This window comes from Phyllostomus discolor, chromosome X, assembly GCF_004126475.2.
Source record: "Phyllostomus discolor isolate MPI-MPIP mPhyDis1 chromosome X, mPhyDis1.pri.v3, whole genome shotgun sequence".
Lineage (NCBI taxonomy): Eukaryota > Metazoa > Chordata > Mammalia > Chiroptera > Phyllostomidae > Phyllostomus > Phyllostomus discolor.
In genome coordinates, this window is record NC_050198.1 from 3,791,997 (window position 1) to 3,936,175 (window position 144,179).

The window sequence follows — 144,179 nt, forward strand, 5'->3', positions numbered from 1 at the left end:
GACACCTTGGCAAACTTAAAAGATACTTAGGAGGACAGACTGACAGAATCTTATACTTGAATACTAACAACCACTTATTTTATAGTCCTAGGCAAACATTATGCTCTTTCATTTATCACTGTCTTAAAATGACCTATCCTCCTTCCTCCAAAATACCCTTGCTTTTTACATTTTTAAAATTAATGTCATGTTACCCTGGCTGGCGTAGCTGAGTGGATTGAGCGAGGGCTGTGAACCAAAGCATCGCAGGTTCGGTTCCCAGTCAGGGCACATGCCTGGGTTGCAGGCCATGACCCCCAGCAACCGCACATTGATGTTTCTCTCCCTCTCTCTCTTTCTCCCTCCCTTCCCTCTCTAAAAAATAAATAAATAAATCTTTTTAAAAAATTGATGTCATGTATAAGCATTATATTGGCTTTGTAGGGCTGCCGAAACAAAATGCCACAAATTGTGCGGCTTCAAACAACAGAAATGTCTTGTTTCATAGTTCTGGAGTTTCGAAGTCTGAAAGGAAGATGCAGGCAGGGTCACGCGACCTCTGAAATCCCTAAGGGAATCCTTCCTTGGCTCTTCCTAGCTTCCGGTGTTCTGTTGGCAATCTCTGGGTCTCCTCGGCTTGCAGCTGCATACCTGCCATCTCTGCCTACATCGCCATCCTGCGTTCTCCCTGTCTCTGTCTTCACATCTTCTTATAAGCATGCCAGTCATACTGGATTTAGGAACCCACACGACTCCAGTATGACCTCATCTCAACTCATCACATCTCACAGGACTCTTTCCAAACAAGGTCACATTTTAACCTCAACATACCTTTTTAGGGGGGCACAATTCAACCCTTAAAAAATGCTTGTCAGCCCTGAGTGGTGCAGCTCAGTGGATTGAGCGCCAGCCTGCAAACGGAAAGGTCTCAGGTTCAATTCCCGGTCAGGCCACATGTCTGGGTTACTGGCCCGGTCCCCAGATGGGGGCGTGGGAGAGACAACTGATCAATGTTCCCTTCCTATGTTTCTCTCCCTCTCTTTCTCCCTTCCTTCCCCTCTCTCTAAAAATAAACTAATAAAATCTTTTTTAAAAATGCCTACATCAAAACATTTAGGTAGGTGTAAACAGCAGAAGGTGAAAAGTCTCCCTCTTGTAACCTAGACCTAAGCCGATCAACACAGGTTACTCAAAAACAGCATCGACATCATCTGCCAGCTTGTTAGATGTACAGTCTCAGGACCCACCCAGACCTGCTGAATCAGAATGTCCAGCTGAACAAGAGCCCCAGGTGATCTGTACGTGCATCAAAATTTGAGAAACAGTGGCATATTACATTGCTAAGAGAAAGACGCCAGTGAGAAAAAAAGGAATCTGTTAAATCATGACCCCAAAATGGCCAAGCTGATTTGCTGCTTGTTGGAAAGAGGTGGCTGTCTAGCTTGGCTGTGTGTCAGAATTACCTGGGGACCTTTTAAACTCATGCCAAGGCCCGAGGCAGGACCCAGACCAATTGAATCAGAATCTTTGGGGTGAGTTTAGGATCAGCAAATCCCCTTAAGAAGTCCTCAGGTGATTGTTAAGTACAACCATGGCTGAGAATGATTAGGGTAGAGCAAGGTCTGGGGGGAAGAGAAGGGGAAGTTAATGTTTAATGGGTACCGACTTTCAGCTTTGCAACATGAGAAAAGTTTATATATATATATAAACTTTTGCTGTTTACACCTTCTGCTGTTTACACCTACTCTCTCTCTCTCTCTATATATATATACATATATATAATACATATACATATACATATATATATATATAGAGAGAGAGAGAGAGAGAGAGATATCTGTAAATATAAATCTCTCTATTGCACAACCATGAAAATACCCTCAACACTACTAAACTATACATTTAAAAACAATACGATAAATTCAATGTTACGTGTTTATCATGATACAACAGACAAAATAAAATATATGGATATATTATTTTAATTTTTTAAATACATTTTGTGTTCTAAAACGGTTTTAAATATAATTATTTTATGGGTTCACCAATATAAGAAAAAACTATTTTTCAATCAATAAATATTTCAAAATCACATGATTTGAATACTTTACACCCCTTTTTACTGTCCCAAGTGCTCTGGTTTGAACTTCTTCCTTTATGTGTACATTCCCCCCCCCAGGCCTTTCCTCATGGGAGAAAGCAACAGGTCTGGCAGATGACCCCTAAATCATCAAACATAATGCCATTATATTATAACACTTAATCCACAAACACCCTCAACATGAATACCCTAAGCCTTGATCAGATCCCCAAAGCCCAAAATTCAGAACTCCTGCTTGCAGATGGCATCCCTGCTGGATATACTGTCCTATGAGGGTATTCCCATGGAACCCTAGGAATTCTTTTATGAATTACCTCCATGCAGCCTACAAGCCTGTGCCACTGTCTCTTTCATTAAGATTGCAAGCTTTTTGAAAGCCAAGAAGAGTCCTATGTATCTTTATTTCTCCAGCACGACAATGTTTTCTGTGAAACACCAATAAACACACGACCAAATGAAAGAACTTTATAGCCCCTTCCACTTGATACACCACTGATATCTTTACAGAGATGAAATGCTTTTCTATCGTCACATCATTTGGAAGGATGAGAGGATGCAAGCAGTGAAAAAAGAAAACAGAATTCTACTCCTTATCTCCTCAAGTGACATAATAGTCATGAACTCAAGCTGTAAGTTTTCCAGACTAGACAGCTCACAACCTTTTCTGCAATTCCAAGCTCTACGCAATTATTGCCAGGCAATCACAAACACTTCAGAGAATCTCCAGACCTCCTAGAGATGTCTCAAAGACAAGCTACTTAAGGGTTATATAAAGAACAAACACTGCATTTCAGAAACCCCGAAATGCAAACAAGCAATGCAAAGTGCAGTAATTCTGGAAAGCAATGGTTCTAACAAAAACAACTAAAGGAAATAAGGAAGAGACCCACTTATTTAAATACAGTTGGAGGAAAGTGGGCAAGAGATGAAATTCAGCTGAGGCCATCAATCAACTCTAAGAACTTGCTCATTACAGAATTTAAGATAGCATGGTCCGGATTTCCCCCGATATTTCAATTACATTGACAAATTTGTATTTTTATTGAATTGTACATTCCTCATCATCTTTTTTTTACAGTTAAGTATTTTGTGAATATGAAACAGTCAGAGGGCATACAGTGTTTTATTACGAACTGACTTCATAGGTCAGATAGCATAGTGGTGAAAAAGCAAAGGGTCTGGAGCGACGCTGGACATGAATCTCAGCTCTGCCTCCCACTAGCTATGTGACCTTGGACATGTTATTTAACCTCTGTGGGTCTCAGTTTCTTGATATAGAAACCAGAGATGGTTAATAGTAGACATGTGAGAGCAGCATTATCTAATAGAACTTTCTGTGACCATGGAAGTGTTCTATTCTATACTGCCTAAATGGTACCCACTAGCTACATGCAGCTATTCAGTATTTGAAATGTGGCTAGTGTAACTAAGAACATTTTCATTTAAATTAATATAAATATAAGTTAAAAGAGTCCGTGGCTAGTGGCGTAGTTTTATACGGTTGTAAGAGTCACATGGGCTAAGCATCGCATTCACTGTCTGGCACGCAATTATCAATAATTTTGAGCTATTCCTATTTCTCAGCATGCCACATCATTAAAAACGTCATATGCAAGTGTGGGTTACAATTTTCTTCAACTCTTTCTGTGGATAATTATTTTTCCTACTATTTATACTTCCAGGCTATTTCTTTCCCCTTCCAGATCAGTCTGTACAGCAAGCCCCTCCTCCCCTTCCTGGGCCCAACGCATGCGCTGCATGCTCATTTTCTCTGAAGATCTTGCAGACTACCAAGGGCACATTTGGTCCCGGCTCCCTTCAGATGCAACCCCCTGCCCCCGCCCCCAAATGTTACAGCCTTTGGAATATTAGTAGGGTATAGTCATTTCCCATTTGGATAACTTTTGAGAGGATTTTATTATTGCACTTGACATACCCAAATTACTTACTCATTCTAAATCTGAAAACATCTCATCAGGCTTACAAACACTACACTAAAAATTCCCATAATCTGCCCTGGCTGGCGTAGCTCAGTGGATTGAGCGTGGGCTGCGTGCGAACCAAAGTGTCACAGGTTCGATTCCCAGTCAGGGTACATGCCTGGGTTGCAGGCCACAGCCCCCAGCAACCGCACATTGATGTTTCTCTCTCTCTCTCTCTTTCTCCCTTCCCTCTCTAAAAATAAATAAATACAATCTTTAAAAAAAATCCCCATAATCTTGTGTTTTGAATGACGTTAGAATGAAGTTAGAAAGGGTTATTGTTTGCTTCCCTAGTATATACGAAAAGGCAGCCCCTCATGTTCTAGCACAGATTTGTTACCTTTGAAAAGGCTACAAGCTCTGAATTAATAATGCTGTGCATCTCTTTTAATACAGGGATACTAGTCTATTTCCAAAACCGTCCCACAATATCAAATCAGCTTTTTCTAGCGCAAGGACTCCTAGAACAATCAACAGTGATAAAGATTTTTCTTCCTACTAGACAGGATATAGCTGAGGATATGAGAACGGTTGTCAGAAGAGAATTGCAAGTCTGAATTCTTCTTATATCTCAGAAACCCAAAAGATATGGCCCTGACATTCATAATTTTATATTCTAACACAGAAGCTATGAGGAAATGGGTTAAATAATCTGACATACACCTCTAACCCAATGAGGAAGGCATAATTGAACAAGTAGCCTGGCGTAATACTAAGGGAGAAAGGAAGATTTTTTTAAAAAACTGAAAAAAAAAAAGCTGATCTCCAATAAAATACTATGAGATATGAGCTAATTTGAGTTGGAAGCTAAAAAACCAGGAAAGAAGCCTAGCGAGGCAGGGAAAGGTGTGAAAGGCGCATGCGGGAGTCCGAGGGTGTGTGGCTCCTCCCTCCCCTCCTTTCAGCAAACGCAGGCACCCCGTCTCTGTAGTAAACTCTTCCTGCCCTGGGAATGCATGTGGACAACGGGCAGCTTTGTTCTCTGGGATTGTTTTTCCCATTTCTAGGAGTGAGAAATCACTTTACCTGCAAGTGATAGAAACCTTGATTTCTGTTAACAGGTTATTTTTTTCTGAAGTGATAGGCAGTCCCAGGAAAGGGTGAGTTTAGTCTTGATCTGTGGCACAATAAAACGATCACACGTTCATTCGAAAGCCTAATTTCCTGTGATTATAAGGTAACTGTCAACTTTTTATTTTATTAATTTTTTAAAGATTTTCTTTGTTTTTATAACCAGAGGGAAGGGAGGGGGAAAAGAGAGGGAGTGAAACATCAATGTGTGGTTGCCTCTTGTGCACTTCCTACTGGGGACCTGACCTGCAACCCAGGCATGTGCCCTGACTGGGAATCGAACCAGTGACCTTTTGGTTCACAGGCCCGAGCTCAATCCACTGAGCTACACCAGCCAGGGCTCAACTTTTTAAATTAGGGCCACCTACTTCTTTCTAGCTGGACAGGAAGAGAGCCTCTTCCTCGCCAAAGAACTGAGTGCTTCTCCTCAGTCCGACTGGACCCAGTGTAGGTCCTATGCCCATCCCAAACCAGTAACAGTTGCCAGAGAAACGTCTTGGACTCACTGACATAGACGAGTCAGGACTAACTTCTGGAACTAGGAAGGGAGTCCACTTCCCCAATCCCATGAACTGTGGGAAAGGAACTTTAAAAAAAAAGAGAGAGAGAGAGTTCTGGTACAAGAAAAGGAAGCAATCGATACGCAACAGGCAACCGATAGAGTGCACTACACTGCTCTCCACTCCAGACTGACTGGGTATCCAGTGCTAACTGCTTCGGTGGATTACTAATGGTATCCTTTACTGGCCCGTAACACCACTTACACTTTCAGAGTCACTGCTGCTGTGGGGAAATTGATCATTACAGATGAAGTTAAAGACGCTAAAGAAATTTCCTAGCTGGACTCACGACCATTATGTTGAGCTACGGTTACACACGCGGGTACTGTGTCCCATGTAGCTCGTCACAGCGTAGCACAGGAGAACCGCGAACAGTGCAGGCCCAGAAGGTTTCTGCTTTTCTGGCCTTATGACCATTCGCTACCTGAATAGTACCTGCTACCCTACTGAATAAAAAACCAACAGGATTAACAAAATAAAGTCCTAGAGAGTGGCCTGAACACCACTAGCATTAGGAAGATACTCAGCACAATAGGACAGGGCTATCTGATTAAAGCAGTAAGCGATTCGGGTGACAGATCGAGGATGCTCTAAAAGAGAAAACAGGACAAACCCTTGAAGGATTCAATGATGGGTACTGCTTATGGCTCAGCATTCTCTACATTGCACCGGACTGTCTGTAGCAGCGAAACCCCGAAGTTCCCTGGATGGGGTTATCCAAGAAACAGCTTTCAGTCATTCCATTAGAAGGGTCATGGGTGTTTTTACAAGTTTGAGTACAAGGAAGAAAAAAGGGATACCGTTCAATATCTGATACTGTCTAAACTTTTAGGCAAAAAGAAAAAGGAAGAAAGGAAGGAAGGGAAGAGGGAAGAAAGAAGGGAAACAAAGCTTTATGAAGATAATAAAAAATTCATTTGTGTATTATCAGAATTCTTAAAGGGTCTGCTCATTTTAAAAGTTTGGTAACAACCACACAGGTTCAAGTTGCTTGCATTCACCCACTTAATCTGGTTTAACATTCTTTCTCATACTGGGGACACTAATAATTACTCTTCGTGGTTTGCTGTGAACCATGAAACCCTATATATGTATGACATGGACATGAATGTGTATGTGTGCGTGTGTGTGTGTTTCAAGCTTACTGTTTTGCATATAGCTGACAGTCAATAAATGTTACATGTCCTCCTCCTTCCCCCGACCCGGTCACCAAACTGAATAATGTCCCACACCTAAGCTGGCTGGCACACATTTCCTACTCACGAGGTCACCAGAACATTTTGTGTCTGACAACTGTGGAGTGCCCTGTTCAGAAAAACAAAACTTGATTTTACTTCAGCAGCGTGGATTTGGGAGGACTGTGTTTCTGAGGAGGCGCCTCGGATTCACCACGAGGGCGGCAGCGGTCAGAGGGATATGCTTACAGAGGCGGACGGACAACCGAAATCATGAGGGAGCGACGAGGACATTCAAAGGTTGGCTCTTCTAGTTGGTGATAAGTAGAAAAGTATACTGAAGTACCAAACTTACCAGTAAAGAGGTTATGTGGTATGATCTACATTAATAACTTCAGGTAGCTTGTAGCAATAAAAAAATAAGCAAATGCTATTTTTATTATCTTGTTTCCTATGGACAAACTCTTACAATTAAAGTCTCTTTCGTTTTTTGACAACACCATCTTCCACTTGAATCGCTCAATTTCATGCTTGGTTGTTCTTTCAGAACACGATATGGATACTTTCCATAGATCTATTTACACACACCGTTGCCAGATTTCCACAATTAATCCTGAAAGTATTCCATTTTTACTTCCAGAAGGTCTGCAATATTTTCCATCGACATTTCATAGAAACACAGCTGTCTCGGTTTGCAATGACGACTAAAAAAAGAACTAGCACATTAGGTGGACAATAATAAAAAACCGAGACAAGAAAATAAGCTACAGTCTCTGAAACCCATTGGCATCATCAGATCATGCGCTACAAGCACTCCCGAGGCAAGCGGGGGGGGGGGGGGGGGGGGGGGGGGGGGGGGGGCTGCACGCCTGCAAGCATGAAACACCACTTTCTATAACCGTCTTTATATATCCCACATCTCCCTTAAAGACTTTAGAGAGAAAAGGATCAGAAACATGCCTTTTGAATCTTTTTTCCTCTCCTGACATGCTTTCATTATTGCAAAATTCTTTTTTTTTTCAAAAAAAAAAAAAGGAAATAGGCTGAATTTTTACCCCTTTGAAATGTCTCATTGAACCCCTTAAAAATCACTTCCCCACTGAATTTTCAACTCCTTTTAAAAAATTTTTAGTCTATGAGGAACACCATATTCTTTAAATTATTTTAGTTAGAATATTACATTTGAGCTTTGCCTACAGTTAGAATTTCAGATGGCTTAAAGGCGTCTTCAATTTTCGAAAAAGAGTGGCTTGTGAGGTATGTTTCCCCTTTTGAAAGGGAGATGCTTTTCAGAGTAATGCCCTGATATTTTCACCTTTCTATAGACTTTAACAATTTCACAGAAACTTTCTAATAACATTCAAATGAACAACAGTTCCAGACACTTTCGTTTCCATAGCCTCGCCCACACAGTCTGCCATTTCAAATCTCCACGGGAACTCAGTCTGTACACAAAGTTGTGAATCCCGACAACCCTGTTTACCTGCGTGAAGGTAACTTTTGTAAGAGGGGTTCACTAAGCAGGACACAATGAAAGGGCTATTTAAGATTGTTCAAAGATTTAGACCAAATACTGATTGGTCACTTCTGCCTGCACTTACGTGGTAACTCTAAGGCAGGGTATCTCATCCTCAGCATATTGGGCGAGGCCACTCTTTCTAGGGGGTGCTCATGTGTACAGACTAAGATATTTAGCAGCACCCCTGGCCTCTACCCACCAGCTGTGAACAGCACCCCTGCTTCACCCTCCCCACTCCTTCTGACTATTAAAAAATGTCTCCAAACGAGCCCAATGCCCCTGGGTGGAGTGGGGTGGGGGGAGAAAGGGGATTAGGTTTGGAGGGAGGCAAAATGGCCCAGTGGAGAACTGCCGCTCTAAGGCATCATCTATTCCGGGCACCATCAAAACCAAAGATTCTACAAAAAGCCTCCTGTTTTATTCTTACAAAGGAGGCATGTAATGTAAAATAAAAACAAGTAGAAGCAAAACATTCTGGCAGGGGGGAAAAATGTTTTAAAATAGAATCAGGTTGAGATTCTAATTATTAAGTACTCAGTTTCTGCGCAGCAAGGTCTGACTTCAGCTGAACCTCCGCCAATTTCACAGTCATTTCTCTGTAAAGGGCACCACTCACTTTTAGATTCGTTTCCAACGCTCGCTTTTCTCTCTGAAGTTCTTCTCTGTAGGGATGGATGCTGTCTTTTCTGTCTGATAAAGCAGCAAGAACATCACTACTCTTTTCTTTACTTGTTTCACACCTCTGCGCCGAGCCGTTGTCCGCCTTAACTAAGGCAGAAGAAAGAGAACCAAGGATAACCAATTCCTTCTCCAGAGTTAACGCCAAACGATCACTTAGCAAACCGTCACTTCCTGACTTTAGATTTTTGAGGGAACAGTTTATAGGGAGAATTCTGGTGAGATTATGAAGGCACTGTAACAAAGCTGTTCGATTCCTGGAATAAAAAACAAACAAACAAACACAATATTACAAAATTCAGGACAGCACAAAGCGGTTGTGCACAACATGTTATAGTAATCGATTGTCTATGTATAAATACTCAAGCAATAAATACAATCAATAACGCATACAATCATTGACAGAATTCAGACTGTACCAGTCAAAAACGCATATCCTACACCAAGTCAGTTAATACTCATGAGGTTCCATCCTGATTCGTTTTTTTCACTGAGTAATAAAACCAATACTATATTTTACAATTTTCATTGTGCGGGAGAGGTAAGAGAACATCTTAAAATAATTATTAGGCCCTAATCAACCAAAAATAAAAACAGCCCAAAACGAACATCAAATTAAAACGGCTGCAGTTTTTAAATGAGGCCACCTGTCCATGCACACTATGGCCAGGCAGTGATGCGGACATATCCATCCCACAATGACACAGAACTCTACCATGGGGATCGCCATTGGACCGCTCACTCACCACACACTAACTTTGGTGGACCAATTCCAATCTGACATGCATTACCTGGAATAGACGATTAAAATCCCTTCAAATGGTGTCCTTTGTTTCCAGTGGAAGAGTGTTCCATACAAACCTTCTGGCCCTTTACAAAAGCAAATTTCTGGAAATTCTTTGATTACTTCACAGTTCATGCGTTCTAAGAGCCATGCCTTCATTGAAATCAGGGCATAGCTGGCTGATGCAATCTGGAAACAAGTTTTGTGCAATGTTGCAAGGAGTGCAAACAGATCTTCCATGTGTTCTACAAGAAAAACATGTCGCAAGCTCTGTCATTAAACTCGATTACCACATAAAGACAGTTCTTACAATTTTCTCATTCAATTAGGTATGTGATTAAAAAGTACCAACAAAAATTACCTATAGGTTTCTTTGGAAACATCACTAGGTATTTCCCACTTGAAAGATCTTCTAGACTTAAAAAAAGCCGGCCACACGGAATGTAACGATGTTCAGAACAGTTACCGTTTTCGCTCTTCCTGATCTGTAGCAGCAGAGTGCAATGAAACTGACTGGACGCTAAAAGTGGCGAAAGGGGTGTGACAGCCGTGATGGTCTGTACACACTCTTTCTCAGATGGCTGTGCCCGAGCAAAGCTCTCCTCCTCTTCCTCACTGTCAACAGTCAGCTTGATCCTTTTGGCCTCTGATCCTATTTCACAGGGCACTGCACACGGTGCTGGAAAAGAGTCCCTACACAACTTCATCAGCCGATTTTGACACTTAATAAGCTGAAAGCTGGAGCAATGGGGTTCATCCACTAACAATGATAAAGTCACCTGGTTCAGGGACCTGTAAAACATCCAGAGTTTGGTTTCGCCTAGAAGTTCATTCTTTAGAATCAAACAGGTTATTAAATGACATACAAACAACAACAAAATTTATTCTCTCCTTTCCTAGGAGACATTTCAAATGTAAAATGTATCAGGAAGTTAAGCACAAAAGCCAACTGCATTTTAAAAAATCCTGTATTAACACTGTCTGTTAAAATAGGAAAGCAAAAACATTGTAAATATGCTGGACTTTAGAAAAGTGATTCTTTTAATGGGAGGACATGGTAAATTTATGCCTGGATTTTATTTTTGAAGTAGATTTTCCCTCCTTTTTTAAAAACAAGAAAAAAACTACTCACTTTTAAAAAGACTTTGTTTTGGCAATAATTTAGAATGTAAATACTTATACTTCTAAAGTAAAAACTGCCTTTCATACTCCCCCAAATGACTTGAATAAAACATGCTTCTTAACACAGAATATTGTCTATCCCTCAGCAATAATGATTCTTGGGACATAATATTATTAAAATTAACCTCACCTGTTTCTAGTCACATATTTAGTGAGGCTACTAGCACATTGCAAATTACATATATGGCTTATACTATATTTCTGCTGGACTATGCTGTTCAGGAGAATCAAGGTGGGGGTATCGTGTTAGAATTTACTTACAGCGTCAAAGAAGATACAGTTTCCACTCCAACAACCAAGCTATCATCTATTACACGATACCATATCTTCTCTACTAGCTGTTCTGAATCTTGAGAATTGTCTGATAACTCTTCATCAGCAGTATGGACAGGATTTTCTTCATTACCACAAAGAGTGACGAGACATTCCTTATAGAAAAACATGTTTAAATAACTGATTACAAAAAAAAAAACTGTCATATGTAGCAAAACTATAAAAAAAAATGTTAATCGGCCTTTGGCCAGGCCTTAAAGCTTTCAATATATTTTCAAATACAGTACCTATGATATATTATATTATAGGCTATCCATAATTCATTAAAGTAAAACTTGAAAAACATATGTAATTAACTATTTACTCAGATCAAGAAGCATGGCCTAGCCCTGGCTGGCATAGCTCAGTGGATTGAGCGCGGGCTGGGAACCAAAGCGTCCCAGGTTCAATTCCCAGCCAGGGCACATGCCTGGGTTGCAGGCCATGACCCCCAGCAACCGTACATTGATGTTTCTCTCTCTCTCTCTTTCTCCCTCCCTTCCCTCTCTAAAAATAAATAAATAAAATCTTAAAAAAAAAAAAAAAGAAGAAGCATGGCCTGATTGGAAACACAGCAGGGATGTAAACTTAGAATCCCTTTTAAAAATAATCTGACAATATGTAGCCCAGCATGCTGAAAAAACCCCACCTTTATCTCCTCAGTGACTTACCCAAAACCTTTAACTGTAAACTTTTGTACAAATTAAAGTGATTAAACTATCTTTAGATGGCTGATTATATTGCTAAAATTTTATTCTTAAAGTCCAAGCCATACTCATTCACTTCCACACACATATGGATTTATAATAACAATAGCAATAGTACGGGGAAGAGAAAGAGGTAGAATAATAATGATAGTAATAATATACAAACTTACTGAACACTTACTATAGATCAGACACTGTTCTAAATGCCATTTGTGTATTTGCTTAACCTTCACAATAACCCTAATACCCTGGGTCTGTAGTATTATTATCTACATTTTCCAGATTTAAAAAAAAAGTTAGATTCAGGGAGGTTATGTCATAGGTCACACAGTTAGCAAGGGGTGCAGCTGGGATTTGAACCAAAGCAAAGTGGTTCCAGAGTCCATGTTCTATTTTAAGCATTAATCTACCACAGAGGCTGGCACAAATAACTCCCCTTTTTTATTACAAACTCTTTTATTACAAAATCATAAGCATGTGATTCTGTAATATAACACTATCACACCCAAGCACACCATATGACATTTTAGCTGAAATGTTCAAATTAAAACTATGAATTATGACACCCACATTATGACCCTACCAACCACACTCAAGCAGGCGTTACTTCTGCTGGACCCTGTATACTTTTATCCCTCCATGTGATAATTACTGAAAAACAATACGAGCATTTCCACTCGAGTGAACTAAACACGTTCCTAGGGATCTGCTGCTTGTGCTAGTAGCTGTGGGATGAGACACAGACCATTCATCCAAAACCTGCAGAAATGTTTACTACCTGCTAGGATTGCTTTACAAACTAATGATGTAAAGGGCAAAAATGGTGTCTTGCACACAGTGGTTTCAATGCATTAATTTCTAAACATTTCTAATACTGGCAAAATTGTTGGCATGAGATAAAGAAGGGGAATGGGGAGGCTATTTTTTTAATGCTCACCCTAGGGGATATATATGTATTTTTTTTTATTTTTTAAAGATTTTATTTATTTATTTTTAGAGAGAGGGGAAGGCAAGGAAAAAGAGAGGGAGAGAAACATTAATGTGTGTCTGCCTCTGGAACGCCCCCTACTGGGGACCTGGCCTGCAACCCAGGAACGTGCCCTGACTGGGAATCAAACCGTGACCTTTTGGTTTGCAGCCTGCGCTCAATCCACTGAGCTATACCAGCCAGGGCGATATATATATATATATATATATATATATATATATATATATATATATCTTTTAATTATTATTTATTGATTTTAGAAAGGAAGGGGGAGGGAGGGAAGAGGGAGGGGAGGGAGGGAGGGGGATGGAAGGAAAGAGGCAGAAAAAGAAACACCAATTGGTTGCCTCCCCATGGGGAATTGAACCCATAACCTAGGTATGTGCCCTGGGGAATCGAACCCACCACTTTCTGGTGTTCAGGATGACACTCCAACCAACTGAGTCACTGGGCCAGGGCAGAGACCTTTAAAAATGACTTTCACAAGGTTTCTCAGGAAATTAGAAGAGTAATAGAGAAATGTAACATGACATGCTTTTGTTACGTTTCTTATACCAACACAATCATATTTTGGACCCCAATCCTCATATTACTAGCAGTGAAATACACACCCAAGGCACAGACCATTATTAAGAATGGTCAACCTGGAAGAAGGTCAGAGCAAAGCACTAAAGTGACCGGAGGGAATAAAATGCGTCATCAAGTTCCTCTCTGTCCAGCTATTCATGATTTATTTGTAACGTCTCTTAATGGAACTAACATGCATAAAAACTATTTTTATGAACTCAAAGCAGTTTTTGCTAACTTTCTACATTACTATACAGGCATTAATAACTGCAAGGTGCCTGAAGAGGTGCCCATGATGGTCAACCACAAGGAAAATGAGAGTAAAATTATAAAAAGCAGACATAAGGGCTAAAAATCAGAGCAATTTAGGGACATTAACTAGAGAAATATATATCCTTGAAAATGAACCATGCAAGAGACTAAAAGAACAACTATTATACTAATGAAATTGTGTTATCATCAATACAAGATTAAATAATGTCCAGCAATTGTTTAAGAAGTCGGAAAATATCTAATTCTCTTAGAAGTAATTTTTATTCAGGCTATAAAAATAAAAAAGTTTAGTTAAATCTTTTTAAACAAAAGGACTTATTCTCCAAGGTTCCTGATAACTGAAATTTTAATATCCTACTGAATAAGAATAATTTGTAAATTGGTAAAATACTGGCTTCTTAATCACATATTTTTCAATGTCATAAAAGCCCACCATTAATAATCCCTGCCACTTTGCTTCACGATCCATTGAGCATTTCTAATATATTCCAATTTCCAATTTAAATAACTCTTCAATAGGTTTCAATTATAAAATGATAAAATGGTCACATGGTTAATTTTACCTCCTCTGCAATTGATGTATTATCTTCTTTTCCTTGAAGCAGGTTCATTAAAGCTTTGTAAGATTTTAAAACAATTTTTTCCTTAAGCAAAAGATGCTGCTGTATTTCCTGAATAGAAACCAAGCCAACCTGTAAAGTAGAAAAAAATCATTGCTGGAGATATAATTTCAAATCAAATCTGACATGCTGTTAATTCAGAAAGTGCTCTCTTCAAATCTGCCTTATTAATTCATTTTTCTATAGAAAAGCAAAGAATACTTCTCAGAGCAAAACTATTCTATTTGTAAATTTTAAGTCTCTAATTACAAAGGACAATGCAGCAAGTAACTACAAACGATTTTACATATCAAACTGAAAGAATGTCAATGTATTAGCATTCTTTTCACTACTAAGTAATCAACCAATACGATTAAGTCCAATCAACACAAATAAAAAGCAAAGCCTACCAATACTTCTACCCCCACAAGGAAAATGTTTTTGTTGAATTTCTGCTTCAAAAAGCAAAAGGCAACATTATGAATAGAAATAGTCAATTTCATTTGACACTGTTTGAAATCCTCTGTTCACATAACCTTTATAAAAATTGTAAAAATAATACACAATAAACTGTCACACATTTATTTTTGTGCTAATAAACTCAGTGCTAAGATTGACTCTTAATTACTGTAGGGAAAAAAAACTGGCTCTGAACTGGACATAGAGAAACCCATTCCTTTTAAGGCACCAGATAAATAGATGTCAGCACAAAGGATGAAACAGTCACGAAATACATTTTGCTACTGAAAATTTAAAAAGCGTCACATCACTAAACTGATACAAGCTGTTTCATTTCACATGGATATCTGAGAGTGTTTAAGCATTAATCTGGTTTTCAATATAAATGTTTTTCCAAATTGAAAAAACAATGCATCCTGTTTTCTAATTCCTTTCTTTTGAATTACATTTCAAGGGAGGTAAATTCTTTGTCTTTTTATCAATGAACAGAAGCTGGAGAGTGAAAGAAGACTGGATCGTATTTTGCCTCATTGAACAAATGGAAAGTGTCTAGCTAATATTTTGAAATATCATCTGTTGACCTGGTTCTGTGCGCTCCACATGCTTCACACTCCATCATTCATTTGCTAATTAGTAATTTAGGGAAAGGGGGATGGACCCATCAGAAGTGGAGCAAATCTGAGCCTGTTGGAGGGGGAGGGAATGAAGAGAGGAATATTTGGGCAGACTGAAAATAACAACCCCTCAGGAATGATCCTGTTCTCTCTTCCCTGCCCCCCTCAACATGCCGCCTATTCGAAGACTGAATGGTGAATCACTACACCCCTCAGATACTCTTATGAAGTCTTGTTATAAAACTATGAAAATAAGCACACGGTAAGGGATTTAAATAACAGAAAAGGACATTTCACCTTCCCTTCCTAGACCCTCTATCCTGCTTGTGCAGCCAACAACAGATTACTTACCTTTCCAGAACTTTTCCAAGTATCTATAAAGGAACGCTTTCTTTCTCCTCCTAACAAAGAAATAAGACCCACCCAAGACCAAATACAGGAGACATTCTACACTGCACAATAGTGAACCCTGCTTTTTGTTCTTTTTACTGTGATCTCTCAAGCATGCAGAGGACTGCACGATACAAAGAAACATTTACAGACAAATAATGAAGTCAACACCCATGGAGCAACCATACTCCAGCCAGCAAGTAGCGCCCCAGGGGCTGCCTACTGCCATCCCCGGTCATGAACCTCTTTCTCCCCTGGAAGCAACACCGCCCTGACCTTTAGGATAACTTTCTTGTTTGACTTCATCATTTTACCCCCTTTTGTATGAATTTCTAAAGAATACTTTTAGTTTTCTGTGTGTTTTGCTTCTGACCTTTTTTTAAAGATTTTATTTTACTTATTTTTAGAGAGAGAAGGAAGGGAGATAGAGAGAGAGAGAGAAATATCAATGTGCAGTTGCTGGGGGTCATGGCCTGCAACCCAGGCATGTACCCTGACTGGGAATCGAACCTGCGACGCTTTGGTTCGCAGCCCACGCTCAATCCACTGAGCTATGCCAGCAAGGGCTTGCTTCTGAACTTTGAACAAATGGAATAATTCTTTTCAGGGTCATCCATCTGTCCCCAGTCGCTGCAGTTGCTGCTTTCCATTGCTCTCTAGTATCCCATCATGTGACTCGACCAGCTTACTTCTCTAGTCTGCTGTTGACGGACATCTGGGTTACAGTTACAGACCACGCTGCTGTGAACATTCCTGTACAAGTACACGAGTTTGTCCAAGGTCCTGGTCTCCCCAGGTCCCCACCAACAACCGCTTGGAAAACAGATTTCAGATTCACGAGGGAAAGAACATAGAAATGCATTGTGGTTCACGTTCCGCAAGTTTCTTCACCTTCCTGCCTCTCCACTTGTTATCTCATATGGAGAACAGGGAGAGGGAAGACTTGTTAATCCCTGGAAGGCCTTCCAACACTTGGAATGCTTTCAACCACATTTAGAGCTAGGGATAACATGTGGATCCCCAAGGTAAAATGGGACCCCAGCTGTCCTGGGTTCCCCACCTGCGCATGTCCCTGACTCCCCTTTAGGTTTCATTCGTATTTTCCTTCCTTTCCTCTGTGCTGTCTTCTAACTAACTTTGCTAACATAGTCTGACTTGCTAAAATTTACTCTGCCTATGTTTGAGTCCACTGTTAAACTCATCTGTTGAGTTTTTTTGTTTCATTTCAATGTATCTTTAGTTTCTAGAAACGCTATTTGGTTCTTTTGTGTGAATAAATAATGCTTCGTGGTCGTTATGTGCTTGGTTAATCTGTGGTGGCTCATTGTCTTTGAAAAATTCCTTGTGAAATTGATAAGAGGCCTAGAATAAATTTGTGTTTGGAGAAAGGCTTTTATGTTGGTTTCTGCCCAGTGCCTGGGGCACTGCTGCTTTATGTTAAATGCACACGCCCCTGGGGCAAAAGCACTTGAGTGTTCTGCTTCTCTCTCTGGGTCCCACCCTGTAGAGTTTGGCTGGATAATTTATTCTAATATTTTCAGCTTTCTGAAGCTTTTAAAACATATTTCAGTTTATCATTTTAGGTTGCATAATCAGAAGAGTTGGTCCAAATCAGTTAGGTGACATATTACCAGAAGTGGGATTTCTGAAATCATGCTTTCGTAAATTAAATTATTTTGGCATCATTTCTACATTGGTGTAAAGACCTACCACATTCTTTTTGACAGTTGCATAGTAGTCCATCGGGTATATATTCATTTATTTGCTGTGCTCCTAATGATGGATATTTTGATTCTGACTGATTTTGTTATTTATACTACATAAATGTCCATGTAAAATCATCATTGCTTACGTGTGCAAGTATATCTGCAGAACAGATTTCTAGAAATGAAACTACAAGAGTAAAGAGATATGTACAATTCACATTTTAGTAGCTAGGACAAGTTTCCCTCTTAGGGGGCTAGACCACTTTACATTCTCAACAATTTCAGAATGCACATTTATATTAGGAAATTAATCCTCTGTCACGTGTTATAATTTTCTACACAATTTGTCCTTTTATTTATTTTACTTTGTTCAGAATGTAAAAGTTGTAAATGTAATCAATCTTTCCCTTCATGGTTCTATGTTCATTATGATATTTCATTTATCTGTTGCTTATATTTATATTTAGTATGTGTTCAGTAAGCATTTGGTGAATTCACTTGAATAATGAAAATAGTTCCAAATAATTTTAAAAGGGTCTGCAAAGTATACATATTTATGATCCAACTTTTTACAGAACAGTTTGCCAGGAGTAGAGGAAAAAGTTAAATGATCCAAGAAAATAGACAAATCCAAAAGGAAGAACAACAGCCTGGCCTCCTCATTAGTGTCATTTAAAAAATAAGGGAGGGGGCATTATCCTAAATAAAAAGACCAATGAGAAATATAGTAATTAAATGCAAGTGTAAACTTTTACTGCACTCTGAAGAAAGTAACTATGAAGAAACTTTTTTGTGGCAATTAAAGACATCTGAATATGGACTGAATAGTAAATAACATTAAGGGATCTTTATTAATTTTCTAAGTGCAATAATGGTATTTTGGATACCTAGGAGAATGTCCTTAATTTTTGGAGATTCCTGCTAAGATACATAAGAGTAAAGTATTATGATATTCACAACTTCCCAATGATTCTACAAAAATATATATATATATACACACACACACACACACACACAAGCACAAACAGATGAGGCAAATATGATTTTTCCAAAGGTAACAACAGTTGAATCCATGTGGGGACTACAGAGATAATTCCTATACTATTCTTTCAACTTCTCTGTACATTTGAAAATTTTTACAAATGGAAAAAGGCAGGTTAAAAATGAACATCTCATAATCACATTTCCCTGGGGATTTTCACATTTATTTGAAAAAATCTGCAATATACATGCCAAAGTATAAAAACTGATTATATCTCAGTAGTAGAATCAAAGCTAATTGTTTTTCATATTTCTTTGCATAGTCTGAGTATTTTACAGGAAATGTGGACTACCTTCTGACAATAGGAAAACCTTTTTGTATAGAATTTAATATGGAAAACTGGAGGGTGAACTGTTCAAGTTTGGAACACATTATGATTCATCGTATTTGATGAATCATGGTATTCTGATCTTACAGACCAGAAAGAATGTTTTTAAAAGTGAGTTCCTAATATTTCAACTTAAATTTTACAAAATCTTACTACAAAAAGCTATCATTTTTAGATGATACAATTATAAAAGATGTCATAACAGTTTTTACAAAGGTACGGAAAAAGTAAAGATCGTTTAAAAACCATTTATTCGCATTCGCTAAGTTGCTTCTATTTTAAGGGCCGAACTTTCAAAGTTCTTTCTTTCATTTAAAATAGCACTAATCCAAAACAGCAAAAGTCAAAAAGCAAACATAGATACTAACTTTTACTCTTCTTTCCAGAGCTGGAATCACCAAATAACGGTTATCTGGTTTGTCTTCAGATAAGTCATCTTCACTGTAATCCAATGCTTCACTCTAATAAATTTAAAAAAAAAAATACACTAAAACTGAAATTTTGAAACTGAAAATTCATAATATTAACAATATACAATTAAAGTTTATCCAGTCAAAGGGCAGTTTTCTATGTTAGACACTATTATATAAAAGGCAAAATATATATATTTCCCCCGTCTTCTTATAACTAGGAAAAATTATAATTATTACCACTATTACTACCCATGTAACATCTATATACTACTTCAAAAAGTATCAGCTTACAAAATTTTTATAAACTCCTAAAATCCCATAAGTAGAGAAAATAAGAATGACCTTCATTTTACTAATGAAAAAACTGAGACTCAGAGGCATTTTTATAGCAATCTGAGATTTCGGGGGTATTATTTCCCTTTGCCCCACATCTTAAGACATGAACTGTTAGTTGTTTTTTTCTCAAAGATTTATTTCTAGAGAGAGGGGAAGGGAGGGAGAAAGAGAAGAAGAGAAACATCCATGTGTGGTTGCCTCCCATGTGCCCCCAAATGGGGACCTGGCCCACAACCCAGGCATGTGCCCTGACTGGGAATCGAACCGGCAACTCTTTGGTTCACAGGCCCAAGCTCAATCCACTGAGCCACACCAGCCAGGGCTCGTGTATTTTTAAAGTTCAAAAAGTTTCTTTAAGTATGAAATCCCAAACATTTAAAGAGTGGGTGAAAAGCTTTAAAACACTCAAATTTTCTAAAATGGTTCTTAATGTCTAAAAAGTAAACAGAACTTACCGAATAGTTTATGTTTTCAAGATTTGTGATTTTAAAGGAACTCAGGCAATCTGAATTCAAGGAGTCCTCAAAAAGGAGCAGTACTTGTTCCCTTCCACTTCCGATAAAGTCATCTACGAGGACCAAGCTAATTTTTTCCCACTGAGCAGCAACCTGGAAGAGTATAAAGAAGGAACAGAAAAGGAAAAATAATTAGATGTGACATCACCTAAATCCTTCTGTTGCATGTAGTTGCACTTATTATCATTGATCCTATAAACAAGTAATGAAAATGGTAGTATAAATACTAAAAACTAACAAATATATTGAGGGATCAAAACCCATAAGGAGTTTTAACTTCATAAACATCAAGGAACTTAAATTTAATATTTTTATCCATGTTTGTGCAAGTATGGAAACATTGCTGATTTCTGTACAAAAGTTTTATTATAATGTATAACATCTAATATTTCGCAAGGCTAAGTATTTTGGAAATTCTAACACTTCTCATGAGAAAGTCTAGCAAAGGCTGTTTCCCTAACATGGGTAATTCAAGGACAACCCTCACTCCCATAAGCCTTGATGGATGTATACGGGGTGGAGGAAATGCAGGTTTACAGAATAAACTCTGTGTTCCGCATACTCATAACTGTAAGCCTACTTTTGCCCCACCCAAGAATTCAGCTGTGCTAGGTAACCAGAAGGTACCAATGCACACTTCAAGAGCAGAATAACCTTTAAGAGTCAGGATGACAAAAGATGTGACTTTGGGTGGTAAACACACAATGCAACATACAGATGATGTGTCACAGAATTGTATACCTGAAACCTATATCATTGCATTAGCCAATGCATTACCACAATAAATTTAATTTAAAATTTAAAAAAAAAAGTCGAGATGGACTTAGTACCCTAAACTCTGGTTGGGAAGAACAAACCAATTATCAGAGCCACAAACGGGGAGGGATTCTAATAGCGGGGCACCTAGAAAGTATCCTAGCCTAATGGAATGGTTCGACCAGTTTATACCAGAACATGAGACCCCAAGTTTAAAATGGAAGGCAACCTCTTAAAGGCCCCGAAAGCTAAAAGCCTCTGGATTGGTCCCCTGGAAAACTAACACTATGGGGATCAGCTATTCCTTCTCCCTCAGGCAGAAAAACTAAAACTTGCACTCAGAATCCCAGAAGCACAGTTACACCATCTGGAATAGATAATACAGGAGGGCAGCTTGCATTACAGCAAAAATATAAGTAAGACTCTTCAATCTATATAACCAAATATCAACCTTTCCCCTTTAAGGCACTTCTATAGCAGTCACTTTTCACTTATGCAAGGAAAGATCTTCTTATTTATAAACCTATGTCCTCTCTCCCTCCCACCTGTCCAGGGATATCACAGAGTATAAAAACGATATAAAGGACTATATGAATAACACCTATATTAGTAATAAGAATGTACTTAGCATGCAGATACCATAGAGCTGTGCACTCAGACACACAGACACACACACCTGCAATCCATACATAGGTCTATACTAGTGTCATCCAAAACGCAAGGCACATACCTAACAAAATTGTCCAATAACCAGTAAAATTCTCTAGTAGCAGTGAAAAGGAAAAGGTAAAAGTAACTTTCTTATGTTATTTAATCCAATATATCCAAAATGCTATCATTTCAATTCAATATAATCAATAAAAAATGAGATATTTTACCTTTATTTTTTTTCACTAAATCTTTGGCATCTAGTGTATATTTGACATTTCTAGAACATTCTAATCCAGACTAGCCACATTTGAAAGGCTGAATAACCACACGTGGCTAGTGGCTACAGCATCAGACACACCCTTCTACAACCTGTTTCCATCTACAACACGACGATACCTATTTCAGGTGTATTTAAAAATGATCTCAATTTTGAAGTACCTGCTATATAAAGTTCTTGTCAAACCTTGCAGAGACTAATCTCTACCCGAGAGAAAGCCTAAGAAGAGAAAAGTTACTTGTGTGTTTCTCTAGACTCAGCTCTGCTTCAAGCCCTGTCATTGGATAAAACATTATACCTAGGAGGGCTGATTTGGGAACACACTAACCTTGATTTATTACTTTCTCTAATTTATGCTTGTTTGTAGTTTAGCCTAGCTTTGTAAGCTGCCTTAATTCCTCTGTGGAATGGAATACTCAAAGGATGCATGGGCAAGAGAAGACCAGAGACAACCCAAAGGAAGACTGTACTGCTATTTCCTCCCATTTGGGGGAAAACCTGCCATCACAGACACCATTGTATTTTCAAGAATGTTTCATTTTATTATTCAAACCCCCTTACATTGTACCACCACAGTAAATTCCTCTCAGAACTCAGTGTTGGGAAATAGTCTTCCCTTGGTACTGCGCGTTCCATTCAATTGTAAAACCTGATGTATTTGTCTTAACTGCTAAACTAAAGTGTAATTGCTCACATGCAATTACTTCCCTTAACTCTCCTCCTCCTTTATTTGTATTCCTAGCATTTATTCCTGCTTTTAAAGTAATCAAATATTTTACCCTAAGCTATATCCAATTTTCAAAAGTAGGTTGGTATAAATATAACACCAAGATAGAGGCAGAAGCGGCACAACTCCAAGGTTACCTAGGCAATTTAGAAGCACTTAAATTGCCAGATATGGGGGAGTAACTCCACAGCTTTCAATATAGGGCATTTGCAAGCAATTTAGAACTATCACACGCCCTGGGGAGGGAACCTAAGGCAGATGGCAGCAGGGGCTCAGCTAAGTGCCAGTAACTTGTGGAAAGGATGGTGGTCCATTGTAAAGAGCCCCAGAACACAATTTCAAGGCAGGGAGGCCAACAGTTACAGGTAGGCTCACACGGCCTGACAGTCTCCAGCTCTGGGTAATGTGAGTGCAGAGCTCTACCTACAGTGTCCAAGCAGGGGAGTCCACTTCCAGGGAGTTAGGACAATAGCCCACAGAACGAACGAGGCACCAGGGACTTGTTTTTTTCCTTATCCAGGTGAATAAGAAACCTTAGATAGGACCAAGTCATTGATGACGGCCCTGGCCCGGGCCTTAACATTAATAGCGACCACTTACTGAGATGCACCTCTGTGCCCAGTACTGTGCTAGACACTTTCCAACGTCATTTCACTGAACTATCCCCTCTCAGAGGCAGCATGAGTTCAAATTGCATGAAGATGAAAAACAGGTTCACAAAAATGGCATACTTTCCTTAAGGTAACACTACTACGTGGCTCGGCTGGGATTCAGTCACGTTAACTGTGTTCTTGCCATGACCCTGACCCCAATAAGGATTATGGGCTATACCAGATGCTTCCCCCCACCATTTCTTGACAGAAAATATTATCCAAATAACCTTCAAATAAAAAAAAGTACGACATGCTTTCAAAAGATTGCTTTCAAAGGAAAACAGGATAGCTTTCCAATGATCTTCCTTTTGAGAATGTCAGTGTAACCAGTTGAAAACGCCTGGAGCTGAAATGCAACTGAGGCCTAGAGGCCAATTCCAGGAAGGAAAGGTTACCCTGGGGGCAAGGTCCTTGTTTTCCCAGTTTTGTCACCCGCTTGGCATGGGGAGGGGGTGCGCGCACTCCATCCTGGTGACCTTCTGCACCTCGCTGTAAATTGCTCCACCATTGTGTTCAGCCCTCTGTCTCAGTTTCCCTATTCTACTCACGAAGGAAATTTCTAAGCTTCTCACTATCCTGTCTATTACACAATCCCTAGTAACAGAAAGGTAATTTACAAGGGCAAAGCCTGATAAAACACAATTTCAACCTGACATTTCTACATACACAAAGTGACAATTCACATAAAGAATGCCTCTCAAATTTTCTAAAATATTTATCAATATTCCATATCATGATAGTAATAGAAATTTTAATTGAGCTTCCAATTAAATGGCGAGGGCACACAAAGTAAGGCATTCTGCTTTTTCCAAAGTAGCACAAAAACTCTGAAAGTGGTATAACATGCTAAAAAAAATCACTACTGGAAAAGATATTTCTGACAAGTCATGCTTATTTATCTTGAACTATAAACACTCAAATCACATACCTGAATGAGCTGATATACATCTAAAGCCAAGAGGATACAGTGTTAGCAAAAAAATCTGGGTCAGAAAAATAGTACTAGTGCAGACGACGCAGTCATAACCCTCTGATTTCCTATTTATTTTCTGCCCCTTTTTACCTATTATTGAACACTTAATACCAGACAGTATTTTTAAGCAATTTCCAAACCTTACATTAAAAGACGCAACTACTGTAAATGGGAATAAAATGTGAATGCTTGCTAAGGACAACTCTGAGTTTCAAAATATAACAAAAAAAAAGTCAAAGTGAGTTTTTTTAAAAGACTAACACGTCATTTATCTCTGGAGAACAATTATTTGCCCCTTCAGGGACAACGCGACACATTTCAAGGAATTCCTCTAGATTAAAATTTAAGTTTAAATACATGATTACCAGCTTTTAAAATGTTGAACTCATTTCAGTTTTCTAAAAAGGCTTATGAAGTCAAACCACTTATAATCTTATTCTAAGTATAAATACACATCCAATTATTATCATATGAATAAAAATCAGTCATTTTAAGACAAATAGACATGTAGTAATTGTAGTTATACATTTATGTATTTCCAAACTCAAAGGTTTTATCACTCAAAATGGCAAACTGAAACCTTTTTTAAAGATTTTATTTATGAGCCCTGGCTGGCGTAGCTCAGTGGATTGAGCGCGGGCTGGGAACCAAAGTGTCCCAGGTTCGATTCCCAGCCAGGGTACATGCCTGGGTTGCAGGCCATAACCCCCAGCAACCGCACATTGATGTTTCTCTGTTTCTCTCCTTTCTCTCTCTCTCCCCCTCTCTCTCTCCCCCCCCTCTCTCCCTTCCCTCTCTAAAAATAAATAAAATCTTTTTTAAAAAAAAGATTTTATTTATATTTTTAGAGAGAGGGGAAGGGAAGGAGAAACAGAGGGAGAGAAACAATAATCTTTTGCCTCTCACATGCCCCCAGCCAAGGACCTGGCCTGCAACCCAGGTATGTGCCCTGAACAGAACCAAATTTAGGGCCTTGCAGTTTGCTGGACAATGCCCAACACACTGAGTCACACCAGTCAGGGTGAGCCAAAACCTTTACCAGGTAGCATTCAGATAACTCCACATACAAAAAAAAGAGTAATGGAACATATATGATTTTCCTCTACATGCAGCACTGAAAATTGATTTGGTTGCTAAGACTCCAGGATGACCTCTATGAAGGGTAGGAATGCCTACTAGGTCTAAGACTACACCAGTTGAATGATTATGAGAAGAAATACTGTACCTGAAAGTTCTTTTCCCACACAGCACAAGCACTGGACCTAAAGGATACAATGAAAAGGGGATCTTCGCCTGAATCCATAAGTTGCACTTCACGAGGATCTCCAAATGGAAGCTGGCACACACTTTTAGGAGTCCCATTTTGGAATGAAATCAGCTGATTCTTTCGAGTAAGGGCAATCAGAGACATTCTTAGCTGCTTGTTGACAAACTCAGTTGCACAGACATGCACATGAGTTATTACAGTGCTGTAAGCAGGAGGGATAATGTATGTATCACTTATTACTTCTTCGCTTTCAAGGAAGCATACACAAAACGTGGTGTTCCAAACTGCATAATCTGATTTTGAAGGCTCCGGGGTGCCTTCTTCCTCAGATAAATAACAGTTCTTTTGTCCTATTAAAACCATACCTAGATTTTCAATCTCTCCTGCCCACTCAATAGATGACAAGTTAACGGACATAGTCATAACTTTGCCAGTTTGGGAAGAGATATAGAAGAAGGTTTTGACATGTTTCCATAAAATTAAAGGGCCATTCAAGACCCTTACGCCATCCTTCAACTCATGGCCTAGTCTAAAACTCAAACGCTTTTCAAATGTATTGGTACTGTGAAGAAATAGTAGAAAATATTTGAAAACATGATCCTTTTCATTGCATTGTATCATAATACAAGGGAGGTTCATTCCAGTTCTGAAATCTGACACACAGTTGCAACACATGATTTTGAAGTGATACGAGTTTTCTTCCTTTATGCTAAAGAATCCCGTGGACTTCTGAACAAATGCACTTGTTTCTGTGTCAAATACCATTCTTCTGACATGTAATACGGGTATTTCTGCAGGCCCTTTATCTGCAAAATTTCCTTTAGACAATCGAAAAACAAGCACTTCCCCATTATAACACAAGAGCCTTTCTTGCTCGTCACATGATATCGCTTGTTTGCTCATCATTCCACAATATCAAGTCTTTGTGTTGGTCCACTTTTCGAATGCAAATGGATTCCATTCGATGCTTTTAAACCTAAAACCGAAATGAGAAAAATAGCCATCAGGTAGGCAGAGTAGAAAACACATGTTTCGATTAGAAAAATATCACATTTGTTAGAGAACAATAAATTGTATTAAGTTACCATTTTTAAGCTCTTTATGCTGTCTTCATGTCACACTTAACAAAAAACATATCCCAAGTATTATTTCTATACAGCCCATAAAAAAACAGTTTGCACAGAATGCAAATTACCACATCACGAACAATAACAGGATGTGTCAACAGCAACTATTAAAAGCTGTGGAGCTCCGTTAAAGTGACTGCAGACGTTCTTTTTGGCTCGGGGAATTTCTTAAGGGTTCCTCTTCTGTCTCTTTCAAACCTGCCAACCTAATCTGGTTTCCCCAGTCAACGATTCAAATTATACTGCTCCTGTAGCCCAGGCCCCTGGGTCCCTGCTTCCCCGAGACAGGAGCTCATATAGACTTTATGACCAAAATGAAAGCCCAGAAAGAAAAACAGATGCTGTAACATGGCTTTTAAAAACCTCCACAGGAGTAAACAGAAATCAATCTTAAATCTTACTTTAGAAAAGCAATGCAGTTTGAAGACCTAAGTCACTATTCTTACTCAAAGTCGAAAAAAAACAGACTATTAGTAATATTATAATGGACACCAGAATTACATAATAGCTATCAGTTATATCATATTTTGCCATGTATGATGCACACTTTTTTGCTTAAATTTTTGAGGGAAAATAAGGATGCACATTATATATGGGTGTAATGATTACATAATCCCGTGTATAATGCGCACAAAATCGTGGATGTGCATTATATACAGCAAAATACGGTAATTCATACCCTCTCTTTTCTCTTATTTGTGGATCATTTACACTAGGAAATTCAATTATCTCAGAAATAAAGGAAAATGAAGTCATTTATAAGTAAATAATATTGTTTTACTCTGTTGAATGAGAAGCAAACTCTAAAGGCTTAGGTTTTGTTCTTTAATTATAAAAATCTACCAATAGTCCAATTAGAAGAAAAGTATTATATCATTGAACCTTATCTACAAATTTAATATAGCCTGAATATTAGAGAAATGACCAATTTGGAGGAGATTCTACTTAAAAGCAGGCTAGATTAGTCAGCATCTACTTTCAAACCTTATTGTCGAATTTCTAAACACATCACTTGTGGTTTGAAAATTCTTTGCAACTCCTTTCATCGAAAAGTGGCAGTTAATTCTCTCCTACAGTTAGGGCTGGTCATTACGAAGTGCTTCTAGCCAACAGAATGTGGCAGAAATGAGTGTGTGACTTCTCAGATTGGGTCATAGAGCACTATGGCTTCCTTGTCGACCTCTTCCTTGGACCACCTGCACTGGGGAAAGCCACCTGCCATATCATTAACACCCTCCAGAAACCCCATGAAGATGGGCACAGGGCAAGGAAGTATAGCTTCCTGCCTAAAGACAGCGAGGGGCACTGAGGAGTTTTGCCAACAGCCATGTGAGTGAGCCTTCTTGGGGTCAGCTCCTCCAGCCCCAATCACGCCTTTAGTTAACTCAGCCCCTTAGAGAGATCTTGCACAAGAACTACTCAGCTAAGCTGCTCCCAAATTCCTGATTCTCAGAAATTTTGAAATTAATGTTTGTGGCTTTAAGCTGCTAAATTTGGGAGTAATTTGTTATGCAGCAACAGACAAATACATTCCCTTATGGCATTTTTTTAAAGATTTTATTTATTTATTTTTAGAGAGGGAAGGGAGGGAGAAAGAGAGAGAGAAACATCAGTGTGTGGTTGCTGGGGGCCATGGCCTGCAACCCAAGCATGTGTCCTGACTGGCAATCGAACCTGCGATGCCTGGTTCGCAGCCTGTGCTCAATCCCCTGAGCTATACCAGCCAGGGCAAATTGATGGTATTGTTTTTGAGAATTTCATGAAATCTATGACCTGAAGTAACTGGAGATATTGTATCATAATACAAAGTAGCAGATGTCACTGGCCAGTAATTGTCAGGCAGTTAATGTCAAAGATACTGGAACAAACAGGTAGGTACCTCAAAGGTGTAGCTTTCACTTATAAAACTACCTACTACTTTAAAGGAAATAAACATGTTAGTTATATTACATCAAAATGTATGAATAATAATTTCTGTATTTCAATTTTCCCACAGATGTATCAGGTGTCTTAGAAGATCTCCAAAAAAAGGAAAAGCATAAAATGATATATTCCAAGATAAAGATCTAAGAACACATTGCCTTTCACTACCTACTCAAAAACTTCATCAGATTTCATAATTCTAAAAAAAAAACTGTGCAGAAAGGATTTTGTTATCTTAATATTAAATGTCACACACGCTCTCACTCATATCCAAGTGTGATAGGAGTAAGGAGACTCTCATAGCTAAAAGGTCAGTAGAATCTCCCCGTTTACTAAACTTCAGTGGCACCCTGATCAAGTCGTGACTTGGGTTATCAGGCCTCTTACATTTGGTTCCTTTAATGCGATATATCACCAAGTTCCTTCACTTCGAAAACCCTCTATCTTCAAACTTTCTGTTCAATTCCCACTACAGTAGTTCAGGGTTTCATCTCTCAGGCTGTGGTAAGAACTCCTTAACGGGTCTTCCTTATACTAGTCTCTCCCTGCTGCAACATATCAATTGATTCACGCTATCTCAGTCATTGTTCTAAAACACAAGCTTTACCTGGTCACTGCCTCCTAGTTGAAAAACCTTGCAGGCACACCCACACCCTTCTCAAGAGATCCATGGGATCTTTGTACTGTGTCAAATGATAGATACTAAACATTGTTTTGAACATATGAATGACGCAGAGATAAAATGTTGCAAACCACTGTTATAAAGTTTAGTATGGTATTCAAATCCCTGCATAATCTTAAACCAACATTCTTTTAGGCTGAGCTCTAAGCAAAAAAACAAACTTACTGCCGTGGGTTTAGAATCAGGCAGATTTAAAAACATAAATGACTGTTATATAAAAGGTCATTATTTAAATGACCTTTTTAAATATTATTGCAGAAACATCCATATTTTCAATGTTATTTAAATGGGCCACTTTCAGAGTTAAAAATGAGAAGCTACTAATATATTAATGGAGATAAATTATTTCTTCAAACTTTCACATGAGTATATCTATTTTATGTTACACTAATGAACATCTGTTTTAAGAGTAAAATTTAGCATACATTCATAAAATAAACCTTTAAACAACATATGGCATAAGTGGGGATTTTCTTTAGATAGAAATAATCTGAAAACAAGTGAAACGAAGGTTCAATTTAGAGGTTCTTAAATCAATGTAAACAAGTCCTGATTAATCAAACCCTGATTATTAGGGCACCAGGCTTACTATTCTAGCCTATTGGTCATTTGACTTTTGGGTTAGTACCCTTAAAACAATGGCTGTAGAAAAAAAAATAGGTTAACTCAAGCCAGTTAAATTTTACCTCCTGCTGCACCGATTGCAGGGCAGAAGATTTGGAAAGAGATTATTTATAAAATAGTATGTAATTAGTACGAGTATTTCCTGTCCTATATTACCTTATGTCAAAGTCAACAGGATATATTTTATATATAAAATGTGTGAGTGTACTAGAAAAACAATACATGATAATATAAATGTAATAAGTTGGCAACAAAAATACCATCCTCATCTCCTCTTCTCCAGCAGCTTCCTAAGCAAATATACATTGCTGCCTTTAAATGCTACTAAATTCATCTGGGCTCTGTGAATTTCCAAATTCTTTAAATTACTGTCCCACCGGTTCAGGAGGATCCAAAAAGCACCACATGATCTGGGTAGGAAATCTAAAAAGTGTCTATGAAACCATATCAGTTGCAAGCAATACAAAGTATCTTTGGAAAAAAGTTGAGTTAAAACAACTAAAAACCTCACCTAGTAATATTAAACATCATCTTATGAGCATAATATTTTTTCCAACATACAGGACATTGTTACCTAAGCAAATCAACTTGGCTACAGAACAGGTCCACTGTGAAAACATTTTCCTACCTATATGCCTCGAAGTCATTTGTTCAGGCCTCCCCAAAATCAATCTCCCGTTTTCCTTTCCCAACAATACCTAGTGCACCTGAAATGCAGGTGACTGTGTGGGGGAATGGTGATCCACTAACAGAGTTAGGCAAGATTAAGTTAAAGAAGGATTTCTATGGCATATTAAGCACGCCTAAATTTCTCTAAGCAATGATAAACAACTGAAAGATTTAAAATACAGAAATCAGTGTATACTTATAAATTACAAAGATCCTGGTGAGAACGTTGAAGACAGTCACCAGGTGAGATTGGAGGGAGACCCATCAATTAAAGAGATAGTTATGAGTACTTAATTAAGGGGAGAGGTGACTTTGGAAAGCAATATGGCAATAAATGAAAATGTATATAACCAACAATTTCATTTCTAGATAAAAACCAAGAGAAATAATTCTACATAATTCACAAAGACACTGCTCTAGAATGTTTACTGTGCTGTTATGTGTAATATAAAAAAATAGTAAAAACTTCAATGACCAATAGTGGAATGAATACAGATGGAATATCATACCATAATGAAAAGAAATGAATTAAATGTAATGTATATCACCATGGCTAGAATTTAAAAATAAAATGAGAAAAATTACGTTGCAGAAAAATGTATATGGCAGTACATTATTTATCTAAAAACACATAAAACAGCATTATTTATTTTCTGTTTACCTACAAGGGCTACTTTCTGAGTGCTTTTTCTGTACCAACACTATTGGACTTTGGAGTAACTCATTTATTTATTCCTCACAACATCCTCATGCCAGAGGCACTGTTTTCCATTCTACAGATGGGGAAATAGGCATGAAGTTGAAGAATCTTCTCAAAGGCCTACAGATAGACAGTGACAGAGTGAGGATCCAGGCAGCCTGGTCCAAAATCAAAATCAAAATCAAAGCAAAGCTGTAAAGATTGATCCCACATTCCTGACTATTTATTCTGGAGAAAGGGATGGCTTTCAGGGTAGGGGAATGGCGCAAGAGGAAGACGTCAGGCATACGTCAGAGATATTGCAGGTTCAGTTCCACACCGCAGTAAGAAAGCAACTATTGCAACAAAGTGAGTCACAATAGTTTTGCTGGTGGAGGGTCTTGCCTTCAATTTGCAAAAACGCAACACCTGTGAGGCACAATAAAGTGAAGTGCAATAAAACGAGCTGTGCCTGTATCTGAAATGTTATTAAAAATGTAGCCAAATAATTTTTAAACAATGTGTTGATTTTCTTCTCTATAAAAACGTATATAAAAGAAGCCTGGGTGAAAGATGCTGAGGTGTCAACCATGGTTGACTATGGACGGTGGAAACAGGGGTACTGTCCATTCTTCTTGTAACGCCTTTGTATTTTCAGTATCTTTCAATTTTTAAAAAAGCCAGTATCATTGAATGGGAAACGATTTCCTTTCCATTTTTTCACCAGCAACCATAAAATGTGCTCCAGTAACTTATGAGTCTATGTTTCTCAACTTTGGCACTTACTGACATTCTGCGCTGGCTAACTTGTCGAGGGTTTCCTGTGCATTGCAGGATTTAGCAGTACCCCTGGCTTCTACCCACCAGATGCCAGTAGCAGACACTCGTAAGTGTCTCCTGGAAGGCAAAATTCCACCCACCCGCCCACCCCCACTTTGAGAATAATCAGCTTAATAAACTAAAACGAGTTGCATGTCTTAACTTTATATAACTGTTGGAGTTTAAAGATTTCAGAGATACATTCCTCATTAAGTATCTCACATTCCAAGTGGATAAGATGTTGCAAGGGGTGAAGAAAGTTTCAAGTTGAAATATCCCCGAATATACCAAGCACTTAAAATCTAGTTATCGTTTCATAGCATGATGCACACCCATATAGCATAATGGACACTTATAGAGCCCGGGACGGCCGCTTCCTCCTCACTCTCCCTCAATGCCAGGACAAGGAAAGCAACTCCAGTCCCACCGCCCCTCCAGGAAGGTTGGGTAAGGGAAACTCGCCGGCCCTACCTCCGGGCGCTGCGACCCGCATCCCGCAGTTGCCAGGTCCCGGAGGCTCCAAACCTCCCGCCCGCGCGCTGCATCCTGGGAGGGCTGGGCTGGAGGCTGCAACAAACTCTGAAAAGGTGGAGCCGGCCAGGCGGGCGGAGAAGGTTGCAGACGGAGGCTAAGGAGGCGGGTCCTCCGGGAACTTCTTCAAAGCTAATGGCAGGCGGAGCTTGCTGGGGCGGAGCTCCGCGGGGGGAAGCGGCTTCTATCAGAGGCTGGCGGGGGTGGACCCGCAGTGCAGGGGACGCAAGGGCGTGGCGAGAACAAGAAGCCAATGGCAAGCCAGGTCTAGAGCCTGGTCCCGCCTCCAGGCTCTTGCGGCTGTATTTGATTGGGCAGATTGGCTACACCTCCACCCGCCTTCCGGTGTCACGCGACCGCCTCCGCCTCCCACCCTTCCCTGTCTACAGCCGGGCTGGCCTGGCCGATGAGGATAAATTGGGACGGCGGTCGGGGAAGTGAGGAGTCTGACTGCCGTCAGGTCTGCGTCCGCGACCATGGCCGAGGTGAGACGCTGATCGCTCCGCACCGCTGGCGGCCCTCTCCCCGACCCGGAATCCTCCTCTAAGGCGGGGGGAGGAGGGGGCGTTCCCAGGTGCAGGTGAACTGAGCGGAGGAGAAGCGGGATGGTGCGCTTGCTGTCTAAGCGTCTGTTTTCTCCCTTCCAGTGTCAAGCTCAGAATAAAGCCAAGCTCATCTCTGAGACCCGACGGAGGTTCGAAGCTGAGTATGTGACAGGTGGGTACCGCGTTCTTGGTGTTAAGGCAGGTGTGCACTGACTGCCCCCAACTTTGCTGGAGTGTTTGCGGGCGTCTCCGGGAAGGTTTAGGGACCATTTCGACCCCCACAGGGAAGGTGCCCTGCCCGTTTCCAAGGTGTTCTTCTCTGTTACATGGCATGCACACTGCTCCAATAGGCAGGTAATGCGTCCATTGCTCGCTAAAGGGTTCATGTAAGTTGGAAATCAGTGTCCCTAGCTTCTAGAGTTTATGAAAGTTGCAGGACACTTTCCAGGCGCACGGCACTGGTGACACTGTCCAGTCCAGGGTTCCTCTGCTGACATTGCACCAGCAGCAATCGCAAGGATGAACCTGGAAACTGCTGTAATACTTATTCACGTGTACTGAACTGGGGATCCAAATTCCTTGGATACTTTGCCTAATTCCACGTCATACAACCCAGCATGATACCCACTGAGTAGGCCTTCCAGTGCTGGAACAAGTTTTCATCTTTTGGTCTCACACTGCCCCCAGCAAAGTACCTGCGAGTCCAGAATTGATTTATTGCTTGAACATTCTGTGTCCATATGTCACGGATACTTGAGTTGTCCAGTATTTTTAACTGATGAGTTAATCCTTGTAATTTCTAAAAACATGCAGGATAATTTATTATAAGTATAATATAAATTCTAATGCTAATCTGACACTTGATAGCTTCATTGTCTTTTCTCTTTCCATTGCTGCGAAATGCAAATAACTAGGTTTGGAGGATTAAATGAAAAAGCCTGTATCAAACTGTCTAGCATGGGTTTAGCATATAGTAGTCTCTCAAGGAATATTTTGATTAAATAGTCGTTTTGGTTACTATGAAAGGAGCTAAGCTTTCCCATCTTGACTTTAGTGCTAAGGAGAGGTTCCCAGCAACTTTACACTGCCCTAGATTATGTCAGTTGATGACTTAGAACAAATAAGGAAATCTGTTAAAAAAAAAATCCTGGTCAGTAAATCTTTTCATCCCTCCCTGCCAATTTTCTTCACGTCTTAAACTATGCATCAGAGAGTTGTAAAAGCACTTGATTCCCTTTTAGTCCAGAGATCTCATTTCTAATAATATAGCTGGTTCCAATAAACAAAGAATTCTAAAATTTCTTTCCATAGAAAATTTGTGACTCTTACAGCTACATGGTTTCTAATGTTTTAAGAAGTAACCCAGAACTCAACCTAATGAACTCGTGTCCCCCCAGTAGTCATTTATTTATGCCCAAGAGAGGAAGCAGAATATAGTCGTAGAAGTGTAGCAGTAGGTCAGTGCTCTGGTCAGAGCACATGGTCAGGGCGCATACTTGAGATGGTTCTCTCACATCAGTATTTCTCTGTTTTTTCTCTTCCCCCCCCCCACCCTCCCACCGCTTCCTCTCTAAAATAAACAAAAATATCTTCAGGTAAGGATTTTTAACAAATCTCTAGCCCTGGCTGGTGTGGCTTAGTGAATTGAGTGCCAGCCTGCTATCTGGAGGGTTGTCGGTTTGATTCCTGGTTGAGGCACATGCTTGGGTTGCGGCAGGGTCCCCTGTGGGGGGAGCATGCGAGTAGCGGCCACTCATTAATGTTTTCTCCCCCACCCTTCCCTTCTTCTGTATCTAAAAATAAACTTTAAAAAAAGTCTCTGGTGTTACTGGCTAGGCCAGGGCTGGTGCTCCAGTCTTCTGAACTTCACTGTGGTAATCTTCTGGCAACATCGTCCTGTTGAATTAGATCCTATCACTCCCCAGCTTGAAGCCCTTCAACACCTTCCTACTTGGTTTGGAATAAAAATCCCAGTTCTGTATGGTGGCCTACAGTGTGAGGCCATGCATGCCCTAGTTCTTGCCCAGCCCTCCATCCTCCTCTGTTCCTGCTCTGTTTGCTTAGTACAGATTTCACCACTGCCTGCTGTAGGAAATGTATTCCATATTGCAATCCAGTACTCGTGTACACACAACACTGGAGCAAAAGTTTGTTAAAGAAACTTTCTCTGAAAACCTAAGACTCCCTGATGCAATGCCCCACAAAATTGTTATCACAACCTACAAACATGACCCACTGATTAAAAAAACGTAACCAGCCACACTGCCTCTTTTATTTTGTTCAAATAAACTGAGTCTGTTTCTATCTGGGGACCTTTCCACTTCTCTCTGCCTAGAAGGCTCTTGCCCAGGTAGTATGCATGGCTAGATCCTTTTCTTTTACATCTTGGTTTAAATGTATCTGAGAGGCCTTTGATGATTATTAAATAACCTCCCTGTCTTGTTTATTTTGTCTCCTTTGCAGGTGTTACTGTAACCTGTAATTATCTCATTTCACTTGTTTGCCTGCTTATTGTTCATTCCCTACAGCAGAGTGTGTATAGTCTGGGGCAACCTGTGGGCATTGGGGGCAAGGTCAGACTCGCCTCTGTATACCTAGCACATTTCTCAATCCATCCTTGGTGAATGAATGAATATAGCATTGCTTAAATATATACATAGGGAAATTAGTCAATGTCAGTGTTAAGATCTGCCCTGTCTTCACTCCCCCACCAAAATCTGGCAAAGAGCAGCCCTCACAATATGTCTGATAAAGACAGCGTTATTTCTAAGCAAAGCCCTGTATGGCATTAAATACAGGGTTTGTCCTTAAATACACACACTTGGGTATGTATGAATGCACGTGAGTGGGTTATCTGCATAGCCTTTGTAAATATTAATTAATTTCAATACTTGCGCCCTGGCTACCGTGGTTCAGTGGGTTGAACCTTAGCCTACAAACCGAAGAGTCAGGGTTCGATTCCTGGTCAGGGCAGATGCCTGGGTTGTGGGCCAGGTCCCCGGTTAGGGGTGTGCAGGTGGCAGCCGATTGATGTTTCTCTCACACAATGATGTTTCTCTTCCTCTCTTTCTCCCACCTGTCCCCTCTCTAAAAATAAAATATATATTTTTTTTAATTTGAAGACTTGCATGCAAAGGGAAGATAAAAACTTTTCAAGACTTTGGTCAAGTTTCAGCTATTTCCTGAAATATAGCATCAAGTGATTAAAGAGTTTTGGATTTGCCTATGTTCTCCTTTTCGAGTTTACTTTTTAGAAATTAACTTAGGTGTTCAGAACATCCACTTTCCCTTTTTTCCTTTCATTTCAGTCTTTCTATTGTCATTTCAGAAGAGGCCTAAGGCAGACTTAAGCAAAGTCAAAGTCTTCCTAAAGGAAAATATTATTTGCAAATGTATCAGTTTAAGCATTGGCTGTATTCCAGAAACTCTTTGGAGGTAGATTCTTGGGAATTCCAAGGACATCTTTGTCTCCATAGAAATTAAATTACCAGTTAAGATAGATTTGTAGCTGGCAAAAAGAACAAAACACAAGTCCATTATTTTATTCATTATTAGTGATCCTTTTTTTTCTCATTGTTTCTGTGAGAAATTCCACGCTGAGTCAAGTCAGTAACATTTCCTGTTCTCTGTTCCTTCTTCTTGTGGACAAAGCAAGAAACTAATCCCTGTGACAATCATTTATTCGGTTCCTCAAATGCTCAGTATGTCCTTAATTCTGAAACAGTGCGTCGATATTCGAGAAACAGCTGAAGAAGGATAGAGCCCCTTCCTGAGCTACTAGAATCCAGTAGGGGCGCTGAAACAGAGCTAACAGCTAAAGACAAATTGTAGTAGGAGTGCTACAATCGTTTCTGTAAGAGTCAAACACAAGGACAAATCGTGTCTGGTTGGGGTGGCTGAGTTAGACAAAATTTCACAGAAACAGTGGTGTTTCTCATGGACTTTGGAAGATGGGGGCACTCGGCCCAGGCGGATCCAATGGTGTGAGCTAAGAGGCTGAAGCGAGAGGGCGGTATGGGGACATGTTCTGGAAGCCACAGAAGTCGTCCCCCCCAGGAGCCTGGGGACAGTAAGCACACCGCGCCATGAGCAGTGGCAGGCCCTGTAGTGCAGAGGGCCTTGGGCACCCATGTGGTGTGTTTGTGCTTGAGTGAGTTTAGAGACCTGTTCAGGGGGTTGTGGGCTTATTTAGTTCAGGTCGGGTTTTCTGACTTTACAAGTACGTGAATTCATTTCAATGAATTTGGATACTACCCAAAATGTCAGAGGAATCCCCCACGAGCTTATCATCCAGAGATAGCTCTGCTACCAGGGGATGCATTTTCCCCTGACATTTTTGATTCATTAAAAAAAATAGTTAAAAACCATTCTGTATGTAATTTCTTGCTGCTTTTTTTAACTGACATCTTATTTCCGCATATTTGTAAAGGAAGCAACATTTTACTTTGCTGTTAATATTCAGTTCTATAAATTAATTTTCTTATTCTTCATCTTAAATACTCCCTTTTTAGACACTCAGATTCCAGTTTTTTGTTAATACAATTTTTTGTACAGTAGTTCAGGTTATTTACTTAAGATTCCTCTCTGAAAGTAGAATTACTGGCTTTAATAGTGTATTTTTAAGATACTTCACTTTCCTCCCTAGAAGTTGCAGCAAGATTCATTCCCACCAGACAGTTAAAAAAGTGTTCATTTCACCATACTCTTACCCATGTTTAGTTTCATCATTTCTTAACTGATGGTTCTATTTTAGTTTGCATTGCATTTGATTACTAGTGAGATTAAACTTCGTAAGTTTACATCCATTTGTAGTTTCATTTTTTTTACTAGTATGTCTTTGTAATAGGTTTGGGGTTTTCTTTATGTCAATTACACTTTTTTTTTAATTGAAAAGGAATTACCCATTCCCTTGTGGTTTCTTCCATTGCTGTTAAGTTAAATCATTTTCTCATCCAATAACTTTTTCTTGACCTTTTACTTTTTGCTTTGTCTTGGCTTATTATTCTTGAAATTTTGAAATATCTTATATGTACAAAATGTATACAGCATGAATAAAATAAACATTCATGTACTCACCACTCAGCCAGAGAAATAAAACTTCCTATGTGCCCCCTTCCCAGGAAACTACTTGTTCTGCATTTGGTCTTACTCATTCTCTCGCTTTTCATTAGCTTTACCACCTAGAATGTATCCCTCACTGGTACTTTAGTAACTTGACCTCTTTGTAAACTTTAAAGGCTGAATATATTTGTCCACGGCTTGCTTGTGTAGCTCAGGAGTCATTCCTCTTGTCTAATGTAACTATACTGTAATTTATTCCTTTTTCTAGCTGCGTAGTAGTTCACAGAATGAATATCTTTATAATGGATTTGGGGTTATTTTTAGGTTTTACTGTTACGTACAATGCTGCTCTAAGCATTCTTATGCTTATGTGGTGCTTACACTTTCTCTAAGGCAGTGGTTTTCTCAAAGTTGGTCCAGAAACTGCAGTTCTCTAAGACCATTTCAAGGTGTTTGAGAGGGCAAAACTGTTTTCATAACAACACTAAAATGTCACTTTCCTGTTTCACTGTCTCTTCTCACTGTCATTCTCTCACAAGCAGCCAGCGGTGTTTCCCAGACGTTACAGGGCAGGCAATGACACCATTGCTCCGACAGCGAATAGAGTGAGGGCTTCTGTGTCCTCGTGTGTAACATTGTTCTCCATGTTAACACCTAATAGAGTAACGGCCAATAAATAGAACCCACATGAACAAGAAAGCTCTTCGGGGCCCTCAGTTAGTTTGAAGAGTGGGAAAGGAACCCTGAGACCTAAACGTTTGAGAACTGCTGCTGTGGGGTTGAGACCCAACTCTGAAATGGGTGGCTCATAGAATGGGTGTGTTCAACTTGAGTAGGGAGTGCCCACTATTCCCCAAAGTGATTGTACCAGTTTTCGTTTTCACCAGCAGTATTTGAGTGTCCTTGTTTTTCCACGCCCTAAAGTTTGTCATTGTTAGTTTTTTTGCACGTTTGATGGAGATGTTGGACTATCTCATTGTGGTTTTAATTTGCATTTCTTTGACTACTAGTCAGACTGAGCACCTCGGTATCTCTGTGGGCCATTTGGTTTCCACTTCTGTGGAAGTCACTTCTTTTTGGTGCTTTTTGGCTCTTTTTGGTGCTTTGTTCATCCATACAAATTACCGAATCAGCTTATCATGTTTCTGGGGGGTAAAAACTTTTGTTGGGCTATTGAATGGAATTGTGTTAAATCAAAAGGCCATTTGTGGGAGGCTTGATGTCATCATGGTTGAGTCTTCCAATCCAAGAACCTGGTATAACTTTCTATCTGCTAGAGTCTTTCTTGTTGAGAGATTTTATAATTTTCCCTATAAAGGTGAACACATTTTTTGTCAAATTTATCCTAGATAGTTTGCATGCTTTTTCATTTTTTCATTTTTGAAAATATTTTATTTTTGTTGTGTAAGTGGTAAGAATTTATTTTCTAAATGGTTGCTCCTGGTTTATAGAAAGTGCATTCGACTTTTTACATTAAAATTGAATTCAGAAACCTTATCAACTCATATTAATGTTGATTATTTCTTTCTAGATGAGCTTGGGATTTCTGCATGTACAATAATATCACCTTGAACTAATGGCAGTTTTCTTTCTAACTGTCCAATTCTTACATCTTTAAATGCTTGTGTTTTCCACTGGCTGGAACCTGTAGTGTTGAGTCAAAGCAGTGATACAAGCGTACTTGTTTTATTCCTGGTCTTAGAAAGAGAGCACTGAACACGTCACCATGGAAGTCTCTGTAGAAATCCTTCAGCAAAATGAAGACGTCTCCTTCTATTCCTGGTTTGCTAGTTTGGGTTTTGGTTTGTTGTTTTCTTTTGTTCCCATCTTGACTCATGGTTGAGTTTTCCAGAATGCATTTGTTCATCTATTGGACACATTAATTGCATCTCATCAGATGTTCACTTGGTGTTTTTCTTTTAATGCTATGGCAGACTATATTAATTAGGGTTTTAAAATATATTGTTGGATTAACTAATATTTTATTTAGGAGGTTTGAATCTGTATAAATTGGCGTGTAATTTTCCTTTCTATACTTTGTGCATTTTAAAAATATATATCTTTTTATTATTATTAGAGAGGGGGGAAGGGAAGGAGAGGGAGAGAAACATCAGTGTGTGGTTGCCTCTCTTGCACCCCTCCCTGGGGACCTGGTCCACAACCCAGGCATGTGCTCTGACTGGGAATTGAACCAGCGACCCTTTGGTTCATAAGCTGGCACTCAATCTACTGAGCCACACCAGCCGGGGCTTTTTTGTGCATTTCTCACATCAAGATTGTGCAGTTTTCATGAGATGGGAGGTAAAACATTACAAAACTTGCATTGTTCAAAAGGAGAATAGAGATATTAACTATATATGTTGTCATTGAAGTGTGAATATTTAAAACTAGGGTACACAATTAAATATTTCATTTCCAGGCCGGTGGAGGCATGAAAAGGGGGGTAAAGGAAATATCATCTCTCCTGCAGGAGCAGGAAAGGAGGAAACAGGTAGCCTAGTAACTAGAAAGCACACAGTAGAACAGCAGAAATAATCTAACTTTATTAATAGTTGCTACCAATATAAACAAATACATGCTTGTTATCAGAGTAAAGTGTTTAAATCTTAATTGCATGCTGCCTATACTAGACTAACCTAAAGTAAATTAATGTAAAAAGGCTGAAAATCAAGAGATGGAAAACAGTGTATAAACAAATATTAACCAAAGTAATCCTGTATAATCTCTACTTTCATTACACAAAATATTATTTATGGTAAAAAAACAATACACATGAAAAGGGATACTACTAGTGATGAAAGTAACCGTATAAAGGTGTAACAATTAGGAACCAACAACATAAAAAGTATCTAACAATACAGCCCCAAAATACTTAAAGCTAAAGCTCCCAGAATTATAAAGGAAACGCAGAAAATCCACAAACATATTAAATGATTTTAACAAACCTCTTTCAGGAATAGAAGAAAGCAAGAAATCCTTAAGATGTTGGATTTTAACACCACAGGGAACAAAGTTGATAATATTTATGTAATGTGTGTGTGTGAGTGTATAAACTCTTCTACCCAGCAAACAGAGAATATATTTCCTTGAATATGTATTCTGCTCTTGGAGCTTTTGCAAACATTCACTACACATTAAGTCATAAAGGAAGTCTCAGAAATTCCAAAACAGCTAGATCATACAGACCATGCTCTCGCACCGTTAAGCAACTGTATTAAAGGTCACAATAAACAGGTACTTAACAAATCAAGTGTTAGGGAACTGAAATGACAGAACTCTAAATAACCTATAGGTTAACAACTTACTGGCAACGCGTGTGATTCTTACTTCTGCGAAATAACCTGTGGGCTAACGAGGATATCACAGTGGAAATTACAAAATACTTAAAACTGAGCGACAACAAAATGTCTGACAAGCATTCACTAGAAAACAAGGCCCAAATAAAAATCAGCTAAAGATTCGAATCAAAAAGCTACAAAGTGAGCACAAGGTAATACAGAGAAAGTAGAAGGAAGGAGATAAGAGCAGATATTCATGGTATAGGGGAAAAAGGTAGTAGGTACAAACTGGGTCTGTTTGTTTTTGTTTTTTTTTTACGTGCCCCAGGCATGAAACAGCTCAGGCCACCAACACTGGCATCAAGCTAGGATGAAAAAAGGACTCTAGTCTAATTTGCCCGGGGTTGTGAGCTGGTTTTTCTAAAGGACTAGTAAAATAAACAAACCTAGGATGACTGATTAAGAAGAAAGGGAGAAGGCAAAGACATACATTAGGAACAAAAGCAAGATATACTATATATACAGGTGACAGAGAGGTTTAACCTCCTAAGAATGATATAATGACCAGCTTTATCACATTAAGTTAATAAACTTAGATTAAATGTAGAACTTTTTTGGAGAAGAGAAGGATCACCTAAAATTGTCTCTGAGAGGTTAAAAACCTACACAGACCGGTGACTGTTAAATTCGGTTGTTCTCATAGATCTCTACGACTCTCCCCACCCTGCCGCCGTGTACTCTCACACTGACCCGGAGGTGCAAGCAGTGTTGTAGTCCCAGGAATGCAAAGATGATTCACAATGAGAAAATGCAGCAGAGGGATCTAACACATTAGCCTAATGCTTCTCAGTGAGATTTTTGAATATGTACAGTTCAACAGTCAAAACTATAAGAAGATAAACCTTGACGAGTATCGTATGTTGTGCCTCTTCACTCCCTCCTCTTTTTAGGTAACCATATTCGCTTCTTTTTTCTATATTTGTTTAAGCCAGTACAAACATAGTATATTCCTTAATAAAATTAAACAAGGGAAAATGTTTGTTTAGATAGAAAGCACACTGGCTGTAATTCGCTGTTATAAAAACCAAACAAACAAAACTCAACAAACCTGGAAAACTTTCTCAACTCTATGTGTATCTTCTATAAACATACAGTCAAGGTCATGTTTAATTGTGAAACTTCAAAGTAATTCCCATAAAGTCAAGAGAAAAGGTATTGATCTCCACTATTTTGTCACTGTACAGTATATACAATGAGTAGTTACCAATATGGCAAGAAACATAATAAGTATGAGATTTACCATTCTACCATTACTGTCTCACGATGAGACAGGACAGTGAGAAGCTAGGGAAATTCCTTGGTGAGTAGAATAGGGAAACTGAGGCAGAGGGCTGAACACAATGTCCCAGGAGTTTGCAGCCAGGTACAGATGGTCACCGGGGAGGTGGGGGGGGGGGGGCCCAGTGCCTCGCCAGGGCAAAACTGGGAAAACAAGGACCTTGCCCCCAAGCTAAACTCTTCTTCCCTAACCTTTCCTCCCTGGAGATAAAATCTAGGAATCCCTTTCAGCTCCAGGCCCACAAATGCAGCAAAACCAGGTTGGCAACACCAGAACCAAATGCAGTGACTAAAGACCCCCCCCCCCCCACCGCAACTGAACCATCAGTGGAGACGGTGACCCTGAAAGGACACACATGGAGGACTGATGAACGTTCTGCTGAAACCTCCCCTAAGATTGCCGCCTGCAAGAGAGAGAAAAATGCCTCCAGAGAAAGACCCAGCACGCATGTGCTCCCCATTTTGGGAGCAGCCGCGCCATTTCCTTTCCCTTCTCCCATTTCTTCCTCCTAACCTCGAAGGCAGTAGGCAGCTGGCAGCTTGTCCCAGGCTAACACCCTAAAGCTGGCTCGAAAGTCCCCTTTTCTCTGACATCCCAGTGAACTCAGGCAGCCCAGCCTAGGCTCTCCTTGTTGCTTCTCCTATGCTAGGCCCTTCCTTGTTTCCCTGTCCTCAGCTTTAGTAAATGTATCCTCATAGCGACCTGCACTCACGTTATGTGAAATCTTTCCGTCACCAAGTCAAGAACCCACACAGCTGGCCCTTGGTGGACCCGCTCAGAGCCAGGCCCCTGCCTGGAAACGACGATCGCTACACAGAAATCTCTAAGCTGCATAGTAATCTAACAGGAGAAATGTACAACTTTGTCTTTGATGGAGAAAATTATAAAATGTTATTGAAGAACATTGAACGAAGACCTGAATATATCAGCGGAGAGATGTGTCACCTGAGCTATACCTTCACACGTCCAGCGTATGAATCCAGCCCTCGAAGGATAGGAGCTGAAGCAGAAAGTCATCTTCCTTCTCTGCACCGAAGTCAGCCAAGTCCTGACTGTGTACAGCCCTAGAGCTAAAAATGTTTTGTGGGTTTTTTTGTGTATTTTTAAAGGGTTGCTAAAAGCAACAACAAAAAAGGAAGAATCAGCGACAGAGGCCGTATGTAGCCTTTGAAGCCCAGGATATTTATGTATTTACCATCTGGCCCTTTACAGAAACGTTTGCCACCCCCTGCAGTAGACGGGTGGTCCTCAAAGTGTGATCCCTGTACCAACAGCCGCATCAGCATTCTGTAGGAACTTGTTACAGATGCAGATTCTGGAATCCCACTCATGAATTTGCTAACTGTGGGGCCCAGTAATCCCAGTTTTGACAAGCCCTTCCCATGAGTCTGATACTTGATGCTTTTTGAGAATCACGGCTATAGGCCAATGGCTCAGTCCCATCATAAAATATCACCTGCTTCTCAGTCTCTGTCTGAGATTCAGGGTACTTGTGGCCCGCCAACAGGATGCCCTTAAGGGAATATTTTGTTTGTTTTTTTTTATTAAAGATTTTTATTTATTTATTTTTAGAGAGGGAAGGGAGGGAGGGAGGGAGAGAGAGAGAGAGAAACATCAATGTGCGGTTGCTGGGGGTCATGGCCTGCAACCCAGGCATGTGCCCTGGCTGGGAATCGAACCTGGGACACTTTGGTTTGCAGCTCGCGCTCAATCCACTGAGCTACGCCAGCTGGGCGGAAGAATATTTTGTTAATTAGGCACCTGATTGCTCCCACTCCCTCCCATTGTTGACATATACACAGTCCAGCCAAAAAAGGAAGAAAAGAGTTCATAAAAGTCCCATCCTGGAGAGAAATTAGTCCTGCATTCTTAGCCCCAGGATTGGTCCAGGGTAGTTATCAGTCAGAGGTCAGGCGGTTTGGATGGTGGGTGCCAGGGGGTCCAGCAGATGGCCACCAGGAGGTCTGGTCCTGCCTGGTGGTCTGGATATGTGAATCCTTCAAAGGATAATCAGAGGGACTGGAAAGTTCACATTTAAGTTCCCAGACTAGTTAAAACAAGAATAAAATAATTCCCTCATGCCTCCACCTACTGGATTTTCGTCATTTAGCAGCTTGAGTGCAGTGACTCCATTTTATTTCTGCGTTCTGTTCCTCAAAGCTACTCTCTTCCTGATCTCTACCTGTGCTTTAACCATTGTGAGGTAAAGTCCTTCAAAGGGATGCCCTGAGTAGGTACATAGGGGTGGTGTGTGTGTGCACGTGTGTGTTTTGATGTTTTCAGGTAACTCGTGAGCGTACATCTTTAGCTTCTTTCTGTAACATCCGGACTCACCAAAGGCCTCGTTTTCTGAAAACTTCCTGGCACTTGAGGGTTCAGTTGCCGGGGCCTGTGTTTGGAAGCAGCAAATTTTTCGTCATAAGGAGGTATTGTCACACTTGGCCTTGTGGTCCCAGGCAGGGTTCCTTACCTTGGGTGTTCGGAGCACTTTCTGTTCTTCCTCTCTTCCCCAGGTCCTCCCCTCAGCCCTCTTCTCTGTCCTCTACCGCCCCCACTTTTGTCCTGCCTGTCTCCTTCCTCCCTAACCCTCTCCTCTGTCTTTTCCTCCCTGTTTTCATTTCTGTCTGTGGGTAAAATGCTTAACAGGTATCTCATATGTAAGTACGAGTTTCATGAATAACAATAATCACTTTATTACAAACAGATTTCTAATTCCAAAGATCTACATCCCTAAAAGCTATCCAAGAGCAGTTGGCTCTAAATTTCTTACTAACGGGCATGGGCTCGTTGATGGTATCCTCCGTGGTAACATTAGCAGTGGCAGTAATAATGAAAGTAACAATAATGTTTTCTTCTTATCATGACTAATATTTACAGATAGATTTACCACTTTGCTACCTATTGTTCTAGGTGAGTGACTCTCAGAGTCTTGTCTGAAGACTCTTGGGGAGGCCCAGTCCTCTCGAGGAGTCTGTGAGCTCCAAACTGTTCTCATCCCAATGCTAAGCAACCCTTTGCCTTTTTACCTCGTGCTCACGTTTGCACCGATTACACAGAAGCAGTGGGGTGGGGCGCAAAGCTGCTGGCTCCTCAGCTGGAACCCAGGCTCGTGGTCATTTTAGTCTTCATTATCAGCATTCTCCGTTTTTGTTTAAAAAAAAAAAGCAATTTTATTTTAGAAAGCCCCAGTGAAGCAGTATTTTATTACATCCTGACCCGTGAGTATATGTTTTTAATGTTGTATGTGACAAAATCGAGAAGTAGGCATTAAGTACTTCTACATGCTTGTGTTCCAGCTGAATTAGTCACTTTCATGTGAGAGAACCACTGGCAAGGAAGCGGTGATTATTCAGACTTGGGTAATTGACAGAAATTGACTTGAAAATGAAGTCAGCCTGTAACTTGACGGGAAGCGCAGTATTGGTCCAGTGCGGAGGGCTGCCCAGCAGCCAGACCGGATGGCGTTTAGGAGACAGGCGCTCCCGGGGCCTCCTGGATGTGACACAACATCAAGCCTTTTATAGCCAACTCGTGTTTCTAAATTCTAATTCCAGGAAAGTTGTGTTTTGAATACTGATGAATTTTCAAATAACAAAGGTAAAAAACAGTTTCCAAGGTTCACCTACTACAGAACCACTCATTGTTTCGACCAGAAAAATAGAGCTGAGATATTGAAAGCCATTTCCAAGGTAACACTGTACAAATGCATGATTTATGGCCTAATCTCATATTTTATAGTGCTTTAAACTTCCAAGTACTTTCATATATACATTTTCATCTGATCCTCACACAACCCTGTGAGTATAAAAGCAGCTTAGAGATAAGAAAATCGGGACTCAAAGAAGATAATTCTCTGAATGCACTTTGTATTTCCCTGCCCTTTAAACTATTATCTCTGAGGGTCTGAAATAAGGCCGAGAAAATGTGCAGGAGATAGAATCTGTGAAACTTGGCAACTAATAGGTGCAAAATCAAATGGAGATGAAGGAACCAGAGAATCTTCTGAAATCTCTTGCTTGGGCCCCTGGGAGTGACCCATTAACTGCGGAAAAAAAAATTGAGAAGGAATAGATTTAGTCAACAAATGTTTCCTCATTCTTAGAATGGGTAGACAGTGGTGTTACAGTCTCTATGAGAAAAGATGGCATGCACGCCAGTAACTCTGATTCAAGGGGAAAGTGGCACGTGCCTTAAGAAAGGCTTAGTTTGCCTGGCTGGAGTAGCTCAATGGATTGAGCGTGGGCTGCAAACGAAAGCATCGCAGGTTCGATTCCCAGTCAGGGCACATGCCTGGGTGGCAGGCCACGGCCCCCAGCAACCGCACATTGATGTTTCTTCTCTCTCTCTCTTTCTCCCTCCCTTCCCTCTCTAAAAATAAATAAATAAATAATCTTTAAATGTTTTTTAAAAAGTATAGAACCTTTAAAAAAAAAAAGGCTTAGTTTGCCTTCAATTCCTGGTCAGGGCACACACCTGGGTTGCCAGCCAGGCCCCCAGTTCAGGGTGTGCAAGAGGCAACTCATTGATGTTCCTCTCTTTCTCCCTTCCTTCCCCTCTCTCTAAAGATAAATAATTAAAGTCTTTAAAAAAAGAGGAAGAAGAATGGCTTAGTGTAAATCCTATAGCTGTTCACAGGTGGGAAGGAATGACTTCTGGGCTCTGGGGAAATTTTCTGGAAGAGGAAGCCTTTGAAAGGAGTCTTGCAGAACGGTCAAATTTGTGCAGAGGTGGTTGTGAGGAGACAAGGAAATTTCAGTTACAGGAAAAGAGAGAAAGCGGGGGAAAGAAGGGGGAGTATTGGGCACAGAAGGGGGGATATCAGGCACAGGTTGGTAAGAACATAGCATGTGTATAATGTGAGCATGGGACATTACTATTGGAAACAGTTATTCCAATATATGACAGGGAATGGCTACTGCTGCATACTGGTCGGTTTCCCACTTTGTATTTACTTATTTTTTTAAATGACAGTTGCCGAACCTGTCTTTTTAAGCACAACTTGGTCCGTTACATGTAAAATTTCATTTTTCATGGACTAGGGTAAGGATTTCAAGTTCAGATAACATAATTGATCTTCTCAGATGTTGGCGTATGGTTATAGAGAATGTCCTGAAAAATATTTTACTCTGGTCTTATTTTTTTTTAAGTCTTTGGTGGCTTATTTAAAGTAAATCTGCAGTCTTTAGATAACTTTATTCTCTTCACCCTTAGAAATTCATTAATCCCTTCAATTGCATTTTCATCTGAACTGCATCCCTGTCGTCAGATCTCCTTCGACATTAGTGTTTGTCTTCCAGGTCTTCTCCTTTGACATTAGTGTTTGTTAGTAATCACTGAGGAATTTCTCTGACTTGGCTATTTATGACTGCTTCTCCCCTAGACAAGCCAGATAAATATGATCCCCGTGACGTGAAAAGGCTACAACAAGATGATAACTGGGTTGAAAGTTACTTATTTTGGAGACATGATGTTGTCGATGAAACACTGAAGATGCTTGATGAGAGTTTTCAGTGGAGGAAAGACATGGCCGTCAACGGTAAGCTGTTCAGTCTACCTTGAACTGTATACTACCTCCTGCATAAATGTTCACTGTTTTACTTTCATCTAATAGTGCTTTTGCAACTATCCTTCGCAGTCATCACAAACATCAGAATCTAATGTTTTATACAGTCCCCATAATACTTTGAAAATAGTGTCATATGGCCCTGGCTGGTGTAGCTCAGTGGATTGACTGCGGGCCTGCAAACCCAGGGGGTCGCCAGTTCGATTCCCGGTCAGGGCACATGCCTGAGTTGTGGGCCTGGTCCCCGGTTGGGGGCACGTGAGAGGCAACCACACATTGATGTTTCTCTATTTCTCTTTCTCCTTCCCTTCCCCTCTCTCTAAAAATAAATAAATAAAATCTTTAAAAAAAAAGAAAGAAAGAAAATAGTGTCATATGGCCATGTCCAAGCTGGATCACTGGAAAGGCAATCAGATCACGAGGGAGCAGAATCACACTCAGGCTCTGGGCTCACAGCAGTCTCCTAATCTGTGCTTGTTCTGTTTGGTGCCATTCAACAATAACAAGACAGCGTCTTCACTACCAAGCCTAGAGATAAGGAGATACCATTTGCCTGTTTTTCTCTGTTGTTGACTTACATCTTCCCCTCTCCCCAGAGTTCCTTCTGCTACTCGGGATTCCATAAGGAATTAATGAACAGGCGTCCCCAAAGAGCAAGCTTATCCCCAGAGATGCCTTTGGCAGCCTTCTTTTAACTGCTAGATTTGAAGGCCTACTTCAACATGGAAATTTTCTCCACAAACGGGAATTTTAAGCCTCAGAGGGGGTTTTATCGTAATCTTCAAGTACATGGAGAACTCTTCTCAGGAATGGTGACCCATTACCTCTCTCCTCCTGAAAATTTAACAAGAAACTGCCATAACTACTGGTTTTGATGGGGGTATACAGAAGGATTTCCTGATCTGGAGAATTGTAAAACCACGGGGTGGCTGAGTCTGGAGACTTAGTACAAAATAGTCAACAGATAAATCCAGAGCACACACCACCCCCAGTCTTCACATTTGTAGAGGGAATCCATCAGAAAGGGAATATTTAAGAAATAATTGGACTCCAAATGTCAAAACTGGAGGCCATTTCAACAAACAACAAAGCATGTATTAATCAAGCAAAGAAATATTAACCTGCTATTTCTAAATCACAAGATAAACTTTTAAACTTAATAGTTTTTCTGAACATAGAATTGCTTGTTGCCAATGGCAAACCGCTGATAGGTGATAAAAGGGGGTGGAGAAAGATACAGAAATCCTTGAAAGTTCTTGGGGAACTAGCAGTGAATGTAACAAAAGCCTTGGAACTCGCTGCCTCAGTCTGTTGGTTATCAGCCACACTAGAGACTGAAAAGGCGTTTTTGTTCCTCCTACTAAAGGGACCAGCATTCTTCTTGAAGTATTTTCCACTTGCCCCAAGAATATAAAATGTATTAAACTGTACCAGATAGCAAACTCTGTAGAAATATATTATTTTGCAAAAGAAACCACAGTGAATTTTTTTTTTTTCATGAATCCTGGGGCCGTAATGTGGATGTTTACTGGCGTGTCCTCGGGAAATTCCCCAGCCATGACAGTATCTGTCTGCAAGTCTTTAGGTGGAACGCAACCAGAACCTGGAAATGTGTCCATGTAAATAATGAGTGAGGTGTCAAAGGGCAATGGATGTTTCTCATTTCTCTCATCTGTGTCTTTATATAGTTTGTTTACTTAGTGAGAAGCACCATTTTTATTGCCATTCTATCCAGATGTTTGCATAAGCTTTATCTTTCTTTACATCAGAACTACTATGCAACTTGAACCTCACATTGTGAGTTTGCTTTTTTTTTTTTAAAAGGCCTCTCTCTAAGTGATAATTACTCATCGAAGTTTATTACTTTTTAGATCTGACTGAATACTCTATTCCCAGATGGTTATTGGAGATTGGAGGCATCTATCTCCACGGTTATGACAAAGAAGGGAACAAGTTGTGTAAGTCCACTTAACCTCTGTACTACCGGCTTTTCATGAATGTGAGATGTTCTTATGTATCTCAACAGAATTAGTAATAGGCGGCACTCTCTCCACACGTACCACCCAGCAAGTTTCCTACAGCTGGGGGTTGTTAGGGCCATCTTGACTGAGCATCAGGTATTAGTAGCGATACTACTGTTTGCGTTATAATAAAACACACGAAGGCAAGTGCTACATCCTCCTGACACAACCAGAAAAGTGGCGTTCAGAGTCATTAACTTCTTTGTCATTTGACTGATATTAAAATTCAACCCAGTATTTTTACGAAAAGCCCTTTTTTGACAGTCCCTAATGATGGATAAATGGACTTTTTTCAAGTTTCCCAGTCTGCTCCCCTTAGCTTCTTCCTCAGTCTGTGTGATAGCAGCAGAAATAGGAACGCTCATTCCTGCTATACCTGAGGACTCTCTTCTCCCCACCTGGTGCAAAATGCAGCTTGGTTTTGTACAGACAGGGGTTTTAGAGCCCCACCCCACACAGAGTCCGCACAACTTGCTCCCCTCTGACGTGCAGTCCGTGCCTGGCCGAACAGTACTCTTTGCCTTTTCCTACCTCTGGCTGCTCCTTCTCAGTCTTCTTTTTTCATTTCTCTCTTTCCGCCTGTCCCTTGAATGTGCTTCCCTGGCTTCCTTCCTTTCTTGGCCTCTTTGAGTCTCCAGCTGATGCAGTCTCCGTGGGTAACCTCCAGTACCTTGCCAGCTTCAGCTGCCTCCCCCAAGCAGCGGTGAGCCCACAGCGTCCCCAGGCCATATGAATTGATTGCCATCAATTCATTGCCAGCGAGCTGCCTCTACCACAACATACGGCTGAACGTCCGCATCCCACCCCCGGGTCTGTCTCTGTGCTGCCCAGCTTAGGCCAGCAACCATTGCTTTCCCCTCCAACAGAGCTTCACTGAGCCCCTCCCCGTTTCCCCGCCACTTCCTCAGTTCAGTCCCTCACTATCCCCTTCCCCCCAATCCCTTCCCAGGGCATCCCCTGCTGGATTTCCTTCTCTGCCTCTTCCAGTCTCCCCTCTGTGCCGCTGCCTGTGAGATGTTGTCAGTAGGAAGATCAGGCCACCTCAGCATTGCATTCAGGGCCGTTCGAGCCCAGCCCTGGCCACATAGCTTCTCCTCTCACCATTCACCACATTTTGTCTCAGCTGCCACCATTCTCAACACTTTGCCACATTCCGCGCACGTGCAGGACACCCACTCACACCTCCATGGTGCTCCTGTCCAGCTTTTCCTCCAAAAGAACATTTTTTTCTAGTGCTTGGCAGAACCGGTGGCTTTTTTTTTTTTTTTGTTAAGCACACTGAAGAGGACTCTTAGGTCATTACCAAATATTGTTTGTTCACCTGTATTTTCTTTCCCTCTTAGTTACATTTCTGTATTTCCTAAGAGGACGGGGGACATAGTTTCCTGCCTGCTACCCTGTAAAGTGCCCAAGTGCACAATATTTCCTCTTCTTAAAAAAGGCAGAGATGTTTTCCATCTGACACACAAGATGAAGTAGAAATGGAGAAATGAAAAGGGAAAGAATGCTCTATGTATACAATGACATTATAATGCCCTACACATTTTTCTTCTTTTTATCTTTATGTTCTGCTAAAAGTATGGATCAGGGTGAAGTATCACATAAAAGACCATAAAACCATCCTGGACAAAAAGAAGCTTATCGCCTTCTGGCTGGAACGTTATGCTAAGAGAGAGAATGGAAAACCCATAACCGTGATGTTTGACCTGTCAGAAACTGGGATCAATAGCATAGTAAGCATTTTTTTTTTAATTCTAAGTCACTGTTCATCGTGGTGTGCTCCCTCCTGTCCTCCCTGGCATTCCCCTTGACCAGATATTGCTATACAATTCAGCTAACCAATTTATGTCCGGGATTTATTCCCCCCGTCCCCTGCTGCATTGTGAGTGAAGTGAAGCATAGAATAGGATTTGCAAAGAAATAAATTTGCTTCAGTGTCTGGCATTGAAACTAGGTTTCCTAGAAGTGTTCCTTGTCTGATACACAGGATATAAGGGTAGGCTGTGGGGGCTGGCAGGGTACTGAGTAGATGTGGTAACAGGGAACTTTTCTAACAAAGTCCGTACCCCACAGCGTCTAGCCCTGTGCCTGGCACAGCATAACGCACCCAGTAAATACTGAGGAAAGTGACGGCTGCTCTCTGTTGTACCATTAGATTCAGACTGTGCTTTCCAGTTACGAAATATTCCCCTGAGTTTTGCACATACAGCACTTTGTGATTTTGTTGGGATTGCTGGTTTCCTTGTGTAGGTCTGTTTTTCGTTTCACTTGGTTAGCTTTGGAAACTTTCTCTCCAGGTGATTTTTCCCAAGCTTGAAAAATAAGTAAAACCTACGGGTCCTTATTTTGGGCCCTTGTGACCTTAGTGGTAACTACAAACCCTTCATCGGGGATGGGGATCCATTAGCACGTGGATTGGAACTGTTGTCTCTTACATTCGAACTCTGGCTCATTCTGGTAGCAGTGAAGTGCCGTGCACACCTGCCTGGGACAGTGTTCAAACCTTTTTGAAAACCCACTTGGCAAAGTATGTTAAGAATCTTAAAGTGACCAGAGGGGAGAGGGGAGGAAATTTCAGGGGAGAAGGGGAAGGGTTTACAGGAACAAGTATAAAGGACACGTGGACAATAACAAGGGGGGCAGTGGAAATGGGAGGGAGGTGGGGAGGGCTTGGGGAGTGGGCTGGGATGGGGGTAAAAGGCAGAAAACTGCACTTGAACAACAATTAAAATAATAATAAAAAAGAATCTTAAAGTGTTTGCATTCATACTGTTTGTCTGGTAACTAACTTCCGGAAGTCTATTCTAATGAAAGAATCTTGAGTACAGAAAAAGCGCTATGCACCAGCATGGTTTTTCAGAGTGGGATGTGAAATAGCAAAAAGTTAGACAAAATGTGAATGTCAGCATGGGGCAATGGTAGACTGTGGTGTTGTAATGGATGCAGTATGTGTAATGGTGTTCATAATGGATTTGTAGTACTATTGGAAAATACCTTTCTGAAAAATGTTTTTTAATTCTCCCCCGAAGATATGTTTATTGCTGAGAGAGAGAGGAAGGTGGGGGAGCGAGAGGGGAGAGAGACATTGATATGAGAGAGAAAGATTGATGAGTCACCTCCTGCACATGCCCTGAGACTGGGGACCACACCCACAACCCAGGCACGTGCCGACCCCCGTTGACCACAGCCTTTTGGTGTATGGGACGACGCTGCAACTAACTGAGCCACCCGGCCAGGGCAGAAAGTACCTTTTTTTTTTTTTAATGAAACCAGCAACCAGATTATATCGTAGTGAAACCTACCCCCCAAAAGGAAACCTTAGACATTAAAAAAGACAAAACAACAAAAAACAGACTAGGGAGAATCACTAGGGAGAACTAGAGATGAGTTTTGGGTGGTGGAACCACAGAATTTTTTTTCTTCTTCATTCATCTATATTTTAAGACTTCATTGCCCTGGATTTTTTTTCAATGTAATTTCTGTATCATTGAGTTTTAAATTACAGAGTAAATCATTTTATGCCCAAAATCGAAATCAAAATGCCTGTGTAAATAATATTTCTTAAAAGTAAATCATAATTCTGTTATCTTTTATGGATAATAATTTTCTAATTATTAACCAAGATTCATGGAAAATACATGTTAATGTTTTTTATAGCCAAATACAGGGGCAAAGAATTGACTTGAACTGTCTGCTTTTTTTTTCAAGCTACTAAAGATATGCTACCTCATTATCTTCAATTCATAAATAAGGTTTATTTGCATGACTAAATATTTAAATCAGTACTGTTTTTATTTTTTTAAAGATTTTATTTATTTATCTTTAAGGCGGAAGGGAAGGAGAGAGGGAGAGAAATATCAATGTATGGTTGCCTCTCGTGGGTCCCCTGCTGGGAACTGGCCTGCAACCCAGGCATGTGCCCTGACTGGGAATTGAACCATGATCCTTTGGTTCACAGACCTGCGCTCAACCCACTGAGCCCAGGGCAAAATCAGTATTGTTTTTAAATACTTGAATCTTACTGAATTATTTTTATATATCACCCTAATGACTCACAAAGGGTTTAGGTTGGCTTACAAGGATGCATTGCATACAGAAGTACAAAGCAAGAAATTTAAACAATTATTTGTTAGAGCTGGCTGCTAATTTACCTGTCAGCTTTCAGCTGCCCACCTGAAAGCAATGGGATCCTTTAACATTGCTTAGAGGCCATACTTTAAACCCAGCATCTTAGGAGAACTATATGCATTCCTAATACTTAAACTAGATAGAAAAGTCTTTCATGGGTCCTCAAAGGGAGGACATTTTACAAGATAATGAATAGCATCCTTGAAAACATTCTTGAGGAATGCAGACCAATAGTTTCATGGAGCTTTTTTATGTAGCACTCACTAATACATACACACACCATAGACATCCCATCAGATCCACTTGAATTAACAGTAACTTCAGGCTTTATAAGCAAGACCATTCAATTACATAGAAGAGGTAAACAAGAACACTGGATAAAGGCTTTTTAGGCAAAGTCTCTGGGGGCCAGAGATCATATAGTAGGTAACCAAATTTATATGTAAGTAGTTATTGAGGTATTTCTTGGACTCTTAACTACAAATTATTAAGCTCTATACATAGTAGCTATAATGATTAGTTTATAAAGGTATCATTACAGAGTAGGATGTATCCCATAATACTTAAAATTGGTAAGGATACTTGCTTACAGTTTACTACAGTTAAAGATCCTGCAATCCACATACTAGGAATGTCTTTATAGGTGCTCTAGGAAAACCCACCTTTCAGTAATTGATGGGTTCAAGTTTGCCTGGTTACATGTATCTTTCATCCTATAGACCTTATAAGATGGCTGATCAGCATTAGTAAGTCAGCGTTTGGCCGTGGAATAACATGGAATGAAATGATCCTTATGAATAGTTATCCTAATAACCTGATTTCACGTTGTTGTGTTCAGTGCAGTGGAATCAACCAGATAGCTATATTTATACAGTCTTCCAGAAATTGAAGTCAAATGCCCTGGGTGGTGTGGCTCAGTGGATTGAGTGTCAGACTGCGAAACAAAGGGTTGCATGTCCCATTCCCAGTCAGGGCACGTGCCTAGGTTGCAGGCCAGGTCCCCAGTAGGGGGTGTGCAAGGGGCAACCACACATTGATGTTTCTCTCCCTCTCTTTCTCTCTTCCTCTCTCTAAAACAAATAAAATATTTTAAAAAGAAGAAGAAATTGAAGTCAATGAACAGCACTTGAATGTAAACTGAGAAATTCTAATTGTAGTCCTAGGTCCCAAAATAAGAGGAAAGAAGCTAGAAGTGAAATAGATACAGCAGGCCAATATGATCAGATTAATTGTTGAGTAAAATATTAATATATTTTATTGAAGCTATTATGAGGTGTAGAAATTAGCCTTAAAAGCAAATACAGCAGAACTTATGTACATATGCATTGTTATCCCGAGTAGTCAGGTTGTAAACTGTATACCTATTTCAATAATTCTTTAACTGTTCAACAGTTTTTTAGAATTTTTCTATGGGAATTGCTTTTAGATCATTTTATAATGCCATGCTACCTTAGCAGCCTGAGGTATCGAAGTAGTTTGAGGTGAAATAAGTGATATTTAAGCTTCTGATTTTTTAACTCAATTTTAGGACTGATTATTGTAAGTAGTTTAATGACTTAAAACCTTAATTCTTGGGAATATATATATTTCTATATGAGCTTATTTTTAAAGAATTTAATAACTGTCTCATGTGTATTTAATAATTTATCACCTTTAGAAATGTATAGTTTAAAATTCTCTAATGTGGACCAGTCTTAAAGATTTAAATGTATAATTTTTTTTTAGGACATGGATTTTGTACGCTTTATCATCAACTGCTTTAAGATTTATTACCCTAAATACCTCTGTAAGTAACTTATTCCTTTATAGAAATATGAAATGTAGAAACTGTAAACAATGTGTGAGAATTGTGTATTACAGACTTTAATAGCTGAAACATTGTTTTCTGATGAAGAGCTTAAATGTGTTCATAGAAGTTTAAGTGCATATTGTAGGTACAGGGAAAGTTTTTCATAAATAATCATTTTCCTTAAGAGTTTAAGTTCTAAACTGTACATATGGCATCCTATTACATACATGCATGCACACATATAGGAACATAAAAACATTTATTTACAAGATTATCCCAATTTTAGTGATCTTTCAATTGAAAAATTCCTTTCAAATATTTATTATATAGAACTTCCTACATACAAGGGAACAGGTAAGCAACACATGTTATAACATGGACTGTGATAAGCTATAGTCATACATCCAGTACATTTTGTTACTAATTGGTAGTTACAAATTGTCATTGAGTAAACGCTTGACTAAAGTATACCACATTTGAACTGGCATTTGGAGTTTGTTTTTAATTGTGATTCTATCATTAATTGCCTGAATGAAGAACCCCTAAATCTTACTTATTTTCGATTTACTGGATTTATATGATGGTTTTCCCCTGGAGAAATGAAGATGCCTTCCCACATAAATAGTTAAATATTTTTAACCTCAGTGGGTTGAATATGAAAAGACAAAAGAGAGGCAACAGGGGCGTCAGCAAATGGAAACTCTCAGGTCCGCCTAGGTGCACCCTGGCAAGTAGCACAAACAGGGTCTTTTAGGACTTGTGACTCAGGGGATACTACAGCATAAAATCCCCAAGTCATCTTACTGTAGCATGCTTTTGCATTATTATTAACATGAAGTGCAGAATAGACAAGAACCGTCATAGATCTATTGGCATATTTATTGGAACTGTTGTCTCTTATACCTTCAAAACTTTGGCCGTAGTGTCTTCAGAGAACGTAGTCATGAATGTTTTCAGGAAAAGACAGTGTTTGGTTTGGGGAACCTGCGGGATCTGAATTCTTCCTGGATCTAGCATGTCCCCTGGTTCATTAAAGCTTGCTGAGCAGTGCCAGTCAGGGGTCACTAGGGAATCAGCACCCCACATTGTTAGCTTGCTTCTCTTATGTGCAAAATGAAGTAAAATGTTCACTTCTTTATTGAACTATCTAATGGAGTTTGTGAAGAGCCATTTATAAATAAGTAGTATTAGTATTACCTTATAAAACACATCCAAGATTTTTTTTTTGAGAAACCTATTAATAAATTCACGGCACAATACAAAGATGAATTAGAATCATTCCAGTTAATTAGAGAAAATGTATATATTCTACCTATATAATGTAATTTTGCAGACACTGAATTTTGTAGCATCTTAAATTGGTTATGCTTCAAAATCTGTCATGAAATATACGTATTATTTCTTAATATCTTGAGTCCAAATCTTTTTACACATACCTCAGATGAAGACTCAAGTATTAAGTACCAGGGTACCTCATTGCAAATACCTTGTTCTTTATGTATATTTTACTGTCCGACACTAATATAATTATTCTAGCAAGTTCTCTGCTAAGAGAAGAATGAAATTACATTTTGATTCTTCTGAAATATAAGAATAAATTGGATATCAAAATCCCCTTTGTGTTTTCTGATTCTTTCTCACAATAGGGCTGTTTAACATCTTCATCAAAGTATGCAAATAATGCCCTGGCTGCTGTGACTCAGTGCATTGAGCACCAGCCTGTGAATGGAAAGGCCACCGGTTCAGTTCCCGGTCAGGACACGTGCCTGGGTTGTGGACCAGGTGCCTAGTTGGGGGCGTGTGAGAGGCAACCAATGGATGTATCTTGTGCATCAATGCTTCTCCCCCTCTTTCCCTTCCCCTCTTTCTAAGAATAAACAAAATCTTTCTTAAGTATGCAAATAATATTCCATAAACTTTATAATGATTGGCTTCCTGGAACTTAACAATATTAAGAAAAGTGGAAATAATTTTTTTCTTAAAATATGGTGATTTATTAAAATGGTGGCAGCAACTGTGAGAGTGGTTTAAAAATCTCTAGAAAATTATCATTGAAAGTATAAATTAGAGTTGAACTTGTTTTAAAGTTCAGTGGACTTCGGCATAATATGACATGCCAGATCCAAAGACTCCATTTACCCACTTACATTTAGATCATCATTTTTTCTAGGTCAGGTATAAGCGATACTACTATAGTGGTACTAAGTCACGATTAATGAATTTTTTCTTCATTTCATCTTTCAGCAAAAATAGTGATCTTTGATATGCCTTGGATAATGAACGGTGAGCATATTACTTATACTTTCTAAAACAAAATGTCTGATTTCCTTTTTTCTTCGCCAATTTAGCCACATTTGTATGGTCATTTTAAAAAGTTTATATTTTGCTTGGGACATACTCTTAAGAGGCTAGAGCTAGAACACTCAAAGGCTGTTCCTAAGCAAATTGGGCTAACTTGCAACCCCTGGGAACACCACTGGTCTTCCCTAAAAATGGCCTCAGGAGGTTCAACCACTCAGGCAAAACTCTAGTCAGAAGCCTCAGTCTGGCACCCACAGATGGGGTGTTTCAAAGAATACAGGCCTTGGCTAGATTTTCTCATGAGCTTCAGGAGTTGAGGACGAAGGTAGGATGAATCTGAAATTTGTTTCAAATCTCTGTAGTCGCATAGCCCTTAGGACGGTTATAATAAGTGGAACCTCGGTTCTTGAACCTAATTTGTTCCGGAAGGCTGTTCGACAAGCAATTTGTTTGAAAACCAGATCACTTTTTTCCCCACCAGAAATACTGTATCCGCATAAAAGGGTTATCAGGTCGAGAACTGAAGTTTTGTATAACAACCGAGACATGTTTTCCATGCAAACTTGGTCGAGAACTGAACTGAGATGGGAGATGTTCGAGAACCGAGGTTGGACTGTGTATTTTTTGATAAAAATTTTTAAACTACTGAAAAACACTAGTAATGAAAAACACTTCTCCCAAAAAAAAGCCCAGGACCTAATGGCCTCACTAGTCAGTTCTACCAAATATGTGAAGAAGAAGCAACACCAATCCTTTGTAAATTCTTCCAAAAAACCCAGAAGAGGAACAATTCCCAGTTCATTGAATGAGCAAGTATATCCCTAATAACATACATCACAGGACAACTACAGACCAAGTACCCCTTATGACTACGGATGGACCAACCCTCAATAAAGTACTAAGAAACTGACTCTAGCAATATAAAAAGGATTCTACACCATGACCAACACAGATTTATCTCAGGAATGCAAAGTCAGTTCAACATAAGAAAACCAGTGTTATCCAACATATTCATAGGCTGAAAGGGGAAAAAAAAACACATGATTATCTCCATAGACACAGGAAAAAGGCATTTGAAAAAATTCAGTACAGTCTCATGACAAACACACTCAAGAAAGTAGGAATAGAAAGCAAGCACAAATAATTGAAACAGTTGTGAAGTTAGGGGGACCACAGTGCTCCACACTGGGCTACTACCCTCACTTCTGACACCAACTGTAAGTTCAGGGGGTTCCCAAAACCACTCTCACTCGGGTTTACCAGAATGACTTACGTAACTCACTGAAAGCTGTTACACTCACAGTTACAGCTTATTACAGAAATACGGTTCAGATTAAAATTAGCCAGGGGAAGAAAAACAGTGGCACCCGGGTAAGTACCAAGTGCAGAGCAAGTTCATTGTCCGCCATCAGTACGTGGCAGCACCCATCGGGTATTGCCAGCCGGGGAAGATCACCCAAACCACAGTGTTCACAGTTTTTACTGGGCTTCGTTACGTAGGCCCTGCTGATTTCCCACAATGTCTTATCTCAGCCTCCAGTGTCTCTAGGGCTCTACTGTCACTGTGGGACACAAAGCCCCCACCCTAAGTTGTATTGTTCCAGTGTGACCCAAGGTCCCCAGACAAACAAAGACACTGCTGGCAGGCGTGAAGATTATCTCCCAGCAGCTGAAGACAAAGGCCAGACATTTCTTGGAAAAAGGTTAATTCTTTGCTACACAGAAGATAACTTCATCAGCCTGATAAAAGGCATCTTTGTGAAACCTGCATTTATGAAATCCCATAGCTAACATGGAGTAATGCTAACCGTATTTGCAGGTGACATAATCTTCCGTATGCAAAATTTTGAGGAATACAAACACTAAAGAAACTTACAAGTAATCAACAAGTTCAGCAAGGTGGCACAAGGCCAATACAAAAAATCGATTGTATTTCTATATACTCACAGTGAATAATCCAAAAGTGAAATTAAGAGAACGATCCAATTTATAATAGTATCACAAACAATGAAATCCTTACAAATAAAATTAGTCAAAAGAGTTCAAGACTTACACACTGAAAACTACAAAACACCATTGAAGGATATTCAAGATTTAGGTAAACAGGCGCCTCTTATTCAGGGATTGGAAGACCTAATATTTTTAAGACGACAGTGCTTTCTGAATTGATCAACATATTCAATGCAGCCCGTCAGAGTCCCAGCTGTCTTTTTTTTTTTTTTTAACAAACTGACTAGCTTGCCCTTAAATTGAAACAGAAATGCAAGGGATCCAGGGTGGTAAAAATAATCTTGAAAAAGAACAATGAAATTGAAGGACTCACACTCTTCAATTCAAAACTCACTACAACGCTATAGTAAGTACGATGTTGTGGTATGGACATAAGGACAGATACAAAAGTAAGTAAAATAGAATTGGGAGCCCAAAAAGACACTCTGACATTTATGGTTAATTGATTTTTTGACGGTGCCAAAACAATTCAGTGGAGGGAACAATAGTCTTTTTAATAATACTGGAACAACTGAACATTTCTATTCAAAAGAATGAAGTTGGACCTCCCATCATATAGAAAAATTAAATATAGGAGTTAAAACTGTAAAACCCTTCAAATAAACCATAGGAGTAAACCTTTATGACCTTAGTTTAGGCAGTGGTTTCTTACATAGGGCACCAAAAAAACCACAAGTGACAAAAGAAAAAAAAATAGATATATTTTGGACTTTGTTAAAATTTAAAACTTTTGTTCCCCAAAGAATACCATCAAGAAGGTGAAAACACAGCTCCAGAATGAAATAAAGTCTTTACGGATCATATATTTGATAAAGGACTTGTGTTTGTAATATATAAGTAACTTTTATAATGCAATAATACAAAGACAAATGACCCAATTAGAAAGGACGCAAGATTTGAATAGGCATTTTCCCAAAGAAGATATGCAAATGACAGTAAACACATGACAAGATGCTCAACATGAGTCGTTAAAGAAATTCATGTCAAAACAACCACACGAACAAATTTTAGCCCACACTGAAGACCTGGGTTAGGAGCAACAGTAAATTCATTGAGAAAGAATTGAAAAGAACTTAATAAAGTGACCGTTTTTTTCTTCAGCTGCTTTCAGAATTGTGAAATCCTGGCTGGGCCCAGAAGCAGTGAGTTTGTTGAAGTTCACAAGTAAAAATGAAGTCCAAGACTATGTCAGTGTAGAATTCCTGCCTCCCCACATGGGTGGAACTGTAAGTATAGTTACCTCGAGACTTGTTTCTAAAATAAGACCGGGCCACGGCACGTTAGGCTGTCTTCTTTCCTCAGAGAAAAAGGGAACGCAATGTCGTAACACCCAAAGAAAGATCACAGATCCCCCAAAATAGCAAGCAGGGTTACACTTTTCAAGGTTTCAAGTTGTTAAGATTGCTATTTTTGGATGGTTCGAACCTGAAAAGTGTTCGGTAAAAAGAAGTATTCAGTGAATCTACTGCTATCCCAACGCCCCAGTTCCCCTTATTATATTTCCAGGGATCTCTGGTGCCTGTTTAAGCAACTGTAGAGTATATGTAATATACGTATAAGCAGATACTGTGTATATGTAATTCTTCCTCCTACCCATCTCTTTTTAACAAGTAGTAAGTTTCAATACTATTGTGTTTCCTGCTTTTTTCTTTACAACATGTCTCACAGACCTTTCCAAATCAATATGCAACAAGCAGTCTTACTCTCATTCCCAGCTGCGTAGTATCCAGTGTCTAGAGATGAACCGTAAATTATTTAATTAATAACCATTAGGTATTTGGTTTCCTTTTGATGTGTCTTTAGTTTGTTTCCAATAGTTTACTATTGGACAATCTTGTTTGAATTTAAAAGATAATATATACTATCAACAGTTTTAGAAATGATTTCACTACTTACAAATAAGAGACCAGGAGTAAGTAGGTATGTGTTAAATTCTTAAGACTGTGTAAGAGTGAAACATATTGTGATAATGACTTTATAAATTGTGAAACCTATAGAATTGTTATGCTTTGGGTTAGCTTGATTGACAATATTTTTATTTGATTTTTATAATCTACCTTGTTTATTGCCTTCCCGGCAAAATTGTATTCAACCAGAACCAAGGGGATAGCAAGATGAGAAGCTGGTATGTGTTATCTTTGATTTTTAAAAAACTTGAATATTTTTAATTTGAAATTTGATGCTTTCCTATTCTGAAACATCGTACTTCGTATTTTAACCTAGAAAAACCAGTGTATGCGTCATTTCAGGTACTACCCTTGGTTCAAATGGTAATTTGATTGATTTGTCATTTTTACAGTTTTCCCATAGAATTGTTGTATCTTAAAATTGATAGCATTTAGTAAAATCTATATTCATTTTTAGAGGTATAAAAGGTTACTTTGTTTCCCTTCTCTGATATAAGTGGCATATTTCTTCGGGATTGTAGTAAAAATTGTAGTTAGGACTACTATTTTTTCACAATTTTTGTTTTGTTTTGTTTTTGGAAAGTAATAGTTGCACATGATTTTTTTTTTTAAAAAAACAGCAAACAATACCCAAGACCGAAAAGTGTAACGGTGCAATGAAAGGCACATCCCCCTCCCCAGCTTACCACCCGCTGTTTTTATCCAGAGGCAGCACTTGTCTCCGGGTTCTCACTCCTTCCACGACGCTCTTCCATGATACTCTTTCACACGGTGATCACAGACCATATACATAGTGTTGTGGTTTTGTTTTTTTTTTACAGCATTTATTTTTAGCTTATGCCTTATTGATTCACAGACATCGACCTGATTCATTAAGCCCTTGCAGGACATGCCACTGTGTAGATATGATGTAACTTAATCAATTCTCTTTTGAAGGTACATTACTTATGTTCTAATCTTTGGCCATTACTAATAGCGCTGCAGTAATTATCCTGGTAAATAACTCCTGGTACACAGGTGCACAGGTCTAGAAGTAAAATCATCAGGTCAGTGGGTATATGTAGTGTTTAATTTTCATAACTCTTGCCAATTTCCCTCTTAAAGAGATTGTGTCCATTTACCAATAACATGTGAAAATGCCGGAACCACGTTCTTGCCAACATCGTGTATTCTCATGTTTGACAGTCTCAGGTGGAAAATATTTCATTATAGTATTGATTTGCATTTCTTTTATTGTGAGTGATGCTGAGCATGTTTTAGTGATTTAAAAGGCAGTCTTCATTGTGTCAATGAACTGTATCATTCCTATATTCCTTGTTTTGTTGCATTATTCTTTCCTTGTTATTTGTGTATATTAACAAAAGCTGTATTTTGTTTCTGACATGTGTGGTGCATATTTTCCCAGTTTATGGCCTTTTTAGGAAAATGTGCCCAATATTTACCAATATTTGCATGCCTTCTAGGTTTTGTGCTATGCTTAGAAAGGCTATCCCTACTTAGGTTGGCTTTTTTTTTTTAATTTTTAAAAAGGTTTTATTTTTGGAGAGGGGAAGGGAGGAAGAAGGAGAGGGAGAGAATCATCCATGTGTGGTTGCCTCTCGAGTGCCCCCCACCGAGGACCTGGCCCACACCACAGGCATGTGCCCTGACTGGGAATCGAACTGGCGACCCTTAGGTTCACAGGCTGACGTTCAATGCATTGTGCCACACCAGCCAGGGCAGGTTGTATTTTTCTTTTTTAATCCTCCTGTGTGGTGTTCTGGACCTTATATGGTTTTAAAAAAATAAATTCACATACTTGCAGGCACACTTAAAGCTTTCATCCATCCGAAATTCTTTTTGATGTAAAAGAGTGAGCTAAAGATCCAGCTTGGTTGTTTTTACAGATGGCTAGCCAATTGTCCCACACCACTCAGTACTTTTTCCCTTTTGGTTTAAGTCTAATTCTATCTGTTTTCTTGGCTAAAGGATTGGATTTCAGTTTTACTGAGACAGGTATTTTCCTGCCCACCCTTTAGCTGGCTGATCCAAAATTCTTTTCTTCTAGGATCCATTCAAGTACAGCTATCCACCACTAGTAGATGATGATTTTCAGACGCCATTGTGTGAAAACGGGCCTATTGCCAGTGAGGATGAAGCGTCAAGTAAGGAAGATATAGAAAGTGATGGCAAAGACACCTTGGAAACAATTTCCAATGAAGAACAAACATCTCTTCTGAAAAAGGTGATTTTAAGAATAAAGTGAAACTGAGTCAAAAACTGTAAGCTGGCCCCAATTCTAGTAGCTTGCTATGTGATTTGGGATAGTTCACTTACCTCTCTGTCCTTCTGCTTCTTTGTATGTAAAAAGAAAGAGGGATCGGATGGGCTGATGCCATTTTTGTCTAAAAATTGGCCAAATGCACCTGGAAGGAATTGCTTTTTTCTAAAATATTTCTATTTATCTGAAATAAAAGTCATTAAAACCTTGCCTTGATCTGCTTCCTCTCTGTCTCATATTTTAAAAAGCAGTTAGTTGTCATGTTGTAATTGGGGCCTTGATAGATAAATACATTATAATTTACAACAAATTGAAACACTCTTAAGGGGGGGAAGGAAGGACCATGTTATATTTTCCACAGTGACATTTACAGTAGGTGCTCAATTATGTTGATGTAAAGTTAATATATATTAAATATATAATTGAGATATAATAAAGCCATGTTAAAGGTTATAATTTGGATGGAATCAATATAATGTTGACTTGTGTCCTAATGACCTGCCCAACCATCAGGTATGAAACTAAATTTCTTTTTTTTGTTTTGTTTTGTTTTGTTTTGTTTTAATCATTGTTCAAGTACAAAACTAAATTTCTGTATCTTTTCTTTCTTCATAATTTCTTTTGTCTTTAGATAAACATAAGCGAACCTACTTCCAAAGCAGAAGAAAATGAAAAAGTTGATTCCAAGATAAAAGCTGTCAAGAAACCATTGAGTGTGTTTAAAGGGCCCTTATTACACATCAGGTACTAGTGGGAGATTTTATTAGCTATGCTTTTGTAACATATTTTGATCATCTTGAGGGAACTACGAAGTAAGAAAACTTCTATACTGTTTTTGAAACTGGAGAAATACAAAATTAACGGTTATGTTAATAACCGTTAGACTCACCTTAGTTTCCAGACATTGTGAATATTTTTAGCTACTTTTGTGTTATTTATTCCATTGAGTGCGTTTAAAGGGCCCTCATACCATATCAGGTAATAAAAGTGAATATTCATATATTAACAGTTAATGTGAATGGCAGGTATTTTTCTCAGTTAACTGATACTGTTAGACTTGCACAAGTTCAAAGATGCCAGAAACAACACTGAAATGTAGGTACTTACCAATCTGACTTTCCAAAAGCTGAAGCTGGATCAGAAAAATAGGGGTTTTTTTCTTGAGGCCAAATTTCAGCTCATCTCTAGTTTTGTGTCTAGGTTATACAATTCAAAAGATGCAGGATTGTTTCTTTATCATGACATAAAGAGCCCTTTCTCACTAATGATACTTTTGGCTGGTAAATCTATCTAGCCTTATGTAACTATTGCTCTACCATCTCTCTTTAATGATGACCTACTAGATCATTTCCTATGCCTGTACTTGAAACCTTCTATGTAACTATGAACAATACGGCTAACGTTTTAAAAACTGAATCTGAGATTGTCTAATTGACAAGATTCGTATGTTACAACATGTTTTGATTACTGTTACATTTGGGGTTGTTGTGTGGGGGAGAGAGAGAGAAAGAGGGAGAAACGGTGGGGGGAGAGAAACAGAAATACACACACTGCGTGTTCTGTTTTCCGTGGGTTTTCTTTGCCATTTTCCCTCTTTGGAGTTGGTTTCCCATGTTTCCTTCAACCGGTTTAGAAGTTACACCTCTGTTTTTTCACCGGAGGCCTGTCAAAAATGCAGGTCCTGGCTTATAAACATTTATAAAGGTATGGCCAGAAGACCTTGGTAGGGAGAAAGCCGAAGTAGAACTCAGGGCTCTGCCATTCTCTGCCTCTGCTCCAAGAAAGTCTCAGCATTTCTACACGCGCCTGAGGACCCAGCCGAGGTCTGCCTCCCTGGAGCTTCTCCCAGTTGCTGTGCTGGTGAACCGAGAGCGGTTCTGAGATCCAAAACCTTCCTGTCTTTTCTGCGGCATTATTTTGGATCGAATCTGAAATGGAAACCAGCAACCCTCCTCATTTACTGACTTGTCCAAAGCTGGGGGCAAAGCCCTCCCGGAAGAGCACTTCCTTAAAAATGTGCATTCTCTAGATGAATAAACATCTTTGATAGGAGCACACTGCAGAGCTACATGACGAATTCACCCTTTTATCTACAAACAAAAACATTCTCCATTGTTTGCAGGCACCTGATGCAATTTGGCCAATGTTGAACTAAACTAAACAAACTTCGCTGAAGTCTTCTTGTTTTCATTGTAGGTCACGGGCATTGCAGTGGCCAAGAATAGTAAAATTTGCATTTTGAGACTCTCTGATTTTACTGTTTGACAAGTTCTTCCTGCACTTCTCACCCCAGTTTTTTTTTTCTTCTTACTATTACAAAGAAAAAGCCTGTATTAGTAAGAAATTATTCTGTTGCTTGAATACATCTGTAATGATCTTCCTTCTTAAATTATGTTGTTCTCCTTTGGTGTATAAAAATATGGCCCACTGTAATCTGTTTGTAATTAGATAAAGCTGAAGCAGCAATTCTATCTTTGCTATGATTACTATCTACAACATAAAGAGTTTAAGTAAATGTACCTTACGTTGGGGCTAATTATGGGACTAATGCATAATCTTCCTAGTTCTCTCTCTGTTCCTTCTTATTTTGCCTTTGATCTTGGGAAAAACATAGGGCTTTTTAAATAGCATGCATTGAATCAGTAAGATTAGAATACAAAATATTAGATAATTTTGTAATCTTGTCTTCTTTGATCCAATGTCTTTATACAAATGTGCACAAAATATTAACCAAATGTTTTTCTTCAAGCTAGATTAGGATTGCCATTTATTCTGAGTAATACAAATGCTTTATGTTTTTGTATTAGCCCAGCGGAAGAACTGTATTTCGGAAGTGCAGAATCTGGAGAGAAGAAAACTTTAATAGTGTTGACAAATGTAACCAAAAATGTAGTGGCATTTAAGGTACATTTCTGAAAGATGAGATAAGTTATGTGTGAAAATTTGGCATGGGGAGTGACTTTAGACATTTTCATTGAAAGGTTGATCATTTTGAACTTGCACAATGGTTTCATTTATAATCTTTTTTTAGGCATGTTATATTGCCTTCTAGTTCTACCCACGTGGCATAGCTTATCTGAAGTTTTTCCTGGGATCTATATTTTAATATTTCATTTGCAGTAATAGGCTAATACATAAATTAATCCCAGGGTTTAACGTTTCTTATAAATAAAAAAACCCAAGGAGAATCATTTTTCATTATATGAATAATTCTTAGTAACTGTGAAAAATAAAGCTATAAAATCAAATATGCATTTCCTTCCCAGTGTAGCATATTCAGGAGTACTAGTTTATACTGGATACTGACCTGAAACTGAGTATCACTTGTAACAAGACTGAGTCCGCCACCACCCCATATTGTAGGCATTGCTTCCTTAAATCATCCATTGAATTAAAATTTAACCACTAGAATGTCTGGATGTCGTTTAATTATCTGCTGTTTTTTAAATTTCCATGCAGTATTGTAATATGTACAGTTTTTGGAATTTGTGTTATAAAATTCAGGTGATTAGCAGATGATATTTAACAGATACGGAGTAATTATTTTATTTAAGAGGAAGGCTAAGTGACAATTGGACTTAAAAGATGAGTAAATATTTTTTAATTAGCTCGAGATGCTTTTTTTCCTAGTGGCGGGGAAAAATACATTCTATGCATAATCACCAAAGCTTATTTTATAAATTTTGGCAATGATTAACTGCTGATTTTGTCAAAAGCCCCTTCTAAGCCATTTGCCCCCAAAAGCATGAAGGTGATCATGTGACGCCTGTGTTTACGCACAGGTGCGAACAACCGCTCCAGAAAAATACAGAGTCAAGCCGAGCAACAGCAGCTGTGACCCCGGTGCCTCGGTGGATATCATTGTGTCTCCCCACGGGGGTAAGTCGTCACGGGATAGCCACTGCCCTGTAGACCTCTATTTCCCATGTGTAAAATGAGATAGGCAAACGGTCTCCAAAGTCCTTCCCACCATTCAATAACTGTTAATTCTTCTTGAATGTGTAACATTGCTTAAACTGATGCCAGTTGAAATCAAACATCAAAAAGGAAGTCCTCATTTTTTAGAACTTTTTTTTAAGGTAGTTCCATATCCTTATCTTTAATTTTTTTTTCCTAGAATAATGCCTTAAGCCACATATCTAATCCGTTGTAAAGATTCCTGTTTACATAATGAGCTGCCCTTTCGGAATGCAGGTTTAACGGTGTCCGCCCAAGACCGGTTTCTGATAATGGCTGCAGAAATGGAGCCGTCGTCCGGCTCGGGCCCCGCAGAATTGACGCAGTTCTGGAAAGAAGTGCCCAGGAACAAAGTGATGGAGCACAGGTACGGTGTCCACTCGCGGGCATCCCAGTGCGGTGGGAAGAATCAGAGAGAGAGGAATGAGCCCGCGTGGGCTGGGCAGGCACAGCTTCCTTCGAGAGTTTGGCACACGCCAAGCGCGCAGTGAGGGCCAGGTGCTGCGAGGCTGTGGGAGTGAGTTTCACTGTCTCCGGGAAGGAGGCCTGGAGTCTGTCAAGGTGGTTGCTGACAGCAGACGCTGGCTTGCAGGCCAGTGCAAGAATCGGGATGTGTCGCCACACAGATCTTGTCTGAAAACTGCAGTACAGGCACGGGTGGGAGGAATATGACCCAGCAGCCCGCCAAGGGCCCTGTGGGTAGGGACGGAGTGAGCACTGATCTTTGTGACCCTTCTCTAAATTGGGTAGACTCCTTGTGAAAGCGGGGGTGAGGAGAGCCTTGTCATTCCATCTTGCTAAGGAAGTCCCTAACGCCAGGGATGTCACCGTATCCCTCTGTCCTCCTTTCAGTTTGGTCTTTCCATAGATACAGCAAGACAAGTGTTTGAGATGAGAGCACTCTAAAAATGTTTTTCAAACACAGAAGATTTTCCAGTTCAAAGGATCTATCCCCTGGCCATTGATGAGTAGGCTCTTACGTTCATCTCAATAGCAACTCACACCAATAAGCCTTTTTGTGGCTTAAACGTGGGTGCAAGAGGTATCCCAAAAGAGGAATCGACAAATGCAGTCCTCACAAGACCAGAAAGTCCACTCCCAGGGTTAGCATGAGAAAGCCAGTTCTTATTGTCTCGGGCGGTACAAGACGGTCTAGTGCAAACATGTCTCCGGTTTCCCACAAGAGAGTGAGAGGCCTCCAGTCACAGACCCGCTGATCCGCACCAGGCGGCTGCGTACTGGCGTGGGCCGTGCCCAGCACTTACAGGACAGGGAAGGGTGAAGCAACAAAGGCCCTTGTGGCCTGGGACCTCTGGCGACAAACTCCCTCGGAACTGGCACAGTCAGACAAGAAAAGCAGCTGCTTATCACTTTGTGTCTTGGCTCTCCGAGCTATTCAGCTGGCTGCCACGTGCATGTATCTCTCCAGAGAAAATACTCTTACTGGTCCCAAAGCCAAGGTCTCCAGACATAGAACTAGACCAAAGGAACACCCCATTATGCCTATGGTTCTTCTCCTTCCGACAAAGGAAAAGACTTTGGGTGAGAATTCTTACCCCTTCGCCAGCTTCTGCCGGCTTCCAGGATCCAGCCTGCCGGCTCCCAGGCGAGTGTGGTGTCTGAGCAGGCCCCATAGTCGGTCACCAAACTGCAGGAAAGGGAACATAATTTTGCTTGACCCTTCGACGTTCTCGGCTGAGCCTCCTCCCCTCCAGTCAAAGCCAGACAACAGGGGAAAACCGGAAGTTTGATGGCACATATATCCTATGTGCATGGGAGGGACCAAGAATCAGTAAAACTCCCCCAAATGGCCCAAGCTCCCGCCTTCGACACCATCTCCAGCTACAGATAAACAGATGTTGGGGTGAAGGAATCAGTTACGGGGGTTATCAAGTGTATCAGACAAGAGGAAGGCTGTCAGGTAGATTGGGGTCAGCACTTTCTCCGTCGATAAGAATTTCTAGAGATTTAGTGTTCTTTCTGGTACAGGGAGGGAGACACCCTTAACAATGGGCATTTCCCTTATAAATGTAACTCTTTCTTACAAAAGGGGAACTTCCTGGTTTTCAGAGCTTTTCCAGTGTCTGCCGTTTCTTTATTAAAAAAAAAAACAGTTCAAAACATTTGGGGGCGCTACATTTTGTCCGCTTCAAAGATACAGATACTCACTGAGCTGCCACCGTAGCTGAATCCGGGGGAAAGGAATGAGTATTTTCACCTTTGTTACATATACTTCTTGTGGGGTTTTTTTTTCTATTCTATAGTTTACCTTTTTTTTTTTTTCATTAAAAATGTTAAGAAGTTGTGTTTCCTTTGGATTGTCATAGGTTAAGATGCCACATTGTTGAAAGCAGTAAACCAAACACTCTCACATTAAAAGACGGCGCTTTTAACGTGTCAGAGAAAACCAGTGAAGATATGTGTCTACAAGTAAGTGCTTGTTCTTCCTCGCAGTGTTGGCAATGCTGATTAACAGTAGGAATCCATCGTTCCCACTGACATAGGGACAGCCTTTGCATAGGCACTACACAAATGCTCTCTTCTCTGTGAAGGGCAGCCAAACCAGAGATGGTAAGCTGTGAGTTAATTTTGGAGATCTACCATTTTTAAATTCTGGCCATTTTAGTTTGAACAAGGAACCATGTTGCAAAGCACATGGTGCTTTGGGGAGGAATCAAAGAATTCGACCTCATGGCAAAGGGACCACATAGTGCATTTAAATTCAAAAAAGGAGCCCTGGCTGGCGTAGCTCAGTGGATTGAGCGCGGGCTGGGAACCAAAGTGTCCCAGGTTCGATTCCCAGTCAGGGTACATGCCTGGGTTGCAGGCCTTAACCCCCAGCAACCACACATTGATGTTTCTCTATCTCCCTCCCTTCCCTCTCTAAAGGTAAGTAAATAAAATCTTTAAAAACATAATAAAAAAAATAAATTCAAAAAAGGCAGAGGGTGAAAGGCTCTCCTTTCAGTAGCTGGTTTGATACTTCCAGGAAGTGATTGCTTTGCTCCTTTCTCAACTGAAAATTAGATTTTTTCAAAATGAGAGTCAGCAGATGCACACCTGTTCCCCAAACGAATCTAATTCCTCATTGCATTTCCAGTTCCCAGCCTTCAGAGTAGATGGACCCCATCCTGTAAATGTGTGGGTTTCTTATATTCCTGTTTGTTATTCACATGACTAATGTACAGTTGATTGATAAAAATCTTTCATCCTTTTTTTTCCCCCCGTTTAGCTCAATCGTTTACTAGAAAGCAATAGGAAGCTTGAAGACCAAGTTCAGCGTTGTATCTGGTTCCAGCAGCTGCTGCTTTCCTTAACAGCGCTCTTGCTTGCTTTTGTCATCTCTCTCTTCTATTTGTTGTACAGTTAAAGGAGTGGCGCTCGGTAGGGAACGCGGTTCTTCCATCCATTAGTTGGAAAGAGTGAGGCCCAGCCCTTCACCACGCTACTAACAGTGTCACGTTGTCTGTGCTTCCTAAGAGGAAATGTGTGGCAAGTTTAGAGGGGAACAGATACGTGTCTTGAAAGTAAACTGGTAAAATACAGAAACACTGAAGAAATTGGTAAGAGTCTAGCTAGTTAGTAAAATAAGTAAAGGCCTATCCATTGTGTAAATTCATAGTTTAGATCTAACTTATTTTTCCCTTTCGATTTGAGTACTTTCAAAGCTTGAGTTTTATCGTGTGAGTATACAGAACTGAGAAGTATAACATGCTTTGTCGCAGCCAAAAAAAAAATGTAATCTGCTTTTTTATGACATGATTATTAGAGTTGAGCCAACTTACTAGCTTTTCTATGCTGTGTATATAGAACGTGTATATCGGGGGGGACATGCAGAGTAATTTCTGTAATCATGACTTTGTAATTTTGAGAACTACTTCCAGATGCTAGTCAATAACCTTTTGGAATGTAAAACTATTTAATGCCAAACAACCTTTTGCCTTTGTTTCGTATCCGTCTTCCTTAACAGCCTGCCTTCTATTAACCTTGGACTTTTTTATGAACACTCATTGAGGTAGAAATTTGGAAGGCTGAGTTTGGTTGGATTTCCTGTGTTCCGCTCTTTCATATTGTTTACCGTGTCTGGCCCCTGACCTGCTCCCTTCATTTATTTAAAGCCCTGATCATCTTCTATTGCACTATCTTCACCCTATTTTCTTAAATGAAGGGAGTTAGGATAAAAATTTTTTGCAAAGTTAGCGTTTAAGATTCATAGCAGTATAATTCTTTTCCATTTCCGTTCCTTGTTACAAGTCAGCCATGGAGAGGGAACTTGACAAAAGACTGGAGTATCTATGAGGATGGGGAAAAAAGAAAAATCAAAACTCAGGTGTCAGCTCTCCCTATAAGAGTGGAAAACATAACTCATGATCCATTTAAAGCCTTCAGACCGGGGCTCGGTGACTGGCCTGATGCCCTGCCCTTTGCACAGTAACACCCAGGATGGCTCCCGGGTTCCTAAATAGAAACACCATGCCAGGAGCAGAGGCTCCGAATTAGTTCGTTCTCGTTAACATGACCGGTTCCGGTCCATGTGGGTTCACACCTAAAACCTCCTTCCTATGAAAAGAGAAATAGTCTGCCTGTAAAATGAATTTGGAGTTTTGATTGAGCCATGTTTGGAGATATTATTTTTATTCTGAAATGTAGTGCTGGTGGCTTTCATCTAGAGAAGTTGATTCCAAAAGTGAGTTCTGAAGAACCATATAATAGAGTCCCTTCACAACGGGCCTATGAAATCGAACCTTAAAAGGACACTGGTCTGATACTTTGTCTTAATGTGGGTTTTTCTGTTTCAGTTTGCCAACTCCAGACGCGAAAGTGACTGCAGCCCACCCTAAGTACTGCCCATAGCCGCCCCTCTGTGTCTGTGCACAGCGGTTTCCCCTTACACGTTAGATTCCTGGCTTTAATATAATCCGATCCCCAAATGTATGCCTTTTGTTCCTCGGCCAATAAATGAGGGAATAATTTAGTCAAAATTGGAAATGCATTGTCCTAACAGTGTCCCTTTAACGTTTCATATAAAAATTACATTGACGTACTAACACGTTCTTCCCTGACATCTGGGCAGTTGAATTTCACAACATATCTTGTTAACATCTGTGTGTGTGTTAAATGTGACTAAGCAAAATGACAGATTTCATCTACTATGAAATCAAAGGCATCTAAACTTCTGCACTTGTATTGATAAATCTCTATATTTCCATTTGATTTTATTCTGTCTTCCTTTTATTTAATTACATTTGTATGATTATTTGTGGTACTCTATAATTATTTTATTTTGAATCAAGTCATTATGTTTTTATGACCAAATGACCAAGAACCAACATACAGGTTTAGATTGTTTTCACTTGACGATGGTAATTAATAGATTTTGCATGAACATATTAATGAGATATCATTAGTTTGATCTGCAAGTAGCCTAAAAATGCAATTGCTGGTAAATCTAGCCTCAAATTTCATAATAATAGCATAACTTTTTATATCTTGCCATTAATTTTGACTGGGTTTAATAGCACTTTATTGTACTATTGCAAAAAAAATATATTCCTAGAATTGTTGTTAGTGTAATTTCTCTAATGTTCTGGTGCTTTTCATATATTTTCAGTATTTTTATTACTATATTGGTATTTTCTTTGTATAAATTGATCAAAAGAAACATGTTTTCTATTTTAATATGTTTTAGAAAAATAATTGCATTTATGAAATAAATGTCATCAGGAAAAAATCTCTGGTCTCTCATTGATAAAGCATCCTAAAACCAGTGTGTAGGCTTACTCCGACCTTTCAAAGATGACCTTCATTTCCTTTAGACTTGCTTTGCATTTTTATAAGGACAGCTCCGCAAGCTTCCAGAGATGCAATCATGTTCATTCGCAGGTGACCTGTCCTTAGCGTGTCCCTTTTCCTGGCCCAGGTCAGGGTCTGGCTGCTGTTCACTGCAGCTCTGCTTTCCTCAGACTGAGCATTGGACTGGTGGGGCTGGCGGCGCCATGGGGAAGGAGGGAGGCCCAAAGGGCAGCTATTGCTCCTTAGAAACAAATAGGACATGTTTATCTTCTAAACAGAAGAAGACGTAGAGCTAGAAAACCGTCAAAGAAAATAAAAATGGAGCTACGAAGACAAGAGTAACCTAACGTGAGGCACCACGTCTACTGTGCCATGTGCTGTCTCCTTTCCTAAAAGACAATTGTTGAGGAAACAGCTGCGGGGACTGTTCCGACTAGGAAAGCTCCAGTTACTTTCGCACAATCAGCAGCTCGAGGTGTGCTGGTGTCACAACACCATGGGACCCCAGAGGCACAGGGCTGCCCTCCTCTCCCTGGCCCAAGAGAGGACAGAAAGGAAATTCTCCCATTTGTTCCAACTGAGGCAATCAGTGGTGGTTAGGAATGAGGGCTCTGAGGTAAGACCGCCCGCCACTTGCTCTCTGTGGGACTGGGGAACGTGAATTGATCTCTTTCGGCCCCTGTTTCCTCGTCCCCGAGTGAGTCTGATAAGCGTAGCACTGCTTCACGGGACGGATGTGAGCGTGACAGAGAAGAGTGCACTTAAAGCAGCCTGGGAGGGTTGGCCTTGCTCCGCTGCTGTTTCCTCCGCCTCATGCCAGCCCAGCTTCCCAGAACTTTCTCTCTTGACTTGATCTTCCCCCATACCCCACCTCATTCAAAGACAAACTTCAGTTCTCCAAACGTTACCCTGCTTTGTACTCCGGTACTCCGTACCTTGCCTTCTTAACACCTCACTCTTAGTTCTGCCGCCTAGGCCAAGGGACACACCTAAGAGGCCGGTGACGCTGGCTGCCTTGACTCCTGGGAAGGAGGATCCCTTCCAGTCTGAGGAAGATGTGCTCAGATATTTTCTTCCAATACAACCACAACCCCGTCAAAACACCACACACATGGGATTGATCCTGCAACATTCCCTGTAACTGTTTCCCCTTGAGTTTGTAACGATTCAATTAAAATATCACATAAGCCATAGGATCTTTTACATCTTCCTAATAGTTTTGTCTTACAGTCAATAAAATGACCTCCCTGTAATGTTCAAACATTTTGTTCCCTTCTTTACCCTACTCATCATGTCCCCTACCATGCAAAGTATGACTGATCTCTTGCACGTTAAAACACTGGACAACTGGGGCCTGGCTGGTGTGGCTCAGTGGATTGAGTGCAGGCCTGGAAACCAAAGGGTTGCCAGTTCAATTCCCAGTCAGGGCACATGCCTGGGTTGCTAGCCAGGTCTCCAGTGCTGGGTGCACAAGAGGCAACCACACATTGACGTTTCTCTCCCTCCCTTCCTCTCTCTCTAAAAGTAAATAAAATCTTTAAAAATTTTTGACAATTGGTTCGACTGGCAAGAATATAGAGCAATAGCTCCCTGACCCTTAAGAACAAGATATGTGCATATTTTAAGTCTTTCTAGAGAGGGTTTGAGTGTCCTTGAAACTGTACTTGTTTGTCCTGAAAATTCTGGGAATACATTATAAGATGTATTTTACACATAAGGCATCCAAGTGCCTGAGAAGTAATTTTCTTTCCCAAGGTCACATGGCCAGTTGGTTTCACGGCAAAGAGTTGAACTAGTTTTGCAAGTCCGATACTTGTCTGCTACAACCAACCAGAGCTGCCACGTCTAAATTAATAGGTTTAAGTGTTGAAAGGACAGGTCTGAGAGCTTTACCTTCACTGAACAGCAGAAGAGAAGACAGACACGGGTTATTTATACATGGATTTTTTTCAACAAATACTGTAATGTATTTTTTAAAGATTTTATTTATTTATTTTTAGGGAGAGGGAAGGAGGGAGAAAGAGAGGGAGAGAAACACTGATGTGTGGTTGATTCTCTCATGCCCCCAAATGGGAACCTGACCTGCAAGCCAGGCATATGCCCTGACCGGGAATCGAACCGGCAACCCTTCAGTTCTCAGGTCATTACTCAATCTACTGAGCCGCACCAGCCAGGGCTGTAATATATTTTTTGTTCCTCATCATTTTTCTTAACATTTTCTTTCCTCTAGCTTACTTTATTGTAAGAGTATAGTATGTAATTATATAACACAACGTATGTGTTCATCAACTATGAATGTTATCTGCTAGGCTTCCAGTCAACAGTAGGCTATTAGTAGCTAAATTTTGAGGGAGTGAAAATGATACACCAATTGTCAACTGAGTGAGGGGTTGACACCCCTAGCGTTGAGGAGAGGTAGAGGCGACAAAACACAATATTCATTCCAGACCCTTAGCTAGGAAATCAGTTTGTTGGTATTCTAAGCTACTGATACACCATACTTTGAAAAAGTTTTGAAATATATGGGTTCATTTACTGTTTTCTTTGATGCGGAATTGAGTGTGCAGCATCAACCTTCTGATAAGTTTATTCGTCACCACGGAAGGACTTGTAGTAGGGTGTGCTGCTGCCAGTTTCGGCCATCAGTCTAGTCACGTACCATATTTTGCTGTGTATAATGCACACCCACATTTTCACGCACAGTATACATGAGACCCGTTATTATCCTCATGGTATGTAGTCATTATACCCATGTATAATGTGCATCCTTATTTTTCCCTCAAAAATCTGGGCAAAAACACTGCACGTTATACATGGCAAAATACGGTACTTACTAAAATCTGAGCATACAAGTTTTGTTGCCTTGTAACAGACCAGTGCAAATTTAGCATCTTAAAACACACACGACAGTTTGTGTGGGTGGACCGTGAACATGTACGGACTCTCTGCCCAAAGTTGCACAAGACTAAAATGAAGCTGTCAGCCACCTGCATCCTCCCTGAAGCCACAAGGGGAATGAAGATCCACTGTCCACTGCCAAGTGCCTTCAGGTTGTTGGGAGAATTTCTCTACTTGTGGCTACTGCACTAAGGCCTTCGATTTCTGGCTGGCTAGTCACCAGGGACTGCTCTTGGCTCCTAAAGGCCACTTCCAGGTCCTTGCTATATGGACTCTTTCACAAAATGGTTATTCCTACTTGAAATCTTTCAGGAAGGACCCAATTCTGTTTTTAAAGCTGATCTGGTGGGGTCTGGCCCACCCAGAACAATCCTCTTTCTGATAAACTCCAAGGTAACGGGTTAGGAGCCTTAATTACATCTGCCGTGCAAAATCCCTTCTGCTGTATAAGCTAACTTAAATCATGGGAGCTCCATCCCATCCCATTCACTAGCCGTGGCCCCACCTCAAAAGGAGAGAGTTAGGTACGGTGTTGGGTGGACCTGCAAGCTCATGCAACCCAGTATATCCCTTTTATAGGCCAGGAAATAGAGGATCAGAGGGCTGGCCCCGGCTTTTTACCCAGTCTAATTTCCTGCTTGGAATTCACAAATGTCCTCCACAGGAAAGGAAATGACCCGGAATGTCTACGTTCAGCACCAAATGACAGGCGTGCCGGACACTACGCCTCTATCCCAGTAGGCTTTGTTAAGTCTCACGGCTCAGTGTACACAGGTCTTCAAATTTTTATAAATAAACTATCAATGAGAAGTATGTCAGCACTCTTTTCGCCATTTATGTAATCATAAAGATCCGTTCAACACCTTTTCTCATGATAAGTGAGTGTGCTAGGGCCAAGGGGACTTCCAGTAATTATGTGCTTTTGTAAACAAAGCGCTAGTGAAAAAAACGGTCAGTTTTGTGAACTTCCCATTTTCCTTTGGAACAACCCATTCATTTCAGTTTGTTTACATTACTATTCTCACATAAATAGGCTCTATGGAGGGAGCTACGTGAAAAGTTTGAAACTATAAGAAAGGACAAAAGTCCCCACAGAGACTTGCGCCGTGATTCCCAGCAGTTATACTGTCCAGTGTATTCTGGACCAAACGCTGGCGCCTTGAATTACTCCCAAAAGTCCCCTGCAAATTGTCAGGTCATTCTGGAGCTCTGTATATATGTCTAGGTGTTGAAAAATCTCACTAGTTCCTAAAAGTCATCCCAAACTGTCCTGCATGGACTTGCTTGTTGCCCCCAGCATTCAGATTTGTATTCTTGTTTCTAACCGCAAGAAACTTCAAAAACTCCTAATATTACGCCTGTGCCCTGTTGCTGGACCTGGGGCAATAACAAACAGAGAAGTGAATCATTTGTCTTTCTTATTCCAATACTCTTCTATCTTCCTGCAGCAAACCTACACTCTAACGCTATCGTACAGATTCATCCTATGTATGACACCTTACTATTTGCAGTTAAATTTGCCCTGCACGGCTTTCACTCACTATGAAGCAAATGTGCTTAAGCCACTTGAGTCAAATGCCAAAGCACTCCTCTCGGTCATAAAGTAAATGTCAAAAATGTGCTTGGGGTACTTTTTCAATAATCTAACTCTAACTCTAGCTACTTCCTTTTAGCGGGGTGGAGAGAGACAAGATTATTATTAGGGGGCAGTAGGAATAGTATGACACAGTGTAGTAATTTTAGTTTTTTAGATGTGGCTGACTGATAAGTTACTAAAAAGGAAAGGTAAGAGGAAACTGATGCAAAAAAAAAAAAAAGCTTCCTTGCAGATCCAGTATTTACTGCGCTGGGACCTTTTAGATTGCTTAAGATCTCAGTCATTGAAAGTGGGGGCATGTCCTATAGAGGAGTTATATTCCAAAGTCAGTACTTAGGGTAGACTTGAATATAGTGAGATTTACCCCCTGAAAATTCGTGAAGAAGGTGCCACAGTAGAGGTGGATCTAGTAACCCATAGCTTGGTGAGTCCAAATTTTAATTTTGGCACCAGATGAAGTATTTGATTTGTATTTGGGGGAGGGTGTCATGTAGTACAATAAATATATAACTCTCTCCGGTCCTTTCTCCATATTGCATCCAGGGACATTCAAGACCCATTGAAAATGCTCATTCTATCACATCGCTCCCCAGATTAAATTTCCTAATTTAGCCTACAAGCTCCTGAATGATCTGGCCCTTCCCAGCCTTTTCTGCCTTATTAATCACCCTCTGTCTTCCTCTTTATGGTCTGGTCCTAACTGTCTGCCTGTAATTCTCTTCCACACTTGTTCTCAGTTCATCATTTACTTAGGAAATGTCCCTCTCTTCCTGCTGTCACCACTATCATTAACATTGTATTGGAAGTTCTAACCAGAGAAATGAAGCAAGAAATGAAAATAAAAGGTATCCTGATTATAAAGGAAGAAGTAAAACTGTCGCTATTTGCAGATAACATGGTATTTTATAGAGAAAACCCCAAAGACTCCTCCAAGAAAAAAGTAACTAAGAATTAATAAATTCAGTAAAGTTGCAGGATACAAAAATATGCAAAATTTTATCTTTACACTTTATTAGTGTATACTAATAAACTATCAGAAAGGTAGAAGAAAAATCCCATTTATCATTGCACCAAATAGAATAAAGTACCCACGAATAAATGTAACCAAGACAGAGAAAGACGTGTACACTGAAAAGTATGACATTACTGAAAAAAACTGAAGAAGACACAAACAAATAGATATTCTGTGGTCATTGATTGGAAGAATTAATATTGTTAAAATATCCATACTATCCAAAACAATCTACAGAATCAATGCAATCCCTATCAAAATTCCAACGGCATTTTTTTCACAGAAATACAAAAAAAATCCCCAATCTTAGAATTTTTATGAGACCACAAAAGACTCTGAATAGCCAAAGCAAACTGAGAAAGAAGAATAAAGCTGGTAGCATCATGTGCCCTGATTTCAAACTATATTACAAAGCTGTAGTAATCAAAACAGTGTGGTACTAGTATAAAAACAAACATATAGATCAATGTAACAGAAAATATAACTCAGAAATAAACCCATGCATATATCATCAATTAATTTACAACAAAGGAGTCAAGGACACACAATGCAGAAAGAATAGTCTCTTCAATAAATGGTGCTTGGAAAATTGGACAGCCACATGCAAAAGAATGAAACTAGACCACTGTTTTGCACCATACATAAAAATTAACTCAAAATTGATTAATGACTGAGATATAAGACCTGAAATCATAAAACTCCTAGAGGAAAACATAGGCAGTAAACTCCTTAACATCGGTCTTGACAATCATTTTTTTTTATTTGACACCAAAAGCAAAGGCAACATAAGTAACAAGAAACAAGTGGGACTATGTCAAACTAAAAAGCTTCTGCACAGCAAGCCATCAACAAAAAATGAAAAGGCAACCTATGAAGTGGGAGAAAATATTTGCAAATCATATCTGATAAGGTGCTAATATCCAAGGTACATAAAGAATTCATACATCCAATAAACAAAATAAACCAACAAACTAACTAGAAACTGACCCATATACAGAGAACAGACTGACAGATGTCAGAGGGGAAGGAGGGTAGGGGGGCTGGGTGCAAAAAGGTAAAGGGATTAAGCAAAGAAAAAAACCTCATTAGACACCGATAAGAGTATGGTGATTATGAGAGGGAACGGGGGTGGGAGGTAGAAGAGGGTAGAGGGGGGATAAATGGTGATGGAGGGAGACTTGACTTGGGGTGGTGAACACAATACAATATACAGATGACGTATTATAGAACTGTACCCCTGAAACATATGTAATTTTATTAACCAGTGCTATCCCATTAAATTCAATAAAAACGGTTTTAAAAAGAGCTCATACAACTAAATAGCAAAACAAAACAAAAAAATAGTTAAAGATGGGCAGAACCAGGGGCATCCAACCTTTTGGCATCTCTGGGCCACATGGGACAAAGAAGAGTTGCTTTGGGCCACACAGTAAATATACAAACACTAACAGAAACAAAAAAAAATCTCCAATGTGTTAAGTAAATGTATGATTTTGTGTTGGGCCACATTCATAGCCACCCTGGACCACATGCAACCCGAGAGCTGTGGGTTGGACACCCTTGGAATAGACTGTCTTCCAAAGAAACACATACAAATGGCTGACAGGTATGTGAAAAGATGCTCAACATCACTAATCATCAGGGAAATGCAAACCTAAGCCACACTTGTCACAATGGCTATTATGAAAAAGACAAGCAACAGCAAGGGTATGGTGAAAAGGGAACCCTTGTGCAGTGTTGGTGGGAATGGAAACTGGTGCACTCACTATGGAAAGCAGTATGGAAGTTCCTCAAAAATTTTAAACACAGAGCTACCCTATGACACAGCAATTCCATTCTGGGTATCAATCTGAAAGGAAAAAAAAACACTAACTCAAAATGATACATGTACTCCTGTGTTCATTACAGCATTATTTACCATAGCCAAGACTCAGCAACAACCTATGTGTCTACCAACACACACACACACACACACACACACACACACACACACACACACACTGGGAGTATTATTCAGCCATAAAAAATGAAATCTGTTTGTGACAACATGAATGACCTTGAGAGCTTCACACTAAGTGAACTAAATCAGACAGAAGATGACAAATACCATATGATCTCACGTATACGTGGAATCTACAACAAACAAAATGAGCTCACTGAATCAGAGAGCAAATTGGTAGTTGCCAGAAGCAGAGGGAGAAGGCTAAGCCAAATGGGTGAAGATCAAAAGGTACAAATTTGTGTAACAAAAAGGTATACATTTCTAGTTATAAAATCATTAAGTTAGTGATATAATGTACAGTACAGTGACAGTTACTAGCACTGTATTGCATATTTGAAAGTTGGTAAGCGAATAAATCTTAAATGTTCTCATCCCAAGAAAAAAATTATAACTCTGAGTGGTGATGGATGTTGACTAGACTTATCGTGGTGCACTTTGCAAGACATACAAATATCAAACCATTACATTGTATACCTGAAACTAACACAATGCTCTATGTCAATTATATCTACCTTTTTAAAAGATTTTATTTATTTATTTTTAGAGAGGGAAGGGAGCGAGAAAGAGAGAGAGAGAAACATCCATGTGCGGTTGCTGGGGGTCATGGCCTGCAAGCCAGGCATGTACCCTGACTGGGAATCGAACCTGCGACACTTTGGTTCGCAACCCGCGCTCAATCCACTGAGCTATGCCAGCCAGGGCTATATATCTACTTTTTAAGAAAAGGTTAAGTATCTCTCATTCCAAGGATGTGATCAGGTGCCACTATTAGATGTCCCCGTGATGCTACCACATTTTCTTCACAGCAATTATTGCAGCTTATATTGAGATATTTGTGGGGCTTTTATTGACGTCATTTTCCCCATTAAACTGTAAACTACACAAGGGAAGGGATGGGGTTCACTATCAAGTCCCCATCACCTAACATGTACCTGCCAAATAGGTAGAGCCTACATGATGAAGGAAATCACTCCTGGGATTTAAAAAAACAGACTATTCTGAAGTTCAAGGCTAGCTTTCTTCCTCGTTTCTAGCTTTCTTCCTCATGCACATCAATCAAGTAACATTAACCAGGAACAGCTTTTGGTACTGCAGGGAAAATAGCAAGCAAGAGAGACAGTGGCTGTTCTCCAAGAAGCTGGAGTACCTGCTCTGCAGCCCCAGTGGGAATTACAGGTCAGCAAGAATGCTGCTCCATCACTTGTCATGGGTGATTGAACAGCTAGTGTTCGGGCTCACCCACACGTTGAATGGAGTGTTCCCGGCTTTTCTTCCTCTCCTCACCTCAAAGCAGAGAAGGCTGTAGCTTTGTGAATATCATGGCCGAGAAGTTTCTCAAGGGCTGTTTTCTCTCTAAAAGTGTGCATTTTCTCCAAGGAGATCCCTTACAATACCAACCCCATAGTTGACTCAGGGCCAAAAGGCTTCCTTCATCATATAAATTTGAGAAGTACTCTTAAAATTAAACGTTTCCCCAAGAGAATTTCTCAGAATCTTTAATGTACTAATGTGTGTGTGAGAAATCTCCAAGAATATTAGGTATTGCATTTCCCAAATTTCTAAAACCATGGAATCCCATTCTAAGCAATACATTCGAGGACTAGGTATCCTGAGAACACACTTTGGTAAACTTTGTGTCGGGAGTTTTAATACACGTTCAAGGAATCCTGTGTGCCTGTGAGCCTGGCCTGCAACAGAAATTTAAGTCAGAGCCAAAGATGATGCTTCAAGGTTAAAATGCCATGATCCTTGTAAATAAAGGAAAACAGGCTTTACTGATAAAGCCCAATAGTGGTCTTTATATTCTCACTTCCTAAATCCCGTTTGTAAAAATAGCAGCATATGGCAGAGTGTGAATGCTCAGTTGGTTAGAGCGTCATCCCCATTCACCAAGGTTGTGGGTTGAATATTCAGTCAGGGCACATAGGAGACTCAACCAATGAATACATAACTAAGTGGAACATCAAATCAGCGTTTCTCTGTTTCTCTCTCTCCCTCTCCCTGATCAATGTTTAAAGTTTAAAAAGAAAAGCTACGTGCCATCTCAAAGAACTTTCTGTAGATTTGCATTTTCCACATCCTATGTTACCCCCTCCAGCTAGTTTATATTTTAGCCATGGCCAGATTGCGTACGTCTGCCTCTCCCTTCTTATTCCTCTCTGCACAAATATTTGTCTGTTATCTTTCTGTGAAAGGGCTAAATATGTGAAACACTTTTGCAATTCCCCGAGATGAAAGCTCACCGGGAGAGCCAGCCTCATTGCTCTCTGCTCGGCAGGATCTCTGCCAACCCACACACAGCTTGAAGCCGGAGCTCCTGGCCCGTAGGCAGTCACTACCTCCAGAACACACATCCACCTTTGTTGGCTTTTCTTCACAAAGGGCAAATCCAAACAGGCCTCGAGGGCAGTGCCAGAATCTTAACTTAGGCGATTTTATTGCTTGTAAGTATGTTTCAAGTGAAAGCATTGGCAGACTTGGGTATAATGGCATAGAATCTTTTCATCTCAGCCCGCCTCTCTCTGTGTTAATGGCAATTTCCTTTTTGAGTCTTATTTTCCATCGCGAGGTTTCTCTGAAGACAGAAATTCTGCTGAGCACTTCACTGCCTGCCCAAGGGCAGATGCGCCTCGACTTACAACAGCTTTACAATCCCAATAAACCCACCGGAAGTTGAAAATATCTGAATTCAAAACTGCATTGAATACACCTCATACAAATATATTCTATTTTTCCCAGGTTGTTGAGCTATTATTGGCATAGCATTGTGTAAAGTTAAGGTATCTAATGCGTTGATTTGCTACACGTATATATTTTTAAATGATTCTCACAGGAAGTTTTCTTAACACATCCATACTATTACACAATGGACATTGTTTTGGTTGTAGTTGTCATGGTGAGGGCATTGGATCTGATTCTTTCTGAGAAACAGCCAAGAATCCCCGCAAAGAGAGTAGAGGTTACCCTTTTGTAAGAGACATTTATATTTCTAAGAGAAACCTCATTTGTCTCTCTCTCTTGCCAGGAAAAGGAGGTGACCCTAGATCTCCAGAACTTTTATCAGTGGTGGAGAAGGCAAGGGCTTAAATCTGCATTAACAACCTTGCTTTCTCCTTTTCGTGGTTCTGTCCCTTAATGGCATCACCTACCCCCGCCCATCCTGAGCAACTTCTTTTGTCTTTAGCTGGGGATGGTAAGTAGGTGCTGGCTTGGGCCATTTCAGGGAGTTATTCCGTTTTCCTGGGTCTCGCGCATGTACACAGAAGGTATCCATTATTATTAAACTTCTGTTTGTGTCTTTCCTATTAATCTGTCTTTGATTACAGGAGGGATCTCGGGCAAGAACCCAGAAGGGTAGGAAGAAAGTGATTGTCTCCTGCTCTACACAGATGTAGACCATACCTTAATGTGTGACCTATGTTGCAATACAACTTTATTTACAAAAACGAGCCACAGGCCAGATTTAGCTTATGGTTTGCAGTTCCCGACCTCTGCCCTAAAATATTCCATTGCCTCATCGTTGGTCTGCCTACCACTTGTCTTCTTCACTACTTGCTCTCCACACCTAGTATCAGAATGATCATTCTGAAATTAAAAAAAAAATGAGGTAGAATCTTCCAGGGAAATATGGATATTAAATATCTACCCTTTCCCACTTACTTTTGTCATAGAGTTCTGGTTTTTCGTTTAGGATATGGAAACCCAGAAAAAACACATTACCTAACGTCCTTCCCAGGAAGGTGTAAATATGTAACAAGTCCAGGCCAATGAACTGTTTGTAGAAGTGTGGTGTCGGATTTCAAGGAAGGCTCCTTCAAACTTAGGAAGTGGCCTTGTAGGGGTTCAGAATGAGTCACCCCAAGAGGGGCAACCAGAGACCTGGCAGGCTCACAAGAAAGTTTTACCTCTCCCTTAAGGAATTTTAATTAGGGGCCCGGCCCATAATAAGGGTTATTGCCAGAAATAACTTTTTATGGCATCTGCTCTTCTTACCATCCTGCAGTGAGGCACCTCACCTCATCCTCAGCTCACAATGCCATATAGACCACACCTCATTTTCCTTTCCTGTCTCTGGACCTCTCTTGTACTCAGAAATAATTAAATCTGTGTATTTGCCCTTGTTAATCTGTCTCACGTAGATTTAATCATCAGACCAGCCAAAAGATCCTTGAGGGTAGAGGCAAGTTTCTTCCTCCCCCACAGCTAGTTGACCTGGAGTGCAGAAGTGATGGGTGGAATTTCAGCAACTCCCCTGAGGATGGAAGTCATACACTGATGAAGGCAAACAGAGTGAACCGAGTTCCTGGCGTTTTGTGGTAACTGTGGTAGCCTAGACTCCATATTGCTCATTGCTTCTGTATGTGAGAGGGTAGTAAAGATCTCTTGTTCAAGCAAGTGTTGTTTGTGTTTCGTGTGTGCACAAACATAATACTAACTGATATAGTAATGATTCGGCATCCTGGAGTGGTCACCGTGTTTTCAGTGGCAAGTAACAAACAACCCAACACACGGTGTCTGCAGGGAGTGGCTCCTGGATGGGCTTCTAAACTCCCACAAGCCAAGGCTAGCGCTGGCCTTCCCCTGTTATCACAGGGCCGCCACGGCTCCTGGAGTCACATCCCCGCTGAAGGCAGGAGGAAATGGCAAAGGGATCTGCCAACCACACCTGTTGTTTTCATCATTGGGAAAGCAGTGGCTTTGTCAAAAATCACCCCCGAAGATTTCCACTGAGGTGCTCTGCCCTTTCTGCAAGTGCGAAGGAGTCTGGGAAGGTCAGTATTGAGCTACATGCTCATCTACCTAGCACCGATGGCACAGGCAGGCAAGGGTACCTGGAGATACGGGTTTAGTCAACTTTCAGTGCCTAAAAATCATGTTAAGAGTTGCCCACATCCCCCAGGATAAAGGCTCCAATAAATAATGCAGCCTTTCTGTGCCTCAGAGCCGTGCTTCTCCAGCTCTACTGAGCATATGGATCCCCTGGGGCTCCTGCCAAAATGCAGGTTCTGATTCAGCCCATCTGGGGGGCAGCCTGAGAGTCTGTGTTTACAAAAAGCTCCCAGATGATGTGAATGGTACCGGTCCTCAGCACCATACCTCCCATAGCAAGGGCTGACAAGGGCTTCAGGATTTGACCTCTGCATTACTTCTACAGCATCATGTTTTGCCTCTTCCTCTTCCATTCTCAGCTCTAGCCATGCTTTACTTTCAGTTCCCTGCAAGGGTCATGACTAAGTGCTGACTGTTTCCCACGCTGTACCCTCTGCCAGAAGCACACTGTCAGCTCCTGTGCTTCACCATGTGGACTGTTATTCGTGCCTTGGGTCCCTCTGGGTATCACTTCCTCCAGGAAGGTTCTCTGGATGCCACTACTCTCCCTCAGAGGTGAAATTTCTCCCTCACTCATCTTTGGATCCCCAATTTACCAGCCCAGTGCCAGGTAAGGTATGGATTGTTAAACAAATACATGTTGAATTAATGAGTCAATAAGGGAATCAAAGAAATGATGCACTGTCTAAAAGCCAAATGCTGTATCTCAGCTGGAGTCTTCATAGCCAGCTGTGCCATGGATAACAGCTATAAATGATCATGGTTTTCCAAAGGCATTTGTTCCTTTTAACAAGTCGATAAAAGCCACCAATAAAACCACTAAAATGAACCTACATTATATAATTGAAAGGTGACAAAAATTTGAACAAAATATAAAAACTTAATTTCTTACTATAGTAGTCTCCTGTTAGCTGTGGTTTCACTTTCTACCTTTTCAGTTACTCGTTGTCAACCCTGGTCCCAAAAGATTAAATCTCCCCAAACATCAACATTGTCTGCTCTTGACATCTAACTATCGCCATCATCATGCCTGGATGACCCAGGCTCACCCAAAGCAAGTCAGAAGGTCAATAGAGATCTAACGCCACGTCCCAATGCCCACATCACTCATCTCACTTCATCTCATAGGCATTTTATCATCTCCCGTCATCACAAGATGGGAGGGTAAGTGCCATACAATAAGATATTTTTTTGGCGGGGGGAGACTGCATTCACATAACATTTATTACAGTATGTCATATAATTGTTCTATTTTTTGTTAGTTATTAGTGTTACTCTCTTACTGTACCTATTCTATACATTACACTTTATCATAAATATGTATGTATAGGGAAAACCAGTATACATAGGGTTCCATACTATCTTCGGTCTCAGGCACCCATTGAGGGTTCTTAGAACGCATCCCCCATGCATAAGGGGGGACTACTGTATGCTGCGAGTATTACCTGAGTTCATGCATTGTTTTCCCTCTCTCTCAGGCTGATGTCCTCCAGTGTAGTGATACTGAGGACGGGGCCAGTCCGCTGTTCGCTGCTGGTCCACATAAGCACAGGGATGGAAAGTACACCTTTGGAAACCTTTTGCTAGCTTGACAGAGTAATTTTATCTCATTTGAATATAACCAAAAAAGTTTGTATTTTATGTCCTTTTTAGCTTTATTCTTCAAGTAATTCATTTGTCTTGTGTTTCAAAAGGTACCAGTTCCCAATAGATGCAAAATTTTTTCAAAACTCTATTTCCCTAAAGATAATTTGGGAAGCCACTCTAAATTTTCTGATCTTAGTCAGACCACCTAAAGCAGTGGTTTTCAACGGTCTGTGATGTTTGCCCCTGCACCAAGGGGACATTTGTCGGTGTCCAGTGACATTTCTGATCCTCACAATTAGAAAGTGAGGGCAGGTTCTATTAGCATCTAGTGAGTAGACACCGGAGATAGTGTTCAACATCCCATAACACACAGGATGGCCCCGACAACAAAGAATCACCCGGCCCCAAATGTCAGTAGGGCTGAGTTTGTGAAACCCTGATCTAAAGATATAAATTCGTATTCTGAAGCCATTGTAGAACCAAATGATTTTTTTTTCTTTCCCAACCACAAACAGAAAAGTCCCAGGCCCACACACAGATTTGATAAGAGCATCCTGCTCTTCCTCTTCGGGACAAAGAGTCTTCTCCTCTTTCTCCTAACACCCTTGATTCCTTCATGGTGGAGCATAAAGAGCAGCACACTAGGATTATTTTGCTGCGAGACGGTCTCATGACTCTTTTCCCTTATTATCACTTGTCTGACAGCTAGTTCTTTGCTTTCTCACATTTAAGGCACGTACTAGCACTCATTGGAAAGCAATGCTGGATGGTCACATATCAAAACTCTGCTGACCCTTCTGGCAGCCATCTGTAAGAGGACTAAATTAAAATTCTTTTCTTGTTGGACTTGAAGTGGCTGCTCCAGCCTCTTGTTCCAATACTTTTCAAATACAGGTGAACAAGTTCGAATGAGTTTTGCTGGAGAAAAAAAAAAGTATGAAGCCATGTATTTATTATTGTTTTTGCTTATTTGCATTTGCATTGCTACTAGAAATCATTTAATTTCCATTAGTTTGCATTCCATGACCTGATCCTTTTCTTCATTTTGGCAGGGTCAATGGGCTGGCTATTTGCAGATAAACACGCTCTGTGGCAACTAGGCTACTATAATGTCTGCCTGTGAACAATGAATTGAACCCAACATTATTTCCTGAACATCTTGTAAATGAGGTCCCTGCAATATTTATTGAAGCTGTTTTTAAAACTAACCCTTCTCCTGCTGTTCTCTCATATTATTATTTTATTTTAAAGAAAAATGATTGTTTTTATTGTGGTACCTTAATAAAATGCTGGTTATAAAGCTTCTATTCCACACTAAAAATTCTGATCAGTATGTACAGTAAGAGCTAATACTTTTCAAGTGCTCGCTATGTACTAGCTATTGTTCTAAGCACTTTAACTATATTACCTCATTTCACCTTTATGACAAACCTATACAATAGGTATTATCATTGCTCTCTTTGCAGATGAGGAAAGTGAGGCACATTGCGGTCACGTGACTTGGCCAAGGTTGTAAAAGTAGTCAGCAGCAGGGCAAAGATCCAAACCAAGCTTGCTGGATCCAGAAGCTGTGATCCTACCCACCCTCCCTCTCTTGTAAAGTGGAGAGTCACTTAAACAAGAAATGCAAGTAGAGCGGGAAGTAGAAACTCTGGTTTGTTTGCTGTCGGGCTGATCGCGTGAAGAGCCACGTGGAAACTAACCTAAGTAAGTTCTGTACCTTTAGGAACTGTATCTTACCTACTACTCTTGTTTCTCCCACAGGCTGGTAGTGTATCACTACCATACCTCTCACACAATGAGTGGCCAGAGGGCATTCACACATTTGCCCCATACTGAAGCTGGACATCCACATTTTCTTTCTCTTGCACTCACCCCATGTTCACCCATCTGTGATTTGTATGTGTGGTCTGGAACCAGTAGCTGTGAAATCATGCACTTTCTCCTTGATTAGTGTCTGATGCCATCCCATGAGCCAGTCCCATATTTGTTCTGTAATCTGTCTCTACGTGCCTCCTCATCTTTGGCAAGGAGAATGGGAGCTGAAGTTCAAGGTAGATTAAATGACAAAATCTAGAACAGCTCTGTAGGTCAGCTCTGGGGTGGAAAATCTCAGGCTCCCTCATGGGAAGAAGAGGGGAGGAATGCTGAACAATGGTTACGATTGTCCCACTAAGCATTTCACTCCCTTTCTTCAAGGAAAGGTATCCAAAGACACCCTTCTTGATGTCATCAGTGCTATTTGTAGCTTAGCAGGCCCCCCCAACATTAAATGGCCAATGAGAATGACATCGAAGAGTCAGAGTCGCTTCTCGATCCCTGACAAGATCACCTCAAAGTGCAGCCTCTAAACCAGCAGCATCTACGTAAGAATTTTCCCCCAGATTCTTGACTATAGAGGATGTTTACTGTGAATGCTTCATACATCTTGAAAGTCACTGATCGCAGGATCAGATGAGTTGACAACACTCATTCGAGTTTGCTTAATGTTATGAGCAGCACCATTTTTCATAACTACTCTGCTCTTTGGTGTTCTCCTTACAGATGTTGTCCATCCTCTTTATTAACTTTTAAAAAATTTTGGAGAGCTTCTTGGCCATGTTCAAACCATTACCCATTTACTGGTTACTTGGGTCTGTCTGTCATACATGAAATGTGCTTCTTGGTTTAATAAGAGTTGGCTATGCCCCAGCCTCCAGCTTCTATGTGTAATGTCACTTGTAATCATTCATTCATTCACTCACTATGCAGGGATGACAGTCATAATGAATAGATGCTTTTAGCGGAGCTTCAACAAAAAGTAAGGAGACCTCTGACAAAGGTATCATTTTTCTTGGGAAACTAGCAAAGACTTCACAAATGAGGTGGCATCTGGGCTGCCCTTACTGGAGGAGTGGGAATTCATCAAGCAGAGAATAGAGGTCTATTTCAAAGATAAATCTTAAAGATTGGACAAAAATTTCTGTGTCCTATTTCTGTGTCTCGAGGAGTCTATAGTACTACTGCCTGAAACTAAGGGTGCCATTGTATTTGGTTCACAGGCCAGCACTCAATCCACTGAGCCACAGCAGCCAGGGTTTGGGTGCCATTTTCTAATTGATTAAGACTGTCATGGGGAGGGACGGGTGGGTGGGCAGGGATGGGAGTAAAGGCCAGAAAACTGTACTTGAACAATGATTAAAATAAAATTAAAAAAAAAAAGACTGTCAAAGGCACTTTAGAAACATAATCCCCCCCACCAAAGAGGAAAACAAATTGAAGAGCAAAATATACCATAATGCTGAGGTGTTAAAAAGAAAACAAGACAACAGGCCCAAAATGGAGTAGCTTATGCTAAGCCCCACATCCCCAAACATCGACTTAATTACAGCTCCAACTCTCCCAGAAATGGAATCCTACACCAGTCACTGAGGAAGCACCAGATCAGCACTAGTTAGGTCACCTGCCTGATAGACCCCTGCCATCCCCTAAAGGAAAGTGACCTTGCAGAAACCAACCTGCCTTTTTTCCTTTTGCCTACAATAACTTCCTTGTTTCTGCTCCCTTCTGCCTATAAAAGTCTTTCACTTTGTACAGCTCCTCAGAGCCCCTTTCTGTCTGCTAGATCGGATACTGCACAATTTGAGTTTTCCTCAAATAAACTCTTAAAAATGTTTAATATGCCTCTTTTTATTTTTAAGAGTTCAAGTGCAGTTAGTTGTGTCAAATTTCAAATTAGGACAAAAATACCCTCTACAAAAACAATACATTAAAGTAAAAAATGTATATATGGATCAGAAATTGATTTTATTCTAGCCCAATGATTCTCAGCAAGGGAAATTTTGACCTCCAGGGGACATCTGGCAATGTCTGGAGATGTGTGGGTTTGTCACACTGTGGAACATGTGGGCACTAGACACCAGAGATGATGCTAACCATCCTGCAGTGCCCAGGACAACCCCCAACATCAACAAATGGTCCGATCCACAATGGCAACAATGCTAAGGATGAGCAAGTGTGTTCTAGTCCATGCCATATGGCTATGGGTTCATTTCTTTAAACTGGCATCCTTTCATTGGTGCAATGAAAATCAGTCCTGCTCAGCTCTTTGTTTCTTAGACAGTTTAAATGATGACATGTAAGATTTACCTTGTCCCACCCTCACCGCTATAAAGTTCCATCCATAAACAAGGGCCTCATGAATTTAGAACACTGTGTAAACTCATGTGAACTGAGTAGCTTTAGTGGATGGAAAGTAATGTAAGAATCAAAGCTTGGGGGGGGGTGCATCATGGCTCGAAGGCTGTGGGCCCGTCACTGTCAATCCAACATAAATATTTATGACAGCATATTCCACCACGAGTGCATTTGTCTGGAAAAGAATGGTTTCATCCTGCCGTAAGCAGAAACAGGTTTTCTAAATACAGTCTCTGTGATTTGGGGTGAATAGTCTTACATTTGTGCCAGGTAGAATGGTACAGAAGTTTCATGGTCAGAAAACATGCAAAGAAATTGGGGTAGGAAACAAGACCGTCTTGGTCTAAAACTATGTGCTTCAATTCAGTAGCTGCGAGCACATGTGGCTGCTGAGTGCTTCAAATGTGGTGAGTTCAATTAAGACTTATTCCACTGACTGGCTCATATGATACCACCAGTAAGAGGAACCTAATGAACAAAAATAAACTGACGAGCAAAATAGAGCCAGAGGCATGGAAATATGGAACAGACTGACAGTGGCCAGAGGGGGAGGAGGGAGAGGGGGATAAGGCAGGAAAGAAGGGGAAGGGACTAGACAAAGAACATGTATGAATGACCCACGGACATGGACAACAGGGTGGGAATTGATGGGGGGGGGGGTGGGATGGGCAGAGGAGGGCAAAGTGGGGGAAAATGGGACAACTATAATAGAACAACAATAAAAAAATTTTCAAAAGACTTATTTCAGAACAAAGAATGTGAAATGTCTCAGGTATTTGTATTTTGATTACAAGTTGAAATAATTTGTTGGTATGTTGGGATAAAGAAAACATTAAAATTAAATTTACCTAGTTTTAATTGTAATGGCGCTACTAGAAAATGTAAAATTACATATAAACTAATATATATATATTATATATTTGTTGGGCAGTACTATTCTAAATGCACACATTTGTCATTCTTTTTTTGATATTATATGATGCTCAGGAAAAAACCTTAGGGTTCGGATTTCTAACAGGTGCGTCCTTCAGGCTACTGGTTCTCAACCTTGACTGCACACTGAAAGTAACCTTGGAGAGCTGTTAAAAAATACTGATGCTTGAACATCCATAGGTAGAAACAAAACAAAAACTCAAGGTCTAAATCCCACATCTTATACAAAAATTAACTCAAAATTGATCACAGTTTTAAATGTAACATGTAAAACTATACACTTAGGAGAAAACATAGGAGGACGATCTTTAGCATCTAGGGCTAGGTGGCAGGTGCTTAGACTTTATACCAAAAGCACAAGCCATGAAATGGAAAATGAATAGAGTGGACTTCATTAAAATCAAAAGCTTTCACCCTAGGAAAGCCCTGTGAAAACATAAGACAAACCATGAGCCAGCAGAAAAATCGGCACACCTTAACAAAGTAACTAGACTATCGGGTGTCCAACCTTTTGGTGTCTCTGTGCCACACTGGAAAAAGAGTTGTCTTGGGCCGCACATTACATACATTGCAGCACATAATCACAAAAAAAAAATCTCATAATGTTTTAAGTAAATTTACAATTTTGTGTTGGACTGTGTTCATAGCCATCTTGGGCCTAATGCAGCCCATGGGCCACAAGTTGGACACCTGTGAATATGCTTAAACAATAAAAATACAAATATCTAATTAGAATAAGGGCAAAAGACATGAACAGCTATTTCACTGAGGATATATATATATATATATATGAATGATATATATACATATGTGAGTATATATATGGCAAATATAAACACATGAGATGTTCAACATCATTAGACATTAGAGAAATGCAAATTAAAACCACTGCACACGGATTCACAATTATCTCAACACAAATTTCGATTTAAAAATTTTCCACAACCACCCCATCCCATGGTGCGATTCCTGCAGATTTCAATGGACTGGAGTGTGGCCCGGGCATTCAGTGTTTAACTTCCCCTCGTGACGTGAATGTTCAACCAAGGTTAAGAACAATTCTTCCAGGATCAAGAGTATAGCCTAGCAGGAGTTTATAAAGCAGAGCCTGGAGGCAGGTGAGGGAAGGGGCTCACTGTGGGCTTTCTGATTGAGGGTTAGCTCAGTCCCCACATAAGAACATGCAGCTTCTTCTCAGGGTGTTTTATGTTCCAGCATAATGTCTAGGCAGAGATTCAGCAATTTGTATTCACTGGAAGGAACAGGAGTTGGGCAAATTGGCCAGGGGGATGAAATGCAATGCCTTCCCATGTCCTCTCTCCTTCCCCTGAGTTTTCAAATTTGTGTGCACATTGGGCTCACCTAGGGATCTTATAAAATATTGATACTTGGATTGTTCTCCTGGAGACTCTTATTTCATTGGTGTGGAGCATGGCTGGGTATCAGGATTCCTTAGGCTCTCCCCCAGGGGACACTAACATACAGTGAAGGTGAGCAGAATATGGTGCCCCCAAATGTGCCTCTTTGGCATAATGATTTTTTTGACCCGATTACTTTGTAGAAGAGCAGACATAGGAGAATCTCTGAAAACAGTAGAAGTTACTCTTTTGTAAGAGAGAGTTACATTTGTAAGGGAAATCTCCAATTGCAAGGGCGTCTCCCTCTCTACACCGGGAAGTATTTGTAAGTATGAAGGAGAACGTTTGTATGTGTGTCAATGAATCCTTCCTGGGAACACCAGTATTCCAAATGCAAATGCCCTCTCCCACAGCTAAGACCACGGTGGAGTCTAGCGTGCGAACTATGCAGAGTTCAAGGGCATGCCAGTTCTACAGATGTGCTGAAGGCCAAGTAGCTCTTACACAAAACCGTGATTCGCAACTCATCAACTCTCTACCTCCTGGTGGGCAAAAGTTACACCCACATCAAAAGCAAATTAAACATAGACTAACTGAAGTACTCAAGACCTCCACGCTACATCCTGAAGGGGCTGGTGTTGGCGATCCTGCCTCTGAAGTGGTATGCCACCTGTGGACTGTCATTTTCATCTGAAGCACCTAATTACACAGCCTTGGTTTGAAGACACCCTCCTGCATTGATTTCCAGATTCCACAGCAGCGGAAGGCATTTTCCCAACTTAAAAATATCCTCTGCACCCCCCCTTCCCCATTACAGGGCACTTTCGGTTTCACCGTGAGCATCTGGGAGGAATCACCACCCCTGGCAGCAATCTTTAGGGAGATTCGGAAAAGGAGTTTAAGTACATGTCATAGGAGAGAATCATATGCTTTGTGCTAGGATTAAAAGTCCATTTCTTGCAACAATGGATGAGTGTCAGCAGATGAGTCACACCAATGAGGGGAGTGGGGTGCTAATAGCAAAGAACAGTGTATGACCACGGCCCTGTGAACCATGGATAAAGGCAGGCACACAGGTGGGTTGAGCTTGTTGCCCCACATTTTCTGGGGTCCAGCGATCTGGAAGCAAGCACTGAAAACATCTGGGAGACGCTGCGGTGGTTTTGCTCAGCTGAACACACTGGAAGCTCTTTGCACATGCGGATGGAGACATGTGGCCAACAAAAGTGTTTGTTAGAAAGAAACTGGCATTGCTAAACTTCCCATTGGTTCTATATGGGCCTCTTCCTGCCCAAGGAGCATTCTGTTCTGGGGTGAAGAGATTACTAAACCTGGCAGAATTGATAGGGGACTCAAGACTTGGAAAATTTTAGCTTAAGGTAAAAAGTTATAAGTCTAGCAAGTAATGTGTATGTTAAGGCTTTTGTTCCTGGGACAACAGCCGACCTCCTGGGGCACTGCTAAAAGATTACCACCTGGGGACATCTGGACCTTTTGTGTTCCAGGGAGATACAGATGACCCGCCATTCCTGGGAACAGCTAACTGCCCAGAACAGGAATGCTGCAGCTTTGCTCACCTAATCCTCCCTGAATCTCAAAGCCCTCACTGTACCTGGTTTATCCCCTGGTATTAAAAGTCTGGCCAGGAAAGAGAAGGCAAGATGGTCTGTTACGGCATGAACCCGCCATCTTCTCAGATCACAGGCTATCTGAATAAAGTGCCCATAAAAGATTCAGTAGCTGTCATTGCTTGTTGGGTTTGGTAGTGACAGGCAGCCCAAACACCGGTGTCGTTTCTGTTTACGGAATGACTCTTTAGGTTCAGCCTAAAACCTCAGGCGAGTCTGCCTACAAAGCTGTGTATCCAGGTCACAGCCAAAAACAGAGACAAGAAGCAATTTCATTTCATTATGCACAATGGTTTTTCCAGACTGCTTCAAATTCCAGTAAAATTAAAGACCTACACAGGGCTTCTCACGCTTCATTGTGCATCGGAATTCCCTGGAGGAGCTGTTGAAACACACCCCCGGTGTTTCTGATTCTGCAGGTCTGGGCTGGGGTGGCACCTGAGAACTGTCATCTCTAACAAGCTCCCAGAAGATGCGGATGGGCCAGGGACCAGGCTCTGAGAAGCTGAGGGTAGTTCTGGGTATTTTTAAACCTTAAAGGATGACTGACACATGACTGGGGACTTATCCCCAAGTACCTCTTTCTGTGTAGATGTTTGAATCCCCCGCAGGTCGAGTCAGCATGGGACTTGCAGTCACATGGAAGATGCTGACTCTGGATGCCCATGATGTCAGTCACATGACGGGAACTTCTGGTTTCACATATAAAACAGCAGCTGACTGCAAAACAAGAAGAAGAATGTAGATGAACTGTTGGGAGCATAAGGCAAATAAACCCCAATGCAGAGAGCAGTATGTGCATGGGGGAGGGGAGACTGGGAAGATGACGGAATGTTTTTTTGTGAATGAGATGCTCATCTTTAACACAGAGGACAGACTGCCCGGGAGGAACTGATCAGGATGGTTTTGTTTATTTACTAACTTCACGATTATTAGCGTTCACAGGGTGCACGGGGTTGCGCTGAGTTACACATTTGAAAGGATTTCCTAGCTGGGAGGTTTGCGATGTTGGGATACGGTGCCAGCGGAAGTGGAGTTTGTCTTCTCCGATGATTTACATTTGGGACTTGGCCACTGTTTAATGCTCAGCCTCGGCTGGTTTTACATAGACTCTCCTAGATGCAGGAGAGTGGACTTAATGACATCTCAAGTTCCATTTCTTCTCTATGTAAAGAAAGTATGTAAAGAAAAATCAGCGCCTCATTGGGAAGCTATGCATTAGCTATAGCTCACCTTTCCCCGGTGTCTCATCTTCAGTATGCCAGAGGTACTTTATAACTCTGTAAATGGTGCATAACTGATAGCAAAACAACTCTTGTCTATGGACAGGCAAATGCTGTCCTGAGAAAGTTCCATCAACTTCCCTTCTGCCTTCCAAGGGTCTTGTCTCTAAAATTCACCAATACCATTCTGATGCTAACCACCTGGAATTCATACAGACTCCACAGGTTAAAGGCACAGTCCCCGAAATTGCCCTCACTTCTGAGGTCGACCAAAGCCTCCTGCACTGCTGACCAACTGGCTACAAATGCAGGGACTCGCACTACCCCTTCGTGGTGCAAAACTCACTAGAATCCCTTACAGAACTCAAGGAAACCTCTATATCGATGATCCCGGTTGTGTTATAAAGGATACAAATGAGGACTAGTCAAATGAAGAGGCACAGAAGGCGAGGTCTGGGAAGGTCTCAGATGCAGAGCTACCAGGCCCTGTCCCCGAGCAAGTCAGGACACGTCTTCCTCTCCACAGACATGTGTTTCCCAACCAGGAAGCTCACTCGAGCCTGGTGTCCCGAGTTTTTACTGAGGTCCCATTACAGAAGCAGGATTGATTGGGTCATTGACTACACGGCTGAACCCGATATCCAGTCCCCCTCCCCTCCCTGGAGGTTGAGCTTGTATCACCTGGCTCAAAGCCTCAACACTCAAATCCAGCTAGGTCTAATCACATGATTGGTCCCCATCCTGAGTCATCTCCTTAATACAAACCCAGGCGTGGGTGGCCCAAGGGCCCACCTCGATAACAGACACATTTCTATTTCAAGGTTTTTTGTTGTTGTTTATGCTATTAGTGATGTCCCTTTGTATTCCAAGGTTTTAAAAGTTCCCTCCCTGGAACTCCTCGAACAAAGGCCAGCAGAGTTCATTATTATATGACAGCTCCTATTTCCACATTCATTTTAATATTCTTTTTTTAAAAAATTTATTTATTTTAGCCCTGGCTGACGTAGCTCAGTGGATGGAGCGCGGGCTGGGAACCAAAGTGTCCCAGGTTCGATTCCCAGCCAGGGTACATTCCTGGGTTGCAGGCCATAACCCCCAGCAACCGCACATTGATGTTTCTCTCTCTCTCTCTCTCTCCCTCTCTCCCTCCCTTCCCTCCCTAAAAATAAATAAATAAAATATTAAAAAAAATTTTATTTATTTTTAGAGAGACACCAATGTGTGGTTGCCTCTCACTTGCCCCATACTAGGGACCTGGCCCACAACCCAGGCATATGCCCTGACTGGGATCGAACCAGTGACCCTTTGGTTCGCAGGTCGGCACTCAGTCCACTGAGCCACACCAGCTAGGGCTCATTTTAATATTCTTGATCTATAAATGTTTCTGGGGTTTTTTTTATTGCTCTTTTAACTGGTTAAAATATCCACTGCATTACTTTGTTTTGAATCTTAAAACTTCGGTATCTGCAGCAGGCGGAATGTTGGAAATGAACTGGCACCGCCCCCTTATTTTGTATTCAAGGACCCCATGCCCAAAGGTGACAAGTGATGTGCTCTTGGGCCTCACAGGTGGGGCCGACCTGGGATTGGAATTTCTGCTGTCAGACTCTAAATTTTTTTTTTGTAGAAGAAAAATAATTTTCCCTCTACATTTCTAGGTTCTTTGTTAAGACCCCCTCTAATACAAAAGCAGAATTCAGTAACATGTAAATGTCCTCTACATTTGAAAGAGACCCAGGAAAATTGAGTAACTCTGAAAAGGCCCAAGCCAACACACTAAATGGCATCCCCAGCTAAGGACAAAAGGTGTTGGAGGTGGGGGATGGGCTCAGTTATGGGAGTTGACCAGGAAAAGCACAGTAAACAAGGGTGTGGCTGTTATGCAGATTTAAGTCCTTGACTGCTCTACTGACAAGAGTTTCTAGCAATGTACAATCATCCCCTCCTTTCTGTTACAAAGGGGGAGGCACCCTTTCAAATGGAGATTTCCTTCAGAAATGTACAATTCACTCAAGAAAGGGCAACTTCTGCTTGGTTTTCAGAGATTCTCCTGTGTCTGCTGGGCCTTAACAATAATCAGCTCGATAACCCCTATGCCCAAGAAATACATTTTGGGTGGAATCCTATGCTCCCCTTCATGTTCTTCACCAACATGTATACCACAAAGCCATACCCTTGCTTCCCCTCCTCACCCTTCCACGCACATGCTTGGTCCCCCGAAGATAAGGCCATCCAAGCTTGTATTTATACCAGTTAGGAGTTTTTCTTGTTTGATTATGCCTTTAGATCACAGGTGGCAAACACAAGGCCCCCGGGCTAAATCCAGCCCTTCACCTGGTTTTATCCGGCCCAGGACCTTGTTTCTACCCGGCGGCAGTGCCAAGCTCCTTGCCCCTAGTTAAGGAGTAACATTTATACAGTCCTAAAATTACATTTAGTCTTTTGAAAGCAACCACAAGGCTGACATGGCCCCCCGGTGAAAATGAGTCTGACGCCCCTGCTTTAGATCAATAACCATTGGAGTGAGTGTGAGGCCCTATCCCAGGTTGTACCCGCGTTGCTTAATACCACTGCACTGGTGTGTGGGATGTACTCAATAGAAAGTTGTTTATAAATACATATTGATACATAAAACATACGTACATAAATCATTAATAACAAGTCATGATAATGAACACTCACAGCACATTAGCTATATGTCTACAAATTACTTTCCTTGTGTTACCACATGTAAAACTCACAGCAATTCCACATATTCGGTACAAGTATAATTACTGCTATTTTACAGATGAGAACACTGAGGCTCACAGAGGTTGAAAACTCACCCAAACTCATCGGGATAGGACAGAAGGTAATAGAAAGCGGTCTGCGTCCTGTGTTAAGCTTTTAAGCTCTAGGCCAACACTGCTCAAGCTTGATTGTTTAGGGGAATCACCCAGAGAAGTTGTTAGTTAGAACACCTGGGATGGGATGTCTAATTTGCATTTCTCATAAGTTCTCAGGGATACTGATGATGCTGGCTCATAGTCTACAGGTGACCAGCGCTCTAGGCTCTGCTGGCTCGGAGTGGATAAAATGAACACAGGGCAGCACAATGTAACAAAAGATGTCGGCCAAGTGTTCTAGACTGAGGGTCACCTTGCACGTTGTCCATTTGTACCAAGCCGACACGAGTGACTCAGGTTTACTGTCTCATCATTTACTGAGCATATGATGGGATTGGGGCAGATCCTAAAATTAAAGAAATGTCCTTTAGCATTGTTAGAATCCTTCATGAGATTACCCAGGAAAAAATGCTGGTGAAGTTAGCTTTTTCTGTGCACACTTCAAAACGGAAATACAAGGTTGTCTCAGTAGCAGAGCATCGTGTCCACTGTGTGTTCTGAGAAAATGATACAGGGGAACAGAAACAAATGGATTTGAAACTCCTCCTTTCTATCCAAGCCTGTGCCAATTGGAAGGAAGGTGGTGGTGGTGGGGAGTACCTGGAGTGGCTTTTAAGGAACAAAAAAAATAATACAGGCATTGTTTACCAGCCCAAACCTTCTGCAAGACCATAACCTACACCCCCAGGCTGTGACATCATGGTCAGCGGCCACTCTGCTGGCCCAGGTCCACACAATGCCCTAGTCTTTCTCACATTAAGGTGAGTGGATATGGACTGTCACATTTGACATCAACACAAGCTAGAACAACCCTTGAAACAAGCACCCATACTGACCAAGGAGGAGTCTTTGGGAAGAAAGAGTGGCCATTTAAATTGGTGGTTCTGAAACATAACCGCAAAATGGCATCACCTGGGCAGCTTGGATGACCGCCGATGCCCAGGCTGCAAACCAACCCAGTTAGAACCGAATCTCTGAAGGTGGGCCCAAGCTTGGCATTTCGGAAGCTTCCCAGGTGATGCCATTGTGCCTCCAAGTTTAAGTCAGTGCTCTAAAGCAGCGCTTCTGAAATTTTAATTGCACAGGGTTTCGCTGGGGATCACGCTAAAATGCAGATTGTGACTCAGTAGGTGTGGGGTGAGGGCCTGAGAGTCTGCATCTGTAACAAGCTCCTAGAGGGTGCCGATGCTGCCATGCATCTCAAGTGTAAGAAAAGTAGCTAAAATGGCTGGCAAAGGTGTGCTGCCTCGAATGCAAAAATCTCCTGCTGCTAAGCCCCATCTGCTTGCCCAGAGTCGTAGCAAGCTCCGGATAATGTCAGGGGAATGTCTGCTATTCAGCACCATTCAGAGTGTTAATATCCTGTCTCTGGTGAGGAGTCAAGGAAGCTCCAGAGACAGCTGAAATTCTAGGGTCTCAGGCCTAACCTTGCTACATGAAATGCTCCCGGATTTCCTAGAACAGTGTATTGTATCCCTCCGCAGACACTGTTGGATTCATTAAACCCTTGGCAGTCCTATGTTTAGCATTGCTCACTGAAGTCAGTTTTCAGAGGACAGGCTATTCTTCCATATGCTGTGCCTCGGGCTAAGTCCTGCAAACAATTTTTCAAGTAATAAGGCATTCCCTTCTCCATCCACCACAGAAGTTGTACAAAATGTGATTTACATTGAACACATCCCTCCTCTTCCTTCCCATGCTATAGATGTTCACTGGATCCAATCATCTTCTATGTAACTAGTCCACCCATCCCAGCCTCCTTTGCTATCAGATATGGTCATAGCACTGGGTTTTAACCAACAGAATGTAGTAGAAATGAGGTGTGTTGTATGTAGACCTGGCCCATAAACTCTCCCCATGTGATCGTCCAAGCACTTTCCTTTCTGCCAACTCGGTGCAAATGAGCTTAGCTACTCGGAAGCCACGTGTTGCAGATGGCAGAGCCACATGGTGGAAGGGGAGCTTCCTGCCATCCCAGGAACACCTCTCTTTGACTTCATGGAGAAATAGATGTCTTTCACACTCGAGCCATTCCATATTTTGTGATTTGTTACAGTAGCTAGCCATATTTTAATGACTAGACCTTGCAGCCATCACAATTCCATTCCTCATGCAAAAGCAGAACTTGGGAATACGTGGAGAGAACCATGAGTTATGAAGGACACCGCGTGTTGGCCTCACCCTATTGTGGAGAGTTGAAGAGGTTCTCTTCCTCTTCACAGATCCCTTTTTTATGCCTCTCTCCTGTTCCACTGTGGTGATGGGACTTGGGAGAGTCCCTCTACTAGGAGAAGAGATACAGGAGCAAGGAGAACTTAGGTCCGCTTCTCGTCTTGGTTTTAACAATGAGTATGATGAAAAGACAAATTCACACGTTGTCCAAATAACCTCAGCAAAGAAGGAGACAAGGCAGAAACGATAACCATGGTGATGATGACGATGACAACCAACACTATTAAGTGTTTAACTCATGCCACCATGCTTATAAAAATGCATACACACCACTTAATTTATTCTTTACAATAACCTTATTATTAAGTACTATGAATATCCTCATTTTTCAATAGCAAAAACAGAGGCCCAGAGAGACTCACTTGACCTCTCTGCAAGTGACAGAGCCAAGACACAAACCCGGATCCCACACGCTTACCCATCAGGGTCTGGGAAACAAGACCCAACCACCAGTGAAAGGGAGGCAAGTGTCTGTAGCATCTCCTGTCTCCCAGGAATGAAACTGCAGCTGAAAAGAGTGGGGATCTGGCAGAATCAGGGAACCCCAATAACAGGGGGACCCTCAACACATGTGCCATAGTTATAAGGAGTCCTGGAGTGGCTCACACCTGCCAAACCATACAGTCTATGTTTCACTGCTGTTCCAGCCTGAGACCCAAGGCAACACATTTGCCCTGTGTGACTTGAAATGAATGAATGAATGAATGAAGGAAGGAAGGAAAGAGTGATGACTGCATTAGAAAGGATACATTGCTCCTCTGCCTGTTCCCTTACATTTATAACTTTTCTGTATTCTCATAATTTCTTACATTGTATTATCTTGAAAAAATTCAATTATACAGGCAAAAGTATCATAATGTAAAGTATATCTGAGGAGAATGAGATGCACATCTGTGTACCTACAGCCAAGCTGAAGACAGGGACCACTCCAGGATCTTTGAAGCGGCCTTTGTGTGATGCAGACACCAGCCCGCGGTGTCCTCATCATTCTGGATGAAATGAGACATTCACACAGACTACCGAGTCCGGTGGAGGAAAAGGGATAGCGTGGCTTTTCTCTCAAGGGGAGCAAAAGCTTTGGCCCTTGCTGTGACCAGCCTTTATTGGGTTTCTCGGCATATTACAGATGGTCCTCATTTACTATGCACAGGTTTGCCTTAGGTGGTTACCTTTTACAGAAAACAAAGGAGCCAAGGCCGCTAATCACATCACAGAAGAGGGATATTTGCAAATGAAAAGGCAAAAGTGGTTGAACTGGTTACACTCATCCTTGGAAGGGTTAGCATGGATTTTAGGAAGTTGCTTTGCGGTAAATGTCCTAAATTCAGGGTGAGGGCGATTTTTAGCAAGAGCACGACTCAGAGTGGCCTAGGCACATTGTAGGCCTGATTCCCCGTGGGAGAACCTATTGGTGGGCGTGGGTCCTGTGCATCTCCCATTGGGAGCTGAGCCCACGCCACACAGAACAGTCTCCTACATTTGTGTCCCTCCCCAATATCATATTTTTCTACTCTTCCACCCCCAAAAAGCATTCAGAAGTATCTGTTAGTCATTCCCTTGTTTTCTTTTTTTGCCTTACTCCAGGGTTTCTCACAGCAGCACTATTGACATTTTGGATAAGCTAAGCTGTTATTGTGGGGGATTGTCCTATGCTGTTACGAGCTGAATTATGTCCCCCTCAGAAAAGATATATAGAAGTCCTAGCTCTCAGTACCTCAAATGTGAACTTCTTTGGAAATGGGGTAGATGTACTTAGTTAAGACGATGTCATAGAGCAGAGTGACTCTTAAATCCAATATGACCGGTGTCACATAACTCTACATGAATGGAATCATTCTGCATGGGTTCTCCTGTGACTTGCTATTTTTTCATCGCTGTTAAGTATTTGAGATTTACCCAGCTTGGTGCAGCAGCTGTAGCTCACTCATTTTCTCTGCTGTATGGTGTTCTATGGTATCAATATGCCCAGTCACCCCCACCACCCTTCCAAATAAGAAAAGGTCGGGGTAGGGAGGTTTCTGAGCTGTCTCTTCTGTATTACGGGTTGATTTCTTGTTCTCCTTAACTCTAAGGGTGAAGCTCTTCAGGGTCTTAGCTTTGTGGAAGGTTTTCCTATTATAAGCTCCACCTTAGCATGCCCTAGGCTTTATTTTCTGCTCCCTGGGCCCCGTGTAGCCTATAAAACAGAGCTTGAGGGAATTGCCCTTCCCCTTAGCCTTTGTAGATTTCTTTCTTTCTTAACAGCCTAGCAATGCATTTGAAATGCTTATTTTTTTCCAGGACTATCAGGAATAAAGTATGCTTTTTTTCTTTTCCAGGAAAGAAGAGAAACAGTTCTTGAAAATGAACTCATCGGGCTGGTAAACCTTAAGAAGTCTTGGAGTCAGACACTGAAACATCTCGAGAAATAGCATGTTAACAACTGACCATCACCTCTCAAGAAGCCCAGAGAAAGGTCTTGCAGCATCTATAGAAGATCACCCCTCCAGCGTGTGCCTCACCCACTGTTCACTGCATTCCCTGTTTGTTATTTAACTGAGTAATTCCACTATTAATCACACATCCATCCCTGAGCCTTGTTCCAGAAGAATCCCCCTTTGAAAGGTGTGTGTAGAGAATCAGAAACCTTGAGCTTGGACGCACCACCTACATTCTTAGGCTGAACTTACTGAGATCACATGCCCCTTTGGCGTTCTGTTGAGATTTCCAGGGCCGTTCTCTAATTTCTGGGTCCAGTAAGTTTCCCTGTAGAAATTTCACTACGGTTACTAATGAGGTTGGCCTTGTAAAAGCTGCATGATAATGCCAGAAACCAGCTCTGAGGTATCCTTTCCCATCAATAGATTTAAATACAAAGTGAGAGGCAAGCTTCTATGCAAAATGAATAAAACAAAACCAGGTTGGGAAGGGGCAATGACTGTAAATGTTCTGACATATTCCAAATGCCAAAAGCCCACAAATCTAATTTCTACTCTGCTGGTTTTTGTGTCTTTCTGTAAGAGGTCAGCTTCTTAAGAAACATTTGCTACCTGGTCTGGGATTCTCAGAGATTTGTTTGGGTGTTGCTTGGACCTTGTGGGTGTTTAGATACAACCTCAAGTTCAATTCAATGCCATGTTTAACTCCAGTCCTAAAGATCCCTTTTTTCTTCCTTGCTCATCAGCAAGCAAGCAGATCATAAATATCTTCCGCCCAACCCCCACACAACTTTACTGAGGTATAACTGATAAATAAAACTATAAGATAGTTAAAGTGTGCACTGTGATGATTTGATATACATTCCTCGTGAAAGGATTCTCTCATCCAGTTAATCCACACACCCAAGGTGATGGACATCTGGACACTGTCACATGTGGCTCCTGTCACCCTTCGACCAGCTGCTTTCAGTTGGAAATGGGCAGAAATCACAACACAATCACATGTCCTAATTCCTCTCTCCAAGGCTGCAATCAAGAATAAACTTGCTTTGCACGCCAAGAATAACCAAAGCAAGCCTCTAATCCCATGGAAAATCTGTTATACCAGACGCCTGGACCCTTGGAACAAAGCTGATCCTTTATTAAAGTTGGAGTGAAAAGATTATCACTGGCCAAAGCCGAGTGAGCTTCCCAACAAAGCGCAGGTAAAATGATGTCATTGTCCGGCCAACAACCCTCTGGTAACTTCCAGTAGCGTGTGTAATAAAGCCCTTCTCATGCCTTATGTGGTACATCACAGGCTGGGAGCACCACCCAGGTTTTACCCTGCTGCCTCCCCTCACTTTTCTCAGATGTCTCTGTTATGGCCCTTCTCCCTGGAATGCTCTCCTCCTAGGTCTTTCCATGGCTGCCTTCTTCCTTCTTATAATTCAGATCTCTGACCGACGCTGATGCACAGAAAGGCCTTCCTACACCACACCTTCCCTAATGCCCCTGCCCCATTCATCTCAGACTCTGTCTACGTTTTACCCTGCTTTATTGCACTTGGAGCACTTACCCTACTAAAATCACATGTACTTATTTTTAATACTATCACTATACAAGTATTATCATATTATTTTAAATATAATATATACACAAATGATTTATTTTAACCTGATCACAGTCTGTCTTCTTCACAAGAATGTGGGCTAGGGGCTTGTGGATCTTGGTTACCTCTGTACCCCTGGCCTCTGTCAGAGTCTGACACAGAGTACATGCTCAATAAATATTTGTTGGATAGTGAATGGATGTAAGATATGAATAAAGAATTGCAATTAGAAACTATACACACACACACACATTTTTACTAGAAGGTATGAGCTATTGTTTAAGTATCTCAACCCATTTCCCACCTCCACACATAGGGATGTCTAGCCATGCAGGAGGGCCAGTCTTCTCTATGTGACACCATGGTGTCACATTAGAACACAGCTGATTTTTGAACAAAGGATGTTTCAACTAGCTTTTAATCATAATCAAGTCTTTCTCATCTGGGAAAAAAAAGAAAGAAAACCTCCTTCGAGTCTATTTCTATCCCACCCCAAGCAACTGCCCTGGTTGCCTTTCTCTTTACACTGCACTTTGTGTCTGAACTGTCTTCCAGCACCTCGATCCTAACATGTTGCAAACGGGACTTGTGCTTTCTCTCCCACCCAGTGGCCCTCCTCTCCGGAGAGGGCACCCTCATCCACTCACTCAGTCTGGAAAAGTCAGAGGCCCAGGAGTCACTCTTCAGACGTCCTTCTTCATTTCTTCATCTCTATGGCCCAAATCAAGACAACTATATAACTGACACTTGGCACTTCCCTTGATCTCTATTGTCCCACCATAGTCCTGGGCTTCTACGACAGTCCAGTCTTCCTTAAAAATAATCGGTCCCTTTTAGTCAATTCACCAAAGATACCCTTTTACAACCCCAACTGGGTCCTGTTTAAACATTTCAATGGCTTCTAATTGCTCTTAGGATCAAATTAAAAACTCTGTCCAGGGCTTTCAATGTTCTCACTCTTCCTCCAGTCCTCCACCTGCAACATAGAAAACTTCCTGCTTGTTACGTGGTTCTCAGTTTAAGTATATTTTCCAACACAAAACTCCTTTCCTGATTCCCAGGTACAATAGATCTCCAGTATATGCTTTCTCAGCATCCAGTACTTAGCACTTATCTCAAAGGTAATGAAGTAATTGTAAATGATCACTATACAAGTTACTGCTTCATTGTGGCTTTATAGTAGGATGCAACCCCTATGAGGTCAGGAGTTTGCCTATGGTTTTTAATTGCTTCCCAACCTTTTTACACATCATGGCACAAGTAGAAAATGTATCCGTATAAAAAGTAAGTGGGATAACCAGAAGAGACAACTTCTGGCCAGAGGCCACCAACCTATGGTGTCTAGCTGTTCTAGACTCTGTCCTCCACCTGGGAGACTGGGGGAATAAATGTATTGGCGTGTAAATGCATTGGTACTAGGCTACTTGGGAAACTTGGTTTTACTATAATATTATATACCTAGGACTTGCATGATTTTTCTACACTAACAACATCTACCTTCCCCACCAGCTACAGCCTCCTGCCTCCCCCTGCCCTGCCAAGTTATTTAAGATGCAGCTTGGAGGATGTTTATTCTAAGTAAAAAGGTTACCCAATAATGATCCAGCAGGGCCTGGAGATGTTGCCAGCTTAGGAGATGAGCAGTAACATTGTAGCTGCAAGCCCAGCCTTGAGAAAGGAAGAGAGAGTCACTCACAGAAAAGCCAGTGAGTACAGGCATCACGAAAGAAACTGTGCCATATAGAAGCCATGGTGCCCAATTCTAATTTATTATACACTGCTCCAAGGGGGAATTTGGGTAGCCATCTATGTTACATACTTGGTTATGCATTTATTTTAAATTTATATGCATATATTACAGTTCTGATAGCTCTTTGTACCTTAAAAAAGAAAGCCAGTCTGCAAACTTAATATTATACAGATTAAATAAAATCGTTCTTACAAATCTTGCTAATTAGGATGCTTCATATCTCCATTTACCAATAGCTTAAACACAATGGATAATTGAGTTTTAGTCTTGATTGTACTACATGAGAACCTTCATTTCAAGTAATCCTCTTGATAATTTCTTTTTGCTGACTTTTTTATTAGATTGGATTGGATTGTTTTCATTCCTAACCTGACTGATTTCAGGTCTCATTTCCCCCCTGGTGCTCACATTAGTAGTATTATCTTATTAATAGTATTGTTTACTGGTATCTTTTAAAGTTTCTTGTTTGTTTGGGAGGCTCAAGTTGATACACTGGGTAATACAACCTGTATGACACATTGAATGGGCGTTTGTAAAGTCCCTTGTCTCATGATAAAGTGAGAACATGGGGGTAGAGGCACCATTGCTGGCTCCTCCCCCCATTGTGGGGTGCAGTCCTTTCTTCAGATGTCTCTGGAACAGGGTAGAGAGGAGGAATGAGGGTGCCAGTGTGACACCACATGTGACGTATGAGAAGATCTCGTGTTTTTCCTTTTTTAAGAGAAAAGTAACCACCAATACGAGTTTTCTGTCTGCTGCACTATAATAGAACTTCTCCTCCATCCCTGAGACACGCAGACTCTGTTTTGCAGGTCTCCATTCCAGACCATGGGCCCGCAAACTGTGTCTTTGAAGGGGCAGAGAGTAAATGGTTTTCTGCCTTGTGGACATACAGTGTCCATTACAACTGCCCAACGGTGCTGTTACAGTGTGAAACAACCATAGACAATACACATATGAACAAGTGGGCATAGCTGTGTTCCAATAAAACTTTCTTGACAAAAACAGGTGGCAGCTGATTTGGCCCATGGCTGTACTTGGCTCACCCCTTGATGAAGGCAGCGAAAGCTCAGTTTCTCACAGGCAGAACTGGACAGGAAAAGCCTTGCTCACATCATGGGAGAAATAGTACAAGGTGGTAAGTGCTTTGGGGCTCAGAGAATTCTCAATGTAGCTAAGGGTTAGGAAGGCAGGTGCTTGCTTGCTTCCAGCCTACTGAGTCAAAGCCTGGGAGGCAAACTACCAGGCCCCCAAATCAGAGGGGTTTTCATGTTCTGTGTTGGGTTGCACTATATGAAAGCACCAATGTTTGACCATTACTGACAAGCAAAAAAGGCATCTTCACATCATTAAACTTGCATATCTACCAAAACAAGAATAATAGTGGTTAGGGGTTTTTTTGGAACGTACTGCACTCTTGGCACTGAGCCAATATTTTGCATGTATTCTTTCACTTATTTTTTTACATCAGACCTATAAGGTGACTATTGTTATTTGCATTTTCCCAATAAGGAAACTGAAATGTAAACTGTTTCCATACCTTGCCCAAAGTCGCATGGCCAGGAAATGAAGCTGGACTCGGGCTTGCTGAAGGCAAAGTTCCTGCTCTTAGCCATCAAACGGTTTCAAGTGGAAAATAACCACTTTAAGAAAGCGTTGGAAGCTATGAACAAAGAAAGAAAAAAAGCACAGTTTTATTTCGATTCACTGTTATATAAATGAGCCAAACATGGCCCCTGTATATGGGCCTCTATTTGTTTACTTCTTCACAGCAAGCTGGAACCCATTAGCTCAAAAGCCTGCTGGTGCCAAGCTCAAGTTCTTACACATCCAATTATTTTAAGAATAGCCCCCTGAAACACATGTATAGACTGTAGACTCCTGAACAGGATATACATCCAAATAATTGAAGTGGTTACATCTGGAGAGGGAAGCAAAGGAAAGGCCTGGGAAGAGGACTAGAGATTTCAACTATTGTCTTCACAGTTGTATCTAAATTTAAAAAATTCAAAATTTTAATATGTTTATTTTGAGAAATAAGTCCATGACATTTTAATATTATTTTATGTATCTCCACTGTATTTCAAAAATACTTTTGAGATAAATAACAGAAGACAACAATTTGCTTGAGGAACCATGCCATCAAGCAGAGAAACTGAGGTTCGAACCAAGCAATTCAACTCCTTATAGCCTGTGCTGTTAACTTTTATAGTCACATCTCACAGAAAGCCCGTCACCTCTCTTTTAAGATGTGGACTCTTCAGGTAGGTTTCATACTCAGCCTTGCTCTGCTCCTCCATTAATAAGACCTTGATATTCTGGGCCATTGGTAGTCAGTGATGTGTGTTAATTTACCATGAAATATCTAATTTTTGTTTTTTTAAAAAGTGCCCCTGCTTAATTAATAATCTCAGTATTCCATTTCCATGTTCATTTCGTAATTTATAAATACTACCGCCAGAATGTATTTGGGTCATTACATTTTTCTTTGTGACAAAAAAATAATCATGTCTAAACCTAGAATGATAATGTAAACTCAGCAAAGATATCCTCTCACAGTTCAGTCATTTATTAATAGATGGTCTGTGTTCTATTAGACTTTGGCACAATGCAATCATACAGTATATATACTCAAGCTCCAAGTGGAAATATAGATTATGCTGCTAACATCCAGTTCCATAAGGTTGATAAATGGATCCCATCAAATCCTAAGCTTTTCAAAGAGTCTCTGTACATTTTCTGTCATGCTGAATTTGTATGAGGACATAATATTTAAATCTATGATAAAATCTGTTCTTTGAACAAAGAGAGAAATGAAAATTCTGGTGCCCTAGAGCGAAAGTAGTAAGTTAGAAAAAGTTACTAAAGCATTCTAGGTGTTAAACTTATAGGTCTTCACATAGAGGATGGTGAACCTTTAATTTTCAAAGAAGGTTTATGCTGAAAGGATCCTGTACTACTCTGAGACTGGTGGTGTCTATCAAAACATCAAGCATTTACATTTTGTAAAATACCTAAGAAGGCAACCTAGGGCATAACTGTTACAGAAGGAAGACCTGGAGTCCATAAGTTTCCTCCAGCACAGTTTCCAAGGATGCCATGGAGACATCAATAACTGGAGGCCTTGGTACCTTTCTGTCCCAAGTGCATTGTAAAGCAAATGGAAATTCCTCAGAATCAAAAGAAATGATCCTCTTTCTTTGAATTCCTTATTCTGAAGGAGAGTTGCCAGAAATTGCCTTCTATAGCTAATGCTAATATTTTTCATTTAGTTTTGCAAGTTTTCAGCGTGATAAGTTGCAAAACACCAGCAATATATACTTCCTTGAAGTTTGAGTTATGTTTTCATTTATGCTAATATCCTTTTGCAATCTGTTATGTAACTACAGGAGGCAGGATTTCATATTTAACCAAGCCTTCTAGAGAAGCAGTCCCCCACATTTTTGGCACCATGGACAGGTTTCATGGAAGACTCACCGCCCCTCCCACACAACAGGAGGCAGAGCTTAGACGAACTTTCTTGCGGCCATGTTCCTAACAGGCCAGGAACCAGTACCGCTGATTGTTGGGGACCCCTGCTCTAGAGGACTGGTATTGTTCTCAGAGAAGTGCTTCCTCTTTTGATAGACCTCAGAAGGAGAAAAAGCAGAAAGAATGTTTACAAAGAAAAAGGATATTTGAAGATGTATTACAATGGAATTTTATAGATCAGATATATGACTATTTAAAGATTTTTCTCTTCTAGATTTTGACTGACAGTGCAGCTGTACAATATTTTAGAAGAAAGAAAGCATTCTGGTTAATAAAAATTCCGGTTCCTAGAACTTCCACAACACACAGATTATCTACTTTCTTAAAGATTTTTTAAATAAAGATTTTTTGAATTTATTTTTACAGTGAGAGGAAGGGAAGGAGAAAGAGAGGGAGGAAAACATTAATGTATGGCTGCCTATCATGCACCTTACACTGGGGATCTGGCCCTCAACCCAGGCATGCACTCTGACTGGGAATTAAACCAGCAACCCCTTGTTTTGTTTCATAGGTTAGCACTCAATCCACTGAGCCACACCAGCCAGGGCTAGATTATCTACTTTTAATGAGTAAGGATTCAGGAAGGTAATATTAATGCTGGTCTTAAATAGAGTCTAATAACTAATGTTTTTTAGTTCTTGCTATGTGTTAATAACTTAAGAATATTATCTCTTTTAATTTAATATTACATATTCTTAAATATGGTTTCATTGAAAAATATACTTTAATTTGTCCTTGTACTTGAAAAAGATGACATGGACTGATTAATGGAGATTTCCAAGTGATAAAATTGTCACTAAGTCAACTTATTACAAGTAATGAAAAACAGAAGGCAAATATTGACAATAGAACTGCATAAAAATTAAAATAGCAGGTCTGTTACAGATTAAATATATTTTAGCTTAATTATTGTAATCTTTTTCAACTTTACAGGCAGCCACCGTGAACCACCAAGGAAACTGATAGCATAAAGTACATATGAATAAAATGTATATGTTAATCCTTCCAGCTTCTGGTAAGGGTGAACGAGATGATTAAGGTCAACCCTCCTGTTGAGAAAGAAAGACCTTTTAGAAATGAGTAGCAGACAGACACCGAAAGGGGAAAACAGGAGAACCACAGGCACAGGAATATCTCAATAGAGGGAATTTAAATGGCAATATCATATGAAAAGATGCTTAGCATCATTGGCTATTTGGTGAATGCCAGTTGAAACCACAAAGAAATGCAGCAGAGTGGAAAAAAATAAAACATCTGATAATACACACGTATCAGAATGGCAAAAAGTTTAGAAATAAATGGTAGTGCCAAATACAGTGTGGGGCAAAAGCAGGTTTACAGTTGGGTATGCAAAACACAGAGTTTATTCGTGTATTATTTATTATTTATTAATCACTATTATTTTCCGTACAAACAACTGTAAACCTACATTTGCCCCACCTTATTTTAACAAGGAGGTGGAGCAATAAAAATTCTCAGGCACTGTTGAGAGAAGTATACATTGTAAAATCCCTTTTGAATAGTCTAACAACAAAGCTGAACATGTGTATAGTCCATGACCTAGCAATTGCATGTCTAGATGTCTAAATCCCACAGACATTCCTACGTACATACACCCAAAAACTTGCTCTAGAATGTTTCCAACAGCATAATTAGGAGCAGCTCCAAACAAGAACAATTCAACAGAAGAACTGAAAACACCAATGGAGGTAGGCCCATACCATAGTATACTATACAGTAAGAAAATGAATGAACTAGTTCCATGCATACAACAGCATGGATAAATCTTGCTTTTTTTACACAATACAGTGTACAGCGTGGCTAAATCTTGAGCATGGAAGACGGAGTTAAAGAAGCCGGGTTATGTACTGTATAATCCCATTCGTACATATTGCAAAAATAGGCCAAATTAAACCATTATTGCGGAGCACAATAACAATGATATAACAATGTATTATTAGTTACAATGCACACACTAATCATGCAGTACAAGCCCAAAGGAAGCAAAAACATCAATACAATGAACAGGAGGCAGAAGCTGTTCTACGTTTTGATCTGCAGGGATGACGCACTAGTGTTCTTCAAAAATATTTTATAAATCGTTTTATTTATTTTATTATTTTTTAAGATTTTATTTATTTCTAGGGAAGGGGGAGGGGGAGGGAGGGAGAGAGAGAGAGAGAGAGGGAGAGGGAGAGAGGGAGAGAGACATCAATGTGCGGTTGCTGGGGGTTATGGCCTGCAACCCAGGAATGTACCCTGGCTGGGAATCGAACCTGGGACACTTTGGTTCCCAGCCCGCACTCAATCCACTGAGCTACGCCAGCCAGGGCGTGTTCTTCAAAAATATTTTAAACTAAATATTTATGTTTGATGAACACTGTATATGTTGATTCACAAGATGAAACATGAAAGAAGCTCGTTTCACTGTTATTTCAGAATGATGAGCTTCTTTATGTCATGAATATTGAATGGGTGTCTAAGTGCGCCTGGGCCTGTGCTAGAGACAGCTCGTAGGTGAGCCAAAAAGAGTAAGAAGACAGTCTTTAAAAGTTTCACTTCTTTTATTTCATTAATCAGCAGAACTATGACAGGAAAACACTTCAGCTAGAGATGAAAGGAACAGAAAGGTAGGTGACTGAATAGAGCTAAAAACTGTAAATGGTCCCCGAAACCCCTTATGTCTGGGAAGAACTTAATTTGCTAATGAATTTCTTTCTCAGGCTTCTTTGAAAATTGCTTGACTTCTCTCTCCAGTTCTTTGTGCCCTTTCCACATTGCCTGTAAGGATGTTTTTAGTAATTTCCTTAAACTGCTGACCAAGCACTTATAACATTCATTATTTCGAAGAAAATAAAAGAAATCAAATTCAATCCATTTGAAAGCCCCTGACTAAGTGTTAGAGCCTATGGGGTAAACACAAAAATCAAACTTGAGAACTTCTGACCTTCCTCTCACTGATGTATGTTGAAAGTAATTATGTGAATTTGTATTTCTGGCCTGGAAAAGGAAAAAAAAAAAAAAACTACTTGGCCACAACTAAATTTCCTGCAAACAGCTTACTGTGTCATTTTGACAGCTTCCTCTACTACTGTAGTTTGTAATCTTGTATGTGACAAGAGGTTTTCCCACAAAGGTTGTGACTCTTGACTTAAGAAGTTTAGAAGTTGAATCCTGAACGAGGGAGGAGGTCTTTAGTCAGAATGTACTGGTGCATCAGCCAGTGTAGTGGCTAGCACAGTGTTGTAATGAATCACAATGTGCTAACATTTTCCTGTGAGGAGTACAGAAGACCAAATGCGAATGCAAATCCCTGAATTAAAGCGAGCAAGCAAGCATGTGTTCTACCATTGTAGCCTGGCAAGAGGGCGCAGTTCAGGAAACTTGGAATAGATTTAATTGTCGTGAAGATTACGAATAGAGTACGACTCCAGAGATGAAAGAACTCTTATCTCTGTTCAAATACCTTGCTATATGCTGTTTAAATACATTTAAAAGTCATTCTCTGGGAAGCATAGATAGTAACTTTGAATCTTTTCAGAAAACCACATCTACTATCCACACTGAGTGTGTGAATCAGCTATGGTTGCCAAGAGACCAGAGCTTTTAAATTAGTTCTACCTTTAAAGGGCAATGTTAGGAGGAAAAACTCATATTCTCCTAATTGGGAAAAAGAGGTACACAGTCTAATGTTTAACAGTATAGAATATCACTATTTTTCTCAGGATCTGTTTCTATGTTGCTAGATATCATTTAGAATCATGTGTCCACTAATTCCTGGGAAAACATTTTGTACCCAGGCAATGTTAATTAAGGAAAAACTAATTCCTGGTCTTTGATTAAATGTGTGTAGATAGTTAAGCTTTCTTTTTTCTTAGAAAGATGTAGAAACTCTCAACATGTTAACCTCATAGTTGCCTTAACCTTCTCAATCTAGGGACCTTTATTCAGTTTCCCACCACTTGAACCATGTACACTCCTAGTCATTGTTTCTTTTAATTTTTTTATTCACTGATTGATTTTAGGGAGAGAGGAAGGGAGAAACATTGATTTGTTGTTTCAATTATTTATGCATCCATTGGCTGTTTCTTGTATGTGTTCTAACCAGGGATCGAACCCACAACCTTGGTACTTCAGGTCGATGCTCTAACCAACTGAGCTACTTGGCCAGGCCCTAGTCATCTTTTGGAATTCAACATTGCCTGAAACTTTTCCACCTCCACCATCTTGGACTCTGAAATGCCAGTCTCAGTTCACTGCCTCCTGTCGTACGGTTGTCTCATTCTCTTTCTCCCATGACAAGGTTCAAGGGACGGTGATGTGGTCAGCACATTTTGAGTCTCAGATTTCTGCCTTTAGCATTTGGGAAGATTGTGGGGGCCATCTACTGAGACAGGAAACACTGAAGGAGAAGCAGAGTTTGGAAGATAAAATGCTGAGTGGAAGTCTAGGTACAATTTACTTATTATGCCTCAGAGACGCAAACTGTATCTAGAGTTCAGCAGGGAGGACCCGTTTGAAGCCACTGACACATAATAATGAGGCCAAGGTGACTGGTGAGATCATCTAGTATGAGGGCAAGGATCAAGAAGAGAAGAGGGCTCAGGGCCTGTCTCTCAGGAGCTCTAACATTTGAGTTGACTAAAAGGAAATGGGCCTCAAGCAGCCAGAAAAATATGGTGTACATAAACCAAAGAAAGGTGTTTCTGGAAAGAGAGAGAGGACAATAGTGTCAAAGGTACATGGTGAGATGTTAAGTCAGAAGTCTGAAGGTGGTACATTGGATTTAACAACAAAAACATTGCCAATGATCTTAGTAAAAGCGGTTTTGATTATGCAGAAGTTGTAAAATTAGAATGTGCGGTGTGAGGGGAAAGTGAAGAAATGAAAATGGCAAGTAGTGGGCATTCTTTTGAGAAGTTTGAGTGTGAAGGGTGAGAAAAAAATAAAGCTACAATTTGAGGCAAACATTGAATACAGTGAGAGATTTTTCATTGCAAGAGCCTTAAGACAGTTTGAATATCGAGAGAGAGATCTCTGATCCAAACCATAGGAGAGACCTGAGGTTTACAGAGGAAAAGACATTTCCTCATTGTAAATTTGGTTTACAGATTTAATGATGGGCTCCCTGACACTTTCCATTTCCTCTGAAATAAAAGAAAAGGTTATCTGCTGAGTTTGTAGTAGAGAGAGAAAGAGAGCTCACCGGACTAAATGCCATGCTGTAGGTGTGGCTTGAGCAAGGCTCTAGATCCATTTCTTTGTCGTGCCCTCAGCCCTTTCCTTCTTCAGGACCCAAGCATTCTTCCCAGACAGGCTTTTCTCATGAGGGCAAAATGCTGGCAGAAGTTCCAGGCTTCACATTGGCATACCGCAGAGTCAATAAGGAGGGAGGGTGGGTGTTTCAGAGTCCCCCCCACAGCCCAGAGATTCACTCAGATGACACAGACATAGGCGACACACCCAGAAGGATGGAATGTTCTAACTGGCTTATCCTAATTCATGTGTTTGACTCATTAGAAACCCATGAATCTCCAATGAAAATAGAGGGTTCCTTGGAAGGTGCATCGTAAAAATAGGTGATGAGAAGAAAAAAATGTGTCCATTACAAAGAATAATGAAGAGATCCTGGAAACCTCTGTGGAGAGACCGGGGGAGAGGGAGAGGCAGAGAGCGATAAAGCAAGGAGAAGGGAGGAGAGGAGTTTCTTGTAGGCTGTATGTAATTGAGCCTTGATTGTTTATTTAATCTGATAATTTGTCTTCTAATTGGAATGTTTAGGTCATTTACATTTAACATGAATATTTTTATATTTGGGGTTAAATCTGTGATTTTTCTATTTTGAAATATTTATTTCATTTGTTTTCTATTGCCATTTCCCCCCTTTTCAGGAATATCATAGTGCCTTCTTACATAAAGTTTGAAATATTAACTAGAGCCTCTTATTCCTAATGGAATAAGAATAGAGATATAAATACATTATTTGAAATTATAAAAGTAACCAAACAGAAAACTTACAAAATATAACTATCACACATTGGACGTACAAAACAGGAAACAGGTAGAGGATAGTGCATAAATAATTTCATATTTCATAAAAGATGTCAATAAGTATTGTCTTAATTTGTTAAGTCAAGAATATTATTTACAGTTACAGAAATCATCACTACAAGGGCTAAAAATACCAAGAGTCCCATGTGGGAGTATTACTGGATGGTAGTATGTGGGGTGAGGTAAGAAAACATTCTTTTTCTTCATAAGCTTGTCTGTTTTCTATGCAGCTCCTTCAGGGGTGTCAACCAACTGTCAACCATATCCAGGGGTGTCCACCCTGTGTCCTGTGGGCCACATGCAGCCCAACACAAAATTTACAAATGCAAATTTTGAATGTGGCCCAACACAAAATTTACTTAAAACACTATGAGATTTTTTTTTTTGGTTTTCATTAGTGTTTGTGTATTTAATGTGTGGCCCAAGACAACTCTTCTTTTTCCAGTGTGGCCCAGAGACACCAAAATTTTTTCTAGACAGGCTATATATTTATATATATTTGTATAGCCGGTCCAGAAAAAGTCCACCCATTGTTAATATAATCAGAATGGTTTGTGTGACATTGATGTAACCTGGCAGCCAAGGAGAGTGGACTGGAATGCACATGCATGAAAAATGAATATTTCACTGTACTAGTCAGTGGGGGCAGTAAATGCCATTGAGTGAGCATGTGCACTGTGTCCATCACACTCAAAATGACTGAGCAAGTAGAGCAAAGAATCTACATCCAATTTTGCATGAAGCTTGAACATTCCTCCATGGAAACTATTCAGATGACTCAGAAGGGCCACAGCTATGGGCAACTGGTGATCGGCAGCTTCATCACAACGCTGTGCCTGCTCATGCATCACATCTCGTGCAGAGTTTTTTAGCAAAACTTCAAATCGTCCAGGTGACTCAGCCTCCCTACAGCCCAGATTTGGTGCCCTGTGACTTCTGGCTTTTTCCAAAACTAAAATTCCCTTTGAAAGGAAAGAAATTTCAGACCATCCATGAGATTCAGGAAAATACATCGGGGCAGCTGATGGTGATTGGGAGAGCTATGTGAGGCCCCAAGGTACCTCCTTTGGAGGGGACTGAGGCATCATTGTCCCATGGACAATGTTTCATGTATCTTGTATCTTCTTCAGGAAATGTCTCTGTTTATCATAGTACCTGATGGGATACTTTCCAGACAGATCTCATCTATTCTTTATCAGGAATTGGCAAAACTTAAAAAAAAAAACAAATGATTTATTAAACATGCAGGAACACAGTTGAACTCTTTGGATTCAGTTACTACTTTATGCTGGGGGAGGAGTTGCTGTATTTTTTTTATCCTTAACTGTAATTACATGGCCGTCTCATAAACACTGTGATTTTTATTGCTCCTTGTGATTTATTTGCTATGCTTGATTTCCCCCCTTACTCTAACATCGCTACTTCTCCAAATTATTCCCATTATTCTACCACAGTTAATATACTTTTTTGATGAGCAGCTTTGCTATTTTAGATTATAAGATATTATTATCTACCTAGTCAAAGTATAGTCCTGACACAGGTAAAATACACATAAAAATAACTAGATGGGTGTTCATACAAACCTAAATCTTCCAAGCAAAAGGAAAAGCCATTGTATTACTAGTCTCTGCTTTGTATATCTCAGTAGGGCTTAACTTTACTCTTCACTTGTCTCTTTCACTTTGTGAGTACCTGAGTAGTACATAATGTAACCATGGTTACTGGAATAAAATTCCTTCATGTGTGAAGGCAGAGGCTAAATATGGTTGAAGTGTTACTCATACTTCTACATGTTAAAATTGTGTAGCAAATTGGACTTGTCTCCACTGTTCCGCCTCGAATGGCTTTTGTCATTATTTGAAAGGCACATGCCTTCATCTGAAGTACCTGCTGGTTTAATATTTGTTACACTTCCTTCATATCATATTTAAAGAAAATTCTCATATCCTCTGGCCTGATGTTTTCCCCTCCATGGAATTCATTTCCAAGTAAATAGCCTAAGAAGTGGTTTTATGAGCATTAAACAAGTAATTTTTTGGTACATTAATTTGAAAGCATTAGATGACAGCAAGTGTGAAGAGAAAACAATTCTCAAGGTTGATCTGTTCTACTAGAGAGAAAAGAAAGCTTTTATCCATAGATTCTCAAAAAGCAGGTACCTGGACATTCATTTAATAAAAACATAAACAAAAATATAGTGATTATGAAGTACTGGATACCGTATTAGGCAAGGGACATACATTTTCTCATTTGTAACACTCACACCAACCTCGCAAAGTAGATTTTATCATCCCCATTAAACATCCCAACTAACAAGTCCCATGGATTGAAGTCCAAGACCATCCCAGGTACATCGCTTACTGCACTGCTTTTTAAAAATAAGTACTAATTCCCCTTTTTTTATGCTAGGTACTTTTAAGGCACTGTGATTTTTTTCTTTAAAAAATTATCCTTGAGAGATTATATATATATATATATATATATATATATCTCCATTACTATCTCATTATGTTATGGTACAGTTTGCCTCCCCCCAATTTTTTTTTTACTTTCTGCTTCTTAAATGAGGATAACATAATAATAAATGGCCAGTATTGGCCTTGACCTTGTTTCGTCTTCTATCACCATATAAACTGTCGAATGGGTTTTGTTGTCATTTTGATGAGAGTGACATATCTAAGAAGAATTGATACTATGTAGTATTTCTCAAAACAATGATTATTGACATACTGGTAAGATTTTGCCCTAGTGCAATGCTTTCTTTGTAAGGACTCAAGGTATCAGGAAATGATGGTATCTTGGCTTAGCCCACAACTAGCTGGATGAACTTGAGCCTAACCTCAATTTCTTCATTTATAAAAGACAGGAAATCATTCCAACCTTGCTGGGCTTTGTGGGACTCTAGGAAGAAGGGTAAGAGCACTTTAGAAATGCAAACGCTTTTGACAAATGTTACGTTATTACAATTGCTGCTACATCGAGAAAGGCTTTTCCTCAGCTTTATTACCCTCACACCATAGTACAGTTGAATCATGAATCCAACTGGCAATTCTCTCAATTACGGAGTTTTTAACCACTTTTCATGAAAACCCAAGAAACCCTGAGGGATTGGCGGGTTTTTTTAAAGAAAATATGACCACAGTTAGTATTCACTATTCTTCAGATTTAATCTGAATATTACACCAGAAAAGAGTTTCAAGGTTTGAAAAGAATCATAAAAGCATCTCTGAAGCCTATACATTTTGAAAGTCATTGTTCTATTATATTTTACGACAGTGTTTTGAAGACGACAACTGGTGGCGAGCAACACTACAGCCCAAGTGCAGAGGACACATACTAAAAGAAAAGTACAAGGGCAGTGTAAACAGAGTTAAACCTCAAGAATTAATAAAAAGCTCAAGAACCGTCAAGACAACATCCGCAAAAGCCTAAGAAATTTCAAATTGTCATCAGCCCTGAGACAATCGTCAGAATCCTGTCAGGAAACTAAAACAATGACAAAGATTTCTTCTTCTCTATTTGACATACAACCTGAGACCACAAATATATGTAGCTGAGACAGCTTGGTGGGTTTTGAGTTGTTCAGGAAGAGTAAAAGTCAAAGAATCCCCCCCCCAATTATTTAGTTATTTTATCATTTACCTAGATGAGTGTGGATGCATAGTTACTTATTTTATACTTTGTCTTATAATCCAATATTACTGTCTTTTGTTGCTCAAATTGTTTCTGTTTTGGCCATTGAGAGCAAGTTCAGACTGGCTCCTGAAATCCTAAGAATTGCAGTGTGCTTTAGAAAAGGAAATGTAAGTGTGAGTGGTCGTGCCTGGAAACGGGGGCAAAGCACAGGGCTGGGAATGAGCAGACCTCAATTCTGGTGTCAGTTTTGAGCTAATTGGTTTTGGGACTTTGAGCCAATCACTTAACCTCTCTGAGTCCAGAGATCTAGGGCACTGGTTTAGTTGCGATCGGCACGACTTGGAGCCAACTACCTCTGCTCATAGGCTCCTCCACATTAGCTGTGTTAACTTGAGCAAGTCAATAAGCAACTCTGTGCCTCCTTAGCTTCCTCTGGAAAATGGAGGTGAAAACAGTAACTCCCCCAGGGTTCCTTGGTTACAACTGGGTTACTCAGTTGCACCTTCCGGGTATTGTAAGGGATTTAGTGAGTTACATGATATTATATCTAATCTGTTTAGGAGTTTGCCCAATAAATTGTGAGCATTGAATGACACAGTAAAATGAGGACAGTAAAATCTACCTTTACTGCTTGTGGTTCTGCGCAATATGAGAAATATTCCATCAAACTGTTGTTGTAATGAAGAATAATAAACAATAACACAGTGTTCTATATCCACAGCTCACAGTTCAGATTCTCTCCTCCCCCCTCTTTTTCATTTGACTTTTTAAAAACTCTCTTTGGATTTCACCAGTTTTGCCAGCAATACCCTTTTTGTATTCCAGGATCCCATTCAGTATACCACACAGCGTCTAGCTGTCATGGCTCTCTGGTCTGTGATAGTTTCTCAGGCGATTCTTGATCTTCACAGTTTTGTGGACCACTGGTCAGATATTGTGTAGCGTGTTCCTCATTTGGGGTTTGTCTGATGTTTTCTTATGATTTGAATAAAAGATAATAGATTTTGAAGGAAAGAACCTCAGAGGCAAAGTGCCTGTCTCATCTCATCACATCAGGGAATACGTTATGTTCACACGACTTATCTCTGCTGATATTAACCTTGATGATTTGGATAAGGTGCTGTCTTCCAGGTTTCTTCACCATAAAGTTCCTTTTCCCTTCTCATTCTCTATTCATTAGAAGGTGTCACTAACCCTAGCCCCATTGGGGTGAGGGCAGAGAATTCAACTTTACGTCCTGGAGGGGATGTGGTAGCTAAATGCACTATTTGGAACTTTTCTGTGAGGAAGGTATGTCCTTTCTCCTCCTCTTATTTATTTATTTATTTATTTACTTATTTATTTATCCAATTATCAGTAGGGATGCATGAGTATTTTATACTTTGGATTATATTCCAATACTACTTTTCTTTTTTACTTTGTTCCTCAAGTTGTCCCAGCTTTGACCATTGGGGACTTGCACAGGTTGGCTCCTGTGTCCTTTTGACATGCCTGAGTCCTTGTGTGTTTCGAGTCCTTCCTTGCTTTCTTGCACTGCACAATGCTCCGGGCTCATCTTGTGTTACCTTGTCTTCCCTGCTCCAGGTCTAGAATCAGCAATTTGTCTAAGAAGCTCTCACAGCTTTCAGTAGAAAAGGTAGATCTTTGACTCTTAACACGATGGGAACAACGTGGGGTCTGAAGTCCTGATCCGAGTTCTGACTCCCAGCACATAGCAGCTGTGGACCTACGGGCAAGTTCCCTTATTTGCGGGGGAAGAGGGCGCTTTGTAACACTTAGAACCATGCATGGCAGATGGGATACACCCAATGAATACTGCTTATTGGATTAGTTTCATATTGCTCCTGTAACAAGTTGCCACAGACTTTATCATGTTACAGTTTTGGAGCTCAGAAGTCTGAAATAAGCCTGAAGGAGCTAAAATTGAGGTTTTAACAGGGCTGGGCCCTTTGGAGGTTTCAGGAAAGAACCTGTTCCTTGACTCTTAAAGCTTCTGGAGGCTTTCCTCATTCCTGGCTCCAGGTTGCATCACTCCCGCCTCTGTTTCCTTCTTCACAGAGCCTTCTCCTCCTATCACCACTGGGATCCTCCTGCCTCCTTCTTATAAGGACCCTTGTGAGCACCTTGAATTTAACTGTGAGATCCAGGATAATCTCTGCACTCAAGAGCCTTGACTTAACCACATCTGCCAAATCCTCTTTTAATGTAAGATAACACGTTCACAAGATGTGGACATTTTGGGGAGACACTATTCAGCTATTACTGCCTTTATTTTTATTATCTCAGAGCTTCATTTGTCAAATTAAGACTGCAGAAGAACACAGAAAAAATAAAAGGAGTGAAAACTCCAGATACTCATTTTCATGACAAAATCAACAATGGTTAGTCATTGTTATCTTAACTAATAATTAGTTTCGAATCTTGCCAGAAAGGCCTTAGAAATGGGCCCCTGTCTCTCTTTCCTTGTCTCTCCTCCTTGCACTTCCCTATAGTTAGTTCTGGAAGTGGAGAGGGGAAGAGCCTGTCTCACAGTTAATTAAGCTTCTCCCAGCTAGTTGCAATCACTATCTCAGCTCAAGCTTGTGTTGGGGGCAATGGAGGAGATGAGCTCTCTGAGACTGAACATGTAACCTGAGATGGTCTTGAAGTAACTAAAAGCCACCAGAAAATAATGGACTATCCCAAGATATCCATGAAGTGATTCACTATTTGCCAGGGAAAAGAAATACGGCAGCACGTGGTTGAAAGTAGTGACCGGGGAAAAAAAATAAATCCAGTCCTATTTATACCTCTTCTGAGTAAGGTGGTTATGAAAGTGACTTCAGACATGAATAAAACCCAAGTGCCAGAACTGGAATGCTTTTATATTCAAGAAAAAAATGTCTGGCAGAAACTTACCTAATAATATTGAAGCATAAATCTAGCTCACATCTTCCCATACGGCATCCCCCAGTGAAAGTCGAAATGCTTGTGTGTGAGGAGGTTCACCATTATATTGCATGTTCCTCTGATGAAAGCTCTTTCGCCGAGGAAAACCATCTGTGGTGAACAGAAATAGTCACTACAAAATCCTCACCGTTTCATTGTAAGTTATGCCAACTCTTGATGGTCAAGAATAAAATTCTTTTGGAAAAACAAGGTAAGAGCATGTCTATGTAGCTTTTCAGACTTTTAAACCCCATGTAAGAATATTAAGCCAAGAAAGCTTGGAATTATAGGGGTTAGCCAACCTAACCTTCTCCTTATTTATAGAAAGAGAGCTATATGAGGGAGGGACTGAAGGAAATGGACCTGCTATATTCTATAAAGTAGGGGTTTTACAAAAGCCTTTTCACAAACCAAGACTTTTTCCTTCAAAAATGAGAACAAAAAGAAAGAAAATTCTTCCAAGGGGGCACAGCTATATTGATACACAACCTAAAATTGTATAGCTGGAAAAGGCCTTAGAATGCTCTAATATAAATTTGATAAATCTAGAAGCACAGCTTCTTGATGCCAAGGCTATTGGTTATATTAAGCACCATACATTTACTTCAGAAGAAACATATTCTTAGTTGTAGCCTCATGATTGTGTAACTGGAAACCCTCTACTTTGGGCCACTACCAAAAATAAGGCCAGTGACATTGCTGTAAATAAATCTTCTGCTTTTGCACAGCTGGACTTTACAGACATTTAATTTTCTAAAGGTCAGAAATCTTGCATTGCTTTCTAGGTCACGCTTTACAACAATTTTCCCACTGGCTAGAGGAAGAAGAAGGTGTGGATTTTAAAGAAATGCTTCACGATTCTACCTCCTGCATATTTGCCTGGTGGAAGGAGGTACTTCCTAGAATCCTTGACAAAAAGTTATGGAAACTTTTAGACTAGGGTCTGTCTCAATTACTAAATCTGTGTATGCTTGTGTATTAGGCCTTGTGTGTTTCATTGTAATGATATCAGCAAGTTGTCCTTATATTAGGATGCACACTGCTCTTGCCTCCTGATCAAATGACTGAAAATCTAACAAGTATTTTAAAATCAGACAAGGCTCAAAGAAAAATAATCACATCATATTTAGCGGTAGAATCATATTTTGGGAGAGTGAGCAAGTTAGAAATATTCAAAATGGAAAATTTGGCAAAAAGTTAAAACAAAGCAGTGGGGTCAAGTCATGGATCCCATAGAAAAGGAAGGGGACAGAAGGGGATGCAAACAAGGACTGGAAGGTCCTCTTGGGGCCCTACCCATCAGGTGATGATGTCTGAAAGGCTCCTGGTCTTTCTCTCCAGGGCCTCTAAATACATTACCTCTTCTTGGTGATGCCCAATTCCTTATTTTAAAATCCTGGCTCTACAAGCAACTCCTGGTTCTGAGATAAGAGCTTTATTTCTTACTCGTATGACACTTACAGTGGAGCAGGAAATTCAATGAATGATTGTCTCTTTTTCTTCTGGCTCTAACATCTTATAAGCCTAGAGGCTCATGTCAGATAGAACTGACTAATAAATTTGATATACACCATTTTACTCATGTTTTCAAAATCAGGCACACTGATTACACAGATCTGTAAAAGTACTGACAGACAAGGTTACGAATTTTGTCCACAAAGTATCCAGCCATGTACTAGGAAAAATAGAGACATTTATTGAAAAAGATACAAGAAACATTGTGCACAGGACAATGACACCTCAGTTCCCTTCAAAGTTGGCACCTTGGGGCCTCACACAGTTCTCCCAGTCCCCATCAGCTGACCCTGTCACATTCTCCTGAATCTCATCGATGGTCTGAAATCCCTTCTCTTTAAAAGGCAATTTTAGTTTTGGAAAAAAACAGAAGTCACAGGGCACCAAATCTGGGCTGTAGGGTGGCTGAGTAACCTGGGTAATTTGATGTTTTGCCAAAAAATCCTGCATGAGATGTGATACATGAGTGGGCACATTGTTGTGATGAAGCTGCCAGTCACCAGTTGCCCATAGCTACGGCCTTCTGAATCACCCAAATAGTTTCAACAGAGGAATGTTCAAGCTTCATGCAAAATTGGATGCAGATTTGTTGCTCTACTTGCTCAGTCATTTTGAATGCAATGGCCACACAGTACACATGCTAACTCAACAGTGTCTATGGCCCCCACTGACTAGTATAGCAAAGTCGTCATTGTTCACGTATGTGCATTCCAGTCCATTCTCCTTGCCTGCCAGTTTATCGTGTAAACAGTTTTTGTTATATTAACAATGGCTGGACTTTTTCTGGACAGACCTCATAATTCCAAGTATAATTAATGATTATTCTGTGCCTTCTTTTTATGGACACAGAAAATGCATCCACCCTGGTCGGTGTGGCTCAGTGCATTGAGTGCCAGCCTGTGAAGCAAAAGGTCACTGGTTCGATTCCTGGTCAGGGAACATGCCTGGGTTGTGGGCCAGATCCCCAGTAGGGGGCACATGAGAGGCAACCACACACTGATGTTTCTCTTTTTCTCTTTCTCCTTCCCTTCTCCTTTAAAAATAAATAAATAAATAAATAAATAGTCTTTAAAAAAAAAAAGAAAGTGCATCCACTTTGGGTGGTGTTGCTCAATGGATTGAATGCTGGCCTGCGAACTGAAAGGTCACTGGTTCGATTCCCGATCAGGGCACACACCTGGGTTGTCAGCCAGGCCCCCAGTTGGGGACAAACAAAAGGCAACCACACTTTGGTGTTTCTCTCCCTCTCTTTCTCCCTCCCTTCTCCTCTCTCTAAAAGTAAATAAATTAAATCCAAAAAATAAAAAAGAAACAAGTAAGATTTAAAGAAAAAAAGATATATATCAGGCCCTGTGGATATAGCACTGTGAGATACAGTCTCACAACTACTTTCCAAAACAACCTGATTTTGCAGGAATATGAAGTTTATGAGAGCTATTTTTAGAAGCACTGAAATGCTAAAGGATATTTTACATTCAGACATGGCTTACCAAAAACAGTGAGTATCATTACGGTATTCTAAATTCTCATTTATCTGGAAAGAAAGTAAACCAGCATTAGCTAAATAATAGACATACTTCTCAAATCAAGAGGTTATTTCCTACCTTCTAAAACGAGTAACTGGAAATTATATAAGAAATATGAGTTTTAAAGAGGTTATATAAAAATGTTCATGATCAAAAATAGTTGTATTTGGGAAATAAAGACATTATGAATAAAGGATATTTACACTGTTGTCACAAACAAGCTAAGTGCAGAAAAACTCTAAGAAAGAAACATTAACACATACACCACCAAGAGGAAATCAGTAAGAGTGGAAAATAACAAATTGGAGAACAATTTTTGGTACAATTTCTTGCTACTTGAATAGCCCAGAACCAAATGAAATCTTTGAGGGAGAGGATATGGCACTCGGAGAAAATGTGAATTTATCATTACTGTTGCTTGTAATGGTACTTTTGTGTCTGTTTTTATATTTTCCATTCTCACTGTTGCTATATTGGACACTAGATGACATGCTGGTACTTACAGGGTGTATGAGCCATTATGAGAAAACTGAAATGAAATGATGAATAGTTGATGACACTTTGATTTTGTCGGTGGCAAAAATTACATTGTTTTCGGGCAGACAGAAAAACATTGTGAAAGATGTATGTGTTGAAAACTTTCAGTTGAAGGTCATAGAAACCCAACTCAAAACAAATGGGGTACGGTAGCTGAAGTTGTAAAGAAGTTAAGGAATACAATCAACCAGATCCAGGGCTACAAGTGATGTTATCTACATTCTGTCTGTCTCTCCGTCTCTTGAAAGCTCTCCCCATGCAAAGGTCAAGATGGCACCAGCAAGTCAAGGTTCCTGTCCTACTGGCTCAGTAACAACAGGAATCGGAAGCAGTTTTCTCCAAACATCCAAGGAGGACACTTATTAACCTGGCCTGGGAGAATGTGTTCATTCCTAGATTCATCACTCAGCCAAGGGTGTGAGAGACCCTTCTTGGCCAGAGTCTCTAAGCATATATTTAATCCCACACTCTTAAACATAACACAGCAAAAATTACCAGGTATCTGAGAAAAGCCTCTAACATACAATACAGAGACCAAAAACAACCTACCAGAGAAAAAGCAATTAAGAGATTATAGTGGCTTCTTCCATATCTTGGCAATTGTAAGTAATGCTGTAATGAGCATAGGGGTTGCTTATGTTCTTTCAAATTAGTGTTTTGGGTTTCTTCTGGTATTTTTCAAGAAGTGGGATTGCTGGGTCAAAGGACAGATCCATTCTTAATTTTTGGATGTATCTCCATACTGCTTTCCACAGTAGTTGTACCAGTCTGCATCCCCACCAACAGTGCACTAGGGATCCCTTTTCTCCACATCCTCACCAGCACTTGTTGTTTGTTGACTTATTGATGGTAGCCATTCTGACAGGTGTGAGGGGATATCCCTTTGTGGTTTTCATTTGCATCTCTCTGATGATTAGTGACATTGAACATCATTTTATATGTCTATTGTCCATCTGTATGTCCTCTTTAGAGAAGTGTCTATTCAGGTCCTTCGTCCATTTTTTAATAAATTTTTTATTAATTTTGGATATTAATCCCTTATCAGATGTATTGGGAAATATGTTCTCCCATTAACATGAGTGGGTAAAACAACTATAGGACATTTACACAATGGAATACTACTTGGCTGTAAAAAAGAAGAAACTTTTACCCTTTGTGATAGCATGGATGAACCTGGAGAACATTATGCTAAGTGAAATAAGTAAGCCAGTCAGAGAAAACCAAATACCGTATGATTTACTTATACATAGAATCTAATGAACAAACTGATCTAGCAAGCAAAATAGAGACAGACTCACAGATGGAGAGCAGGATGACAGCTATTGGAGGGGGGAGGTTAGGGGTTGCAAGGATCAAGCAAAAAGGAAAAAGGACTCATGGACATGGACAACAGTGTGGTGGTAGCTATGGGGGAGTAGGTATAAGAGAGTTAAATGGTAATGAGAAAAGTATAATGTTTTTTTAAAAAAGAGGTTACAGTGGTTATGTAAGGATATGACAATTTAAAAAATGAAAACCTTACAGGTCTACCATTAATGTCACCAGAGAAGATATTGTAAGCACGAAACGAGAGCAGAATGTTATTAAAAATGAACATTCAGAAGATAACTATGTGTCTTTGGCTTAAAAAAAAGATAGCATAAATGAAAACCTCAATGGTTGGGTTGGGAGATATATTTCAAGAACTTTTCAGAAAGCAGCTTAAAAAATAAAGAGATAGAAAAATAAAAGAGAAAAGGAAATTAAAGGACCAGTCGAGCATGTCCAAAATCCAAATAATAGGTGATCCAAAATGAGAAAGGAACAAGTTGAGAGGCAAAAATTATAAATGAAATAAATGAAGAAAATATTCAGAATCAAAGAATATGCATTTCCAAACTGAAAAACTCACAGTGCCAATAGGGCAATAGGTAATAAACACATACTAGGACCCATCATCAAGTAATTCAGGATCCTGTCCTGGCTGGCATGGCTCAGTTGGCTGGGCATTGTCTCACAAAGCAAAAGTCGCTGGTCCAATTCGCAGTCAGGGCACATGCCTGGATTGGGTTCCATCCCCGGTTGGGGCACATGCAATAGGCAACCTATCGATGTTTCTCTCTCACATTGATGTTTCTCTCCTTCCCTTCCTCTCTCTCTTAAAGTAAATGAGCAAAACATTTAATAAAAAAGAAATCTGGGATCCTGGGTACTAAAGATCCTAAATACAAGTTGAGAGAGGTAGAGTAAGACAGAGCTAGAGTAAGAAGATCGGGGATCGGGGAGATGAATGAGAATAAACAAGTCACCCATTGGAACAACTTCAGACTTCTCAACACTGTTCCTGGAAGCTAGAAGACAATGAAACAATGCTTTAAAAATTATTTCCCATTTAAAATTCTATACTCAACCAAATTATCAGTCAACTGGGAAGACATATAAGGGCTCAAAAACTTACCATTTCATACTCTTTATTAGGAAGCCACAGCAGGATAGTTGTTTTTTTTTTTTACCAACAAGGGAATACTTAAATACAAAACCCAGGAGATCCAATGCAGGAGAGAGGTGCAGATATTTTTCAGCATGGCAGCAATGCTAAAGGGCCAGAAGGCAGCCCATCCAGAGTAGCACAGATGGGAAAGCAATGGGAGAAAAGCAATGACCATCAAAGGACAGTGGATGTGACTAGAGCTCTTGAGAAGAGATTCACACAGTTGCCAGGAAGTGTGGAATTTAATTATGTTTAATTGTAAGTACACAGAAAACTTCATATTGCTATACAAAAATGAGGCAATTATCAATCACAGGAGAATCCAAAGCGTGTGGAAGGAAAAGTAATCACATTTTACTATAAAGCTCACCCATGTGTAGAATTTCTATAGCCATCATAAGGTAAACAGCAATATTGGTCTAACTGGAATTAAAGTAATAAGATCATTGAGCAAAGGGGAGGGTGTTCAATGCTCGTTTCCACAGCTGGAAGTTGATTAATTTTGCCTGAGCTAAAAAATGAAGATACAGCAGTTATTGAGAGAGACATGTTAGTAGAGAAATAGACTAGTTCAGTAAAAAATAAATCAGGTAGAAGAGGGGAAATGATTTTCTCTGGAAGGGGCCAATGGCAAAGCAGACATCTGGTTTTTATATAAATCTGCAAAACCATTATATATGCATGTTAGGCACATTATAACTTTGAACATAAAAAAATATAGCTTTGATCAATGTAGAAGTTGCAAGAAGTCTTGTTCTGTACCTAGTTCATTCTCTATTCTTAGAAATCAGAACTTTATTTTTGGAATTGATAGTTTTCATTTCAACAATTAGCTAAGAGAAGGTGACATCAAATAGATTTGCTTTTTCCTTTTGAGATGGAAACTTAGTAACAGTGACATAAATGAGAAGACTGAATAAAGCATTGTTGACAGCAAAAGAAATCATTTTATCCCACAGCTCATTTATTTACACTAACACCAAGCCTTTTATATTTAAAAAGACTGATTTCCATAGTAGATAAAGACTATTTTACTTTTCCCACGGGGACCAATCAATAAAATCACCTTATAGCAGTTATTGGGTAACTTGTATACTTTTCTGATATATCAAATCAGAAAAAGCCTACTAAAATTGATATGTGCAAATCAATAACAAAATCTTTCTCAAACAAAAGTCATTCTCAGAATCAACTCATTTTTATCAGGATTATCAAAAACTGGGAAATTAAAAATAAATGATTTATGCTATTATAGAAATAAAAAGGTGAGAGCTTTTTAATTAGTCACTACCAGTTGCAGTCCTCACGTTGCTCAGTCTGGTATTGGCTGGGGAGACAGAAATGTAAGCAGATAAAATATAAACAAGCAAGTATAAGGCAACACAGCCAGGATCTAAATAGGGCTGTGGAATAAAATAGGGGGTATGCCTAACTTCATGAGGATGGGGAGTGGGTATGTCAGGCACAGAGCCCTCTTCTGAAATGCCAGGGGGCCAGAAGCACCAAAGCACAAGCTGCTGGTAACCTCTAGCTCAGTGTATGGATGGACACCTGTATGAAGAGATACGGCACAAAGTAAATGCCAAGCCATTTGACAGGGAAGGGGCACATGCATTGGGGTGCAGAAGAGCAGGGGGGTCCTGGGAGATGAAAATTGAACAAGAACAGTTGAGGTACAGGTTGAGGAATTAAAGTCAGAAAATTAGAAAAAGAGTGGGTTTGAGAGAAACATGTACTGGGTGTGAGGGCCATTCTGAGCTCTGAGGTTTCTTTACAGGCCTCCTGTGAGGATCAGGTCTGAACTGCAAGTAGAAGCAGTAAGTAGGTCATTTGCTACTTCTTGCTTGGCCTAAAGATCCCTGTTGTCTTTTTTGGTAATGTGATAAAAATACATAACATAAAAGTTAGCCTTTTAACCTTGTTTATATCTTCACCTGACAACAAGCTTACTAATTTTAGAGAGAGGGGAAGGGAGGGAGAAAGCGAGAGAGAAACATGGATGTGAGAAACATCTGTTGGTTGCCTCTTACACGCACCCTGACTAGGGACAGAACCTGCAACCTAGCCATGTGCCCTGACCAGGAATTGAACCCATGACCTTTCACTTTGTGAGACAATGCTCCAACTAACTCAACTGAGCCACAGCAGCCAGAGGTTTAACTTTTTTTTTAACTGTACAGTTTAGTACAGTCAATCATATTCACGTTATATAACAGATCTTTAGAATTTTTTATCTTGGAAAAATAAAACTACACCAATCTTGTTCTCTTCTCAAATTTTCCCTCCATGTTGGTAGACCCAGAAGAGAGTTAAAGGATCTCCCATTCAAGTCCTCCCACTTGGAGGAGTTCAGAAGCCCAAAGCCATGCACTTTGAAGCTCCAAGTGTTGGAATTTTCCAAAAGCTGTTAGTGTACTGAGGTTGAACTCTCAAGTTTGCTTCTTTTTCTATAAGCACATCAGCAAAGATCTGCAAGGGGCCACGTGAATCAGCATCTGTTTGGAAAAGATCAATGTAGCTTTGTGTTCTCAATAAAATAAAAACAGGGAGCCAATTTAATTATTATGATTCTGTTGAGGTTTCTATCCCCAAAGCTAATTATTTTTTGGTAAGGATCTCTACCTTGATTATAGCCCATATTTTGTGAAATTTAAAGTGCAGTAATGCTGCATCTGGCTTTGGGAGTCAGGCTTAGCAAACACATTTGTGTTAGTAAAAGTTTTGGCAAAGGCAGAGTCCTAACAAAAGCAAAAGTGAGGGAGGGAGGGAGAGAAGGGGACAGACAGACTAGACTTTAGGATAGAGAGTCTTTAAAATTTTCTTTCGGGATGAACAGGATTTTCCACAAATGAAAACTACAAGTGTTCAATGCAATGTGGTAAAGACAGTCTATTCAATACATGGTGTTGGGAAAACTGGACGGACAGGTACCAAAAAGTGAAACTAGACCACCAACTTAAACCATACACAAGACTAAATTCAAAATGGATTAAAGACTTAACTGTAAGCCCCGAAACCAGAACAATCCTGGAAGAAAACATAGGCAGTAAAATCTTGGACATGTCTCATAGCAATATTTGTTCTGATATGTCTCCTCGGGCGAGGGGAACAAAAGAAAAAAGAAACAAATGGGACTGCATCAAAGTAAAAAGGTTTTGCACAGCCAAGGAAACCACCCACAAAATGAGAAGTCAGCCCACTGAATGGGAGAACATAGATGCCAACGATGTATCTGATAAGGGGTTATTATCCAAAATCTATGAAGAACTTACACCAAAAAACAACACCAAAAAAAAAAACAACAATCCAATTTAAAAATGAGCCAAGTGCCCGAATAGACACTTATCCGAAAAGAACGTACACATGGCCAACAGACGTATGAAAATGTGCTCAACACACTAATCATCAGAAAGATGAAAATTAAAAGCACAAAAAGATGTCACCTCACACCTGTTAGAATAGCTATTGTCAATAAATCAACAAATAACAAGTGTGGCAAGAATGTGAAGAAAAGGGAACCCTTGTGCAGTGTTTGTGGGATGGCAGACTGGTGCAGCCACTGTGGAAAACAGTATGGAGATACTTTCAAAAATTAAAAATAGAACTGCCTTATGACCCGGTGATCCCACTTCTGGGGATTTATCTGAAGAAACATGAAACACTAATGAGAAAGAGCAAATGCACCCCTACGGTCATTGCAGCATTATTTACAACACTCAAGATTTGGAAGCGGCCCATGTGACCATCAGTAGATGAGTGGATAAAAAAGCTGTGGGACATTTACACAATGGAATACTACTTGGATCTAAAAAGAAGGAAATCTTACCCTTTGTGACAGCATGAATGGACCTGTAGACTATTATGCTAGGTGAAATAAGTCAGTCAGAGAAAGACAAATACCATATGATTTCCCTCGTATGTGGAATCTAATGAACAAAATAAACTAACAAACAAAAGAGAAGCAGATTCATGGGTAGAGAAGACTGACAGCTGTCAGAGGGGAGGGATTAGGGGGCTGGGTGAAAAAGTGAGGGCATTAAGCCAAAAAAAAAAAAACCCTCATAGACACAGAGAATAGCATGGTGAGTGCCAGAGGGAAAGGGATCAGGGAGATGGAGAGGGTAGAGAGGGAATACATGGTGATGGAAGGAGACTTGACTTTGGGGTGTGAACACACAATATAATATACATTGTATCGTAGAACTGTACACTTGAAACCTATATAATTTTATTAACCAATGTGACCCCAATAAATTCAATAAAAATTTTAAAAAATGAAGAAAACTATAAGTATTCATTATACCACATGTCGGCTTTACTGCACTGTGTTTCAGATACTGTAGCTTCATTCTGACTAACGGAGTTACACTACTGGAGATGCTGACTGATTTCAGTATTTGGCTGTGATCCCAGCTACCTTCATTTTGTCCACCACATTTGGCACCATCTCTCTAGACCCTTCCTATGAATACTTTAGCAGGTGAGGGAAGGAGGAGTGATTACAGGAGATGGCAGTTCCCTCTAGCATATTCCCTAAAGTCTGCTGTCACAGGTGTTAGGGGAAACTTGTCAAGTTTTGGGAAAGCCTGAAAAGCAGATTCGGAGGAGAGGATTAGCATGCAGGAAACTTACTAGGAAATGGTATTGAAATCAACACCTGAGAGGCAGGGGAAGGAAGCAGGCTTGGGAAGGAGAGGATGGGGCCCCAGACAATCACAAAGGGATCTCTTAGGGTGATCAACTTGTCCCAATTTGCTTGAGACTATCCCAGGTTTATCACTTATAGTCTCATGTGTAGCAAAACCAGATTAGTCCCCCTAGGACCTCTGGAACGAGGATGGTCCTACAGAGATACCCTGAATTGCAAGGAGGTGTATGGGTTTTTATGCCCATGAGTCAACTGTTTGTTTAACAGAGGATTCCTCCTCACCACCAAGGGAGTGTAACCTTGGATGAAGTGGCTCTCTTCAGAAGAGGGGAATTTCTGGAGACGGACTCAACTGTAAGCTGTCAGTCACCAATTTCTCCAGCAGCTGGAAGAATGAGTGCCTGTGTCCTGAAGGGAGCACTATTAAGAGGTGCCTGCTTTTGCAGTAAGTTACACTCTGGACTCAGCAAGTCCTGAGTATTGATGGATCCAGATATGAGTCCAGTTAGTCCTTTATGAGCAGACATCTTAACCTGGAGAACAAAAGGCCCAACACTAAAATCCTTGGCACTTGGGGAAATTCTGGTCACTGTCTCTCTATTGGAGGAGCTGTTCCAGCCCTTTGATGTGGGTACCTTGTCATTCCAGTGACATGAATCCTGGTGGCCCTCCCTATCTTCCCCTTCCATTTCAGCCACTTTGGAGAGGGACTCTAGCCAGGTCAGGGGTACACATGAGCACTGGGAGACCACTGGCTATCTCTACCTGCTGAGGCAGGTATAATCCTCTATATGCTAGAAGCATGTGCTCAGAAGAAGTAAGCCAGCCTGCATTCCCATCCATCCTTGACCCGTGTGCAAGCTGTTAATGTCTTTAAACTACAGGTGCCTCAATGACAGATGAGACTAATGATGCTTAATTTTTAAAAGATTCTTGTGAAGATTAAATGAAAGTTATATAGCTAGCTAGCTAGCTAGGCAGACAGGCACATATTGAGAGGTACTGTATCTTCATGGTTAAGTACTCAAATTTTCTTGTTTGTTATTTGTGGTTGTTGTTGTTGTTGGTTCCATTATTCACTAGCTATATGTCACATGTCTCTGGGAAAATTCTTAGCTTCTATTTCCCTCAGTTTCCTCACTTATAAAATGAGCTTTAGTAGGATTAAATTACTATGAATAGAGCTTACCATGTAGGTAAGCACTAAATGTATGTCACTGCAACATTATTCAAAGTCCTAGCATAGTGTTTGGCATATAGCAAGTGTCCAACCAATCATCTGTTATTAAGATGGAGGTACGATTCCTGCGATTAGTAATGAAACAGTGATAGAACACCTCCTTCTGATGATGCTTCTTCTCTCCTTCTTGAATGGGGAATTTTGGGTTGTGAAACTGAGAGGTGCATGTACCTTCTTGGGAGGTGCCTTCAGGACAGAAGAGCTGAGAGGGCCCAGAGTAATATCCAGGTAAGAACAATGGGGATTTTGGCTTCTTGGGGCTGTGTCCTGGCTCAGTCATTCAACAAGTGTGGTTTCAATACCTGCACTATCATCCACTGGGAACCTGTTAGCAATGCAAATCCTTGGGCTGGATTCCAGACCTACCGAATCTGAAACTCTGGGGCAGAGATCCCGAAAACTCTGTTTTAATAAATTCTTCAGGTGATGCTGATACATGCTCAAGTTTGAGAACTGACGTCTTAGGCTTTGGAAAATAGATCAAAGTGATCTTCAGTTTTCTATGTTAGATGCCTCCAGAGACAAGTAACTTTCAGCAAATTCCTTCAAGGATGTCCATGAATGGACATCAGCCCTTGGAGTTGGTCTTCCATGGAGCGAGCCATGAGGACCAGTGCCACTGCTCTCTATGCCACATCGTATTGTGTACACGCTGACCAGCTACTCTCTGTGTGCTTGGCCCATAGTAGGTGCTCAGTAAATAGTCACTGAGCTAAGAAACAAGAAGAGACACGCAGAGGACAAAATCCTCAATATGTTCCATTGCTTAAGCAACCACAATTTCTTCTTCACCCAAATCTTTGAACAAGTAACCATTCATGTGTGGGTCTCCCTACTGCATACCTGTGTGTCTGGCTCAGCACAGCTGTTGAATTAAACAGGCACATGATTTCTTCCAGGCTAGGGATAAAGCCATCCATCACCGCAGCTACCAGGTGGTAAGTCCTCTCCTCGATCCCATGCCCAAATTTCTAAAAATTAGACATTTATAGAATTGGGACAAAACCCACTGAAAAACCTCCTTCCACCCAAACGTTTCAATGTTCATATAGCTCATTGCTCTTAATCACATACACCTTGGAATCTTGCTGTAATCATATACATGAAAATTGTGATAGTTGAGAAAAAGTTGAAACATTTGTTTCTGTGTTTTCGTTTTAAGATATGAGAGGATATGAGAGTCTCATTGGACACAAGTGACTCTGCATTTTCCAAATCTCTAAAACAAAATGCATAAGTTATAATCTTCTACTCTAAATTCCATATGGCTTTAATTAGTTCACAAAGCGAGTAAATGTATTTTCCATTTAATGGAAAAGGTTTTTGGCAGTAGGACCACTTACTTTGCACTAGTTAATGGAGCATTAAGGAAAAGACAGAGAAATGTTAATCATATCTGAAAACATGGCTAACGTTGCGGTTAGGCTATTAACCAGTTACAGCACCACATATAGAAATAATACAACATATTCTAGGGAAATGATCATCCTACTCTTAATACTATCTTATAAGAAATTAATAAACTAAGATCCAATTTTCTTTAAACATAAACAAATAGAAAACACTCTCTCTCTCCTGCTACTGAATAATGCCACCATCCTATGTAAAGCATCTTACTTCAGACATGTGTCTTTACCAGTCACCACTCTGCTCTAAGAAAAACTAATAGAGTAAAAATGTTAGAATTCTTGGTCACAAGATTTGTAGGAAATATGTTGTTTGTTCTTTAAAAAGTGAGGGAAACTAAATTCCCCAACCACGAAGGTGTCATAAATAGCCCAAAGGCAGCTTCCTTAAAAGGTACTGTCTGTTGCCTCCAAAAAGAATTTGTCTTTTGTATTACTATTGATTTCTACCCACATAGTGAGGGTACTACCATAACATCAAGGTCATTTTATCCCCCAATTTCTAAAGATTGGCTTTTAAGCTGAACACATGGGACAATGATGAATTCTGCCTCATTTAAAGCAGATGGGAAGATCCTGGCACAGTCAAAAACTACTTGACGAAGTGGCAAGCACGTGAGAAGAGTTCTTGAGGAACAAGATGGTGTTGGATGCACTCCAAGAGAATGTATACCAACCTATTGAGATAACCAAGATGTATTAGTTTGCTAGAGCTGCCATAACAAAATTCACAGACTGGATGGCTTAAATAACAGAAATGTATTCTTTCACAGTTTGGGAGGCTACAAGTCCAAGATCAAGATGTCAGTAGGTCTGGCTTCTTCTAACGTATCTCACTGTGTCCTTACATGGTTGTCCTCCTGTCTGTGTTGTAAGGACGTCAGTTATATTGGATTATAGGGCCACCCTAAAGTCCCAATTTTAACTTAATTACCTCTTTAAATGCCCTGTTTCCAAATACAGCCATATTTTGAGGTACTGGGGATTAGGGCTTTAATATATCAATTTGGGGGGCTACAATTCAGATTGTAACAGGAGATAAAATTCTTCTAGCTTTGAGAATATAGCTTTTCATTATTCATTGATCTAATGCAGTTATTCACTTAATGAACAAATAATTGTGAATCTCAACTATAATCACTGTAATTCAAGGATATAGTTAATTTGGCTTTCTGGATCTAGTTCCACTGTGGAGGATGGGGTTCCCTTCACGCCAACAAACAATTCTCAGACACCAGCAGGATGTTCAAGAATTCAACTCAAATCTGACACTACCTACCTAGAGAGACCAGCAGATTCCATGGGTTAAATCCTACAAGACGGCACACCCCACCTCCACATCACACTTCAGAAGCCAGCTGAAAATCTAAGCTGCTACCTGTACTTCTGACTGGCTGGCTATAAAACAGAGGTTCCAACAGCCCTCCCCACTTGGGTTCAATTAATTTGCTAGAGTGGCTTACGGAACTCAGAGAAATATGTTACTTACTAGATCACTGGATAATTATAAAGGATATAACTCAGGAACAGCCAGATGGAAGACATGCAGGGATCAAGGTAATGTGGGAAGTGGTTTAAATATGGGGAGGGGGTGAGAATGGACACAATCTTACCACTTTAATGACAATGTTGAGAATGGATCATGGCAATAGAGAAGAAGTGGGCCAGCAAGTTAAGAGGTGTTTGCAGAGAGGTTTGAGAGGTGGTGGAGGGACAAAAGAAGTTGACAGGTTCAAAAATATTTAACAAGTAAAATCAAAAGAACTTTAAATTTTATTGAATTTATTGGGTTGATATTGATTAATAAAATTATAAAGATTTCAAGTGCACAGTTCTATAGCACATCATCTGTATTTTGTATTGTGTGCTCACCACCCCAAATCAAAGTAGAAGAGGGTAAGGGGACCATAAATGGTGATGGAAAGAGACCTGACTTGAGATGGTGAACGCTCAAAAGGATTTAATTAATGATGGATTAGACATGTGTTTTGGGGAATGGTGAAGAAGAAAGATGAATTGAGAATGATGACTAGGGTTCAGCCTTTCAAAACTAGATGAATAGTGTTCAACTTCCCTGATATGAGATCAATAGGATAGTACAGGGTGTTGGAGGAAAACTCATATTTTCCTTCAGATCCTCTTGAGTTTGAGATGTCTTGAAATTATCAAAGCAGAATAAAGTAGACAAGTAGACATTCATGTCTGCAGTACAGACTACAGGTTTGTGTGGAAGATGCCAATGTGTGAGTTATTCCCTTAAGGGTGAAGATGAGGATGGGGATGAAATCAGCCAGAGATAGCATAGACTGAGAATGGGAGTACATCAGAATCAAGTCTTGAGGAACTTTAACATTTAATGGTCAGTTAGAGACAGATGATACCATCAGGGAGACCAGGCGGAAACAAGTAGAGGAGTAAAAGGAGAACCAGAAGTACACAGTATCAAGTTGTCAAGAGAGCGTTTCAAGAAGTGTATGCAGTCAATTTGTGTCATGTCACTGAAAGACTAAGTTAGGACTGAAAATATCCTTTGCATTCATTGACATGGAGGTCTTCAGTGACATGATGGGACAGAACCCACATGGCAGTTGATGAAAAGCGATGAGAGGTGATAAGATAGAAATGGATATGTCTCTCAGAAACAGATTGTGAGACAAAGACTTGACTCCAAGTGGTTTGTTTTTGGGAGACAATTCCAGGAAGCAATAGTAAGGGAGAGGGGGAGTAAGAAAGAAAGAGAAAGAAGTGAGTAAAGAAGTAAAGGGTGACATACTGAACATATTATTACTGTGGGCAACTGTCTGTTAGCCCCACTGGGAATCTCTGGGAGACAATGTAGAACATACTGCAGAGTTAGACTCATCTCACCACAAACTAGGAAGTCCATCATTGGCTGAGGGATATTTCCAAGAGCATGAATCCCTCAACATTTCTGATGTGCCCTGTACTATACTGGAGAGAAGTCCCCAGGTGGAATGTCCAGGTTCTTAAAGTAGGATACCACTGGCCAGCACTGGAAGCTGAGTAATGAGAGGAGTTGAGTGGGACACTAACTCAGTCTGCCTCAGGGTAGTATGGATAACACAAGAAATTTGAAGATGAGGGATAGAAGCGGGATTTGGAGTTGGCTAGAGTGAGATAGAAGGTTAACAGAAATTATTTTGTTATTTTTAAAGGGATAGATTTTAAGAGTTCATGGGAAGGAAATGAATGACAGGGAGAGAGGAAGCAAAAAGAATAATCAGACAAGCTGAGTACTCTTGTTTTAGACAATTATTGATAGATATGTCAACTTCCGTATGCCATATTTCCTTCAGTCTGACACCACGTATAACCATGATTACTACCTGTACATATTAGCTGACAACAAATTTCTATAAACAAGATAAAAATTATTAGATGCATTAAATGACTTCCTGCACAGTTTTTAATGTAAGACAATCTACTGAGAGGCTAATTGGGAAGGACTAAAGGATGAAGCACGCTCAGTTGCTTTAGAGGGTATTTAACTGGCACCAATGTGGGAGAATTTCATTTTCAAATGGGACTAATAGAGCCACATAATCCTCACAATGCTATATATATTCTTCTGGGTGGTTGAGATATATGTTAAAAGATGATGTAAGCTGAATTTTTGAGATCAGTTTCTTCAATTTACACTGAATTCTTTATTCTAGTCCCACTATTGCGTTTTCCCCCTGCCAAAGTACATTATGTCAGAGCCAGCAAAAGCTTTTAGTCTCTGCTGATTTGCATTCCATTTCTTAAATTTAGAATATATCTAACCAAATCAAAAATGCGTTTGGCAATTTGCAACATCTGAATACTTGCTGATCTTAGGCATTAAGATAAATTGCTCTATGGAGCAATTACCTAAGTGCGTTCACTAAAGTTTATCTCAGATCCTGATTTTTGTATTTTCACTCCCATTCATCATTTATTTATTTCATAACTTTAATAAGTATTTATTGAGTACTAGTCAATATGATATGCGTTTTGGATATTATAATGAATGATAACAAAAATACACTGAATGATTCAGGTGTATTTGTATAAATGTAGACAAGCACTTATTCATTCACTTCATTTATTATGTCTTCTTTCTGTGATGCAAGTCTCAGAATACCCAACTAATATAAAGATATTTATTCTCTATTATATGAAATCTGTTGGTCAGTGATTCAGAATTAACTCAGCAATGTCATGATGTCATCAAGGACCATGTCTCTTACCTTCCTTGTTCTTATTGACCCAGCTGTAAATATAACATCCTTCCAAGACAGTTTCTAAAGAAAGAAGGCAAAGGGGCTTTCTCTTTGTGTGGATCTTAACTTTGGCTTCCCAAGAAGCTCCCCAATGGGCTTACCATTCCATCTCTTTTTCTAGAACTGAGTCACAACTCACTCCCCAGCAAATCACTGACTAAAGGTGAACAGGACAGCCATTATAATTTTGATCCATCATGGCTCACCCTCTAGTGTTGGACCCAGGGAGGGAATCTTCTGTCAGGTTCAGCTTCAAAAGACAGGTCCTTAGAACAGCCTTCCCTGACTACCGTATCTAACATAACCCTCACCCCCATCATAACATCCTGTTTTATCTTCTCGGCATGTTTTACTCAATGAAATCATCATGCATTTAGTTCCTGATTGATTTATTGTCTATCTTCCACTGCAGTAGCCCTGGCACCTAGACTGGTACCCAGCACATGACAGATGCTCAACCACTATTTAAGGAATGAAGTGTTCATCTGATAGCTTTTAAAATATTGACCCTGAAAGCCCTGATCACTCACACCTTGTCTTTCTTCCTCTTTCCTTTTGTCACCTTTCCTAAAGGTGTTCCCTTAAACATCTTGTGGGATGGCAGCACCTCCCTCTAAAGGTTAAACATGGAATTACCATAGGGGTCGGCATTTTCACTCCTGGCTATGTCTCCAAGGTAAAAAGCTAAATGAAAACACACGTCCACACAAAAAACTTGTACATCAATGCCCACAGCAGTATTATTCACAATAGCCAAAAAGTGAAAACAACCAGATGGCCATTAACTGATGCACACATGAATAAAATGTAGTCTGTCCATATAATGAAATATTGTTTGGCAATAAAAAGGAATGAAATACTGAAACATGCTACGACATGGATGAACATTAAGAACATTATACTAAGGGAACAGAAGGCAGTCACAAAAGGCACATGAATGATTCCATTGACAGGAAATGTTCATAATAGGAAAATATAGAAGGATAAAAAATGAATTATTTGTTGTCTGGGGCTCGGGGTTTAGAGAAATATGGAATGACTTCTAATGGGTACAGGAGTCTCTTTCAGAGGTGATGAAATGTTCTCAAATTGATTGTGATGATGATTGTTCAAGTCGGCTAATAGCAAAGGCATAGAATTGCACACTTTGAACAGGCGAATTATTTGTCCAAAAGGGCAAAATGACCCACAAAAAATGGATGAGGAGGTATTTTACAGGAGGGTAAAGCTATATGGCCAACAAACAAGAATACTAGTCAGAATACTTTTTAAAGTAACAAGACATCATGTTTCACTTACCAGACTGACAAAATTGCAAGGGGTCATGACATTTCTTGGTGGCAGGGATGTTGGGGAAAGAGCACTTTCAAAATTTGCAGGTAACATTGTGAATTATGAGTTATTTGTGAAAGCACTCAGGTAGCATCTATTGAAGTTAATGTAAATATATACTTTAACCCAGCAATTCCATTATTAAAATACCATCCCACAGAAATAACAGTACTACAAATAAAGGTATGGATGGCAAGGAGTATGGCAGATTTTCAGCAGTGTCCAGCTTCCCTCTGCTCATGGTACCGCATTGTCACCCACCAGTTTGCCTTCCAGCAGACAGTACATATAGTTCTTTGCCCGAGATTGTGGCTGGAGCCCCCTTAGTCACACTTACAAAGTACTGGAAAGACAATGCTCCCTAGGAGTAACCCACAGCCCATCA

General features: G+C 40.2%; 2 protein-coding genes across 3 annotated transcripts; one reads left to right on the forward strand and one right to left on the reverse strand.

Annotated features, from left to right (window-relative positions):
• Positions 1-8,639: 8,639 nt before the first annotated feature.
• On the reverse strand, positions 8,640-26,568 carry FANCB (FA complementation group B). The gene is made up of 8 exons (XM_028523414.2): positions 25,543-26,568; positions 20,221-20,373; positions 19,385-19,477; positions 14,442-14,570; positions 11,293-11,459; positions 10,211-10,641; positions 9,857-10,094; positions 8,640-9,322 (listed from the first exon to the last, which is right to left on the reverse strand). The coding sequence occupies exons 1-8, from the start codon at positions 26,488-26,490 to the stop codon at positions 8,914-8,916; spliced, it is 2,568 nt and encodes an 855-aa protein (XP_028379215.1). The 5' UTR covers positions 26,491-26,568; the 3' UTR covers positions 8,640-8,913.
• Positions 26,569-32,945: 6,377 nt separating this feature from the next.
• MOSPD2 (motile sperm domain containing 2) lies at positions 32,946-74,326 on the forward strand. 2 transcript variants are annotated; one of them, XM_028522611.2, is made up of 15 exons: positions 32,946-33,123; positions 33,286-33,355; positions 48,242-48,397; positions 50,296-50,382; positions 52,024-52,178; positions 56,299-56,359; positions 58,607-58,645; positions 61,775-61,899; positions 64,628-64,804; positions 65,472-65,584; positions 67,648-67,744; positions 68,623-68,719; positions 69,035-69,164; positions 71,125-71,227; positions 72,030-74,326. In XM_028522611.2, exons 1-15 carry the CDS (start codon positions 33,115-33,117, stop codon positions 72,165-72,167), a joined length of 1,557 nt encoding a protein of 518 aa, XP_028378412.1. In that variant the 5' UTR covers positions 32,946-33,114; the 3' UTR covers positions 72,168-74,326. The 2 variants fall into 2 exon arrangements, with proteins under 2 accessions (XP_028378412.1, XP_035872997.1); XM_036017104.1 differs by having other exon boundaries at positions 32,995-33,123; positions 73,597-74,326.
• The last annotated feature ends 69,853 nt before the right edge of the window (positions 74,327-144,179 follow it).

What these genes read in the sequence shown, in the direction of transcription:
- FANCB (XM_028523414.2), bottom strand. Translation starts at nt 26,490, where the DNA reads ATGATGAGCAAACAAGCGATATCATGTGACGAGCAAGAAAGGCTCTTG. An exon ending in ACTGTATCTTCTTTGACGCT is followed by an intron (nt 10,642 to 11,292) that starts GTAAGTAAATTC and finishes GATGTTTTACAG; the next exon opens with GTCCCTGAACCAGGTGACTT. An exon ending in GTTTCCAAAGAAACCTATAG is followed by an intron (nt 10,095 to 10,210) that starts GTAATTTTTGTT and finishes TTTTTCTTGTAG; the next exon opens with AACACATGGAAGATCTGTTT.
- MOSPD2 (XM_028522611.2), top strand. An exon ending in CGAAGCTGAGTATGTGACAG is followed by an intron (nt 33,356 to 48,241) that starts GTGGGTACCGCG and finishes CTTCTCCCCTAG; the next exon opens with ACAAGCCAGATAAATATGAT. An exon ending in AACAAAGTGATGGAGCACAG is followed by an intron (nt 69,165 to 71,124) that starts GTACGGTGTCCA and finishes GGATTGTCATAG; the next exon opens with GTTAAGATGCCACATTGTTG.